Raw genomic sequence first — 129,246 nt, forward strand, 5'->3', positions numbered from 1 at the left:
TAACATTTTCCATGATGATTGAAAATATCAATAATCCAACGAGGCTGATGAAAATAATATATAAACATTTTGTGTGTGTGTGTGTGTGTGTGTGTGTGTGTGTGTGTGTGTGTGTGTGTGTGTGTGTGTGTGTGTGTGTGTGTGGATAAAAAACAACAGGATGCTGCACTGAAGTTGAAGGAGTTGGGTGGTGTAGCTATAAAATGTCACATACCGGTAGAGTCTAATAACATTAAAGGAGTTATCATGGGGGTGCCGCTGTCTTTATCAGATTATGTGTTAAAAACACAAATAATGAGTGAAATGGTGACAGAGGTTAGGTGTTTGCCAACCAGTAGAAATGGTAAAAGAGAAGTGAGTACTACTGTGGTGATAACATTTAACTGCAAAAGTTTACCTGAATGTATCAAAATTGCTAGGGGATCTTGCAGTCACAACTGTCCTTTAGGTGTAGACACACTGGTGGTGTGTAAAATTAATTTTGTTGCATTCATAGCTGAAGTTATTAATTGGTCAGCCCAAACAACTAAAAGAATTGAAAAACTGAAAATCATGATATCTGCAGCTGCTCTTCGGGCAGTCCAGTGTACACTGATGACTCAAAAAACCTAAAGTCAGGACAAACAGGAGCAGCATTTAATATTCCATAATTTAAGATTGGAAATTATGGGAGATTAACAGATGGGACATTAGTGTACATTGCAGAAATGGTAGCTGTTCAGATGGCACTTAGCTGGGTAGAGGAAGTGATGCCAAATAAAGTTGTGATATGTTCAGATTCTATGGCATCACTTCTTTGCCTTCAAACATATTGGTCAAGTCGATGTGACATCATTACAGAAATAATGATCATACTGTATAGATTAAAGCAGGTGGGAGCTGTAGTCCATTTTGTATGGATACCAGCACACGTTGGAGTGCCAGGAAATGGTAAAACAGATAAAATGGTTAAAGAGTCACTCAGACTGGACAGTCCTACTTTAACAGTCCCACTAAGTAGGGCAGAAGGGAAAAGCATCATTTTGGAAGCTTGTAACAGTAAATGGTAGGAGTATTGGAATCACTGTAAGACAGGACGACATTTTCATAATATACGAAACCGTATAAGATCAAACAAAATCATACAAAACTTAAGTAGAGAAGAACAGATCATTTTAACTTGTTTAAGGGTGGGTTATACAAATCTTAATGCTACACTTTAGTTTGTTAGTAAGCACAATACAGGATTATGTCAGAGAGGATTTAGCAGAGACGGGCCACTTCTATTAAAATTAATGGGAGAAACTGGAACGCTCAACCAAGCAGCTCTGAGCGCCGGTCAACGGATGTAGAAACGAAGTCCCGCCTTACAGTTAAAAGAGCCAATCGCTTTTTAGATACAGACATCGCCTGTCAATCAACTCTGGGATGCGCATGCGCATTAGCTACACAAGCCTTTTTTTTTATTGTAATATGAGGTTAAGAATCACAGTTTATGATTCCAATGTCAGATCTTACTGCTGATTTGAAATATGTTCTTTGATCGTAATCTTGACCGACCGTTTTTCAGATTTTGCTCTTTCTCCATTCAAGTAGAGAGAAGCTATGGTTGCCACTTTTGAAGTTTTAAAATAAGCAATTAATGCGTTGAGTTAATATGCGTTATTAATAAAAAATGGTATACCCTTTCTGATATGCTAACATTAGAACTTTCCTGACCCCTGACTTATAAAAATAAATAAATAAATAAATACATCTTTTGTGTGTGTGTGTGTGTGTGTGTGTGTGTGTGTGTGTGTGTGTGTGTGTGTGTGTGTGTTAAAAATATATTTATTTTTATCCTTTCGATTATTTGTCTCCTTTATCTTATTTATGTATACATTTTGGTTGGTTTATACGTATTTGTTTTTCTTCCTTCACCTGTACTTGTCTTCATGATTCAATGATTCATACATTGTTTGATCTTATTGAACATTTATATAGGAAAAAAATACACAGTTTTAACACCATTTGTGGGCTTCTCGGACGGTTCTTTACCCACCATAGGTACATTTTCCAACTTATATCAATGTTAAATTAGCGATCTGGAACGATTTCACCGTGACGCCACCTGACCAGCTTAAATACGGGACAAATCGTCTATACGGGACGCATAATTTTATCTTTAAATACGGGACGATCCCGTATTTTACGGGACGGGTGTCAACCCTAGCCTCCCGAGAGCATTCCAAAGATGGCAGACAATGGACTGACTTGCTAGAAAGACTTTGATTATGTGAATTATGCAAAGGAGACGGTTGAACATTTGTTGTTAATATGTCCCAAATATGTACAAGAAATGAAAGAACTACTTAGAGAATTGCTGGCTGCGAGTTGTAATGAATTCACAATTACAAGTATTTTAAATACAAGACAAGTTAATGGAAAAATTATAAAGGCAGTTATTACATTCATAAGCAACAGTGGACTTAAAAACAGGATATATAAAATCATTTAATTAAGCCTACACTGAAGTCTCTTCACACTCAGGAGGTGGCGGTATGCACCTAAAAAGCTGGTTTGCAACCCACTGAATAAGAAGAAGAAGAAAGAAGCGTGCTAGGCGTCTCCTCCCTCTGTCTACCCGCCCTCGGAGGCGTTTCAAAGCCTGGAGAGTAATGACCAAATATCGGTCCCAGCTGATGAACATCGTCCTGTCTTCTCTCTCTAAAAGCAGGTAAATGATACACCTCCGACTGTCTGTGACTGTGAGAGATCGGCTATTATTGCACGAAAGCCGTTTTATGCGTGTTCTGATTCATTAGTGGTCGCTGCGTTTTATTTGAGGGCCTCAGTTTCAGTGACGGGCTGAATAATATCAAGCTGCTTTAAATCTGTGACAACAATAGTGTGAGTCTGTTTCAAATGGTATCATCCCATTTTAAGCCAGATACGATGATAATGATCACATTTGAGTTTGCGAGTGTTTTATTAGTAGGAAGAGGCTTTTAAAACGGCGATATTTGTTTGTATCTCGTGATTGTTTAGGCTGTTGTAGAACTAATAGACTGTCAGTCAGGCCCGCGCGTGTGCTAACTGCTAACCGGTATATTTAAAATTAATCCTATTTACAGCTCAGAACTAACCAAACCATATGCGGGTATAGTTTTAGAAAGCAATAAGTAGTAATTTTTCGATGTCGTGTTTAAAATAAGAACTTATTTGAATGTTTTATGTTGTTAAAACCGACGGCCTCAGCGATTGTGCTGCGACTAACGGCTCTCCTGCACCCCGATAATATTTTCACATGTGATGCATTGCTGACCGCTTTAATCTCTTAAAAGCCCTTAAAACAGTCTCCATTCACTATTAATTATGTTTGCATCACAAGATGCGTTAATACTGCGCATATCTATTTTTACATGCTTTGTGTTTGTTTTGGGCGGGATTTGGCGGCACTTTCTGCATGCATCATCTTTCTACATGTTTTTTTTCTTCTACATGTGATTTTAAATGGTGTTTGACCTCACTTAAAGGCCAGAGCCTTTGTGTCTAAGGATTTACTTTTCAGTTTGGATCAATATGTAATATGAAACTAAGCTCTTCAGGGAGATACTTTAGTGGATGATGCTCTGCTTTGGCCTCAGATCTCGATAATGTGTGTGTATTTGTGCTTTAAAGTGAAATTACGCCTGTGAACTCCTGAAGTTGTTTCATCATGCTGTCTGGTTCCTAAGGATATTGTTGTTGTTAATTCTTTGTTTGCAATTTGACAAGCTTGTCTGGTTTGACATGCCTTCTCAAGTGGCTCTTACATAATACATTTGAGTCATTAAAAGGATAGTTCACCCAAAAATGAAAATTTGCTGATAATTTACACGCCCTCAGGCCTTCCAAGATATATATGACCTTTTTTCTTCATCAGAACAGGATTTAAGATTTTTAGGAAAGTATCCCAGGTTTTTAGCTTCATCCAGTGCAAGTGAATGGACACCAATTTTTGACGCTTATTTAGTCAGCATAAAAGTAATCAGCTGGAGTCGTGTGGATTACTTTGATGCTGACTAAGTGTGCTTTTTGGACAGTCCAAAATTATCAGCAAATTTTCATTTTAGGGTGAACTATTCCTTTAAGATATTTGTGGCATGCATCAGTGTTTAAACTTCTAATTCGATAGAAAAAGCTTTATTCCGCAAATCACAATTTTTCACCTGATGTTAAAGGAATAGTTCGACCAAAATTGAAAATGTACTCATTTACTCACCCTTGTGCCATCCCAGATGTGTATACTTCTGCAGATCTCAAAGATTTTTAGAAGAATATTTCTGCTATGTAGGTCCATACAAAGTATTACCAGAACTTTGAAGTTCCAAAAAGCACATAAAGGCAGCATAAAAATATTCCATAAAACTCCAGTGGTTCAATCCATGTCTTCTGAAGTGATCCATTTGGTTTTGGTTGAGAACAGACTAAAATAACTCCTTTTTCACTATAAATCTTGACATCAGCAGTGTCCTTGGTGATCATGATTTCAAGCTCTATTACACTTTCTATAGCGCCCTCTAGCGCTCTGCGTGTGCGCCAAGCCATAGGAAGTGTAATGGAGCTTGAAATCATGACTGTTCTTAGAGACTGCAATGGCAAGATGTACAGTGTAAAAGGAGTTACATTTAGGTCTGTTTCTCACCCAAAATTGATTGGATTGCTTCAGACAACATGGATTAAACCACTGGAGTCTTGTGGATTACGTTTATACTGCCTTATGTGCTTTTTGGAGCTTCAAAGTTGTGGTCACTATTGGCTTGCATTGTATGAACCTACAGAGCTGAGATATTCTTCAAAAAAATCTTTGTGTTCTGCAGGAGAAAGAATTGCATGAGGTTGAGTAAATGATGAGAGAATTTTCAATTTTGGTTGAACTAACCCTTTAAACAGCAACGCAGCACCTTTGGTAAATTAAGCGAATATGGAGTAAATTTGGATTCACTTAAATGATGGATAAACTTGTGATCGTTTTGTGTGGAGTTTAACAGATGGGCTGTTCACAATAGGCATATTTTCTTCATTCTTTTGCAAGCTTTGGTTTATGTGTGAAGTTAACTGTTCCAAGAACCTTTTTGTTCTGCTTTTGTATGGCATGCCAACAACCACTCTTTTCTTTCATGTTCAGTTGAATAGGTCAGACAGAAAAAGCCATGGGGGATGACAGTGAATGGATGAAGTTACCTGTCGACCAGAAATGTGAACACAAGGTGAGTGATCCAGGCTGCTTTTATACATTTTTCTAAAAAGTCTGCTTGTGGTTGAAAAGCCAAACTGTTTCTAGGTCAGCAGTTTGCTCGCCCTAATTGTTGCCTTTAGTCTTCAAAGACACGTTCAAAATGCTTGCCTTTATTTCATTAAGGCCTTCTTTATGAAATAATAGAAACAAGAAATGAGGATTGTTACTTCAAAGCTACTTTGAAATTGTCTGAACACCCACACCATAATACATAAACCACTTAGCCAAATAGTTGCTCATGTCCTGGGGTGAAAAGGGTATATATCAGGTTCTTGAAGGGTTCCTGTGCCCTAAAAAAACAGATTTGAACTGTAAGGTCACAATTTATGTGCATATGTGTGTAAATATATTTGCCTCTTAAGTAAAGTGGGTCAGTTACCTCGAGTCATAGTCCCATTTATTTTGATGTTCATCATAATAATTGATGTTCTGCTCTGTTTTAAGATTTGGAAAGCCAGATTAAATGGATACGAGGAAGCACTGAAGATTTTCCAGAGGATACAGGACGAGAAGAGCCCAGAATGGGGCAAATACCTTGGACTTATCAAGAAATTTGTAACAGATTCCAACGCCGTAGCCCAACTCAAAGGCTTGGAGGCAGCTCTTGCATATATTGAGAATGCACATGTGGCTGGCAAGTAAGTAGATGTAGTTTAATTTATTAATTACATGGAAAATTGTAATGTTTTGATTTATTAAAAGACAGAAACAGTGTATGGTTAAAGGGATTGTTCACCAAAAAATGATAGAACTTGTATTGTAGCTCAGTGGAACACAAACAGATGTTAGACAGGATGTTTGCTCTTTTCCATACAAATAAAGTGAATGGGGCTGTTGAGCTCCAAAAATGACCAAAAAAAAAGCATTGATAGTTCTTAAGACCTCACTGTGGCACTCATCACCTTGCTGTTTGTGTACATTCACATGGGATGCTTCACCAGGTTTGACAACAGTGATTAGGGATGTGCGAGACTAGTCAACTAAACGATTCTGATGCTGCTAGTCGACACTGGAATTACTAGTTGGTTAATGTTTCACCCCAATAAACTGATCATAATTTTTACACTTATGTTTGGCTTTATATTTTTACAGAGGCTGCGCTTAAATTACTGTCATACTAATGTTGCACATTTTACAAATATTATTTAAAAAAAGAGGGTATCTGGAGCAGTTACAAAGTTTTATTTCACCTCGGGCTGAGCATGCTTCCCTCTCCAGTTCGCAGCACGTGCAGGAAAATGTCCTCTCGCTAAGACAAGCAAACTCCACAAAGTATCTATGAAATCACTTCGGTGGTGGTGTGGGAAGCAGATTTCCAAAACGTTGGCTTGCAAGTCGCTTGAATGTTTTCGAGTTTGAGTCGTCTTTAAATCTATGTGTGCTTAAGTTATTTTTCCACTGAGCAGGCTTTAAGTGCAGGATTGTTGCCTCAGGTGAGTCAAGTCCTGTCTTTCACCGGACCATGTTGACTTGTTAATCTGGCTCATCAAAAAATTTATGCTTTTGTGTCACTAGACTAGAAAATGACTGTTTGGGCTAGGTATGCCATTTTTTTTAAACCTGCTGATTAAGAAGGCTATTTTCAAGAGGTGCCGACTGCTTAATGGGTTAAACTTTTTAAGTCTGTGTGCACATCATGTTTAGAATACATTAGGTTTATTGTAGGCTACATCACAGGCCTATTTTTCTATCCTATAGCTAATTTTTTACATTATAACTGTTATTGGTTACCGTTCTTTACCGAACAGCTGTCATATTAGATCAATGGCTAATGCACAACTCCACGTAGTGAAATACGCTCAACTTTTCGGCGCATTTTGTTTTTCTCTTGTAGATTTGGCTTAGTCTACCTGTTAATTATTTTCAACAAGATCCTGACTGTTTTAATATGTTAAGTAACTTTTACTTGGTGAATTCCGTTTAGAACAGGCTGGGTTGCTCTATTGGTCCTGCACTATTCATTCAATAGTTTTCAATAAATATGCCTGTGTTGTGAATGTGTGTCATATTCTATATTTAATGTACAATGATCATTATGAAAGGTGAGCATGTTGCAGATAAATGCCCCTTTTCAACAGAATTAAGTGTTGGATTTGGAACGTACTTTAAATGTGTTGCATACAATTTCTTTTTTTTTTTTTTTACTGTTTGCTGAAGGTTGGTTTCCTTTAGACTAGTCGACTCCAAAAATTTTATTTAAATGCCAGTGAAATTAATCATTACGTACATCCCTATCAGTGATGCCAAAAGCCATTGGTTCTTGTGTGTCTTGTATCCCAAGGCTTTTTAAACGGTGGTACAGGGACGGGGGCCGCTAGGGGGTCTGTGGAAAATTTCTGAGAAAAGGGGTGATTTTTTTTTTTTATTTTATTTTATTTTTTATAAATATATACCAAATTTTATATTGTTTAGTTTTGCTTTTTAATGTCTACAAAGAAATGAAAATGTATTCAGGTTCTTACATAGTTTGTACATTTATTAAAGGTACAGTTATTCTACTAGTGGGTAGAAAGTAAATATTTTCCAGATATTTTTAATCCTTTCTTTTGGCTTTAGTACAGTGATTGATTATTATTGAAAGCCAGTTATTATTTTTATATCACAATTGCTATACACAATACCTAAAACATATAGCTGCCTTTAGATTTTAGGAAGGGGGTCCTTCTCAAGAGGATCATCATATTTAGGGGTCCTTGGCAACAAAAAGTTCGAAAACTCCTGTTGTAACAGATCTTGACATGTTAAGTTTGAATATGTAGAACTGTGCATGTGATTTGATGGCTGAAGGGAAGAGTTTTAATTGAGTAATGACTTAAATTTCAGTATTTTCCACATTTATCTGAATGGGACTTGGTAAAAGGATGTCACATGAATTACTTTTATTTATTTTTTTACGCTTTACCAGTTCACTTTAACATATTTTCAAGGAGTTTCATAAACAACTGATTCCATCCTTGGAGGTTTAACTGCAACTTTTGCTTTTTCCTCAATCACAGAGTAGCAGTCTATTATTTATGTGACCTAAAGAACATATGCAGAACATTTTGGGAAAAGCTTTTTGTTTACCATTTTATGCTGTTGAGTTTTGGAACAAAGCAGGAATATAATACCTGATGTAAGTCTATTTTTGGAAAGAGGGGGAGTCATTTGGCAAAGTAGGTGTCTAGTTTAACAGATAGGAAAGTCTTCAACCCAGTTAGACAGAAATGGAGCTTTAACTTTTTTAGATTTTCTCTTTAGTTGGGAGACAATAAGAAGTTGTAAGTATAGCTCAGCATTTCCCAATTAATACGGTTGAACAAGCACCTCAGTAAAATCATTGTTTCAGTTTTTTTCTTTTTTTTTTTGCCAATTGTTTTGTTACATAGTATTTGTCATTGTGGTTTTGCTGCCTACTTGGCCAGGTCACTCTTGTAAAAGAGCTTTTACATCAATGTTTTTTTTTTATTTTTTATCCTGGTTAAATAAAGTTTTCTTATTTGCCTACATTTTTTATGCTGCCTTTACTGCTTTCCATTACTGACTCGTGTCTTTGTGATTGTCTTAATATAGCAGGTTGGAATCTGGTTCGCCATCGTTAATGGTACAAATCCTTTGTAGGGTATTGATTTTCAATTTAGCTTGGATAATGAAGAGTGACTTAAAAATTAGTGGCTAACTTTTGATTCCATTATGTTTTATTTTCGGTGTTGATTCAGATTTATGATCTTGAAAATGGTTTACCACTTTGCTTTTAAGAGACCATATGCAGGAAAGGCCAATACTCCAGTAGGATACTATCCGATAGAATTGTTGTGGAGCCATTTGTTCCACCGTTGGTAATAAACAGATATTGAAGATACTTAACATTTCATGTTGTCCTACTGAGTAGGCAAAGCATATATGAACTTGAGATATAGACCCAAGTATTTTCTTTCTTGCTGTGAAGGGATAATCTGAAACATCAGTTTGTTGGCCCAGTGTCCGCAGTCTCTTAATGGGTTCTAATGGTAATGAGTCATGTCTTGCAGAACAACAGGGGAAGTGGTTTCTGGAGTGGTCGGAAAAGTGTTCAACCAGCCCAAAGCTCGAGCCAAGGAGCTGGGGACTGACATCTGCCTCATGTACATAGAAATTGAGAAAGCAGAGGTGGTCCAAGATGAGCTGATCAAAGGTCTGGATAATAAGAACCCGAAGATTGTTGTTGCTTGCGTTGAAACGATAAGGAAAGCGCTTTGGTGAGTAGGCAGACTCTTTGTGTGTGTTTGCGTTTTTAGAACTGTTAACCCCAACACTGAAGGAAATGTGTCATTCAAATTGACACTTATTGACTGAAATGCTTCAGCAAAAGTTTAAAGTGCTATATAGAGCACTTTAAAGGAGTTCTTTTGTATTTTTCTCCTTTGCAGTGAATTTGGATCCAAGATCATTACCCTAAAGCCTGTAGTGAAAGTGTTGCCAAAACTGTTTGAGTCTCGAGAAAAGGCAGTTCGAGATGAGGCCAAATTACTAGCTGTGGAGATCTACAGGTGGATCCGTGATGCTCTGCGACCTCCCCTTCAGAACATAAACTCTGTACAGGTGAGAGACTCCCATTCTCAATGGAGAGTTCTCTGATCTGAGCGCAGATCAGTAAAGAAACCTCAAAACCCCCTCTTTTTTTTTTCTTTCTTTTTTTTACATTTGTAGAAACACCACAAATTTTCTTAACTTCCTGAAATTGATGTTCACATTAGTGGTCGACCGATTAATCGGCAGATATTCTGATTTTTGTAATTATCGGCATTGGCCGATTTTATTTTTTTGAGGCGCAGAAAATCGCCTGCTTGCATGTGAAGCGACTGAGACTTGTAAACGACCAGTCACGGTTTATTTTGTTACGTGCCATTGTGTTACTACAGTAATAGCAACACAGTGTCATTTAAACGGTCTGCATATCAGAGCCGCGGCAGACGATTTTGAGCGAAATGTTAAAGTGCTCGCCTGTTTCATTCTCCATCTCTCTCCTCAACAGTTCCCTGTAACTTTTAACTGTCTTGGCTGATGATAATGCAAATATCAGTAAAATTAATATCATACCGTCTGCAAATAAACTCGGCAAATACAGAAACGTCCCTTTTTCAGGACACTGTATTTTAAAGAGAATTTAGTAAAAATTCAAATAACTTTACAGATCTTTATTGTAAAGGGTTTAAACAATGTTTTCCATGCTTGTTCAATAAACCATAAACAATTAATGAACATGCACTTGTGGAACAGTCATTAAGACACTAACAGCTTACAGACGGTAGGCAATTAAGGTCACAGTTATAAAAATTTAGGACACTAAAGAGACCTTTCTACTGACTCTGAAAAACACCAAAAGAAAGATGCCTAGGGTCTCTGCTCATCTGCGTGAACGTGCCTTAGGCATGCTGCATGGAGGCATGAGGACTGCAGATGTGGCCAGGGCAATAAATTGCAATGTCCATACTGTGAGACACCTAAGACAGCGCTAAAGGGAGACAGGAAGGACAGCTGATCGTCCTCGCAGTGGCAGACCATGTGTAACAACACCTGCACAGGATCGGTACATCCGAATATCACACCTGGAACACACAATCCCTCCATCGGTGCTCAGACTGTCTGCAATAGTCTGAGAGAGGCTGGACTGAGGGCTTGTAGGCCTGTTGTAAGGCAGGTCCTTAACAGACATCACCGGCAACAACGTTACCTATCAAACCCACCTTCGCTGGGCCAGACAGGACTGGCAAAAAGTGCTCTTCACTGACGAGTCATGGTTTTGTCTGACCAGGGGTGATGGTCGGACTCGCGTTTATCGTCAAAGGAATGAGCGTTACACCGAGGCCTGTACTCTGGAGCTGGATTGATTTGGAGGTGGAGGGTCCATCATGGTCTTGGGCGGTGTTTCACAGCATCATCGGACTGAGCTTGTTGTCATTGCAGGCAATCTCAATGCTGTGCGTTACAGGGAAGACATACTCCTCCCTCATGTGGTACCCTTCCTGCAGGCTTATCCTGACATGACCCTCCAGCATGAAAATGCCACCAGCCATACTGCTCGTTCTGTGCGTGATTTTCTGCAAAACAGGAATGTCAGTGTTCTGCCATGGCCAGCGAAGAGCCCAGATCGCAATCCGATTAAGCACATCTGGGTCCTGTTGTATCGGTGAGTGAGGGCTAGGGCCATTCCCCCCCAGAAATGTCTGGGAACTCACAAGTGCCTTGGTGGAAGTGTGGGGTAACATCTCACAGCAAGAACTGGCAAATCTGGTGCAGTCCATGAGGAGGAGATGCACTGCAGTACTTAATGCAGCTGGTGGCCACACCAGATACTGACTGTTACTTTTGATTTTGGACCCCCCTCTTTGTTCAGGGACACGTTATTCCATTTGTATTAGTCACATGTCTGTGAAACTTGTTCAGTTTATGTCTTAGTTGTTGAATCTTTTTATGTTCATACAAATATTTACACATGTTAAGTTTGCTGAAAATAAAAGCAGTTGAAAGTGAGAGGATGTTTCTTTTCTTTTGCTGAGTTTATATACCGTCAGCCAGAATCAAAAACTTGAGGATAAAAAGTTCCTCTCATACACACGTCATGATGGTCACTCCGTAACAATCCAAGCAGGCGATCCAGGCCGTTTAAACTGAGGAGATTGAGGCTCTCGCTGGATCTGCACGAGCGTGTGAGTGCAACTTCAAGGCTGCATCCGAAACAGGAAAATGCTGCCTCTGGAGGCTGTATGCGGAGGTACAATGAAAATAAGGTGCTTTTCAAACTGTTGGGAAACCAGTTTCCTGAAGATTAACATTCATTCAAAACAGCTGTCAGTTAAGCCATTAACTGATTGGGTAGAAAGGTAGCAAGTCAGCTGCCTATATTTTTGGATGCAGCCCAAGGTAAAAGCGCTTCACGTGTGCTATAAGTAAATGTCTTATTCACTGTGCACTGTATGTACAGTTGGTTTGATTCTGTATTTTTTTGAGTAAATGTGATTGCTAATGTGGACATGCCATCCATGGTTGCTGGACTACAGTGTGTACTGTTATTTCCTTCTTCCTAATATATTAACAATTTCTTCATATGCAAATAAATTACTGAAATTTGATGATTAAAAAGAAATCTGGAGAAACTGCTATCTACCATTTAAAATACAATATTATTTTTTAGTTTTGTGTGAAATTGAGTAAATATAGTGCTAAATAAGAGTTTATTATTATTTTTAGCAATTTTGTTTATTTACTATATTAAATTGTGATATATTAGCACTGTATCAGCTCTCTGGATATCGGCATCGGCAATTAAAAACCCCATATCGGTCGACCACTAGTCCACAAATGTGGACAGCATGACTAAGTTGTGAAATTTTTAAATACCAAGCTATAGAAATGATTTTTTTTTTTTTTTTCATTAAATTGTTTGTTCCCAGGAGTGTTGGTTATTCATGGTTTTGAGATGTTAAAGACATTACAGCTAAATAAATAATTCTTATTCGAAGTAATGGCCAGCATCATCCAATTACTGCCAACAATGTAAAAATAAAATTTAGCATTATAAATTCTGAATCTATGTACTGATTATCATTGTCCCATGTCTGCCAAACATGTTGAGTGGCCCAAACATCATCTGCAGCCTGAAAGTTAACTTTTGGTTGGATTTTTGGAGTGAATGCACTTAGCTGCATAGAAAGGGGATGTATGGGATGTCCCCTTGCTCCCTATTTAGTGGATGACTTAACTTCCACTGTGCTGTATGTCTGCACTGGTCTCAGAACAGTTTGAAATGCACCTTATTTTCATTCTAACTCGATATAAAGCCTCAAAGCAACATTTTCCAGCTTTGGGATGAACCCACTGATTCTCAGTGTGTAAATGCATAGTAAATATATAGAAATGCATTTACTAATGATAATGAATAGAATCGTATCGTGCAGTGATAACAAAAAAATATAATTTATATTAAAATGAAGCAAACTGACCAACATATGTTAATGTTGAAAGTTATTAAAAATAATATTTTTTTTGTGTTTTACTTTTGAGGGAATAGTGTCTCAAAATCCACATATGTGGACATCATGTTTATCTGCGTGAAAAATGAATGAATAAAAAAAATAAAATAAATAAAGACGCTACTATTTACACCCAAACAGGTTTCAATGAAAAAACTTAGAGGCTTCTTAGCAGAGGTACTTTTGTTGGCTCCGTGCCTGTAGAAGCGCTTCACGGAAATCAGTGCTATGCTGTTGTCACGTGACTCGGTGCGGCAGAATTTTAACCCTTAAAAGACAGTCTAGTGTGTTGTGAACCATATTCAGTCGGTTTAAATTGTGTTGCGTATAGCAAAGCCAAAATACAACGTCCATGCGTGTGGACATGGGGTCGCACCTAGTTAAAGAATTCCAGTTCTCTAGAACTAGAAAGATGCACATCACAGATCTCTCAACAAATATCCCAGGTTACGGTTAAAATGACTCCTTGTAAATTTTTCTTTAGTTAAAAGAGTTGGAAGAAGAATGGGTGAAACTGCCAACTGCAGCTCCTAAGCAGACCAGGTTCCTGCGCTCCCAGCAGGATCTGAAGGCAAAGTTTGAGCAGCAACAAGCTGCAGGAGGAGATGAGGCAGACGGTAAATATTCGTGCCTGAATATCATCTTAAGGTTTATTTCATGATGGTAACCCAACCATACTGTGGATGGCCATTGCTGTGGTGTGCATTTTAATTTCCTTCTTTCCATACAGGTGACGATGAGGAGGAGACCGAAGTGCAGGTGGATCCTTATGAGCTCTTGGAAGCCGTTGAGATTCTTTCAAAACTCCCTAAAGACTTCTATGAAAAAATCGTAAGTTAAAACAATGCAAAGGAAATCTGTTTAAATATTTTTTTTTCCATTATTTAATTCAATTCCTGTATTTTTTGTTGTTGATCATCTCAGGAAGCAAAGAAATGGCAGGAGAGGAAGGAAGCATTGGAGGCAGTAGAAGCCTTGACAAAGAATCCAAAACTAGAGAATGGAGACTATGGGGACCTGGTCCGAGCACTAAAGAAGGTAACAGGCCTATTCAGAGCACTCTTGAGTAATGGAATTTCTTCTGTGAACATGGCCATTAAAAACTACTTTCATTGTTGTAGGTTGTTGGGAAAGATGCCAATGTGATGCTAGTGTCCATGGCAGCCAAATGCCTGGCTGGACTGGCAGCAGGACTGAGGAAGAAGTTTGGAACATATGCAGGTCATGTAAGTGCTCTCCATGTACCATCACGTTTTCTTAAAGAAAATCAAGGCCCATGTTTGTGGCTATTCAGAATAAACTTCCAGCTCATTGTTTTCAGATTATATCATGTCTGCTCCGTAGGGCTGGGCGATATATCACATTTTCACTATATAATCTCAATGATTTTGTTGACTATATAAAGTTAAACTTTTCGCACGTGAGTTTCTCCTGTACTGACGGATCTCCCATCGTGAGTTCATTAATGCATGCTGTAATTAAAATAAATCTTACCTTACACTTCACAGCAGATGCACTGGAGGACAGATTATATCACAGCAGGTGCACTGAATGTCAGAATATATATTATCAAACATATAATGTGGTTTTAGATGTTTATAATGATTGATTATGATAGATGTGATGCGATCACGAATGCACTTGCCGGCTATGCGCACCGCCATATTTTTGTTGCAATGCAAGATGGGATTCTGAGTTTGTATCATTATAGAAGCATACAAAAGGAGGAGCAAAGAAGGTTCTAAAAACCTAGAACTTCCACTCTCCCAGCCCCGGAAGTGGTTGTGATGGACTGAATAGGAGAATGCTGGAGTGAACTGACTAATTTGTATATTCTTCAGAAAATGTATATACGTCATAAAACATGGCTGCAACAAAACAGTCACTCCGACGGTAATGGCTTTATACTTTTATTTAGTGATTGTTTGAAAGTTTGTAACATAAAAATAAAGATATTGTGATGTTGAAAAGACTATTTGAGCAGCTGGTTCATTATGACAACCGATTTTTTTTTTTTTTTTTTTTTTTGCTGGTAAACAGCAGCATGAATGCAGATCTCACCGGTTTGATCATACGTGTCTGAGCCCAGCCTAGTACAATCACACCGGTTTGATCATACTTGTGAAAGGGTTAAGCAATATCATAAATATTGCGATGACTTTAATGCTCCTTTTATTTGGCCATTTAACTTTCATGGAGCACATTAGTGGACTAATTTCATGATCCTTTAGTGCTGTGCAGTTGACCCTTCGCTAAGCATTTCTGACCAATCCTGTTTTAGCAACTGTTGCCGGGCCGCCATTACTCATGCATTTGCTATTTTCCGATGAGAGCCAATGGGAGTAATGTGTGTGAATTGTTTTAGGTGGGATTTTATCAAAATGATCCAAAAATTTATAACGCATGGTTGTCGGGTCACTTGCAGTAACGACACGAGGTACCCAGAGAGGATTCACATTTTTTTTTTTTTTTTTTTCTTTTAAAAACATCTTTAAATGTCGAGAAGAGCGTACTATAGATTAAACTGTAATACCCCTCATTCCAAAATGAGCATGAATAACATCAGCGAGGACACCTACATTTGCTCCGAGGTAAATCAAAGCTAATAACTTAACATTCATTTATGTATTGTTTCAAGTCAGAGTAATGGCGATTAGTAAATAGTTTACTGCATTAAAGTGAGTGTGTCATGAGACATTATAAGCAGTTCTGTTCACTTACACTAATGTTATCATGTGTGGAATCGCTATGAAATGACGCTTTTCTCTTCAAGTCACTGATTATCAAATTACTGTGTAATTTAATAATTTCTTTTACAAAAAAGGTCAGATCAATATGCCTTACAATGTCACTGTTCATTCCAGCCCATGTTAAAATATTGTCAGTTCTGTTTGAGAATAGTTTGCCAAAAACTGCGCCATTGACTGCAATCTCCCATCCATCCTTATGGGGAGTTGTGCAGAGCTTGTCAGTGTGAGCGACTGTAACCGGGTGGGGGGCGGAGCTTAGCGAAGGGTCAGTTAATCAGAATAACATCAAAATGGCGAGTTGGTCATATGACTTTTAAACCACAAAAGGTTGCCATTTAAAGACATAAACATGGTCGGTGTGCTCCGCAGAATAAACTGGTGATGCGGTTATCGTTGCATGCGCGTGGCTAATGATGTTTCCAGCGCAGTTCACATGCATGCACAAGACTAATGATGTTTTCCAGTGCAGTTCACGTACATTAAGGAATCAAAGCACTGCATGTTGTTCAAGCATTTGCGCAATTCCAAACATTAGTAACCGCTACAACCTGCTGACAAATCTACAAACACGGCATGGTAGAACAGAAAGGGAGATGACTGTGGTTCATCCGATGCAGGTGAAGGTAAGGTCAATAGGACAGAAATATATTACTTTGGTACAGCACAAATCTAATCCTCAAAATAATATTAATAATTCAGTATTATATAAACCAGGTCCCACAGTAATAAATTAGTATTATGCAATATTCAACTGGGTTCCAAAAAATAAGTGAGTTGTTTTTGCACACGTTCATTCACAAAATTGTTTTAGTATAAACATATATGAAGGAATATATATATATATATATATATATGTATGTATATATATATATATATAATATATATATATATATATATATATATATATATAATTATTATTATATAAATGTTTTTATTTTTTTTAAATCAAGCTACTATGTATCATTGTATGTGGAACATAAATATAAAAGTGCAGATCAATGAAAATGGTTAAATATCATTTTCCCTTGTTTATTTAGTGAAAAACTATGGGGAAAACATGCTTCCATTATTTTTGTTAAATCTACTTGAATCTACTCTATTTTGAATCTACTTGGCTACAATGGCTCTTTGGATGAAATGATGGTTCTTCTGATCGAGAAAAAAAAAATCACTTGAGCCATTTCAAAGCAAATACATAATTATCGAGAAATATATCAAATATCGTCAATAGGCTGAAAAATATAGAGATAATCTTTGAAGCCGTGTCACTTAACCCTACTGTTCTGCTTATTTCTAAATGTCTTTACTGAATCTTGTGAAGGTGGTGCCAACTATCCTGGAGAAGTTTAAGGAGAAGAAACCTCAGGTGGTTCAGGCCTTGCAGGAGGCCATTGATGCAGTGTTCCTTACTGTGAGTTTTTAAAATTTAATTTTAAAAAACTTTTAAAATTGTTCTCCATCTTTTAAAAGTATCTGTTATCAGTTTTTACTGAAATGTGGCCATATGTTATCTAATTACACAACAGACCACTCTGCAGAACATCAGTGAGGATGTTCTGGCAGTAATGGACAACAAGAACCCCTCCATCAAGCAACAGGCTTCACTTTTCCTTGCCAGAAGTTTCCGGCACTGTACCCCGAGCACTTTGCCAAAAAGCGTTCTGAAGCCCTTCTGTGCAGCGTTCCTCAAGGTATAGGTTCATAGACAGTCAACACATTTAAACACCAGTATGAACATTTGTTTCCGAAAGCATCATCTGTACACTGAGATTAAGATGCTGTCCTTCCTCTCTTTGTACAGCAAGTGAATGATTCCGCTCCAGAGGTCAGAGATGCTGCTTTTGAGGCTTTGGGGACAGCCATGAAGGTGGTAGGGGAGAAAGCGGTCAACCCGTTCCTGGCAGATATTGATAAGCTCAAGTTGGAAAAGGTAAAACACGTTTTGCTCTGCACTATGCATGGTTGTTCTTGCAACAGTACATGACTGTTTCTTTGTTTCATGCATAAATAGATAAAAGAATGTGCTGATAAAGTGGAGCTTGTTGGAGGAAAGAAAGGTGGTAGTGCAGGAGGAGAGAAGAAAGAGAAACCAGCTGCTAAAGCCCCTCCTCCTGTTGAAGCCCCTGCCAAACCCTCCGGCCCTCCCAAGAAAGCTCCGCCAGCAAAGGTAAATGTGTTTCTCAAAGGGACAATCAGCCAAATCCTGCAGTGTGAGCAGTGAAATTGTATTATCCATTAGTACAAGCTCTAAACATTGTTTACCACAAAAGTCTGTTAACACCATCTGTTGTTGTTTTATATTTAAAAGGATAATTCACCCAAAAATGAAAATTATCATCATTTACTCACCCTAATGCAATCCCAGATGTATATGACTGTCTTTCTTCAGCAGAACACAAAGATTTTTAGAAAAATATCTCAGCTCTGTAGATCCATACAATGCAAGTGAATGGTGATCAGACCTTTTGTAGCTCCAAAAATTACATAAAGGAAACCATATGAAAAAGTAATCCATATGACTCCAGTGGTTAAATCCATATCTTCAGAAGGGGTATGATAGGTGTGGGTGAAAAACAGAACAATATTTGTTTTTTTTGTTTTTTACTCTAAATCTTCACTTTAACTTTCAGATGTAAAGGTGAAAGTGGAGATTTAGAGAAAGTAAAAAAAAAAAAAAAAAGACTACATTTTGATCTGTTTCTCACCCACACCTATTGTATTGCTTCTGAAGATATGGAATTAACTACTCGAGTCTTATGGATCACTTTTCCTTTATGATTTTTGGAACTACAGAGTTCTGATCACCATTCACTTGCATTGCATGGACCTACAGTGGTGAGATTCTTCTAAAAATATTTGTGTTCTGCTGAAGAAAGTCATACACATCTGAGATGACATGAGGGTGTGTAAATGATGAGAGAATTTTCATTTTTGGGTAAACTATCCCTTTAAGAGAGACTTAAGTAATAGAAGCTCCACCTTGACTGATTTGTTTCATGTTCTTCATGAACTTTACTAGGCTGCTGGACCCCTGAAGAAGGGCAAACCTGCCTCTGCTCCTAGTGGAAAGTCCAAGAAAGCTCCAGATACTAAGGAAGTAGTAGAGACTGAGTTATCTGTAAGTCTACAATTTTACCTCTTTGCATTGGCTGATTTAATATTTGTAAAATGTCTGTTTTTATTTAGGCTTACTAAGTATTTAACTGAGAATTTGACAATTGTTTGACCTAATCGGTGTGACGATTATAGTTCCTTGTACTCTAAGGGGCCGTTCACACTGAACATGTTTTATGTTCGTCTGCACTCTCTTTCTATCGTTTTCCATTTAAAAATGCACTGGATAAATGTTTTTGACCGTCGCGTTGCACGTTTAAAAAAAAAAAAACAAACAAAAAAAAATTGTCACGCAGGTGCACGTGTTGTTTAGATGCTTTGTCAAGTTATAAAGACCGTCAACTGTTAAAAGCACCTATCAAGGCACCTTATATTCGTTGCGCTACATTTTTTCTTTTTTTTTTTCTTTTTTTAGAGAAACATGTTTGGTCTGAACAGGCCCCTAACTGTTTTGTTTGATCACATCAGCTAGAAGTGTGCGAGGAGAAAGCGGCTACTGTGCTCCCAGCCTCTTGTATGCAGCTGCTGGACAGCGGCAACTGGAAGGAGAGACTCGCTAGCATGGAGGAGTTTCAGAGAGTGAGTCATGGCTTGCATATCTCCCTACGTTTTTTTATGTTTCAGTTCTTTGTAATGTGATTTCAACTTTGTAGATAAACTTGTGCTCTAAACTTGATCGTGTTTTCCTCAGGCAGTGGAACAGATGGACAAATCTGAAATGCCCTGCCAGGCCCTGGTCAAGATGCTGGCTAAGAAACCAGGATGGAAAGAAACCAACTTTCAGGTAGTTGTCTTGAAAATGTATGACCGTTCATAATTATCAGATTTTGCTATTTGTTCAGGGAGTGGTTACTGAGATCTCTCGCTTTCTAGGTCATGCAAATGAAGCTGCACATTGTGGGTCTAATCGCACAAAAGGGATCTTTCTCAAAGACGTCTGCACTGGTGGTTCTTGATGGTCTCGTCGATAAGATTGGAGATGTGAAATGTGGAAGTAATGCTAAAGAAGCTCTGACTGCGATTGGGGAGGCCTGTTCTCTACCATGGACTGCTGAACAGGTTGGGGATTTGCAATGTTCCTTAAAGAGATAGTTCAACCAAAATGAAAATTCTCTTATTTACTCACCCTCATGTCATCCCAGATGTATATGACTTACTTTCTTCAGCAAAAAAAAAAAAAAAGATTTTTAGAAAAATATCTCATTAGACCTTTTGTAGCTCCAAAAATCATACAAAGGAAACATGGAAGTAATCCATATGACTCCAGTGTTTAAATCCATATTTTCAGAAGTGATATAATGGGTGTGGGTGAGAAACAGATCAACAATTTTTTATTCTAAATCTCCACTTTCACTTTCAGATGTGAAAGGGAAACTAAACAGGCACCACTTGTGAGTTTCAGATGTAAAAGTGAAAGTGGAGATTTAGAGTAAAAAATAAATAAAAATACTTACATTTTGATCTGTTTCTCACCCACACCTATTATATTGCTTCTGAAGATATGGATTTAAACAGTGGAGTCATATGGATTACTTCTATGTTTCCTTTGTGATTTTCTGCTGAAGAAAGTCATTCACATCTGGGATGGCATGAGGGTGAGTAAATTATGAGAATTTTCATTTTTGGGTGAACTATCCCTTTAAAGTTTCTCCAAGTTGTAATGTCTTTTTGTGAAAAAAAATTAGCACATTTCCAAAATATGTTTCGGACATGTTCTTGACAAGCTTCAAGAGATTCACTCTCATACCATGGTACTGGCGTAGTTCATGTCCAAACAAAGTGTAGAAGTTATTTTTTAATTTTTCATTCATCAGGTGGTCTCAATGGCTTTCGCTCAGAAGAATCCTAAAAACCAAGCAGAGACATTGAACTGGTTGGCCAATGCTATGAAGGAGTTTGGATTTGCAGGGTGAGCACTGCACACCTGGATGTCCGTTTTTCTTTTTCCACACACAGTTCATCTTTTGATCGCTTCTAACTATGAATAATCTTCCCCATTATTCAGAATAAATGTGAAGGCATTCATCAACAATGTCAAAACCGCTCTGGGTGCTACAAATCCGGTGAGTAATTCTGTTAGTCATGGACATCAAAACCAAACTTCCATTGTCCTTTTTGTCTTTGTTTCAGCAAAAATGCTTTCATGTCAAATGGCAACATCTTTTAATGGTTCCCTTAATGGCACTTATTACAGCAGGGTTCCTGCGGATCCTTAAAAATTCTTAAAATGTCTTAAATTCAGTTTTCCAAAATTTAAGGTCTTAAATATCTTTTTTTGGGGGGGGGGGATTTTCCCCTTTTTTTCTCCCAATTTGGAATGCCCAATTCCCAATGTGCTTTTAAGTCCTCGTGGTCGCGTAGTGGTTCGCCTCAGTCCGGGTGGCGGAGGACGAATCCCAGTTGCCTCCGCGTCTGAGACCGTCAACCCGCGCATCTTATCACGTGGCTTGAGCACGTTGCCACGGAGACATACCGTGTGTGTAGGCTTCACGCCATCCACCACGGCAGCCACGCCCAACTCGCCACGCGCCCCACCGAGAACGAACCACATTATAGTGACCACGAGGAGGTTACCCCATGTGACTCTACCCTCCCTAGCAACCGAGCCAATTTGGTTGATTAGGAGACCTGCCTGGAGTCACTCAGCACGCCCTGGGATTCGAACTAGCGAACTCCAGGGGTGGTAGCCAGCGTCTTTACCACTGAGCTACCCAGGCCCCAAAGTCTTAAATATCTTAAATGATACAACGAAAGTCTTAATTTTTATTTAAAGAGATCTTAAATTTGGGAGCGGAAAGACAGGAATCGTGATGTGACCTTATGTGATTATCAAACTTCAAAAGAATATGATTTACGCATATTCGCGGCACTGTTGTATTTTCTTCAAGCACACGGATGCTTCTGAGTGTTTTCAGCTGTTGCGGAGCAGTTCACAATCATTAAGCCATATCGGAAATTTATGACAAGTGATCACTAAAGATTAATTGTTGTTGATGATGATGATATGGTGTTGATGAAATATAACAATGTTTACTTTTAATTGTTTATACAGGGCTCCAGACTGTGACTAAAATGGTCGCAAATGCGACCAAAAATAATTGATTGCAACAATTTAAAATCTAGTCACCACTGGCGACAATCAGGTTGTGTGCGTTCATATGCGGTTTTGTCACATATCATCTTGTGAGTTATTGAATATATTTTTAATGCAGACCAGTGTGTCTCACGCCACTTTTACCCGTTCTGTTTCCAACGAGCTCGCTGCACCGCACGCAACAACAAACCCAGTGTGAGAGAGTCGTGAACAAATGACTCTTTAGAACCAGATCTTTTTCATGAATCACCCGAAAAGAACTGCGGTGCTGCGTCCCAGTCCGCCTACTTATACTATGCTCTAAAAGTGTGTACTGTTTTTGTAATGGAACAGTACACATTTAAGTATGTAGCAAAAAAAGTGTGCAAGGTTTGGGCATACTACCGCGACATAAAATCGTGAAATGTTACAGAAGTGAACGCTAGCGCTTAGTGACGCACTTCCGGTCATTGTTAAATCGTCAATGTACACAACAGATTCCTCGCATCTTATTTCAACATCCCTTCATGAATTACTTCTTATGTAATTTATAATATAGAAATAATCTAATTATAAAACTCCATTTACTCTCCCCTTTGATTTAGATTTTTTCCTCAATTTATCTACGCTTCCCTGAAAATGCATCCTACCGTATTGAGAGAAGCAGCGCACCATTGTAGATCTACCCAACACAGCTCTTTCGTGCAGAGAGTGCTCCTGATGTTCACACATTGATGTAATTTTAAGATTACACAAACCAAACTTTAACTCTTTTTAAAATGTCCCTATCCTTATTAAAATGTTACATTCGCTATGTATTAAATATACAACATTACAGGAAAAACAAATTTTACTCTTATGTAAAACAGACATACACATAAATGATGTGTGTGTGTGTATATATGTATGTACGTACAGCTCTGGAAAAAAATTAAGAGACCACTGCAAAATTATACATTTCTCTGGATTTACTATTTATAGATATGTGTTTGAGTAAAAGATTTTTGTTTTATTCTATAAACTACTGACCGCATTTCTCCCAAATTTCAAATAAAAATATTGCAATTTAGAGCATTTATTTGCAGAAAATGACAACAGGTCAAAATAAAAAAAAGATAGTGTTTCAATTCAGACCTTGAATAATGCAAAGAAAACAAGTTCATATTCATTTCTGAACAACACAATACTAATGTTTTAACTTAGGAAGAGTTCAGAAATCAATATTTAGTGGAATAATCCTGATTTTTCAATCACAGCTTTCATGCGTTTTGGTATGCCTCCTGGCGCAAATATTCAAGCAGTTTGGCTTTGTTTGATGGCTTGTAGCCACCCATCTTCCTCTTGATCACATTCCAGAGGTTTTCAATGGGGTTCAGGTCTGGAGATTGGGCTGGCCATGACAGGGTCTTGAGCCGGTGGTCCTCCATCCACACCTTGATTGACCTGGCTGTGTGGCATGGAGCATTGTCCTGCTGGAAAAACCAATCCTCAGAGTTGGGGAACATTGTCAGAGCAGAAGGAAGCAATTTTTCTTCCATGATAACCTTGTATGTGGCTTGATTCATGTGTCATTCACAAAGATGAATCTGCCCAATTCCAGCTTTGCTGAAGCACCCCCAGATCATCACTGATGCAGGATGCAGCACTGTCGTCCACCATGATTAACTGCTAACCGTCCTGGGTATATTTCAAAGTTAAAGTGCCTTTAAAGTTAAAAGGTCCACGCTATGAATCAATTCTGCAACCCCCCCCAACCATAAAGTGCATCTGGAATTTGATTAAATTTGGATTCTTGTAGCCTCTTTCTGGCCCTCCCATCACAGGAAGAAAAGACTAAGAACATTTAATATAGGCTACCAATTTTAAAAAAACTATATTATAATTTTAACTCCTTATCGAAGCGGCACAATCCAATATCGGTCGACCTCTAATTTGTATCTTTTTATATAATGGTACATAAACAAATTTTAGTGTGATATTTACATGGAAAACATGTCTTGAATATTTTAAACTTGCATATAGCCTACCTGATTTACTGATAAGCAGTGTTAAGGCCATGTTGAATGTGTGCCCCTGCCTGTTTAAGTAAGAGTCTGTGATACATGATTTATTTTGAGATTGTTTTGGAATGAGGATACAGTATTAATTTTATTTGTTCAGGTCTTGGAAAAAGGTCTTAAAGTCTTAAATTTGATTTTAAAAAATCTGCAGCAACCCTGTACAGTGATTAGTGAGCATTCTTGCCTGAAATATATAAGGTATCCTGACCTTTTGTTCAAACTGTAATTCATGTGAATATGTCTGGACTAATGTAATTGTAATGACCCGTAATGAGCTACTTTCATGATTAATTTCAGGCTGTGAGGACATCAGCAATCACTCTGCTTGGAGTCATGTTCTTGTATATGGGAGCTCCCCTGCGCATGTTCTTTGAAGATGAAAAACCTGCCCTGCTTTCGCAAATAGATGCAGAGTTTGAAAAGGTAAACATTCCCTTTTGAATTTTAGAAGTACAATAGCAGTTGAGAAGTGACCCTTTCAAATACTTTCCTTGATAGGCTTTTGTGCTCTCATTAAAACCCTTTTATACCTAAATAATGATCATCTCAACCACACCTATTTATGTGTTTTTGTTTTTTTGTTTTTCACTGCTAACCCCTCCCTCTATAGCTTAAATCAAGTAGTTTATAGATGAGTGTGTGTCTTTTGATTTTCATTGGATGTAGTAAGCACTTTTAATATATTTACCTTGATCAAAGTAGATACTTTATGAAATGAAAAACTTTTAAACTCTACATGAAACTGTAATTTGCAAGGGATTTAATATGAAGCTTTTAGTCTATAGTTACCAGTGTATTTTCTGTCTAACTTGTGTATATACAATTTAAGGCATTCTCTTTCGATGCTGACCTTTTGCCTTTTCATCCTCTAGATGCAGGGCCAGTCTCCTCCTGCACCCATCCGTGGTGCCAAGAAAGCTGGAGGTGAGGAGGAGGGAGAGAAGGCTGAGGAAGAGGAAGTTGATGGTGGAGCTGGAGACATCATGGACCTGTTGCCCAGAACTGACATCAGGTCAGTCACTGTGCCAGTGCAAATACAAATTCCTTTTGATTAGTGATAATGGATCCATTAGGCAACTTTTGGATACCAGCAAAAATGTAGTATATTTTTTGTTTGTAGTATTTTGTTCAAATTAAAGGATAGTTTTAATTTGTGACTCATTGTTTCTCATTGACAGTGATAAAATCACATCAGACATGGTGTCTAAGATCGGAGATAAAAACTGGAAGATCAGAAAGGAAGGGCTTGATGAGGTGACAGCTGTCATTTCTGAGGCCAAATTCATCCAGGCTAACATTGGCGAGCTGCCCTTGGCACTGAGGGGACGTCTCAATGACTCCAACAAAATACTGGTAATGCAGACTCCGTTTACACCAAATGTTGTCATAAATAAGAAATTTGAATTGAATGCTTTGTATTGAAATTTGAATTTGGCTTACTATATGCCGCATTGTTTTTGAAAGTCCCCACTGTCACCCAGATGTGTATTTGTTGTAATGTCTTTTAAAGGAATTTTTTAGTTGTATGTAAAAGTACATATTGTAATCACAAAATAAAATGTGTCTGTAGGTTCAGCAGACTCTTGGTATTCTGCAGCAGATAGCCACTGCCATGGGTCCAGCTCTTAAACAGCAAGTCAAGAACCTGGGAATCCCCATTATTACTGTTCTAGGAGACAGCAAGGTATAAAATGCACAGTGTTGAACTTGTTTTCCCTTTAATTTAAAGGGATAGTTCACACAAAAATGAAAATTCTTATTATTTACTCACCCTCTTGATATCCCAGGTGTGTATGACTTTCTTTTTTCACCAGAACACATTTGAAGAAAAATACCAAAAATGATCATATCGCTTTAGGAATCTTTCATTTAATCGCTGGAGTCGTATCGATGACGTTTATGCTGACTGTCTGTGTTTTTTGGAGCTTCAAAAGAGAAATCTCCATTCACTTGCATTTTAAGGACCTGCTGAGCTAAGATATTTTTCTGTTTTTATTCAAATGTGTTCTGGTGAAGAAAGAAATTCATACACACTTGTGATATCATGAGGGTAAATAATGAGAGAATTTTCATTTTTGGGTGAACTATCCCTTTAAGGATCTGTGTATAGTCATGTTTTCTTGCACCTAAAGCTTCTGCCTCTTGTTTGTTCCAGCACTGGCTATTCAGATAAGCCCTAACTAGAACAGTGAATTGTTTCTCATTTGTATGAAATTTAACTCCCGTGTTCTTAGTCAAATGTCCGTGCTGCTGCCCTGACGACACTGAATGCCTGGGTGGAGCAGACAGGAATGAAGGAGTGGCTTGAAGGAGAAGACCTGTCAGAAGAGCTCAAGAAGGAAAACCCCTTCCTCAGACAGGAGGTACAACAGCACTGACAGGCTTCTGTTTAAAGTGCTGCAATAACTACATTACCTTCCTTTAGACAGGACTGTTTCCAGTTGCTGTAAAGCTGGTCATTTTTAAGGGTGAACTACCACATGTTTTAATCAGCCCAGCCAGCACAATTATTGGCCAAAAAACATCAGCTGATTACCGTAATTTGCTTAGCCAATATATTGGTCTACCACAAATCGTGTGTTCTTAAAAGCAAATGAAATCATAAATGGTCCTTTTTAATTGAGAAATGTTCTTTTTTTTATTTTTTTTTTATTTTGCACAATTCATTAGTGCATGTTACTTTGCAGAGAATAAAGTTTGTTTTCATCTTTCAACAATATGTTATGACTTTCTCCAGCTCTGAAATTACTTCTAATGTATGGGGGGGGGTATTGTTCAAGTCTCAGTTGGTGTCTGTCCCCTGTAGGTGCTTGGCTGGCTGGCTGAGAAGCTGCCTACCTTGCGTACGGTGCCCGCAGACCTGATGCTGTGTGTGCCTCCCCTGTATACCTGTCTGGAGGACCGCAGTGGCGATGTGCGCAAGAAAGCTCAGGACGCCCTCCCCACCTTCATGATGCACCTGAGCTATGAGAAGATGAGCAAAGCTACTGTCAAACTGAAGGCAAGTGCCTAGTGGTAAAAGTCTGGACAAAAAAATAAAAAATACCATAAGCTTACATTGAAAGAGGAATCTGAGTCAAATGTAGTGATGAGAATATCAGGTTCAGGGTGTGGGATCTTTTGCCTTAGTATGTTCTAGGTAGGTTGCTTACTGTCCTGACACACGTGTATCAGCATGCCAAAAACCACTAAGAACACTTAAGCAACCGCAAAGCAGTGCCCTTTGCAACCACCCTGAACACCCTAACAACATCCTAGAAACCAAGAAAACTTGAATGTCTCTGGTTTGGTATTATCATAGCTAGACATAAGCAAGCTATTGTCATTATCTGCCTCTAAAAGAACTTTCAGTATAAAGCTTCTTTCGCTTTTGATACTGTTGCTTTTTCCTTATCTTCCTTGTTCCAAAGAACAGATGGATTATAAGAACGGAACACATTGATCAACTTCCGAACAGAGAAAAGCAGCCGTGTAACGACACCCTCTCTCTCTCGTCTTTCTGCAGCCTGCCTCAAAGGACCAGGTGGTTGGCATGCTGGAGAAGGCCAGGGCTGTGATGCCAGCCAAGCCTGCTGCTCCTGCCAAAGCTGCAGCTTCTAAACCCACCTCCAGCGCCCCTTCCTCCAAACCAACCTCAGGTTTACACTCTTTCCTTTAAACAAAGCTAACATGATTCCACTGCTGCCTGCTAGACTTACACATACAGATGCCTTCAAGGCAGGTTCATTGAACTCCTGTGAATCCTGTTAGTGGATTTAAAATCAGACATTTAGGACCTGTTTTAGAAAATCTGAGTGGAGTTGTCTTATCTGAAAATAATGGTGCTGTGAGAAAAACACATGATTTGTTTGTGCTACCTAACAGATATCACTGAATGGGTGTCTCTTTAAAAGCCATAGGCTTTGTAAACAACAACAAAAGTCATTCAACCATCTTTGCAGAGAACTAGCCAATTAGAAACCATCCTTACATGTCAAACATTGTGCATTTTGGATTGCTGGCATTGGGTTGGCTGACTCATTTTTGGAGGGCTGGATTTGGAAATGCAGCATGTGGTTAACTTTACCAAAATGGCAGAAGATGGCTGAAATCTCTACGACACCTTTAAAACATTGTCTTTATTGTACAGCTCCAGCCAGGAACCAGACTCCTTGTGAAGACTACAGTGAACCAGAACCCAAACCAGACACCAAGAAAACTAAACCAGCAGGACCTGTGGCTAAAAAGGTGTGAAGCATTTTTTTTTCGCCTTTTTTTTTTTTTTTTTTTTTTTTGGCAACATCAGGTCCGTTTATAAGCTACAACAAGGGTTGTATCATGGAGAGACAATGGCAGTGTTTGTTTTTCTAGCAACGACTATGAGTGGGAAAATAAAAGGGTTCTGCATTTTTAGCTGTTATATGCATGTTCCTCTCTGAAGCAGTAATTTTTTGCATTGACTAGAGAGAGAGCATGGAGCTCAAGGTGAAAGGTGATAAAGATAATACGAGTAAACAAAACAGGCTCTCGAGAGGGACGCCTAGCAACCAGCAGGTACAATAGACTTTTTTTTTACAAAGCACCAATGGCACTGGAGTGAGGTGGCTGGTTTTGGTGTGTAAGCACTGCATGTGACTTTAAAAACGTATTTGTTACTACCACTATTTGTTCTGTCATCCCCTCCTTTCATTGTTGAACGTTGGGTTGTGGTACCAAATTGTCAGGAGCATGAAATAAACCAATATTTATACCATAGCAAATGCTGAAATACCTTTAAACATACTCCAATTTAAAATGACAGTCTTCATGAAGATGTCTTAAAGACTTTCATTCAATTCAAGGGATAGTTCATGCAAAAATGGAAATTCTCTCACTTACTTACTCTTATGCCATCCCAGATGTGTATGACTTTCTTCTGCTGAACACAAATGAAGATTTTTAGAAGAATAGCTTCACTCCGTTGGTCCATTCATTGCAAGTAAATGGTGTCCAGAACTTTGAAGCTCCAAAAAGCACACATAGACAGCATAAAAGGAGCCAATTTACTCCAGTGGTTAAATCCATGTCTTCAGAAGGTATGATAGGTCTGGGTGAGAAACAGATCAATATTTAAGTCCTTTTTTTAGAACAAATTCTCCTTCCTGCCCAGTAGGTGGTGATATGCATAATTAATGAGAGTCGCCAAAAACAAAAGTAGTGAAAGTGGAGATTTATAGTAAAAGGAAGAAAGAAAAAAAAGGACTTAAATATTGATCTGTTTCACACCCAAATCTATTATATCGCTTCTGAAGACATAGATTAAACCACTACAATCGTATGGATTACTTGCTCGTCGTATGCTGCCTTTATATGTTTTTTGGACCTTCAAAGTTCTAGCCACCATCCACTTGCATTGAATGGACCTACAGAGCTGAGATGTTTTTCTAAAAATCTTTATTTGTGTTCTGCAGAAGCAAGTCATACACATCTGGGATGGCATGAGGATGTTAATGATGTGAACTTAAATTTTTGGGTGAACTATTTCTTTAAGGTAGTGTGACTGGACACTTAAAGGTTAGAGCAATATTAGCAAATTGAATATTCATGAGATTAGCCTTTGACATAGCAGAAAAACTGGTATCGAATTTGTAGCATCTGCTAATGCAGCATTTTACTTTACGCAGGGTGTCGTTGGTAAGAAACCTCCAGTGAAGGCTGGAGCAAAGGATGAGGAAGACCGGTCTGGACCCATCTTCATCCTCGTACCAAATGGCAAAGAGCAGAGGATAAAGGAAGAAAAGGCATTGAAGGTGAGATGTAACGCAGCTTGCAACAGCGTTTTCTCAACTTTTGAACTCCACAACATTCAGTATTTTGACCAGTTCTAAACTTCTCTCCAGATTCTGAAGTGGAACTTCATGACTCCTCGTGACGAGTACGTGGAACAGCTGAAGACTCAAATGTCAACCTGTCTGGCCAAATGGCTCCAAGATGAGCTCTTCCATTTTGACTTTCAGCGGCACGTTAAAGCTATTGGTGCCATGATTGAGGTTAGTCTCATCAGACTCGTAGTGTAGTGATGTTAAACAAAAAATGAGTTTCCAAAAATGTTAAACATGTAGGTCTACAGCAAGCACTATATCAAGTCATACTATACTTGTCTTTCTCAGCACATGGAGGCTGAGTCTGAGGCTGTGATTAGCTGTCTGGATCTGGTGTTGAAGTGGTTCACCCTGCGGTTCTTTGATACCAACACAAGTGTATTGATGAAAGCCCTGGAGTTTTTAAAGCTGCTCTTCACCATGCTGAGCAGGAAGAACTACCAGCTCAATGACAATGAGGCCTCTTCTTTCATTCCCTACCTGATCCTTAAGGTGGCTCTTTAGTTAATTAATCCAAGTAGAATCCCACCCCCAATTTCTATATACAGCCTAATGTGGTCCTTTTCTGTTTGCTCTCCCTGGGCAGGTTGGGGAGTCAAAAGATGTGGTGCGCAAGGATGTTCGCGCAATTCTGACGATGCTGTGTAAAGTTTATGCCGCCAGTAAAGTCTTTCCTTTCCTAATGGAAGGGACCAAATCGAAGAACTCCAAGCAGAGATCTGGTAAATAAAAATCCTATTTTTTTATGAATTGATATTATGACTTAAATTATTTGAAGGTTTCATTTATGGCTGGGGCAAATGACGGTATATATCATGGCGATGATATAAAGTGTGAATCGATAGTGTTTTTGTTATATCATGTACATCTATATTGTGGGCATGCTTCACATGAGACTGAAACCAGGCTTTAGTGGGGAATGAGTTGCAGCAGGTAAAATTGCCGGTTATTTGTGTGCGCTGGTCTAACGCCAGATTCACTAAAGGAACGGTGCAGATGCGCTCGCAAACCCGTTGCTGATTCTTTGCTATTCTGATTTTGCGGGCCGGTTCTGAGCACTCTAGGACAGCATCACTGTGATCCAGACACCTGGATGATCTCTTTAACATGCCGAGGTGCACTTGACGACACCGCACATCTGTACTTCTCCATCATTTGATGAATTATTGCTGAAATGATCAATAAAAAAGTCAAGAAAATGAAGCGGCGCTTGTTTTTAAAACAGGTGCGATATCTGTGGTGTAGGTTCACAAAGCCAACAAAGATTAGACAAATTTAATCTGCAAACTGTGTTGCGCGACGATTATCACTTGTGGTAATACAAACAATCTGTATTGCCAACTTAAAATTAAGCACGCTAAAGAATATTATGAAAGCCAAAAGATGCGTTCTGCAATAATTCCTTTTTTCTTAAATTTTTTTCAGCAGGACTTTTTTTTTTTCTTTTATTATTATTATTATTTTATTTTATTTTTTTAACTAAAATTATGTAATATTTTCTTTGTTACTTGCTTTGAAAAGATTTTGAGTTTCTTGAGGACTGCAACATCAGACTGAAATGTGGCATAATGTGAAATTTAGTATTATGGTGAGGTTGATTTAAAAGGTTTTTTTTTTTTTTTTTACTTTCAAGTTCTAAATAAAGAGAATTATATACAAGGAGGTAGTTTTCATTTAAAAAGTATTTATTTCACTGACTAATTTTAAAAAATATTAGTCATTAAAATATGGTTGTTAACCGATTTTTTTCTATTTTTTATTGGTTTTCTAGACAGAAAAAATGTACTGTATCGCAATATATATCATTATCGTGATATAAAATGACTCCTATCATGATATAAGATTTTGGTCCTATCGCCCCCTACTAGTTTCATTCATTGTAACAGCCTCCTAACAGTGTTGCGAGACATTTTGTAAAGTTGAGTTTGGCTTATACATTGCTTATTCATTCTTCAGAATGTCTTGAGGAGCTTGGGTGCCTGATTGAGAACTTTGGTATGAATGTGTGTCAGCCGACTCCAGCCAAATCTCTTAAAGAAATCGGCGTTCACATCGGAGACCGTGACACCACGGTCCGCAACGCTGCACTCAATACTGTTGTGGCTGCCTACAACACTTGTGGAGACCAAGTCTTCAAACTAATTGGCAATGTAAGACATCAAGATGCCATTAAACAGCCTTTCACTTTATATATTGTATTTATATTCATTTAAAAAATCTAACATTTTCAGATTTGGTTTTGAATTTGTAATTTCCTTGCTTTTGAGTCCTGAACAAATTCTTGTCTTTGATAGGCTAATAGTTTTATCATTTTACCAAGCAAAAAAAAAGAAAAAAAAAAAAAAGTTAGCAGTCATTACTAAATGTTTAAGCTTCAGGAGATAAAAAGCTTTGTTTTTGTAAAGCTTTCAGAGAAGGAGATGAGCATGCTTGAGGAGAGAATCAAACGCTCGGCTAAGAAGACACCCGCGCCCGCAGCCAAACAGGAGCGAACCCAGAGGGAACATCCCACCAATCCCAATGCTACTTTCCTCCGCAAGCCTGCTCAGGAGGAGGTGCCCAATAAACTCAAGTATGTACCACTAATGCGTACATCTTTGATCTCAAGTCACACCCCATACACTTACACGAAATACACTCTAAAATGTTCTTTTGAATGCCAAGGGTAAGTTCTAGAGTAGATAGGTGAAGCATGAACTGAATGTCTGGCCCATGTCTAATACTGTACGTCTTTCTGTAATCTTTGTAAAGCACATGGCTCGTTCTCTGTCATTGTCTCATTCTATCCTCTTGTGTCATTGCATGTTGTTTCTTAATCCTGAGCCTTTCTCTTCTCCTTTACTATTCCTTTCTTTTCTTCGCTGGCCTCCATGGACAGAATAATGTATCGCACTTACAGGATGTAAGTACTGCCGTAACGTTGTAGGCACTGCTCGCATGGCATCTGACTTCCTGGAGATCTAGAAACCACTGTTTAAAAAAAGACTTTGGAAATAAATGTTAGGGCGATGACTAGCTTAATGTATGGAAAATTAAATTTTTGGTCTCATTATGTTGACACTGGGTCAGGGGAAATAACAGGAACAAAATTGAAATGGTGAAATTTCACAAAAAGTGAAAATAGATTGGAAAAACATTTAAGTATAAGGATCTGCAAATGTGAGATTTAGTGTTTCTGTAATATGGTACACAATGGTCTCAAAAATGCAGCAAAAGTGACATCAATCTTCATTTTTAATAGTCAAGCTCGGGCACAGAATGCTCACCTAGAGCAGTCGGCTCCATCCATCCCAAAAGAGTTTCAGCTGGATCTTGATGTGTTCGAGAACAACCACACATGTGCCAGCGACATACCCGACTTGGTGCAGCACAAACTGGATGAAGTCCTGGAGCCGGTCATGATCCCCGAGCGCAAGTAAGATCTTGTCACAATGAAGGGCTCATTTCAATAGTTCCTTAATTAAAACTGTACAATATTTTGCAATCTAGAAGTCTAGAGTACATTTGTGGTAGATGCTAATACATTTTGACTTCTAAAAGTTTAGACGGCATCTGTGTAGTGAGATGAATACATTTAAATGTGGCATTTGGTGTGTTTTTCAGGATGCGTACGGTTTCCCCTCATTTTGATGACATTCACAACAGCACTGCCTCCACCATCAACTTCGTCATCTCACAGGTGGCCAGTGGAGATATTAACACTAGTATCCAGGCCTTAGCACAGGTGGGTGTCCTGCTTGGGGTTTAGGCTCTCACACCTTTTATATTCGAAGGGTTTTCATGACCTTACCAGACTTGGTTAAAGGAATAGTTCACCAAAAAATGAAATACTCTCTCGTACTCACCCTCATGCCATCCCAGATGTGTATGACTTTCTTTCTTCTGCAGAACACAAATGAGGATTTTTATGTTCAAACTTTTTTTATTATAGAACAATCATTATTACAAAAAAAATAGGTTACTACACATTATCCTCTTTTTTTTTTTTTTTTTTCTCTAACCAAAGCTTAACAATAACAAAACTAATGAAAATAAAAGTAGTGGTGGGGTAAATGATCATGCATACAAACACATGAGTATACAAACACTACCCTCCCAACCACAATCATATATCCAAAAATAATACAATAAGAAAAAAATAATAAAATAAAAGAAATAATAAAGAGGGGGCGGGGGGGATATTAGACAGGAGGCAGGATGTTAAGAGACTAATTTAGGCTATAAAAGTATATCATTTACTAAAAAAGTTACTTTTCCCAGAACATCTAACCTTTTCCAGTTTAAGAAAAAACATGGAATCCACAAGCCATTGAGATGTAGTTGGAGGCTTATTAGATTTCCAGTGGAGTAGAATATGACGCCTAGCTAATAAGGAGGTAAAGGCTAAAATATCCAGTTAAACCGAGACCAGACCTTTGGTACCCCAAAAATTGCTATAGCAGGGCAAACGTCAATACTGACTTTTAACACCTCAGACATAATTGTAAAATAATTAACCCAGTAATTTTGCAACATAGGACAAGTAAAAAACATGACTCAAATTACACTGAGACGCACAACATCTATCGCATCTGTCTTCAATATTAGGAAATATTTCAGATAGCTGGGCCTTGGAAAAATGAATTCTGTGTAGTATTTTAAATTGTATGAGGCCAAGACAAGCACATATTTTACTAAAGCGTATTCTGTCCAGCGCACCCACCTACCATTCCTCTTGAAAACTTTCTCCCAGCTCACACTCCCATGCTCTTAAAATGTTATTAATAATCATCTAAGCCTAAAAGACTACTATAAATTCTTTAAATTTGTGACTTGTGGTGAGGATTAAGTTGCAGAAACTCTTTCCATACTTGTACCAGGGCTAGAGAGGGGTAATTAGGAAATAGTGACAGAGCAATGTCTAATCTGCAAAAACTGAAACAAATGGGATTCTGACAACCCCAATTCAGAAGATAGCTGTACATAGATACAAAAGGTGCCATCTTTATACTAGTCTTGAAAACATCTTAAGCCTTTTACATGCCACTGCTTAAAAACACAATCAGTAAGAGATGGGGGAACATATGATTCTCCAGTAATGGCGTTAATGTTGAACCAGAAGTAAATTGAAAGTGTCGCCTGAACTGACACCAGATCCGAAGGGTTGATACAACTGCTGGATTATGTGCAGAGGAAGAGGGATTTCAGGATAGGGGTGAAGTAAGCAAAGCCAACAGAGAGGTAGATATACACGAGTTTGCCTCCAATCTGCACCATGTTGCAGTGGACGAACTAAGCCAAAATGTTAACTTGTGAATATTTGCTGACCAATAGTAAGACATTAAATGGGGTAAAGAGATCCAAGCCAAATATTTCCAACATGGATAAAATAACTGGGAAACTGGAAATCGTATTAGAAATGTATAATAATAAATCATCGGCATAGAATGACAATTTAATTTCAGTGCCTGACCGCACCACATCCTGAAGCAAAGGGGAGGACCTCAGAGCAAACGACAGTGGTTCAATGGCCAGTGCGACCAGCAATCAAATGAGGATTTTTAGAAGAATATCTCAGCTCTGTAGGTCCATACAATGCAAGTCAAACTTTAAAGCTTCAAAAAGCACAAAGGTAGCATAAAAGTAATCCATAAAACTCCAGTGGTTTAATCCATGTCTTGTGACATGATCTAATCCGTTTTGGTTGAGAACAGACCAAAATGCAACTCCTTTTCACTGTACGTCTTGCCATTGCAGTCTCTTGGCACAATCGTGATTGCAAGCTCGATTACACTTCCTAGCACCATCTAGTGCTCTCTGCATGCTTCAAGCATTAGGAAGTGTAATCGAAGGAAAAAGAGGTTACATTGTGGGCCGTTCTCACCCAAAACCAATTGGATCACTTCAGAAGACATGAAGTAAACCACTGGAGTCTTAATTACTTAATTACTTCTATGCTGCCTTTGTTCTTTTTGGAACTTCAAAGTTTTGGTCACCATTCTCTTGCATTGTATGGACTTACTGATCTGGAATGGCATGAGGTTGAGTTGATGAGAGAATTTTTATTTTTGGGAGAACTATTTTAAGTTCACTATGGATGTGTGGGCTTTCTATCCCAAACCTTTACATCACTTTGCACATACGAATAGATGGAATTTCCTGTGATGTCCTCCTGCAGATTGATGAGGTGTTGAGGCAGGCGGACAAGGCAGAAGCCATGTCTGGACACATCGACCAGTTCCTCATTGCCACTTTCATGCAGCTGCGGCTTATTTACAACACACACATGGCTGACGATCGCCTGGACAAGAAGGACATCTTCAAACTCTACAGCTGCATCATAGGCAACATGCTGTCGGTGAGTGCTGCTCAGAGGACATGGATTGGACATACAAGTGCAAATTTCCCCCAACAATAAACAAAAGGTGTGGGAACCCTGAAGTTTCTTCTTAATCTCAATTTTGGAAGTTCTCTGTTTGGAAATTAAGAAACTTCTACTACAGAGAATTGCAGGATGCACAAACACATCTGGTATTGTAGCTCTAGAAACAAGCGGCTTTTGTAATGCTCTGGTAGAAAATAATTTACAAATTAAAATGCGTTGCGGATCTGCAGTTAAAACAAAGGTCATCATTCTTCAGTATGCTGAGTCATTGTCATCCCTTTTCAGCTGTTCTCAATGGAGAGTCTGGCGCGGGAAGCCTCCATGGGCGTCCTGAAGGACCTGATGCACGGTCTGATCACACTAATGTTGGACTCCAGAGTGGAGGACATTGAAGATGGACAGCAGCTCATTCGCTCGGTCAATCTGCTTGTGGTCCGAGTGTTGGAGAAATCTGACCAGACCAACATCCTGAGGTCAGCAAAGCAAGATACCTTCAATTGTACCATGCTGTATAAAATTGTCCCACTGTAGTGCTGTAGACTTGTGTAATTGATGCCCACAGGTAAATTATCATTCTGGTTTCTTTTCCAGTGCTTTGCTGGTGCTTCTGCAGGACAGTCTTACCAGCACTGCTGGCTCCCCCATGTTCTCTGAACTCGTCATGAAGGTACAGTTGGCTCACTTTGTTAAAACATCAATGTATGTGTACACACATCTTAGGCAGGACTCTTGGCTCAGTAGCTAAGGGTCACATCTTTTAACAAACCTAAAGAGTAAAAACCAATGCCATTCAAAATGGACTAAGCTTCACTAATCATTTCAGAGTGAAACAAGATTTTAAACTGGAAATGTAGGGCAGGACCTCATTTTATCCAATGAAATTTGTTTGGATAGTGAATTTGGTTATGTCAGCAGAAAAGTAATTTCATTGGTGGAGAAATTTTAATGAGTAAGAAAACACTACTTAAGAGCCCTGAATTGTGCACAAGAAGGCTAGAGCTATTTATTAAAGTCACTTTTGATTTCATGTAATTTCTGAACGATACCCATCTCTGTCCCATACAGTGTCTATGGAGAATGATCCGTTTCCTGCCTCAGACCATCAACAGCATTAATTTGGACCGCATACTCCTGGATGTGCACAACTTCATGAAGGTTTTCCCTAAAGAGAAGCTCAAACAGCTCAAGAGTGACATTCCCCACCGGACTCTGAAGACACTGCTACATACGCTCTGCAGGCTCACTGGTGCCAAGGTACACTTAAAGGGACTGACCACTCAAAATATTTGTTGTTCTAAACAAGTATGACTTTTTTTGGTAACACTTTACAATAAGGTTTACATTAGTTAACATGAACATTAACAAAGATTAAGAAATTGTGTAATGCGTTGCTAATTGTTAGTTTGTGATACCTAATGCATTAACGAATGGAACCTTATTGTAAAGTGTTACCACTTTTTGCATAACACAAAAGGAGATTTTAGGCAGTATGTTGGTCTCTTGTTACCATTTTCATTTCACTTTCATTGCTTCTCTTTTTCATACAATGAAAGTGAATGGTGACTGGAGGCTGTCATTCTGCCAAACATCTCGTTTCATGGAGGTCAGTCATACGGGTTTGGAGCAACATAAGGATGAGGAAATTATGACTTCATTTTTGGGTGAACTATCCCTAACATGGGGATCTCCATGGCAATCTTTTGGGTCTTTTTGAAAGTGATTTGCCAATGTTTGTTACAGATATTAGATCACATGTCCATGATTGAGAACCGCAACGAGTCCGAACTGGAGGCGCACCTGAGGCGGGTGGTTAAACATTCAACAAACCTCTCTGGACTTAAGTCTGACAAGAGCACAGAGAAGGGTGCCCTCCGATCGGTACGTACAAATCACCACTTGAAGTTGGACTTCCAGCTTTGATTTCACCAAGATGTGGGTGTATGTCATGCAAACATGATGACACCCAGGGAGATGTTTATAAACAACTGTGCCCACTTTCACTTTTTAGCAAATAATGCATCAATGAGTCAAGTTTCCTACATTTACATGTGTGACGAGGAGGAGGGCGGGGTCGGGCCGTGACTACGCACTTTTGTGTCTTTAAGTTTACATTAAATATTAATTTGACTGTTCAGCCAATTCCCGCCACCTCCTTGCCCATTTTAAACCCTGTTACAACATGATGAAAATCTGTTTAGCAAAGTTACATTTGTAGAGACAGCTGTACAGTAAATAATCCTCTGTTGGTGATCGCACACCTGCAGAACAGATGCTAGCATTGCAGATAATTGTTTGTCCTCTGCAATTTGGTTTGTTGTCAAACACCTGCAAAGCTAAGGTAGCATTGCCATTTTTGTTTTTCTTTCGGCCATCATCTGAGCACCAGGCAATAAAGATACACCTTTATGGTCTGTGGTTGGAAATATCAAGTGCTAACATTATGGTTATCTTTCGGTAGTTTTGCCTGTGCATCTGTTTCCATTTTATAGCACTGTGTCATTTTGTTGTTTTACTGCATTATTAAATGTGTTGTATTTCAATTTGGATAGGATGACAAAGTGATCAAGGCCAAAGTGAGTGACATCCTGTCTGAAATTTTTAAAAAGATCGGCTCCAAAGAGAACACTAAAGAGGTAACATTACAGCAGAGGATACAGAGTATTTGCTAAATTTACAAGCTCCATTTTTTATTTTCTTGTGGCCAAATCATTTGTATTTTAACATTTTGTCCTTGTGCACCTGCAGATGGGTTTTATTTGCCAATATATTTTATCTTTGTAAACTGAAATGCATTCATTCTCCAGGGTTTAACAGAGCTGTACGAGTACAAGCAGAAGTATTCTGATGCAGATCTTGAGCCCTTCCTGAGGAACACATCCCAGTTCTTCCAGAGCTACGTGGAGCGAGGACTTCGTATGATCGAGTCGGAGCGTGAAGGAAAAGGCAGAATCCAGAGCTCCACAGGTGAGTCACCTAACCCATTGTGATTGACCACATATCATACCTCGATCCACACAATCATACTGATTTTTACGTGGCAATTTCATAGTTTAAACCTGGGTTCATTCATGGTCAAAAAGAAACATTTAGGAACCTTTTACAGCCTAACCAAATTTCCAAATCTCTTTATACCGTCTTAAGGCTTGTTTTAAGATGGAGTCTTATGCCTTTGTTTTATGCTAGGGTACTGAAGTTTGTTGATTTTTATCTTTCAGTAATCCCTCAGCACAGCACAGATTCCTATTTGCCGAGCTCTAGCTCTGTGTCCATCAGCAGTAACGGAGAAGATCTGAACGCTGCAGCCTACTACGAGAGACTTAAGATCTTACGGCAACGGCGCGGCCTTGAGAACTCAGCGGTTAGTTTTACTATAACTTCTACCAAAACTTCTAAGTTTTCTTAAGTCAGCTCCCAACTAATTCAGTACAGACATTGATCTTTCATGGTGTTTATATTGCTATATGTTTGGTTTCTATGCTAATATGCAGCTTTTTCTGCATATTCCTGACATGTTTGTCTTGTATCTGTGGCACCTGGAGACACTTTCATTTCTATTTTTATGAATGCATTTTTAATTTTTGTAAATTGTTTTGCTAAATTTACCAAATGTCAAATTTTAAAAGCTTTAACATTTTAAATTTTTTAAAAATACCCCTTTTATACATTTAGAATTTCAAAGTGTTAAGCATTTGTTATTTATGATTTCTTTCACAGTGGTAAATTATTTTTTTCCCTAAATATTACACATTTTGAATTTTAAATTGTTTGTTTCTTTGTGTGAAATATGATTTGATTTAAATTGTGTTATTACTACATATTTTAACTTTCAAAATTAAATGTAGTTTTTAAAATTGTGAAATTTCTATTTGAATTTCAAAAAAAAAAAATCAGGACATACAATACATTTTAAAATGTTCAATTTGAACTTGGACTTTTTGTGTAAAGACTACATTTTGAACTTCAAAATTTTGAAAATATTTATCGATTTGTAAATGTGAAGGAGGTAAAACAAGCTATAAATGCTACATTTAATCTTTTGCTGCAGCCTGAGGAAGACCGACCTCCTCTCAGTTCCCTGAGACCATCGGTGGCCTCCTCCACAGACATGCTCCACAGCAAACTCTCCCAGCTAAAGGAATCTCGCGAGCACTTCCAGCAGGAGCAGTCTCACTCTCACAGCCCCACCCGCTCCTCTTCCCCCGCCTCCAACCTTGATGACCTCAAAAAGAGACTGGAAAGGATAAAGAGCAACCGCCAGTGAAATTAAGCCCTGCCTTAATTTAACGCTCGCACTAGATAGTCTGCTAACTCCCACATCTTAAGGCTTTCTCTCCCCAACATAACAACCCCAACATTTTTCAGGGTAAATGTGCATAGATTACGGTTACGCAAATAGGAACTCCCAACGGCACTCCAACGGATCTGTCTGCATTGTATGATATTAAGTAAACTAATTTTTCTGTATGTTAGTATTGTGCACAATTGTTTTTGTACATAGAGTGGCTAACCACACCACGCTTTTATGTGTCATTTAGGGTTTTGCGTGTACAGTTTCCTTGTGCAGAATGCTGTAATATGTATAAGTGAGGCTGGCAGTTTTTGTTTTATAGATGTTTTAGAGATCTAAATTAAAATGTTGCTTTCACTTGGTCTCTCAACTTCCGTTTGTCATTTTGGCTGTTTTCTTTCTGCCTTTCAATCTTCCATCTTTGAAGTGTTCATAACTGTGAAAGACTGATTCCTTTCTTTTAAGGAGCATAGCATGAAGTACTGGATCATTCTTTTATGTAAATAAAGTTTGCATTACTAAAGGCCGTTTATTCAGTTTTTCTTTTAAAAATACTCCCAACATTTTCCACTCTGTAGTGAAATATTGGTAATTGATGCATTTTTTATTATCAAACTGGGATTAGTGTTGAAGCGTTTCTGTTAAGTGTATAATCTATAGTGAAAATGGCAATAAAGATTATTTTATACACACACAGTACTGTGCAAAAGTTTTAGGCACTTAAGATGTTTATTTATATCAGCAGCTTTAGTGTCAATAGGAAAAATAAATTTTAGTCTCCCAAAACAGTTCTTTTGCAAATAGAAGAACAGGGTGCTCTGCAAGAGATTGCATTACCCCCACAGAGCCTCCTACTGAACATCAAGTCAGTCTGAGATTACATGAAGAGATGGAAGCAATTGAGACAGGCTAAATATATAGAAGAACTGTGGTGAATTCTCCAAGAAGCTTGGAATATCCTATTTGCCAACAACCAAGAAAAACTGGCCAGGAGTACCTAGGAGAATTGGGGCTGTTTTAAAGGCAAAGGTGGTCACACCGAACATTGATTTAGTTTTTTTATGTTTACTGGACTTTGTATGATGATATTGATAAATGAAAACTATTTATGGCATTATTTTTGAAGACATCCTCACTATGCAACATTTTTCACTAGTGCCTAAAACTTTTGCACAGGTGTGTGTGTGTGTATACAGTTGAAGTCAGAAGTTTACATACACTTAGGTTGAAGTCATTAAAACTAATTTTTTTAACCACTCCACAGATTTAATATTAGCAAACTACGGTTTTGGCAAGTCATTTAGGACATCTACTTTATGCATGACACAAGTACTTTTTCCAACAATTGTTTACAGACAGATTGTTTCACTTTTAATTGACTATATCACAATTCCAGTGGGTCAGAAGTTTATGTACACTAAGTTAACTGTGCCTTTAAGCAGCTTGGAAAATTCCAGAAAATTATGTCAAGCCTTTAGCTAATTAGCTTCTGATAGGAGGTGTATTGAATTTGAGGTGTATTTTAAGGCCTACCTTAAAACTCAGTGCCTCTTTGCTTGACATCATGGGAAAATCAAAAGAAATCAGCCCAAAACCTCAGAAAAACAATTGTGGACCTCCACAAGTCTGGTTCATCCTTGGGAGCAATTTCCAAATGTCTGAAGGTACCACATTCACCTTAACAAACAATAGTATGCAAGTATAAACACCATGGGACTACGCAGCCATCATACTGCTCAGAAAAAAGACTCATTCTGTCTCCTAGAGATGAACATAGTTTGGTGCGAAAAGTGCAAATCAATCCCAGAACAACAGCAAAGGACCTTGTGAAGATGCTGGAGGAAACAGGTAGACAAGTATCTATATCCACAGTAAAACGTGTCCTATATCTACATAACCTGAAAGGCTGTTCAGCAAGGAAGAAGCCAATGCTCCAAAACTGCCATAAAAGAGCCAGACTACAGTTTGCAAGTGCACGTGGGGACAAAGATCTTACTTTTTGGAGAAATTTCCTCTGGTCTGATGAAACAAAAATCTTAACTTTTTAGCCATAATGACCATCATTATTTTTGGAGGAAAAAGGGTGAGGATTGCAAACCGAAAAACACCATCCCAACTGTGAAGCATGGGGGTGGCAGCATCATGTTATGGGGGTGTTTTGCTGCAGGAGGTACTGGTGCACTTTTTTTTTTCCACAATTATGTAGATACACTGAAGCAACATCTCAAGATATCAGCCATGAAGTTAAAGCTCGGTCACAAATGGGTCTTCCAAATGGACAATGACCCCAAGCATACCTCCAAAGTTGTGGCAAAATGGCTTAAGGACAACAAAGTCAAGGTATTGGAGTGGCCATCACAAAGTCCTGACCTGAATCCGATTTGTGGGCAGAACTTAAAAATCATGTGCGAGCAAGGAGGCCTACAAACCTGACTCAGTTACACCAGTTCTGTCTGGAGGAATGGGCCAAAATTCCAGCAACTTATTGTGAGAAGCTTGTGGAAGGCTACCCAAAATGTTTGAACAAAGTTAAACAATTTAAAGGCAATGCAACCAAATACCAACAAAGTGTATGTAAACTTCTGACCCACTGGGAATGTGATGAAAGAAATAAAAGCTGAAATCAATAATTCTCTCTACTATTATTCTGACATTTCACATTCTTAATATAAAGTAGTGATCCTAACTGACCTAAGACAGGGAATATTTTCTACAATTAAATGTCAGGAATTGTGAAAAACTGATTTTAAATGTATTTGGCTAAGGTGTATGTAAACTTCTGACTTCAACTGTAATATATATATATATATATATATATACACACACACACACACACACACACACACACACACACAGAGAGATCTTTATTGTAAAGGGTTTATACAATGTTTTCCATTCTTGTTCAGTGAACCATAAACAATTAATGAACATGCACTTGTGGAATGGTCATTAAGACACTAACAGCTTACAGACGGTAGGCAATTAGGGTCACAGTTATAAAAACTTAGGACACTAAAGAGACCTTTCTACTGACTCTGAAAAACAACAAAAGAAAGATGCCCAGGGTCCCTGCTCATCTGCATGAACGTGCCTTAGGCATGCTGCATGGAGGCATGAGGACTGCAGATGTGGCCAGGGCAATAAATTGCAATGTCCATACTGTGAGACTCCTAAGACAGCACTACAGGGAGACAGGAAGGACAGCTGATCGTCCTCGAAGTGGCAGATGTGTGTAACAACATCTGCACAGGATCGGTACATCTGAATATCACACCTGCGGGACAGGTACAGGATGGCAACAACAACTGCCCGAGTTACACCAGGAACACACAATCCCTCCATCAGTGATCAAACTGTCTGCAATAGGCTGAGAGAGGCTGGACTGAGGGCTTGTAGGCCTGTTATAAGGCAGGTCCTTACCAGACATCACCGGCAACAACGTCACCTATGGGCACAAACCCACCATCACTGGACCAGAGAGGACTGCCAAAAAGTGCTCTTCACTGACGAGTCGCGGATTTGTCTCACCAGGGGTGATGGTCGGACTCGCGTTTATCGTCGAAGGAATGAGCGTTACACTGAGGCCTGTACTGTGGAGCTGAAACATCAGCGGACTGAGCTTGTTGTCATTGCAGGCAATCTCAACTCTGTGTGTTACAGGGAAGACATCCTCCTCCCTCATGTGGTACTCTTCCTGCAGGCTTATCCTGACATGACCCTCCAGCATGACAATGCCACCAGCCATACTACTCGTTCTGTGCATGATTTCCTGCAAGACAGGAATGTCAGTGTTCTCCCATGGCCAGTGAAGAGCCCAGATCTCATTCCCATTGAGCATGTCTGGGACCTGTTGGATCGGAGGGTGAGGGTGAGGGCTAGGGCCATTCCCCCCAGAAATGTCCGGGAACTTGCAAGTGGTGCAGTCCATGAGGATGAGATGCACTGCAGTACTTAATGCAGCTGGTGGCCACATCAGATACTGACTGTTACTTTTGATTTTGACCCCCCCCCTCCTTTTGTTCAGGGACACGTTATTCCATTTCTGTTAGTCACATGTCTGTGAAACTTGTTCAGTTTATGTCTTAGTTGTTGAATACTTATGTTCATACAAATATTTACACATGTTAAGTTTGCTGAAAATAAAAGCAGTTGAAGGTGAGAGGATGTTTCTTTTCTTGCTGAGTTTATATGCTGTGCTTATTTTACCTTTTTAAGGGACTTAAAGGTGCACTCAATAGTAACTTTTGTCTTTGTCATCTTGGACTTACACTGACACCTAGCGGCTTGGATGTCGCATCATTTAAAATCAATAGTTTTCAGTTTCAGATGTCATTGTAGAAATTTAATATTCACAGTCAGCCATGATTACTTTAATCAGTGAGTGAAAGTGTCAAATAACAGAATGGTTTCTGAAATTAAGAGAGTAGTATTCGGCAGGTCATGTGATTCTAACATGGCAGCTCCCATGTGTGGAACCTCTCTCCTGTAGAATAAAACAGCTTTTATAAAGTTACTGACATGACTGGAGTCTTCATTTTAATGTGAGTGGTTATGATTTCCTACATGTATAGCAAAATTACAGTTCATGTCTTTAAAAGTTAAACTTTCTTTTAATGAGGAAAAAAATTGAGTGCACAGAATATTTTGAATATTGCATTACAAATACTTTCATATTGCAAATTGTTCTGTATTCCACTCCACTTGAGAAAAGCAATCCGACTATCCTAACTAAGATGGCAAAAAAAATCTAATTATTTCCAAAGCCTGAATAAGGTATAAATTTACTCCAGAATTTCATGTGTCCAGAAAGTTACTGACCAGTAATGTGTTTACAGAATAAGGTGAACCTGATATTCCTTTGCTGTTATAAAAGCAAACTGGTGCATACTGTCATATGTTTTTAACAGCATAAACACTGCTAGTTGTCAACAAACCTGGTAAAGTGACTCATCTTTGCAGGCACTTTTGTGTGACTTTTTATGGGTTGTTTGTAGTATTGTTCTATCCTTGACATTTATCAGAACAAATGGACAATGTCCCAATGGATGCAAATGTATTTAAAATTAAAGGTTTTATTCAAATCAGAAGAGAAAGGACTGTCCCAGGTCATCATGTGGGTAGACTAAATGGTAGAATGCTGTAAATGTCTTGTGTTTAGCTCACAACAAATGGCCGGCAAACCTTGGATCTCTTTTTAGTTTCTCATCCAGTGCCAGGTACTTCTGTGGTGCCTTCTTGTGGCTACAAAACAAGAGTGACTTTAAGTGCAACAAAGCATATTTAACATACTTAAGCTTGTTCACAAACCAAGCTGTTCAGCAAGGTCCAGTTTTGAGCTAAATGCCATCGGATCAGCTTTAATCAATTGAGGTGATTTTAGATGCATACCGATTGAGTCTCAGTTTGAGAATGTGGATCATGAACATGGTGTCAGAACAGTGTGTGAGATATTCATCCTCTTCCTCATTCATGGTGTGCTGGTTCTTCTGGTACCACAGCTGTTTCTTCTGTAACTCCTTGGTCTCCTAAGAATCATCAAGTTTGAGATCAATTTAACAAGCTACACAAACATGAAAGGCAAAATAATTCAGTGATGCAATCTCGCACACCCAGACTTTTGACTATCGGCATAAAGTCTGATCCACTTTGGAGCTTATTCTAGCCAAGGACCGCCCACTTAGACAGGAAGAGGCCGTCTGACTAACATGTAAAGTGATCAACCACATTTCACTTCATTTTTCCATGCTGTTTGGGGACATATTTATCTAAGATAGACCACCGTGGAAACTCAAATTCATCAAATCAGATTGTTATAGCTGATTTTCAGCTAGCACTTTTTAGTGCCAGTTTTGTGAGCGATATGCATCAGACGATCAGTGAATGGGATTGTGGCAGGTCCGTGGCAGACTACATGATTGCTAAGATGTATTCTTCTATATTTTGTGTACAAATTATGAATACATTTATGCAATATTTGAAGGTCACACCTCAAAGGCACTTAATTGCTCTGGACGCAACTAACATACCTTTTTGAATCTGCTCTGAAGAAGGTTGGCTTTGTTAATGAGATGCTGTTTAAACTCAGCCAGGCAATCTGTTTTCAGCTGCAGTACAGTTTGAAGTGTGAGTGCTTCTTGGTGTCCCAACTGGGCCAGGAAGGGAGCAAATGGCTCAATATCTTTCTCTTTCTGACACTGCTGCTTTTCTTTAGCTATACGCTCCTGAAAGAATAGATCACCCAAAAATTAAAATTATGTCATCACTGACTCCCTCATGTTGTTCTAAACTGAATTACACTTTTCTTCTTCCTTGCAACACATGAGATGTTAGGCTGAATGTTAGCCTCAATCAATATTCAGTTTTATTGTATCAAGTGAAAAAACTGAAATGTAAATACCATCTCTTTTGTATTCTGGTACATGTGAAATTTACCATCTCTTCCATGTGGCGACAGGCCGTCTCATTTCTTGTGGTGTTGTAAATAGAGATCCGGAGCTCGATATTACTCTCCTCATTCACTTGCAGAAAGGATGGACCTAACCTAAAACACAAATATACACGCTAATGCTTCAGGCTTTTTCTGCTGTAATACCTCTTTCTCTGAGTCTTTGTGACACATTCTCCTCCTCTCTCATCAGATCCATAAGCATTTCATACAATTGCAAGGTCTTGGTGGGTTTTGCTGAAGGATCCACCTGCAGGTACAAATGAAACATAACTATTAGCCATAAACATTAAAGGAATATTCCAGGTTTAGAATTAATGTAAGTGCTTTTATAAAATTATAAGCTTCACATTTCTGCTTTTAAACCCTCCAAAAATTGGCCCCCATTCACTTCCATCCTTCGACCTCGATTTATGCTTTTTTTAAAGAAATGGAGGGACGAGTTGAAATTAATTTTTGTGGTAATCATAATCAACATTATGCCACAAATGCTGTCGATTGAGCTTCACTTGTATTGAACCCAGAATATTCCTAAAGACAACAAAACTTTTAACTCATGGCTGCGAACGTTCATGGCTAAGAAATCTTTTATGAAATCCATATGGGAAAAATTAATGGAATAAAATCCTTTGGGAACCAAGGCAGCTGAAAAAGTGGGCGAGGACTGTTGGGCTCTATTACTTTAATGGTGATCATTGGAAACTACCAAACAAATTATTTCTTTGTGACATCAGACCTGAAAGCCGGACACCATCTCTGGAGTAAAAGCTTGTGCTTTTTGCAAGTCTGCTGCTTCTTTGGGTTTGATTAAATTGAGCCAAGCTGGAACTATTCGATCATCCTCCAGATGATAGGTCACCTGTATCCGGCTCTCCGACATCATAAAGATCAGTTCAGCCACATTCTTACTAGTTGGCTTAGAACGAACTCTGTGGAAGTGCTCCATCACCGTCTGTCAGAGAACCAGAGCAAAGTTTCATTGACCTCCTGCTATATGTAAATCAGTTGATTTTGGGATGTTTTGTGTGTGTGTGTGTGTGTGTGTGTGTGCGCGCAAGGCCACTACATGCAGCAAACATAGCTTTAGTATATTGTTGGTTAATGTTAAACCTCAAAGAAAATATTGGGTTCAACTGCTTAAACCTTTTAGTGGGTTTAAGCTTAAAGGTTAAGTCTGTTTGTGGAGTTACCTGTAGAGGCCGTTGTTCAAGAGTCTCACCAGAATGCAACACTTTGAACTTTCTGTAAACAATATTCTGATAAGAGGAAATCTGTCCGATCTTCAAAGGTTTCTGTCATTTCAAAAGGCTTCTTGATTCTTCTGGCTAAACCATCAGTGCGAGTATTATTGTAAAAGTCCATTTGACGCTTGTTTTTGCCCCAGTCTCGGGAACTAAAGTGACGTACCTGTGGTCTAAACGAAGTAAAACTTTCAAAATGCCAGACTTACTTTGAATACTGTACAATTCCATCATGAGCTATGTTTCGGATGCAAATGTTTTAACAAATTTAGAAACCAAAATTAATCCGGGTTCCATACGATTTAAGCTCAATAGACAGCATTTGTGGAATAATGTTGATTACCACAAATATTTGTTTCATCTCATCCCTCCTTTTCTTTAAAAAAAAAAGCAATGAAGAGTCACGTGATGCTATGTGAGGGTTGATTACTTAGAGGCGTGCTCTGCTTAAACTTCGCTACAATTATCCTTTTAAGCAATATTAACCAGTGAGAACTGTAATAGCTTTGTTTGTTAAACTGTGCTGGGAGGGCAGGATGTCGAAAAATTTGAAATCGCCGGCCTGTGGGGACATTAAAAAGCACTTATGTTCTCACATGTCGGTCACCTCGCAGGATCAAGATGGCAGAGGTCCAGTTGATAGTGACAGCGAGCTTCACTAGAATGGATGATGTTGAAAAATGGGCCGAGTTTCTGGAGTCATCTGAAAGAGAGCTAAAGGCTAACCCACCTGCTTCCAAGGCTGATGTGGAACGGATGTGGGAAAAACTAGAGGATATGGAAAATCGGAGTAGGTGTAATGTTTGTTTCGTTGGAATCCCAGAGGAACAGGAAGGTCAAGATATGGTGCAGTTTTTGGAGGGGCTAATTCCGAATTTGATAGACACAGTGGGCCGCCGGCTCGAGATCGTGCACAGAGCTCTCGGTCAGCTTCCCGGGGTGGGTGACAGACCCCGATCTTTCCTGGCAAGATTCTTGCGGTCGACTGACAGAGATTTTGTTCTATGAGCGGCGAGGAATTAAGGCAAGTTGTAGCAAGTTGTGCTGGGAGGACTACAATATCATGGTTTTTCCAGACTTTGCTAGAGCTACTCAAACGAAGTGGGACGGATTCAAAGAGTGTAAAAAATTACTGCACAAACAGAAGGTAAGCTTCGCACTGCTTCATCCTGCTAAGCTGAGAACTGATGCCAAGTAAAAAGGAGAGAGGTCAGGAGCGAGTAGGCAACTGGCTTGAAAACAGTGGGACTGTCGGTGAGAACAGATCCTGTCTAGTCAGGTCAGGTTTCAGAGTATTTATTGTACATCCAAGCATGTATTTATGGTTGTTTGTGTGGTTTCTAAAGGGAAAGACCTTTAGAAGGTTTAATTTCCCAATACTCAATGCCACCTCAGGGAAATAGCATCTGCAAATGTTACATTAAACTAGGAGACTCACAGGCAGTAAATTTATGTAAACTAATCTAAACAGTGCATGAAGCTACTATCTACATGTACCACAATCCCAACAAATGCATATCTGAAACAACTAAAGCACATGCTTAACTAAGCAGGCAATCTAACAATGACAGTGCTGAAGGCCAGCTAGATCTTCAAATATAATTTAAAATGTCTCTAACACAAACATGCATGAAAATGAGAAGCGCATTTAGGCCGAATTCAAATTAATCTTTAAAATACAGAACATAAGGCACTTACATTGTCAATTACGCACACAAAAATACAGGATACAAGGAGTAGAGATCACAGTCCTCTGCATGGTTCAACAAACAAGAAAAAAAAAGGAGAAACTGTGGGTACAGGTGCTGTTAATAAGGCCTGTGAGGGTGTCCTGATTGGCCTGAGATTGAGTGGGTGGAGCTGGGTGCTGCCAGGGAAATGAAGGGACTAAGAGGGGCGTGGCATTTGCTCTGAGGCTGCAGCATAGAAACAAAGTAAAACTTCCAAACAACCACCCCCAAATTTGTATTGCAAATTTGTTAGTATGAGAGATCATGGGGGATCAGGTTGGCCTGGGAGAGGGATAAGGTGAGCAACGGGCCTTGTGTACCTTCTGTCCTTCACTAGGACATCAGCAACCCTACAACGACCAGCCTTGCTGGGATAGAGGGAAATTACTTTACCCACTGGCCACAGGGATCGAGGAAGCTGGGGATCAAGAATTAGAACAACAGTGTTAAGTTGGAGGTTTGGATTGTCAGTGCGCCACTTCTGTCTAGACTAGAGAGGGAAGGTAATTTCTAAGGAAATGGGCCCAAAAGTGGTCAGAGAGAATTTGACTATGACGCCACTGACGGTGACAGTGCAGCTCAGAGTCTGGATAATTTACCAGGGGGAGGGAAGCATCATGCCGCCCCATGAGCAACAGGTTAGGGGCCACAGGGTCAGGGTCGGCAACGTCAGATGAGACATTGAATTTAGGATGCCTTCAATTTCAATCATGACTGTGCGCAGTACCTCACTGACAATTTGAGCACCTAGGGTGGTCTCCAGGGCAATTTTAATGGAGCGTATTTCACGCTCCCAGGTTCCACCAAAGTGGGGTGCGTGTGGAGGATTAAATTTAAAGGAGATCCTCTGCTTGGCCAGAGTTGCCTGAAGGTCAGGAGTCAGGGATTGATATCCGAGGGTGACTGCATGGCAGTTCCAGTGGAGGCCTAGGGTAGACTCCAAGGGATCAAGGGAAGGATGGTGTGACAGCCGGAGTTCCATTTGATTTGACCTGGCTTCTGGAGGTAGGTCACAGATGACCCTAGGGTCATTGCTGGCCCATTGTCTGATTTCAAAGCCACCAGAAGAGAGGGTAGTGCGCAGGCTGTGAAGAAGGTCTCTGGCTTCCTCTGGTGTGGGTAGACTTTGCAGGCAGTTATCCATTTAGAAGCAATTGTGTATGGAATGGGTTATGCGTTCATCTGCTTGTGCATCTTTGATGATCCTCTGGAGGGTGGAGAACACAGTTGGAGGAGATCTGCAGTCCAGATCATGCCAGAGGAAGTGCAGGAGAGGTCTATCCCGGGGTAATAGGCAACATTGGTGGAACATTGATTTAATGTCTCCACTGATTGCAATCTTGTGTTGCCTAAAATGGAGCAGAACTCCAAGGAGGGAAGGCCCAAGGGTTGGTCCAAGAAGCAACTGTGAGTTCAGACATTGATTTTGGTAGGAGAAGGAACAATAAAATACAATGGGGTCTTTACCATTATGATGCACAATATGGTGAGGTATGTACCAGGACTCAGGGGCATCTTCTATTTCAGACTTCTTGACATACCCAGCATTAACTAATTTCTGGATCTCTCTGGTATAGGTCTCGGCCTGTTGTGGGTTTTGAAGGAGTCACTTCTCACAGCTGCAAAGACGGGACATAACTGCCTCTTTAGGGGCCTTCAGGAGGGGCCAGGAGTCTGTACGGAGAAGAGGTGTGGCATACCATAGGACGCCATCAAAAAGTGTTCTGATGGTTTGGGTTTCAAGCTGGTGCATTGCCTCTTGATCCTGTTTTGAACGAACCACAGCTTTCATGCTTCTCTGAGGTAGTGCATCCAGCTGCCACAGTTTCTGTAAATTATGGTGGATGTCATCAGGTGGGCATTTAAAGGAGATGTAGTGAAAATGAGCGGAGGGAGAGCTAGCGAGATCTCTTGCAGGGCCCTGCAGTGTCCAGCCAAGTTGGGTCTTGATTGCCACAGGGGCTCCAGGAGGGCCTAATTTCACAGGTTGTGTTGGGGTAATAAGGTGTGTATGATCAGCCCCTAGAAGGAGCAGGGGTCTTACTTTATTAAGTTGTTTGAGAGGAAGCTGACGGAGGTGAGAGTAGCGCTGCTGGAGGGATTTCACAGGGTGAGAATGTTCGGACAATGATAGCTGGTCAGCAGTGAAGGCTTGACTAATAACATAGGACTTTTTTGGATGGACCTTAGGAATGAGGGTGAAGGACATAGTGGCTCCGTTAAGAGTCTGAACATCTTGTCTCACAGTTCTCAGCTTTAGGCTCTCAGGTTTTCCTACCAACTGGAGTGTCTGGGCAGCAGGAGGATTGTTCTTTCAGACCCATCATCCAGTATGGCATAAGTGTCTAAGGATCTGTTTCCATTATGCAGGGTCACTTCAACTACCTTCAGCAGCACTTTATTGCAGTCACTAGGGTGGTCAAGATAAAGGTTCTGCACTTGCCTCTGGTTGATGTTGCATAGAACCTGTAGATGTTTCCCAATGCACTGGCTGCAGCATCCCTTCAGGTCACACTGGGTTGCAAAGTGGTCTCGTGCACATCGCCAACGTCTCTGTTCCTTAATCCAAATAGTTCTCTGGTCTTTTGTGAGCTGGAGGAAGCCATTACATTTACTAACATGGTGTTCGGTAGAGTTACAATAGGCGCACACTGGACAGCATTCAGATGAGGTGTTGGGGAGAGGCTGATTAACTTTATGTGGGGCAACTTGGGCTTTAGGAGAGGTCACATGAGAGGAGGTTTTAGCACCATGGAGTATGACTGTACCTCTTAATGGGTGAGGGAGTGATGGCCTCTGTCGGATAGGCTGAGGTATTCTTTGCCTTCTGGGCTGGCAGCGGATTCTTGTTGTAGCCAGTTGGAAAAATCTAGGAGATTATAGGAAAGGGAGACCTGGTCTACTCAAACTCTTATTCCTCTTAAACTGGCAGAACTGCTCATGGGGAAGCTTCTCTAAAAGCCGCTCAACATGTGAACCACAAGTAAGCTCAGAGAGACCCTCAGGGCCCATGGATTGAAGGAGGCCCACTAATGCCTGAACTCTGAGGGCAAATTGGACTAAACCTCTACCATCACCTATGCGGATAGCAGGCATCTCCATTATAGCTTGGAGCTCCTTCAAAGCAAGCTATCTATGTTGACCATAACGCTCATCTAGAGCCCGTATAGATTGAGTATAAGAATCTGGGGCATGAACATAAGCCAATGCAAGTCTCCTCACCTGGTCTACCTTTAGATGATCCAATAAGATGTGGTATTTATACTGCTCTGACTCTCCTGGATCTAACAAGTTGGATAGGGCCATCTTTAACATCATGTACTGGCTTTCATCCTCCCTAGTGAGATCAGGGTACGAGGGTCCTTCTATCCTCCTATAGTTTGATTGCAGGGGGAGCTAGCTGACTTAGAGGGCAGCAGATGTCGGGTGGTGGGGCTGCACATTGAAAGACTGGTATGCCGGCTGGGCAGAATAGGACATAACACCAGGCAAAGGTTGATTTGGCAGTGTATAGGCTGGGAGCATGGGGTTATACGAGGCTGGTACTTGAGATGTGGCATATGTTGGGTAAGAGGAGCACGGCTTATGGGAGGAGGAGAAGGAAGCTGCTGCTGAGGTGAAAGAGGAGCGCTTTAATACATTTCTTCTACAGAACCCAGCATTTCAACAAATGGTAAAGAAAGAAGTCAGTATTTATGTAGAAACCAACTGGTCCTCAGTGTCCTCCATTGGGTGTGGCATGCGAGGTGCTTATGGCAAATCGTTTTTTTTTTTTTTTAATTAACAATTTTTATTTATTCCTTCACAAAATAAATAAACATAACAGAAAATGCGACACAAACACGCACTCCAGTGGTCATAATTAGAATTAGAACATAAAAAAAACATTTAAAAAATATACTTTCAAAAAACAATAAGATTGCACATACACATTTAAAACTACAAATCCCTCTCCACTGCCCCTCCCCGAGAACCCTCCAAAAAGGCTAAATATCTACCCCACTTCCTGTTAAACAAATCCCATTTTCCCAGCATTCTATATATCACCTCCTCGAATGCCGCCACCCCGCTGATATCTTTGCACCACTCCTGAAATGAGGGTGCTCCAGCCGACTTCCATCCCTTAAGAATGCCAATCATAACTCCGGCTAGGACCCAACTTTTTATATGTCTATCCCCTATATTAATGACCGCCCCATCGCCTAAGATAAAGAGTCTGGGGCAAAATGGAAATTGAGTGTCCAATACGTTACACATAAAGCTCTGAACCCTCAACCAAAATTCTTGGATCTTAACACACCACCAAAAAACATGGCTTGTGTCCCCATCTTCTGATTGGCATCGCCAGCGGGTGGGTGTGTCTTTAAGACCAAGCCTATACAATCTAGAGTGGGTCCAATAGAATCAATGTGAAATCTTAATTTGCATAAGGTGCACCCTTGCATCTCTAGATGTAGACTTGATGTTTTTTAGAATCCTAGCCCACACTCCCTCCTCCAATACCAAGTTTAAATCTTTCTCACATAATCTCTTGAGAGAAGTTGAAGCTCCATCCCCAGACTCTGAATTAGCAGGGAGTAATACACTAATGCCTCATGACCTTTTCCAAAAGCAGTAATCACCACTCCCAGAGTATCTGCTGCGTTAGGGGGGTGTATGCTACTCCCAAAAATAGTACAGAGCAGGTGGCACAGCTGTAAATACCTAAAGAACTGAGATCTGGGAATCCTAAAATGTTGAACCATATTTTCAAAGGATCTCAACACTCAACTCTCGTATAGGTCACCGAGCATATTAACCTCCCTCACAATCCACTCTGACCAGCAGAAAGGGGACTTATTAATACATAATTTTGGGTTCAGCCATATGCTCAAAGCAACATTTAAATAAATGTCCGAATTAAACACTCTGGACACTTTTGTCCATTCAGAGTGCAAATGCGAGATAACGGGGTGTAACTTAACTTCTCCGGTTAGTTTATTAGAAAGGCTTTGCAATGGCAAAATGGGGCAAGAACTTCCTGTTCATGTAAAAAGGCACACACCTATCTGTTTGGAGTGGATCTTCAATAAATTGCCCTTTGAAGGTCTCTGCGTTGTTCTGTCTTTCTGAGCGCTGAAGTAAAACAATTATTGTTAATTTACACTTTACAAATTGACTCCGTTATTAATTTTATCTGACTCTAATTTTATATAATAATCTGACTCCAATTTAAATTGACCTCTAATTTAGATTACAGCTCTAATTAATTTCTGATCATTCTTTTAATTTGGTCTTTTTAAGTTATTGATTACTCTGAATCATCTTAATTTTCATTTGTCCTTTCGATCAATACTTGAATGTTGCTTAGAGTCTCACGCCAGCCATTATTTCAATTATGAGGATCTCACGTCACAAGCGAGCCAGTTCAGTTCATAGTCAGAGGTTGTAGGGTAATCTAAATATCATCTGATTTGGCTTCTCTCATAATCAGATGATACCATCACTTAGACATGTACACACAGCTTGCTATGACGGACGATATGCAGTGACTGAAGTCTTACATGGATTCTCCTATCATTAAGCTTCAGTAATGGTCTTATCCTGGTCTCATACTTGTGGTAACAAACAGTATCTTAACACAATCTGCCAGTCACAAATGATTTCGGAAGAATTCAGAATAAATCAAATAATAACAATTTATTTGCCAGGTAGGATATAAAATGTTGTTACAAGAATTCAATCAAACCCAATTTCACATATGATCAGAATAAACAAACATTCCTAAAAATAAGATATAAGTCAGAGAAACATACTTGGCAAATAGAAACTACATACAGCGACAGTATGGGAGATCTGAATACAGACTCGCCAAGCTTCTTGCCAACTTTCCATAAATACCCAGAATAAACATTGTATACCAAATGGTATTATCCTTTGAACAATGAGAATTTGGGGGTGAATGGGTTCTTGACTTCCTGGGATTTAACCTTATTAACATACAGGAGATCATTTAAATTGTAGGTCAAGGAGGGGGATAAACCTCCAGAACAAGACTTTATAACTTTGTCACCTTTAATTTTACCAACATGGGAAAGAGACCAATATACCAGTCGCACAGAGACCTCTTAAATGATATCAGTTGCATTCTTTGTTTTCATAGTTTTCTTTGTTACATTTTCACATATACATCTTGTGTGTGTGTCTGTGTGTGGACCTTGTGGGGGAGACAAGGGGGAGAGAGAACAGCTGGAGTTTGTGGGGGTAAGCTGGGTTTTTCACACAGTGATGTTTTTGTTTTCTCAGGTGCAGATCCTACTTGTGAGAGAGTTTGAGCGTTGTTTTACCCGGAAGTTTTCATTGATCCATGTGGGCGTGTGCTGGGTTACAGTTCTCTTGGCACCTAGCCTTACATTCAATACAAAACCATGGAGGGGCTCTCTCAGGTGGAAGCGACCAATGAGCCAAATGTCTGAGATCGAATGCATAATAATAAAACAAAATCTTGGGTAGGCCTAGCCCACCTTTTTCAATCGGCCTATGTAATTTATTGAAATGTAATCTGGGATGTTTACCATTCCAAATGAAAGACTTCGCTATGCTATCAAATTGCTTGAAATAAGAGAGGGGGACATCTACAGGGAGAGATTGTAGCAGGTAGATTTTTATTATATTTATTATTTTTATCCCCTTTTCTACCAATTTGGAATGCCAAATTCCCACTACTTAGTAGGTCCTTGTGGTGGAGCGGTTACTCACCTCAATCCGGGTGGCAGAGGACAAGTCTCAGTTGCCTCCGCTTCTTATCACATGGCTCGTTGTGCATGATACCACGGAGACTCCGCATGTGGAGGCTCATGATACTCTCTGCAATCCACGCACAATTTACCACATGCCCCACTGAGAGCGAGAACCACTAATCGCGACCACGAGGAGGATACACCATGTGACTCTACTTTCCCTAGCAAGCAGGCCAATTTGGTTGCTTAGGAGATCTGGCTGGAGTCACTCAGCACGCCCTGGATTCAAACTCGTGACTCCAGGGGTGATAGTCAGTATCAATACTCGCTGAGCTACCCAGGCCCCCGATTGTAGCAGGTAGTTGAATTTTGGAAGACAATTAATTTTAATAACATTAACCTTCCCAATCATAGATAAATGTAATGAAGCCCACCTGCCCACATCGCTCGAAAACCTTTTTATTAAGGGGTCAAAATTAACTCTAACTAAATCACACAAATTTGCTGGAAATAAAATGCCCAAATACTTAATGCCGTGTTTGAGCCACTGGAAGGCTCCCGGCTGAAAAGCCGTTACAGGGCAGTACGCTGTCTGAGCCAAAGCTTCGGCTTTAGACCAATTGACTCTGTATCCTGAGAATTTAGAAAAGGAATTAATAATCCTGTGGAGGCAAGGCATAGATCTAGTGGGGTTAGAGATGAATAATAAAATATTATCTGCGTAAAGTAAAAGCTTATGCGCCATACCTCCGCCACCATCCCTGGAAAATCATCCTCCTTTCTTATCGTGGCTGCTAATAGTTCCAGGGCAAGACAGAACAATAATTCAGAGTAAAATAATCTGAAATTAATCCATTTGTTTGTACCGCCGCTACCGGGTGTCTATGAAGTAACTTAATCCATCCAATGAAAGTATTCCTGAACCCATATATTTCCAAAATGTTAAAAAGATAATCCCATTTTACCATATCAAACACCTTTTCAGCATCAGGTGAGATGGCAGCGACCAGAGTCTGATCATTCGCCACTGACCACATGATATTGATGAAACACCTAAGAATCAGACTGATCCGGGCTTGTGTAATGATTGGCGGAAGCTTTCCATTCTTTAATGATTCCATATAAACTTCTAACAAAAGTGGAGCCAGTTCTGTAGCAAAAGATCTAAAACATTCAGTGGCAAAGCCGTCTGACCCCGGAGACTTGCCTGTAGGCAAGGCCTTAATTACCTCGCCAAACTCCTCCAAGGTTATCTCAGAATCAAGAGAATGTTTTTGCTCAGTCGTCAGTTTAGGGAGTTCTAATGGTTCCACAAAGTTTCTAATATCTTCATCAGTAGACGAAGATGTGGAACTATAGAGATCAAGATATAATTCTTTAAAAGCATTATTAATATCAATGGGCGAGGTAAATATTTCACCAGCAGCAGATTTCACTGAGGGAATGGTAGAAAAAGACTCTCTCTGCTTTATATATCTATCCAAAATCTTCCCTGCTTTGTCCCCCGACTCAAAATATGACTGTCTTGCCCTTAATAGCCAAAACACCACCTTCCGTGATAAAATAGTATTATATCTGTATTTCAATTGGGTCAATTCTCTGAGGCCATCAGACGACATTCGGCACTTCAGCTTTGCCTCGGCACTTTTAATATTCCCTTCCAACTCCACGAGTTCTAGTGCTTTGGAGTTTTTGGTGAACGAGGCATAAATTGTGTATTAACAAATCTCCATTTTGCTGGAAAGAATGGATGGAGAGGGGTGTTGCTACACTTGGTGACCTTTATGAAAATGGAGCTTAGAGATCATTTGAAAATATAACACAGCAATTTGGGATTTCTAGGTCTCAGTTTTTCTATTTGTCTAATGCTGAGTTCACTTTCAGAAAACTAGCTTTTGAACATTTTAAATATTTTCAATCTAACCCTCTTTACCTCGGATCGCATTTGCTGAGCTTCTTCAGAAAATGTCAATTGCATTATGACGCTAAAATTGATTTTAGATGACAATCAAGTAAAGTTGGTTGTTAAAAGTTGCTGGACAAATATGCGGGACATAATGCAGTTGTGATGGCAATGCTTTAGATGATTGTTCAAAATAGCCTATTGAATATCAGGAATGTATCATATATGTAAACCCTGATATTACATGCATCAATTTTTCTTTAATAGCTGTGCACACAGCATATACACATCGATGGATGATCCTTATACTACGACTGAAAGTTTCCCCCACTACTTGGTGCAGGTTGCCAGTTTGAACAGGGCCATGACAATTCGCTTTCGGGTTAGAACCGATGGCAAGCTGCGATAGGCGCAACATCAGGACCAATATTACAGTCCTATCAGAAGGGCAACTGTTCACTTTTGATTGCAATTCCTCCTCTTCTGATTGCATTTATTTGTGAAATTAAAATGACAGTAAGCTGGCTAATTTCAATGAATTGTCTCAATACTCTCCTCATTTTACAAAGACTTTGGGGGGGCATTTGGGAGGCGAAAGGTACACAATTAGCCAAATACACACAACAAAGTGTTTTTTTAAGCATGACGTCATCACGCACACCATTTTTACTGATAAAAGGCCATTTGAATGGAAACAAGCAGAAGATGTCAAATTTCACTTTGTTTTTTTTTTGTTTTTTTTTAACACATTTTCACTTTGTCGATAACAAAACAGCGTGAAAAGTAGATGGAAACTAGGTTAGTGTAAGCACACATAGATGTAATTGATTAAAAGCTCATTTTAGATCTAAACTGATGCCCCAACAAGTCAATGTACACTTCTGACTGAAAACAAAACCAAAACAATATGAAAGCTATTGAGTAATGTTCTTACACTCAAGGTCATTGTAAGTAGTGAGTTTGATCACCAGACCATCTTTCAGTAGGTAAGGGGCCAAATTTTCCAGCTTGGCTTTCCTGTACTGGATAACCTTTGTACCCCCTGGATAACGCCTTTCCATATCTGTAAAGTTATGTAAACATACAGAGCTCTTTACCTAACAATTCAATAAGAGTTCACTTTGGTTTAATGGATAAAAGAGCATGTTTGAAAATGAGGACTTCACCTTGAGGTAAAATGTCTATTTTTCCTTGAAAGGGAGAAACAGTCAGTGGTTATATATCATAAATATGGATTTGATATATCAGAATTTTGCTAAGGTTGAGGGTTGAATTGGCCAACACTGAGAAGAGTCCACCCAAAATCAATAATAAGTCTATAATCCAAAACATTGGGGGGATTGATTTGTAAATAAATGGCTGGATACTCGTTTTTCTTTTCTTTTCAAGTTCAAATTCTTTTAATCTTCGTCATCTAAAAACGTGGCACTCCTGTGCAAGACTGAAAAAAACCCCAGCAAGATGCGGCGCAGCAGTCTAAAACGTCCATCTAGCACATGTTTACGTAGAAAAACTATTGAAAAACAGTGCAGAAGGATGCAAAAATACATTTTGTGTCAGTTCAATAAGAAAGAAATTGTATTGCTGTACTTCTTCCTTGTTTTCCGGCTCTTGGAGTGTCTTCTGGTCAGGAATGATTGAAAGGGATTGGCTAGTAGGTCCACATAACATATACTCCCACTTCGACAGATCACTCATGTAAAAGGTCATCTCCTAAAGACACAAACATACACAGTGAACTTTCCAGTGCTCGTCATCTTTATTAACAATATTAATATCACAAAATCTAACTTTCACATCCATGAGATACTGATCGCACAACTGAAACGGCAATCTTGCATGTTGACCCAGTAGTTTTGGTGGTTGCAGATGCTCTTAATGCCCAGGAAGTTCTCACTGGTGGTGGAGTAGCTCTTGCCAGTCAGAGGGTCAATGAAGAAGTTCTCAGGTACCTCCCGGTTCCCTGAGAGCACCAGAACCCAACTGTGAACCCTCAGGCCCAAAAGAGGGTCTGGTGGTGGACGTTCTTGCTCCTGTTCAAGAGAAAACAATGAAAAGGCATGCATTCACATTTGGTTCTGAATCAGAACGTGGCTAGCAAAGTTAAAGGAAGCATGTGAACCATTGTAGCACAGAGTGGCCCAAAAACCTTCAACCTGATTGAGATGCAGACATCCCAAGATTGTTGCTGAACTGAAATTGTTTTATAAAAAGGAATTGTGCAAAATTCTCTTGACTAGTTCAAGGCTGATCTGCAATTACGGGGAACATTTGATGGACTGAGACATCCTAGTTTAGTGTCTCTCCCTACCTGCTGAAGTCTCTCTACCTCCTCTTGTTTCTTCAGTGCGGCTGTTTTAGCATCTTCTTGGCGTCTCTCCTCTTGATGCTTATCTAAGGTACTCAGCAGGTCATGTGGGGATTTTACAGAGTATTTCTTTACTTCCTGCTTCTGTTTCTCTTTATTAACCTGAGCAGATCATACAAAAAACTTAACAACAATCTCCCCTGCTGAAAAGGCCTACATGAATGTCCATGCTGGTTTAGTGCATTAGTTGTACTGGTCTTATCAACAGGTTAATCTTACAGGAAAAGTAAACCGAACATAAATAGTGCATTCAGTCTTGGAATTTCAAAGGGACTCATTTTAATAAAACCACTCAAGAAAATTTCTATTGAAGTGATTGCAAATGAAAGGCCTAGGAAACTGACAAGTGGAAGACATTGAGGGAACTTTCTTGAACATACACGTCATAAAAGAATATGTATTTTACTAGCAAAGTATGGGACTTAAGAGTTTTACCCTATTCTTCTAGTGTGATAGTCTTTGCACTTACTTGGTTTTAAGGCTGCAGTAAGGGACAGTCTTGCTGCGACTGATCAAGGCAGATTTCTTTTGTAGCGTACCCACGTAATAAACATTGTATCCTGCACCCAACAACAGGCAACACAGCAAGCAGGAGAAATCAAAACATGTGCCTCTCTGAGTCTTCAGAACCCAGGTGGGCGATGACAGCTGCTTGGGCTAGATGTACTGACAGAAATGAAATATAAACATGTTTTCAAGCCAAGACAGAACACACAACCTCAAAAGTCAAGTTAGATCAAGTTAAATGCAATTTATTAATAAAGGGCATAAAGTGGGATAATAACGGCATCACTTATTAGAAATAGGGAAATTGATTCCTCACTATTTCGAATGGAGGGTCCAGAGGCTCCAAGGACAGGTAATCAGACACAAAACTGGCACATCCCTCCAAGCTGTACAGCTTAGGATAGGGCAACAAGGTGCACCGTAGGGTGGTGCTTGCAAATTTCTGTAGACATAATGGAAAAACAAGAGGCAATGGTGGGAATTAAACTGTAGGAATGTGCCAGCAAATGAAATTGAATTTTCAAGACATTTGTTGTAATGTTGCCATGTTTGGGAGAGGTATTTGCTGTCTATGTACCTGAACACAATACTCATTGATGGAGGACAGCAGAAGTGGTTTGCGGTCAGGGTACAGAAGGGTATACTGTTGGTGGAAGTTTTCAGTTATTTCAAGCATAAGTTTATCCTGTGGTGACATTTGGAAAGGTCCACTTGTGGTCTTGGCTTTGCTCTGAAGCAATAAAGAATAGAGACCAATGAGTAGAAAGACAAGGATGTTTCATCATTAAGATTGTATATGTCCAAATATATGCAAATACTGTGTTTAATGCATTTAGGACACTAAAGTTTTTTGTGACATTTAAGAATTGATTTAATACAAAACTCATTACTTTACTCATTCATTTAATAAATTTTTTTTTAAAAGTTGGAGGCGTTTAACCTTGATCTACTACCCCACAAGGCACAAGATGCATGACCTGATATAACACCATGTTTCTAGCTAATGATTCTAGTCATTGTAAACATCATGTGTTCATGAGAGTGGAACCACAGAGAAATGCTGATAATCGCTTTAACATGAGGGCTCATGTACACATGTTTACCACATGTTGATCTATAGTAACCTCACATGTGTGTAGCTGTGGGGGTTATTTTTATGTTGGACAGGCAGCTCTCCAATGCCCGAAGCCCCTGCAGATCTTTGTCCTGAACTCTGTCCTCCTCATCATCACCTTCACCTTCTGTCACAACACTTCCCCCCTCACACTCGACCTCTGGTAACACCTCCATCTAAACAGTAAGTCATGCAAAGAAGTTACAAGAGATCTTCAATATGAAAATTGTTCTGTAAATGAGCTCAACAAAACAGGGTATGGATTTCATCTGGAAATTGCTTTACCATGCTCAACGTGTATTTTAATAACCAAAATACAGAGGTTTTTTTGCTTACGTGACTCTCAATACAGAGTAATTTTATGACCATTAGTTCAATGGGAACTGCTAAAGAAAACAACTACACAGCTAGCTGACTGAATCATTTAAACCAACACGTATTTTTATTTCTATTTAGTTTTTATTTAATAATCAATGAGGCAATCTATTTTGTTAGAAGCGTTGACTTACAGTTTAATAAAGTGAATCTCTTCGCAGTTTTATCTCACAGTAAGCCTGGGTTTCCCCAAGGTTATTGGAGTTATTTGGAGTTTTGTGTTCCCTGCAACAGTCGCCTTCAGCTTGCTCACAGGGGTTCTAAATACAATTATTATTTAATTATTTAATTTCTATACACATTTTACAATAATATTTAATCAAACTTCACAATGATCACTGTAAGACATTATAGATATTACAGTTAATTTTTTTTTTTTTTTTTGTATAATTTCCTTTAAAGCTGCTTTGAAACGTGTGTTGTGAAAAGCGCTATACAAATAAAAATGACTTGACTCTAGATTACTTTTCTAAAGCGGTTTAGTTCTATTAACAGCAGTGTGAAACTTGTTTACGTCGGGCAAATCGGTTTCCATAGCGAGACGTGACGCTGACGTCACAACGTGGAGGGCGGGGTGGCCAGATGTTTTTAAAATTGACTTTGAATTATGTATTTTTCCATGCTGTTAAACATGTCGTGTTTGTTTGTTTGTTTGTTTGTTTATTTGTTTGTTTTCATTGAAAATGCTTAATAAACACAAGTGTCTTGATTATTTACCAAGATTCAAGTTTTTTTTTTTTTTTTTTTAGAATGTAATAGCCTACTACTTTGTACATTCTCTTATACTCATACATAATTTTTTTCTCCTTTAACATCAATCTACCCAGGGACGGCAGATGACAATTAGCCATCTTGGCTAAATCTGGCACATTTACATATATATACTGTATATATCTCATACTACAATCTCTTAAACTCATAAATAATGCAAGAACAATACATTTCTGAGGTATTATGACCTTGTTTTTCTTTCTGACTTATTATTTTTTAAGTTTTAAGTTGAGATTTAAACTCCAAGATAGAAGAGATGCTGTGAAGTGTCAGGGGTTGTGAATTCCATATATTGGGTGCTATTACGCTGAATGACCTGCCACCCATAGTAGAGAGGTGAGATCTAGGGACAGAAAAGAGTCCAGACCCAGAAGACCTAAGCGAGCGGATCGGGTTGTAGGGGAGAAGGAATTCACTAAGATAGTGAGGTGCCAGACCATGAAGTGATTTAAATGTAAGCAGGATTAGTTTATACTTGATGCGAAACAAAACTGGTAACCAGTGAAGTTCAAACAGGAATGGAGTAATATGAGCTGAGCGCTTGGTATATTTAAGAATTCTAGCAGCAGAATTTTGAATATATTGCAACCTAGCAATAGAGTTAGCAGGTAAACCAAAGAAGAGGGCATTGCAATAGTCAAGACGTGAGGATATAAATGCATGAACCAGTGTTTTGGCGTCTTTGAGACTGATAAAGGGACGAAGGCGAGCAATGAGGCAAAGGTGAAAGAAGGCAATTTTAGATACAGATTTAATATGAGCTTCAAAAGTGAGGGAGGGATCAAAGATGATACCTACATTTTTTACAATATTGGATGGTTTAATGAAAGTGCCATCATTATCACAACCAAAGTCAAAAGGAATTTTTTTTGTAAGTGTTGGTGTTCCAATAATAATGATCTCAGTTTTATCCATGTTCAATTTTAGGAAGTTGGAGTTGAGCCATTTTTTTATTTTTTTATTTCATTAACACATGTTGATAGCGGACCGGTCTGGAGAGTGGGAGCAGATCTACAAGCTATACATATTTGAATGTCATCAACATAACAGTGGTAACTGAAACTGTGGCGGCGAATGAGTTGGCCCAAAGGCAATATATATATATATATATATATATATATATATATATATATATATATGAATAGTAGAGATCCAAGAACCGATCCCTTAGGGACACCTAATTTCAGGGAAACAGTAGGTGACTGATAATTTTGGATTGAAATGTAAAACTGTCTATCCGTGAGGTATACAGAAAGCCAGGAGAGAGCAGCACCAGTGACACCAACATCCGAGAGGCGGGAGAGAAGTAATTCATGGCAAACAGTATCAAAAGCAGAACTAAGATCAAGTAATAGAAGAATGGAGAGAGAACCATAGTCACCAGTGAGTAGTAGGTCACTGACAACCCTTACAACTCTTTCCAGTATTTTTGAAATGAATGGTAAGTTAGAGATAGGGCGAAATTTAGAAAGAACAGTAGGGTCCAAGTTAGGTTTTTTAAGTACTGGAGTTACTGCCGCTCATATGACCATGAGTATGAGTAGAAAAAGACACCTGTTGAGTCAAAAACAGACAACAGTTGAGATTAATTAGAGCAAACTGTATCCACATGAATATTAAAGTCACCAAGCAGGAGGACACAAGATGACGAAGCACAGGCAAGAGTCAACAGTTCACAGAGTTTGAAGAAAAAGTCAGATTGAGCCTTAGGAGGACGATATAGTAGAATAATTGTGAGAGGACAGTGAGAATCAGCCTTCAATACCATATATTCAAATATATTTGTGTTGTGGAAATCAAGTTGGGTGAGATGCAAATCATTTCGACAGATGACAGCAAGGCCACCCCCCTTGCCATGTAGCCGCGGTCTGGACAGGTGTTTATATCCATCTGGTGTAAGAAGGTTCAGTTGCGAATAATCATTGGGTACTTGCCAGGTTTCAACCAGTAGTTATCAAGGTTATTGTCAGTGATTATTTCATTGAGTTAAGAGACACTCATTTGTCACCACCTTCTGGCATCACCAGAAATGATCACTGAATCATTAAATGTATCTGAACTAATTTTGGTGAACGTAGTCAAAACACTTGAGCCACTTGGATACATTTAAATCCCACAATGCACAAGCACAGAGTACAAAATAAAATTGTGCACATGTACAATTGTCATAATAATTTATTCAGGACCAGCTTATGCTCAGTCTTTTATTGTCATGTGTGAAACAGAAGCAAGTACTGCACAAGATGCTCTTTATTTTTGCAGCTAATTTTGTGAACATTTTCAACTATTCTGCAATACTAGAATCTTTAAAATACTACAAATATTAAAAGTAAATAATATGTATATATTAATATGATACTTATATCATACTTGTATATGAGTATACACTGTAATATATAAATACTGAACTGTAAGTGTTGGGTCTGTGCGAGCCACCTACTGACAGCTGTGTCCCCCCCCCCCCCCCCCAATGACTACTACACCCCTGATAGTAGGGTGACCAGACATCCCCGTTTTCTGGAGACAGTCCCGGTTTTTGGACTGGAGCTGTCCCTGGAAATGTTCCCGCTTTTTCAGAGCATACAAGACAGCGTTCTATAGTAAAATATTACATTGCAAGAAAGCCAGAGCAGAAAAGCCTACCGTGTGCTGTTCATTTTGACCAACAGAGGGGGCTGCTCGCTATAGCAGTCTCATTTAATTCATCTTCCTTTTCTGATTACTTGGTTGGCCAGTTTTGCCATTAAGAACTGGACCAGGCAATTGAAGAGAATTATCATAATTGTTATAAGCTTCAAAGTAAGGCACATACTAGCTATTTATGTTATAAAGTTATATTTTTATGTATTTTAAACAGTTTCTGAATTTGGCATGGGATTGTATTGCACAGCGTAAAACGTTCCAGAAAGTTTGGCCTTCGTAATGAACTATGTGTGGAGTTAACTATGATAAATTGATGTTTTATAAGAGATGTTACAAACGTATTTGCGACAGGTACTTTATCCATCACTTTACAACTCTCCCCATTCATTTGTAAGGTATCCACAAATGATGACTTACTGTTGTAACACACCAGTTGACCATTACACTCTCTCCTATGATAGAACCACGGAGGTTAAAGAATCTCTGCACATGTCGCTAGATGGCAATAGGAAGTGTAATTGAGCTAGAAATCATGATTGCCAAGGAGACTGCTGAACTCATTATTTTTAGTGAAATAGGAGTTACATTTTGGTCTGTTCTCAGGCAAAACCAATTGGATCATTTCACAAGACATGGATAAAACCACTGGTTGTATGGATTACTTTTAGGCTGCCTTTACAAGCTTTTTGGAGCTTTAAAGTTTTGGTCACCATTCACTTGCATTGAATGGACCAACTGTGCTGAGTTATTTTTCTAAAAATCTGCAGAAGAAAAAAAAAACTCATACACATCTGGGATGGCATGTGGGTGAGTAAATGATGAGAGCATTTTAAATTTTGGTGATCTGTTCCTTTAAGTTGTGTAACGTCATCTTATTGAGAAAGGAAAATAATCAACAAAAACGTTAACCATTCTTTTTTATTTGTGGAATAATAATCCCATTGGTCTGGTTTGTTCTTTTTTTTTTTTCATCTTTTTTTTTTTGTTTGTTTTTTTTTTTTTTTTTGCCTAACTAACTCCGAGCATTTGTTTGTTTCCTTGCGCGTTATTTACATTATTATCGCCTACTCTCAGTGAAGTTTATCATAATGAAATCATCAAGCACAGTAGGGGGTAGACCGCGCACATGCGGTATGTTTACAGTCAGTGACCTCACTTACTGATGCATTCACCGCCCCCTCGCGACGCCTCATTGGACGGACGCATTAATAGCTCAGCCGCTGCGCTGAATGGTACTAAAACGCTGAAGCCAGAGACAGAGAGACACTATGGAATATTCGCAGTTCTTCAGATCCATTACATTTCTTCTGATTGCACTTGACCAGACCTCTGGATTCTGGTTATTTAACGTTATCTTCCCACCGACAGCCAAACCTCGCGTAATAAGTAACAGCACTCCACCTCTTATTATTGGTAAACAATCTATTCATAGTTACTTAAATAAGTTGGATGCATAGGTGGGATTTTGTTCCATGTATTTTCTATAGACATTATGGTTCATTAATTTTGTTTTAAACATTTAATAATGAAATATAAATGCAAATATGGCAAAGTAGACAAGATAACAGATGTCTTGGATTTGAACTCACATAACCTTTTTTGACCACAGTTCAAATCAGAGTTACCAGATTTCAGAGGAACAATCCATATTTAGTACACAGTTTGTTGCAATATTTGATAACAAACTATGCATGCACCCGATGTTTAAATTTTTGACCCCTTTGGTATGGAACAGTACCTGGAAATTTGGGCAATCGCCTGGAGGCCAAAATAGACAAGCCCGCACTGGTGCACTGGATGTGTTACAAGAAGACCGAGGACTGGTTCCCCCTCTGGATCGACTTAAACATGTTTATGCCCATTGGAATTGACTGCTGGATTGATAACATAAGGTGAGCCTAAATACTTCCCAAAAGTTCACAAAGGGGCAAACTTTAAGGACATGCATTGCCAAGTCCTATTTTTGTCAGTCATATAAAAAAATACTGACCTCTAATGTCTTCAGCGCCATTTATAACAAAAGCCGATTTTTTTTTTATACCTTTTATGGTTCCAAACAGGCCTGTTTTTATTGCTTGGGCAGTAGTATTACTCAATATTTTTAAGCCACTTGTTTTGCCCCACGTGTAAGCAAATTCACTGATCTACCCTTTCTAGAAAATTAACCTCTGATTTATTGACTAGTGTTTCCTAATTAACCGCAGTTCAGCTTGCTTATAGATTTTATGGCTGTTCTTCTATGTTTGAAGTCATTGACCTCTTGTCTATTGTTTTTGGAGAGTTCTTAAACTCTGATGTCAAGTGACATAAAGACAACAAACCTATAAAATACCAGCATTTGCTATGTATTTTCTTAATTGTCTATTCATGCACAACATCTCTCCTCAGTATAAACATTATTATTATGCTTTACACAGAGATTATAAGGATGAAAGTGAAGCAGAGCTCATATAGTTATTTATCTATGAGTTTTTTATTGGCTCTTTGCAATATAACTGTGACATTCGTTGTACCTTTTTCTGTAGAATTGTGTACAACAGGACAACTCGCAAGACATCTAATGCTCCAGGGGTGGAAGTCAGGGTGCCAGGATTTGGACAGACGCACCCTATTGAGTTTCTTGATTTAAACAAGCTGACAGGTGGTCTTTACATCTCCGTAATGAGCTGTTTACCTCCATACCTTATCATTTCTGCATTTTCATGTTTATGTAAATCCTTTCTAGGTTACTTTCATACCATGGTGCAACATTTGGTCAGCATTGGATACATGCAAAATGCAACTGTCCGTGGTGCTCCGTATGACTGGAGAATCGCTCCAAGTTAGTCACATCAAACTCATTTCAACGGACTGAAAATCAACAGCAATCATTTTGCCAAACTACTAAAAATAATTGTTAATATAGTACACTCACCTGTCTTGGTCTCTTAAAGTTTGGAAATCTGTGCTTTGCAGATATAGTTTAAAGGAATATTCCAGGTTCAGTATAAGTTAAGCTCAATCAACAACATCTGTGGCATAATGTTGATTACCACAAAAAAATAATTTTGACTCGTGCCTCATTTTTATATATATATATATATATATATATATATATATATATACAGGTGCATCTCAATAAATTAGAATGTCGTGGAAAAGTTCATTTATTTCAGTAATTCAACTCAAATTGTGAAACTCGTGTATTAAATAAATTCAATGCACACAGACTGAAGTAGTTTAAGTCTTTGGTTCTTTTAATTGTGATGATTTTGGCTCACATTTAACAAAAACCCACCAATTCACTATCTCAAAAAATTAGAATATGGTGACATGCCAATCAGCTAATCAACTCAAAACACCTGCAAAGGTTTCCTGAGCCTTCAAAATGGTCTCTCAGTTTGGTTCACTAGGCTACACAATCATGGGGAAGACTGCTGATCTGACAGTTGTCCAGAAGACAATCATTGACAACCTTCACAAGGAGGGTAAGCCACAAACATTCATTGCCAAAGAAGCTGGCTGTTCACAGAGTGCTGTATCCAAGCATGTTAACAGAAAGTTGAGTGGAAGGAAAAAGTGTGGAAGAAAAAGATGCACAACCAACCGAGAGATCCGCAGCCTTATGATTGTCCAGCAAAATCGATTCAAGAATTCGGGTGAACTTCACAAGGAATGGACTGAGGCTGGGGTCAAGGCATCAAGAGCCACCACACACAGACATGTCAAGGAATTTGGCTACAGTTGTCGTATTCCTCTTGTTAAGCCACTCCTGAACCACAGACAACGTCAGAGGCTTCTTACCTGGGCTAAGGAGAAGAAGAACTGGACTGTTGCCCAATGTTCCAAAGTCCTCTTTTCAGATGAGAGCAAGTTTTGTATTTCATTTGGAAACCAAGGTCCTAGAGTCTGGAGGAAGGGTGGAGAAGCTCATAGCCCAAGTTGCTTGAAGTCCAGTGTTAAGTTTCCACAGTCTGTGATGATTTGGGGTGCAATGTCATCTGCTGGTGTAGGTCCATTGTGTTTTTTGAAAAGCAAAGTCACTGCACCCGTTTACCAAGAAATTTTGGAGCACTTCATGCTTCCTTCTGCTGACCAGCTTTTTAAAGATGCTGATTTCATTTTCCAGCAGGATTTGGCACCTGCCCACACTGCCAAAAGCACCAAAAGTTGGTTAAATGACCATGGTGTTGGTGTGCTTGACTGGCCAATAAACTCACCAGACCTGAACCCTATAGAGAATCTATGGGGTATTGTCAAGAGGAAAATGAGAAACAAGAGACCAAAAAATGCAGATGAGCTGAAGGCCACAGTCAAAGAAACCTGGGCTTCCATACCACCTCAGCAGTGCCACAAACTGATCACCTCCATGCCACGCCGAATTGAGGCAGTAATTAAAGCAAAAGGAGCCCCTACCAAGTATTGAGTACATATACATTAAATGAACATACTTTCCAGAAGGCCAACAATTCACTAAAAATGTTTTTTTTATTGGTCTTATGATGTATTCTAATTTTTTGAGATAGTGAATTGGTGGGTTTTTGTTAAATGTGAGCCAAAATCATCACAATTAAAAGAACCAAAGACTTAAACTACTTCAGTCTGTGTGCATTGAATTTATTTAATACACGAGTTTCACAATTTGAGTTGAATTACTGAAATAAATGAACTTTTCCACGACATTCTAATTTATTGAGATGCACCTGTGTATATATATATATATACACACACACACACACACACAGTTGTGCTCAAAAGTTTGCATACCCTGGCAGAAATTGTAACATTTTGGCATTGATTTTGAAAATATGACTGATCACGCAAAAAAAAAAAAAAAACTGTCTTTTATTTAAGGATGGTGATCATATGAAGCCATTTATTGTCACATAGTTGTTTGGCTCCTTTTTAAATCAAAATGATAACATAAATGACCCAAATGGCCCTGATCAAAAGTACATACCCTTGAATGTTTGGCCTTGTTACAGACACACAAGGTGACACACATAGGTTTAAATGTCAATTAAAGATTAATTTCCCACATCTGTGGCTTTTTAAATTGCAATTAGTGTCTGTGTATAAATAGTCAATGAGTTTGTTAGCTCTCACATGGATGCACTGAGCAGGCTAGATACTGAGCCATGGGGAGCAGAAAAGAACTGTTAAAAAGACCTGCGTAACAAGGTAATGGAACTTTATAAAGATGGAAAAGGATATAAAAAGATATCCAAAGCCTTGAAAATTCCAGTCAGTACTGTTCAATCACTTATTAAGAAGTGGAAAATTCGGGGATCTCTTGATACCAAGCCAAGGTCAGGTAGACCAAGAAAGATTTCAACCACAACTGCCAGAAGAATTTTTCGGGATACAAAGGAAAAACCCACAGGTAACCTCAGGAGAAATACAGGCTGCTCTGGAAAAAGACGGTGTGGTTGTTTCAAGGAGCACAATATTTGTTGACCCCTCTCCAAACATAATGCTTATGGTTGTGACCATAAAGCTCTATTTTGGTCTCGTCACTCCAAATTACAGTGTGCCAGAAGCTGTGAGGCGTGTCAAGGTGTTGTCGGGCATATTGTAACCGGACTTTTTTGTGGCATTGGTGCAGTAAAGGCTTCTTTCTGGCAACTCGACCATGCAGCTCATTCTTGTTCAAGTATCGTCGTATTGTGCTCCTTGAAACAACCACACGGTCTTTTTCCAGAGCAGCCTGTATTTCTCCTGAGGTTACCTGTGGGTTTTTCTTTGTATCCTGAACAATTCTTCTGGCAGTTGTGGCTGAAATCTTTCTTGGTCTACCTGACCTTGGCTTGGTATCAAGAGATCCCCGAATTTTCCACTTCTTAATAATTGATTGAACAGTACTGACTGGAATTTTCAAGGCTTTGGATATCTTTTTATATCCTTTTCCATCTTTATAAAGTTCCATTACCTTGTTACGCAGGTCTTTTGTCAGTTCTTTTCTGCTCCCCATGGCTCAGTATCTAGCCTGCTTAGTGCATCCATGTGAGAGCTAACAAACTCATTGACTATTTATACACAGACACTAATTGCAATTTAAAAAGCCACAGATGTGGGAAATTAACCTTTAATTGACATTTAAACCTGTGTGTGTCACCTTGTGTGTCTGTAACAAGGCCAAACATTCAAGGGTATGTAAACTTTTGATCAGGACCATTTGGGTGATTTCTGTTATCATTATGATTTAAAAAGGAGCCAACCAACTGTGTGATAATAAATGGCTTCATATGATCACTATCCTTAAATAAAAGACAGGTTGTTTTTTTTTGCATGATCAGTCATATTTTCAAAATCAATGCCAAAATTTCACAATTTCTGCCAGGGTATGCAAACTTTTGAGCACAACTGTATATATATATATATATATATATATATATATATATATATATATATATATATATATATAAAAAGAAGCAAATATCACAGTTACAATAAGGCACTCAATGGAAGGGAATGGGGCCAGTCCATAAACATTAAAATACACACTGTTTAAAAAGTACAGCCACAAGACAAACAGTATACATGTAAACATGTTTTTAATGTGATAAAATCAGGGATTTACTGGTATTACGACATTTAACAGGTTACAGGATTTACCGTTTCTATGTTGTAATAATGTTAAAGTTGTATTATTGGATATAACTTCACGCAAATAAGGTTAGTAAGTGATTTTATCACACTAAAAGTGTTTTATTACACTTCTATTGTAAGTGCCTTACTGTAACCTGTGTGTTTTTTTTTAAATAAACAAGGGATGGGGCCTGGGTAGCTCAGCGAGAATTGATGCTGACTACCACCCCTGGAGTCGTGAGTTCGAATCCAGGGTGTGCTGAGTGACTACAGCCAGGTCTCCTAAGCAATCAAATTGGCCCGGTTGCTAGGGAGGGTAGAGTCACATGGGGTAACCACCTCGTGGTCACGATAAGTGGTTCTCGCTCTCAATGGGGCACGTGGTAAGTTGTGCGTGGATTGCGGAGAAAAGCAAGAGTCTCCACATGCTGGGAGTCTCCGCGATGTCATGCACAGCGAGCCACGTGATAAGATGCGCGGATTGACTGTCTCAGAAGCGGAGGCAACTGAGACTTGTCCTCCGCCACCCGGATTGAGGTGAGTAACCGCGCCACGACAAGGACATAGTAAGTAGTGGGAATTGGGCATTCCAAATTGAGGAGAAAAGGGGATAAAATGATTATAATAAAAAAAACAAAAAACAAAAAAACAAAACAAGGGATGAGTCAGAATTATTTTGGACTTTGGCCAGTAAACATCCATCTAGTTACCACACAGAACACCCTAGCAAACCAAATAGCAACGCTCTGGCAACCACCCACAACACCCTAGCATTGTGGTGGCGAGTGTTGTACTGGCAAGCACCACTCACATTTTGTTTAGAAAAAGTAAAAATCTTGTGTCATTCTGAAATTGCACTGCATCCTACCAACAAACTATACTTTTTATTTGGTAACACATAGATGAACAGGAGGAGTATTTTTCACATTTGAAAAGCTTGGTGGAAGAGATGCATGCTGAGTACAAGCAACCAGTGTACCTTCTGGGCCACAGCATGGGCAACAACTACATCCTGTACTTTCTCAACCAGCAGACCCAGGACTGGAAAGACCACTACATCAAGGGCTTCATCTCACTTGGAGCACCTTGGGGTGGTGCTGTTAAACCCCTCAGAGTCATGGCATCAGGTAGAGTGAGCGATACTGTATATACATATACAGGGTTGGGAGGGTTACTTTTGAAATGCGTTCCACTACAGATTACAGATTACATGCTGTAAAATGTAATTTGTAATGTATTCCGACAGATTACTCAAGGTCAGTAATGTATTCTAAATACCTCGGATTACTTCTTCAGCACTAGTAGATTTTTTCAATTGTTTTGACTGTAAAACTCTTGCCAGTACAGTAAGACAAAATACACATGTTAAAAATACATTCTCTGAAAATATATTATGCAGAGTTGTTTCTAAAACAAGATAAATCTAACTGATCTTGTTTTAAGGGTTTTTAGATATTTTCACAGGAAAACAATACAAAATTATTATCAAGAATAAAATTTTTGCCCTAATATCAAAGGTCCTACAAGAAAAAAAAGAAATTATGATCCAACGTGAATTTTCTTGATAAAAAAATATGATCGTGCCTGGTAACGTGCATGTAAAATGGGCTAGAAATAGCATTTTAGCTTAGCGTAAAGCTGACAGTTTACACAAGGTTTATTTCTGTTTCTTCTGCTCCAAAATTACTTCAAACTTACTTCTCTGTCTGCTGGTATAAATGTAACACATCATAAGAAAGTGTTTCACCGCTGTTCAAATGCACTTTGGATCGCATCATTTATATGTATAAATGTTTTCCATCTGAAAGGACTAAATATTAAATGAAACAAATGACAATAAAATGCAAAGTAATCTCTTTAGTAATCAAAATACTTTTTGATTGTAACTGTATTCTAATTACCAATGATTTAAATTGTAACTGTAATGGAATACAGTTACTTATATTTTGTATTTTAAATATGTAATCCCGTTACATGTATTCCATTACTCCCCAAACCTGTGTGTGTGTGTGTATGTATATATATATATATATATATTAGTGTGTGTGTGTGTGTGTGTGTATATACAGGTATATGCTGGGTAGTGATGGATTATATGTAATCTAGATTTAAAAAAATGTGTACTTGTAATTGGACAATGTAACATTTTATAATGTGTGTAATCAAATAACATTTATTTTTTATGGATTGCATAATTACATTACCAATCAGCCTGCTGCAATAACTAGTGCTTCTAAATTTTAAAATCTAGTCAGTTAGCTCTACATAGAGTACATTAAAGACAGTGCAGTCCCATTCCATAATATGACCACATATACCGTAGAAATAACTTTTTTTTTTTAAAGAGGCACAGACAATACTAACTGAGCAATGCAATTTTTGACTTTCAAAAATTATGTCCAATGAAAAAGGCTCCACATCTAAAATTAAAAAGAACTTGGAGGTTCTGTATATACAGTATGTTATAATGTTTAATGAAAGGAGTGTAAATTGGTACTTAATACATTTAAAATATGCAAAGAGCACTCCAAAATTTATCAGATTAGATTAACTATATAAAAATAAAATACATTACTGATTGCAATTGTTGTGTACAAAAGTTGTGTACAATTGTTATGTATAAAATTTGTGTTACATGTAATCAGTATTGGATTACATTTTAGAAATAATCTACCCAGAACTGTATTATATAATATAATTTATTTTATATGCACAATGGCTTGAGTTTGGGGTTGTACCACCTGTTTGTCCAAACAATGTCAGATGGGATAAGTATTTGGGAAACCTGTTTGGAAACGTTATCATTATTTTTGCAATTCGGTTTGGTGTTGCTATTGTTAAAACAATTACACAATGCAGTTTTAACATGTATAATATTTAAATTATGCTGTTGTCTATACCCTATATTATGCCGTCTTAGGTGAAAACGATGGTATACCCTTCGTTTCCAATATCAAGATCCGCGAGGAACAACGGATGACCACCACAAATCCCTGGATGATCCCGTCTGAAGAGGCTTGGCCTAAAGATCACACCTTCATCTCCACCCCTTTCTTTAACTACACCAATCAAGACTACCACCAGTTCTTCAAAGACATCAACTTTGAGGATGGCTGGTACATGTGGGACGACACCAGGAACCTCACGGCCGGTCTGCCCGTCCCTGGAGTTGAGGTCTACTGCTTTTACGGGGTGGGTCTCCCTACACCTGTGACGTACGTGTATGACGAGCAGTTTCCAAATGCCGATCCCATAGATATTATTTACGATGATGGCGATGATACCGTTGACAGTCGTAGCATGAGTCTCTGTAAGCGCTGGATAGGGAAGCAGGGACATCCTGTGCATGTGACAGAGTTTAGAGGAATGGCTCATTTGGACATGGTCTTTAATCACAAGGTGCTCACAGCAATCCAGAGAATTCTGGAGGGAAAGAGCCCAGTGGAAAAGGACAACAGTGCTGAACAGCCTTAATACTCCACGTCTCGTTTTCACGTTTTGTGTTACATTTTCTAGACTGCAGCAGAATTTATACAGAACTATGCACATGTACACTGGTATCCTATATAAAAGTATGTCTTTAAAAAACAATATCACATACAGTGGTCCCAAGTATATATACACTTAAAATGTGTCAATGCCATTGGATTGGATAGAAAAATATCAAGTGGCATTAATGTTAAAGAAAGACACTTAAAAGCAAAAGGAATAGCAAAAATTGCTCTGAGAAGAGCAGTGAACTCTGAAAAACTAAAGTCTTTAATAATTTTTAACAGATGTAATTTAATTTGCTATTTTCTTATTTCATGCAATTAATTTCATACATTTTTAAGTGTACAAAATACATTTTTTGTGGGCCACTGTATTTTCATCTGCAGAGTTTGTTTTGGTTCATATGAATCTTTGTTTTCTTTGTTACAGAACATAACTGTTTTTTTATTATACAGAATTTATCAAATTTATTTAATCTGTACATTAAAAAGTATAGGTACCATAGCTCTTAAAGTGTGAAATATACTAGGTGTTTCTTTTGTACATGTATATCATAGCCTGACTGAATATATCTGTATTATAGTTATATGCTAATCAATTTTCTTAGTATGAAGCATTCTTAACCTTATGATTTAGTTCAACTCATAATAAATTTAAAATATATGTTGATCCTTATTAGTGGTGCACAAATGTGTCCATGTTAATCGTACACAGTTCTGATAATACTTGTTGTCTTTGTTGAACTCTATAACCTTTGAACGGATTTAAGAGTTCAAAGTCTGATATACATCAGCAGTGCATGGGCTTTTTGCAAACGCATTAAAATAGACTGGCATTAGAGTTTCCGAGAACACAAAAAAACAGATCTTTTATGAGTAATTTTGCAGGGAATATTGAATCCTTGCTTAGTTGTTGCAAAGGGGTTATTGATTATTTCTTTACAAACTTTCATTCTTTCAATCAGTATCTCTGATGGACAGGAAATCTTTTTATCTATTTTCCACCAAAACTGCAATGATCTTTGAACATCATTCACACATGGAGTGAAACAAAGCAAGCTGCAGTGCATCATGATCTAAAATCACCATCATAGCAGAAACTGGCCATTATCCAATGATCAATGCAGGTGAGAAGTTTCAAAAAGGGGCTTGATGTCACACTTTTAACTTTTGAGTAGTGAATATTTCTTCTCTACTTTTAAGTGAATAGGGTAAGTTTATATTTGAAAGTCAATTTCTGTATAGGCACATTTCCACTGCTATTTTTGAGTAGAACAGATTTTCACTGAACACCTTAAACTTAATAGAATTTAGCAGGGAATGTTGTCACAATGTATGGGGTAAGTTGTCACAATGGAACCTGCCATTAGAAAGCCTATTGTAGGCTTTTCAACAAAATGTAAACAACAAAACATTTATGAAGCATAAAACAATTCATTCAAACCTGTGTTTTGGCCAAAAAATATTTCAAACACTTGCCCCAATCTGGCATGCATGAAAAATAGCCTTGTCATCACAACATACAAAACCACTGCTAGATAAAACATACATAGGATACATTGGTCTTTTGACTACAGATACTGAGATAGCTTTTCACTGTGTGACAAATAGCCCCGGTTTTCCCTTATCTTTTGACATACTTGATTGAGAAAAATAATTTGTAATTACTTTAATGGCAATTATAATGTTCAGATAATGTGTTAAAAATAGGCCTAAAATCATAGGGAAAATGGCCAAAAATCACAAAATAAATAAATAAATAAAATAAAATAAAACATATTAATAAAATAAAATAAAGTTACATCATTTATCATTTATTACAAAATAAATAAATGAAAGGAAAAACATTCATAACCAAATAAATATATAAATAAAAAATAAAAAACAGAAATGCTCAATCAGAAAAAGAAAAGGTCATAATACCCTAAATTTCCTTTGATTGCAGTAGTTCAGCCCTTTATGGCATCATCGAACTGGATCAAAAAGCTCCGCCCACCAACTCGATGTGTTCTGCTATTGTTTACTCCAGTCTAGCCGCTTTAAAAACACTTATGACTTGATGGCCACATTGTTTTGCTTCATCAACCTGTCAGTGTCGCTCAGACCCAGCAGAGACTCTTCTCATATTAGTCTCAGATCTCATGATGGACAGACAGACCCAAATGTATCCTTGATCCTGTAAGTCAGCAGAGTGTGAGCCACCGAAAGAGATGCATTCCTGCCATCAGTTGATCCTCGCCTCGCTCCAGCTGTGCTTGGCGTTGTTGTTGTTGGTGTCATTTACCGACAGCAGAAGTTTACACAAATGCTCGCCGGGGAAACTGTGCTCGGATCGACCGCCTGTGGTTTTGAGTAAGTTGATGTATAACACCCAATTTGTTGCCAAGTTACAGTTACAGCTGCCTATCTAGACAGCGTTTTTGGGAATATAATGGCCAAGAATGTTGCCTAGGTAGGCAGCTCACTAGATTTTGAGAAAGAGCCTCTGTTATATGTGTGCAGTGTTAAACCAGATGTCCTTGTATTATGTAGCGGTTATGTAACTTTTACATGTATTTATATTATCATATGGATAAAAACATGAATACGTAGATTTATAGTGATCAGTAGTCAATATTTATTTAACAATTATAACACAAGTGATCAGATAGCTGTGACAGTGCTAAAGAAATATGACATTTATTCAATTAGAGATTAGTCTAAACCCGGTCCATTAGTAGCCTAAAAATGTTAGGGAAGTATGAAATTGCGAAAATCAATCACGTAAGAGCAAACTGTCTTGTTGACTTCCGTTTTCTTGAGTGTATGTGTTTATTTTCGCTTTGGCGGTCTCTCATATGACGCGGTCATATGACCTAAGGAAAAAAATAAAATGTGACTTATTTTTATCGATGTTTGCGCAACCGGTAATAGTGAGACCACAAAAATGACTTTATGGTCTTTCGAATCCATATTGGTGATTTGTAAATGTTATAACTGTAGTTTTACATTTGAGATAACCTTATTATTTAACAATTTGCTCTGTCAACTGCGGTCCCACTGCAAAAATATATCTTAAATAGTTTGTTTCAACAAAGAAGTTAATAGCAATATCTTAAGTACACTTTCCAATGTTTACAATATATAGTTTACAATATATAGAGATGTAGTTGAGGTTAAAATGTGTAAAAACCAGGCCAAACTAGCAGAGATTAGTGCTGCTCATGATAGGAATGTTTAATCAATAGGTGATATGTAGATAATCTCTTGAGTGGTGATAGTGTCAGGCCTGTGTAATCAAAGCTTCTTTGATCATTTCTCTTGTTCTTGTATGGGAAAGCTCATTAACACTGGATTAATCTCCCTTACATTTGTGATCTTTTTATTATTATTATTATTATTATTATTTATGCATAGGGTAGCAATTGCTAATTTCCTCCTTCAAAGTCCTTTTTTTTTTCTTCTTTTTTTTTTTATTAAAGAACATGTAAACAACATTATTACAGAAACAGGCATCAAAAACAGAAGCTCCAAAGATGGTTAAAGAACAAAAAAAAATAAAAATAAAAAAAGAATCCTTCAAAGTCCTAATAGCAAATAGTTGTTTCGTGTGATGTCACCATTAGGGTGATCTGTGTTTCCCATTTGGTCAAGTTGGACCATGTTAACACTATCTCAGTTCTCTCCTTGTGCATGTGCAGCTGAAGGACAGGTAAACGTATATGAATTAATGTGCAGAATTAAGTTTGTTTAATGATTGACCTAGACACAGTTAAAATCTTCTCTTTTATATAAGCTGTGTTATTGTATTACCTAAATTTGAGTCCATTCATTTAAAATTATGAAGTAGATACAGCAACATTTAAATAGCAATTCTGAGTTACGTCTACTTGCATGTAGTTACCTTAAATTGTTAAGTAAACTTAATTACACAAGTTCTGAAGAGGTGCCATAACTCAATTTAATTGAGGGAACGAGTTTACTCAATCAACTGAGTAAAGTCAACTTATTAGGGTTTCCAGTGCATATGATGGTATTTCATTGACTTTATTGATTATTTTTTGCCATAGTTCCAGGAGACCTTGGGAATCAGCTGGAGGCGAAGCTGGATAAACCGAGTGTGGTGCACTACATCTGCTACAAGAAGACAGAAGATTATTTCACATTATGGCTGAACCTGGAGCTGCTGGTGCCGGTGGCCATTGACTGCTGGATTGATAACATGAGGTAAAGGGCAAAAGGGCAGCTGATGGTGTGAGAAGGGAAGTTGCAGACCATGTAATGTACTGAACAACAATCTTTTGCTTCTGGAATGCCTTTTAATGCGAAATCTGTCATAATTTGCAATCCATACAGTTTCAAAAATGAGCAATAGTGATATTGATAGACAAGATACGTGCTTTTTGAGATTGAAAACTGTTATAGCAGTGGCCTTAAACTGGTTTTGCTTCACAAGTGGTGATCCAATAAAATGTATTAATATTACCATGAACATTGGCCCAACGATATACACAATGATTAACATGACATATGCTACATATTGAAACTGACAATTGTGTAAATGCCTAAACAACAGCATGTGTGATTAAACACTTTAAAAGTCGAAAATAATATTTATTTTGTTATCTTAACAATGCATGACTGGTTAGTTGTATTGTTTTGTTTGCATTTAGCATTGTTGACATCGGCATTATCGTATGTTACTTTTAAAAAAAAAAAAAATTTTTTTTTTACATAACAGCTTTGTGCATTTACGTAATCAGAATATTTTATGTTTACCAGGTTACTGTACAATCGGACCACTCACCTGACTGACGCTCCTCCAGGGGTGGATGTCAGAGTGCCTGGGTTTGGCCAGACGTACAGTTTAGAATATCTGGATCCAAGCAAACGGAGTGTTGGTGAGTGGTTACTTCCTATCCCATTATTAAAATGTGTTGATTGGTAACTCCTTTGTTTGACAAACATCTGGTCTCTTTCAGGCATATACTTCTTCACTATTGTGCAGGCACTTGTTGATTGGGGATATACAAGAGATGATGACATTCGAGGTGCTCCCTATGACTGGCGTAAGGCCCCAAGTGAGTATTTCTTTGCAGATGTCTTTGTTGCCCAGAAACAATTCTAGACTTGTTTCATCCATTATGTTGAGACTTGCCATTCAGTATATTTACATGGCCAGTTATATTCACGCTACACTGGGTTTTTGCAGTCAGTTGACAGTCTTCATGACACAATGAATAATCGAATATATGAAGGAAGGACAACAGTTGAGGAAGTGCCGATACTGTATGTTGCACATTACCTCTCTCTTTTGGAGCATGCACACAACGCCGGGGTCAATTGTGGTCCGATTAACATGTATACAGGTACATGCTGGACGAAGCCATGCTGCATTATCTAGGCCTGTAAGCCTGACTTCGTAAAAATCGGATTGGTATGAAAAAAAATCTGACTTTTTTTAGTCACAGAAATCAAACCTTTTTCCGTGCATGTAAAATGTATTGACTGGTTATACCCAAAGTCTGGAGTGACACCAGCTATTTATGATCATGTTATTGCAGTTGATGTCAAAAGTGTCAACATTCATGTTCCCCAAAGTAAATGTGGAAAGTATGGTGTAGTTGCTGATGAAAACCTTGATAAAGACGTTTAGTAGTCTTGTATGTTTAAATAGCTTAATTCTCTGCTGGAAAAAACAGATCATACAAGGTGATCAAGTTGGTCAACCAGGTTCAACTACAGGTGCATCTCAATAAATTAGAATGTTGTGGAAAAGTTCATTTATTTCAGTAATTCAACTCAAATTGTGAAACTCGTGTATTAAATAAATTCAATGCACACAGACTGAAGTAGTTTAAGTCTTTGGTTCTTTTAATTGTGATGATTTTGGCTCACATTTAACAAAAACCCACCAATTCACTATCTCAAAAAATTAGAATATGGTGACATGCCAATCAGCTAATCAACTCAAAACACCTGCAAAGGTTTCCTGAGCCTTCAAAATGGTCTCTCAGTTTGGGTCACTAGGCTACACAATCATGGGGAAGACTGCTGATCTGACAGTTGTCCAGAAGACAATCATTGACACCCTTCACAAGGAGGGTAAGCCACAAACATTCATTGCCAAAGAAGCTGGCTGTTCACAGAGTGCTGTATCCAAGCATGTTAACAGAAAGTTGAGTGGAAGGAAAAAGTGTGGAAGAAAAAGATGCACAACCAACCAAGAGAACCGCAGCCTTATGATTGTCAAGCAAAATCGATTCAAGAATTTGGGTGAACTTCACAAGGAATGGACTGAGGCTGGGGTCAAGGCATCAAGAGCCACCACACACAGACATGTCAAGGAATTTGGCTACAGTTGTCGTATTCCTCTTGTTAAGCCACTCCTGAACCACAGACAACGTCTAAGGCGTTTTACTTGGGCTAAGGAGAAGAAAAACTAGACTGTTGCCCAGTGTTCCAAAGTCCTCTTTTCAGATGAGAGCAAGTTTTGTATTTCATTTGGAAACCAAGGTCCTAGAGTCTGGAGGAAGGGTGGAGAAGCTCATAGCCCAAGTTGCTTGAAGTCCAGTGTTAAGTTTCCACAGTCTGTGATGATTTGGGGTGCAATGTCATCTGCTGGTGTAGGTCCATTGTGTTTTTTGAAAAGCAAAGTCACTGCACCCGTTTACCAAGAAATTTTGGAGCACTTCATGCTTCCTTCTGCTGACCAGCTTTTTAAAGATGCTGATTTCATTTTCCAGCAGGATTTGGCACCTGCCCACACTGCCAAAAGCACCAAAAGTTGGTTAAATGACCATGGTGTTGGTGTGCTTGACTGGCCAGTAAACTCACCAGACCTGAACCCCATAGAGAATCTATGGGGTATTGTCAAGAGGAAAATGAGAAACAAGAGACCAAAAAATGCAGATGAGCTGAAGGCCACTGTCAAAGAAACCTGGGCTTCCATACCACCTCAGCAGTGCCACAAACTGATCACCTCCATACCACGCCAAATTGAGGCAGTAATTAAAGCAAAAGGAGCCCCTACCAAGTATTGAGTACATATACAGTAAATGAACATACTTTCCAGAAGGCCAACAATTCACTAAAAATGTTTTTTTTATTGGTCTTATGATGTATTCTAATTTTTTGAGATAGTGAATTGGTGGGTTTTTGTTAAATGTGAGCCAAAATCATCACAATTAAAAGAACCAAAGACTTAAACTACTTCAGTCTGTGTGCATTGAATTTATTTAATACACGAGTTTCACAATTTGAGTTGAATTACTGAAATAAATGAACTTTTCCACGACATTCTAATTTATTGAGATGCACCTGTATGTTTTAGCACATGATTAACTAACTCAACTAGGTTCCCGGCGACATAGCTACGATGGTCTAGCAGGTCAATCTTGGTTCCACCAGCTGATAAAACTCCTAAACCACCTTGGACGAGCTAAGATCCGCTACCTTCAGAAGCTGGATTTTGCATGATAATTCACTAGGGTTATTACTGCCCTCTTTGCTCTAATAACTAATAAAAATGACCCTACCAACAAATAAGAGTCATAAATGAGTATCATTGTGGGTTTAATTTGTTTTGATTGTATTTGATTTTTTGAATCATTTTTTACATTTCTACTCTGATCGGTACCTGTAGATGAGAACAAGGATTACTTCTTGAGTCTGCAGCTGATGATTGAGGAGATGGCGAATAAGGCCGGAGGCCCAGTGGTCCTAATTGCACACAGCATGGGCAACATGTATACACTGTATTTCCTTAATCACCAATCACAGGCTTGGAAGGACCGGTACATTAAGGCCTTTGTGTCTCTTGGGGCCCCATGGGCTGGAGTAGGTAAAACGCTGAGAGTTATGGCAACAGGTAAGGGCCAAATTTGTTTATTGTGGATGGAGATTAAATAAAGTCCTTAAAGGAATGTTCTGGGTTCAGTACAAGTTAAGCTCAAAATTATTTTTGTGGTAATCAACATTATGCCTCAAATGCATTTTTACTGAACCCAGAATATTCCTTTAAATAATGCATATTTCTGGTGCTGGATTCTGATTGGCCAATACAACATTCCACCGGTGCAGCTGTGACACCTTTTCAGCTAACTACTTTGTATATCACTGCGCAGCACCCACTGAGGCCAACTATATTCATACCATATTGAATTAGCCGTGATTATATTCAAACCTTATACTTAAGAAGGACACCTTATTCCTTAATGGCATAGGAGTTTGTCTTCAAAGACCTTTGTCAAGGTACCATTGAGTCGTACAGTCTGGTTTGATCATTTGATGGTTTCGGTTCCAGGTGATAACAACCGCATTCCTGTCATAAGTCCTTTAAAAATCCGCACCCAGCAGCGAACGGCCGTTTCCACCGTCTGGCTTTTCCCCTATGCCCACACCTGGCCCTCCGACATGATCCTGGTGTCCACCCCCAACAACACCTACACCGTCAAAGACTATCAGCGCTTCTTCAAAGACATTGATTATGAGGATGGCTGGGCCATGAGGAAGGACACCGAACCGCTGGTCAATGCACTGGAGCCTCCTGGGGTGCCCGTTCACTGCCTTTATGGGAGCGGCATCCCTACACCTCAGGGCTACAATTACACAAAATTCCCAGATGGAGAACCCACCGTCATCAACGGGGAAGGAGATGGAACGGTCAACCTGTTGAGCGCATTACAGTGCAAACGCTGGATGGGTCAACAGAAGCCGCCCGTCCATATGCTGGAGCTGCCTGGGAATGAGCATGTCGCCATGCTGTTGAACATCACCACAGTTTCCTACATCAAATCTGTGCTGTTTTCACCTTGATGGCATCCAGCCTTCACACTTCCCACAGTAATTTTGAACTGAAGATTCCAGATGGCAAAGGGACAGGGCTAAGTTCTGCTTTTTGGTTGGATGTTACTCATCGTGATCACTTCTGAATTGTTCTTTAACAATTTACGATAATTGGTTAAGTGGCTCAAACTATTGTTGTGGAATTCAGGTTTCTCAGGATGATATAGTAGTTTACTGTTGGGCACAATCAACTTTAAATTGGGTTTTTAACTCTCAAATCCTGATCTCAGATTTTAACATTATAGATTAAAAACACATAAGTAATTTCCTGTTGTTTAAGCGAAATAGCAATGGCCTGCCGTTAATCTGTCAACTACATTTTTATAAATAGTATATAATAGTTTCCGTTTTAAATCTTTGGAGATTTTCCTATGGCCACAAGTTTTTAAAATCTACAGATTTAATCTAGAGCTTTTCTAAATGCTTTTTCCAAAGATTTTTCTGTATAAATTGTACTGACACTGCAGTATTTCTGTGCTATTTTTCAGGCTGTCTGTGACCAGTATTGATTTATGAAATTTTACTATACGATGTTGAATGTAGAATGTGTAACAACTGCTAGACATTTCGTTATCAACAAGTTTGTGTCATCATGCCATGGGCCGAAGGATGTGCTAACCAACGTTACAAGTGAACAAACTTTTTTTTTTATTTATTTATTTTATTTGTTTTACATGTACTGTCTTCTTGAATATATTGAACAATGGATTGTGGATGGATTGATCCATTAGCAAGCTATTTTTTGCCTTTTAAATGTTATTGCTATATAAAGGGTTGTGGGAATTACACTGGAAGGTTAAAATTGGTCCAGTTTTATTTAAAAAAAAAAAAAAAAAAAACTGGTATTTTAAGATGCAAAACAAATGGAAAGTGGAACTAAGTCTTTCAGTTACAGGATGTGGGGCGTTGCATAAGGATAGTAAGGGTTGCAAGTTTTACCAGAATCCTAACTAGTCAAGACTGTTTGTTGCTCAAATAACAGACTATTGAGAGTCAATGCTCTGGATTTGGAAAAATCACTAAGTTGCAATTCTGTACAATACATTTTTCTTTACCAAAAATGTGTATTGTTGTGTAACAAAGAATAGCTTATTCTTGTTTTATGGTTAGTATTTCAGGTCGAAAACTTTAAAACATGAAATGTTCAAAAGAATTCAGTTCATATTACTAAATGGTGTACATTTCATGATCACTGGAGGGGAAACAGAAAGACTTTGTTTCCTGATTTGCAGCGGAGCTCTGTGCAGTTTAACTTTATGTGAAATGGACCATCTTCGTGACTATCAACAAGTCCCTGTGAAGATTAAAAGCATAGAAGGTTAATATAGTTCAGACCAATTCTATGACCTTTGCCTTTAATCAAATATTTGTCTCATCTGATCTTTTTTTAGTTAATGATGCAAATCTGCTTAGGTTGATACCTGCAACTCTGATAAACATGCACTTTTCAGTCTGTCTGTGTGATCACCCACACCCCAGGCAAGGCTTACATGAAAAGATGGATCCTATAACAGAGATTATTTTACAATTAAGGTCCACATTCTGGTAAAGCCTTTTTTTAAAAAAAAAAACAAAAAAAAAAACAATGTTTACAGGATTGAATGTTGAATGTTACATTTATATAGCACTTTTCTGACACTACACTCAAAGCACTTTACACAGTGAACAGGGGACACTCCTCAGCCACCACCAGTGTGCAGCATCCACATGGATGATGTGACGGCAGCCATAGTGCACCAGTATGCTCACCACACACCAGCTATTGGTGGAGAGGAGAGAGTAGAGTTATAGAGCCAATTAGTGGATGGGGATTATTAGGAGGCCATGATTGAGAAGGCCCAATGGGGGGAATTTGGCCAGGACACTGGGGTTATGCCCCTACTCTTTACGAGAAGTGCCCTGGGATTTTTAATGACCACAGAGAGTCAGGACCCCGGTTTAACGTCTCATCCAAAGGATGGTGCCTTTTTACAGTATAGTGTCCGCAGACATGCTTCACAGCTATTGGAATATTCCTGTTATCAACATTTTTAAAATAAATGAAGACTTGAATATTCTCCAGCCATTCTCTAGTGGAAATACTGGAGATGCTCACACTTGCCTTTTATTTCCATTCTGTTAAGTAACTCAATTTAACCACCCCCATTCATTCTCATTCTTGTCTTAGACAACAGCACACAAGAGCATGATGAATTGCAAAAATGTAGGTCATGGGACTCTTGGGAGTGCTTTTACTTTTGTACACTGATTTATATTCATTCTTTAAACGTTTGTAAAAATTGCCTCCTACTCCAAAAATGTGTTTCTTTAATGGCTTGACTTTTCACAACTGCTTTTTTCTTGTAGCACTCCTAATTAATTGAACAGTGGATATTAGAGGTAGACCGATATATTGGTTTTACCAATTAATCTCTACTGATAGCTGCTTTTTGGAGCTATTGGTCATCAGCAAAAATCAATGCCAATAGTTTTTTTTTTTTTTTTTCCTCTGGAGGATTCTACAATTGGAACAGCTTGGTCCTGCAGTATAACAGCAGACTCTAGAGGTTAAATAAAAACAATAACTGACAACTTATACATACATATACATATATATATATATATACACACACACACACACACACAGAGATCAGCCGCAACATTAAAACCAGCTGCCTAATATTGTGTAGGTCCCCCTGGTGCCGCCAAAACAGCACCAACCCGCATCTCAGAATAGCACTGAGGTACCATAATCTTTGTCAGTTTGAACCAGTCTGGCCATTCTCTGTTGACCTCTCTCATCAACAAGGCATTTCCATCTGTAGAACTGCCGCTCACTGGATGTTTTTTGCTTCTTCACATCAACCATCAGAATGGGGAAAAAAATTTGATCTCAGTGATTTGGACTGTGACATGATTTCTGGTGCCAGATGGGCTGGTTTGAGTATTTCTGTAACCAAAAACAAAAAACATCCAGTGAGCGGCAGTTCTGTGGACAGAAATGCTTTGTTGATGAGAGAGGTCAACAGAGAATGGCCAGACTGGTTCAAACTGACAAAGTCTACGGTAACTCAGATAACCGCTCTGTACAATTGTGGTGAGAAGAACATCATCTCAGATTGCTATTCTGAGATGTGGGTTGGTGCTCTTTTGGTGACATGAGGGGGACCTACACAATATTTGGCAGGGGATTTTAATGTTGTAGCTGATCGGTGTATATATATGTATAGTTCTGGATAAAGTTAAGAGACCACTGCAAAATTATCAGTTTCTCTGGATTTACTATTTATAGGTATGTGTTTGAGTAAAATGAACAGTTTTGTTTTGTTCTATAAAGTACTGACAACATGTCTCCCAAATTAAAAAAAAAACAAAATGACAACTGGTCAAAATAACAAAAAAGATGCAGTGTTTTCAGACCTTGAATTATACATAGAAAACAAGTTCATATTCATTTTTAAACAACACAGTACTAATGTTTTAAGGAAGAGTTCAGAAATCAATATTTAGTGGAATAACCCTGATTTTCAATCACAGCTTTCATGCATCTTTGCATGCTCTCTACCGGTTTTTCACATTGCTTTTGGGTGACATTATGCCACTCCTGGTGCAAAAATTCAAGCAGCTCGGCTTTATTTGATGCCTTATGGCCATCCATCTTCCTCTTAATCACATTCCAGAGATTTTCAATGGGGTTCATGTCTGGAGATTGGGCTGGCCATGACAGGTCTTGATCCGGTGGTCCTCCATCCACAGCTTAATTGACCTGGCTGTGTGGCATGGAGCATTGTCCTGCTGGAAAAACCAATCCTCAGAGTTGGGGAACACTGTCAGAGCAGAAGGAAGCAACTTTTCTTTTTTGTGGCTTGATTCATGCGTCCTTCACAAAGACAAATCGGTGATGATCTGGGGGTGCTTCAGCAAAGCTGGAATTGGGCAGATTCATCTTTGTGAAGGTCACATGAATCAAGCCACGTACAAGGTTATCCTGGAAGAAAAATTGCTTCCTTCTGCTCTGACAATTTTCCCCAACTCTGAGGATTGTGGAATGTGATCAAGAGGAAGATGGATGGCCACAAGCCATCAAAAAAAGCCGAGCTGCTTGAATTTTTGCACCAGGTGTGGCATAATGTCACCCAACAGCAATTTGAAAGACACATGAAAGCTGAGATTGAAAATCAGGGTTATTCCACCAAATATTGATTTCTGAACTCTTCCTAAGTTAAAACATTAGTACTGTGTTGTCTAAAAATGAATATGAACTTGTTTTCTTTGCATTATTTGAGGTCTGAAAAACACTGTATCTTTTTTGTTATTTTGACCAGTTGTCATTTTCTACAAATAAATGCTCAAAATGACAATATTTTTATTTGAAATTTGGAAGAAATGTTGTCAGTACTTTATAGAATAAAACAAAAATGTTCATTTTACTCAAACACATATCTATAAATAATAAATCCAGAGAAACTGATAATTTTGCAGTGGTCTCTTAATTTTTTTCCAGAGCTGTATATACAAAATCCTTAATCTGGTGAATATAAAAAAAGGTTGTAACCTTATAAAAGGTGCTGAGGTTGAATTCCTTCATAGTTTCATCCACAAGTTTGATTAGCTCAAGCAACTGAGATGTCCCACTAGAGATCTCCAATCCAAGAAAAGTCCTGCATAACATATTAAGTCACTGATAGGTCTAATGAATCTTGCATGTCAAGTATCCAATATTTAAAATTATAGTAAGGTGATGTCATAAACAGTAAGAGTTAAGAAATACCTGGTCTTTTCTGCATTAGAATACACCCTCAGTTTATCGGCCATGCAGAAAAACCTGAGGAAACAAATTCAGTTAGACACACAGGAAATGACAGAAGGCACAATAATACAATGAGGTCTTGATTGGATATCACAGACTTCCGGCACTGTGTCAGCATGGTCCGAATGGACTGGATGAAAGGCTGGATCCAGTGGTGTCGCAGAACCACTGTCTTTGACAGACTGACGTGGAACTCTTCAGATGGGGTCAGAGGGATGCCGTGAGCTGCTGCGACAACCATCATTTCATTGAGAAGCTCCAGGAAAGAGTCCTCAGGGTTATCTAAAAGAGAATTAAAAGGACAGTCAAAAGAGCCCCCACATTTTAAATATTTGGGTCATTTTTGCCCCAAGTCCTGATTAATTTCCTGGTGCCAACCTATACTGAAGTGCAAGCAAAAAGATTAAGCCTACATGGAAAGAACACATATGTCGCCCAGTTGCCCCGCTCATGCTGGAAGGACCGCAATCGCCCTCCATGCTCTTCACTGTTATCAGTCCACTGTTCATCTGATTCTCTGAACATCTCCTTCACACTCTCAGGCAGAGGTAGACGAGGTGTTTTGTGGGTTGCCTTATCTTCTGTCCTTTTGGCAGACCCATGATCCAAAGGTTCACTGCTGCTATACAGGCAAAAAAAAAAAAAAAAAAAAAAGGCTCTTGGGTTGATGGCATAATGGAAAAAGCCAATAAAAGTAATACAAATGCAGGAAAAAGAAGCCCAAACGCACCAAACCTTGTTTCAGTAGTGTCAGGTTTTCCTCTTTTTCTTGGAGGTGAGGAATCATCTTTATTAGAATTTTCAGTTTCCTCCTCAGAGCTGCTACTACTGTAATTAACAATCATGCTAAAATAAAAATAAAAAAGATCAAACCTATGTAACACCAAAAAACAACATACAAGGGTAAAAATCCCGTGAGATCAGTGATGATCCTTCCGTTGAAAACAACCGGTGCCTCTTCATCACAGCACCCCTAATACAACAAACATTTATTCAAATGGTTCCGACTGCTTTGCATTCCGCCCTTCAAAAATAATACAGCACCCCTCAAAATGCTATCAAGCCAATGTACATAACGTAAAACTTGTGCCTCCGCAATGGCCATAACACTGACATACATTGCTTACATGTACACAGTGTGCTAGCTGCTGACTAGAATCCCGTTTCTTTTTACTTTTTACTAATTGTAAATAACACTTTGTAAAGAATAACCACTCGTCCCGTCACACCAACAGATATATGTATATTTAAAGGTGTAATGTTTGAGTTAAGGGTTTGAATAGGTAAATCTAAAGCCGTTTTTTAAGAAAATACATCGAGTTCCGGTGTGTTTTGTGAGGATGCCAATTATGCGTTATTCAGGTTCCCGTGCGGCTGTCGGGGGTTTCGGTGGTCAGCGATCCCAACCCGAAATAAAACACACTATGTGCCGGGCTCGCCTCACCCGTCCGCTCCATTAAATGCGTTGCAAACGCTGAAAAGACTATTGTCGGGTTTTACGGAGCAGTCTGGGAGAGATCCGGGAGAGCTGGCAGGGCTTTTCGTTTGTTTCTGTATGCACGGAGCGGGGGTGCGGCCTAGGAAAGACAGCGGATTTACAGCCTTCAAAAACACCACAAGCTGATTTTTAATCAACCCCAATCCATGATAGTAAACCTCAGAGTGGCACCCGGTTCTGAAAAAGGTGATATACATGTCTGATCATAACAAGGGAGAAAATGTGCGTAGAAATGTGTGTTTCAAAGCTTAAGTTAGCCTGTTAGCCCGCTTGCAAATAGTTAGCCATTTTGCACAGCAGAATGTGTTTTCTTCCAAATGACTTGAAAAACTGTTTGTTTTTACATTAATATTAGCCGTTTTTATCTGGTACTAGCTAACGTGAAAGATCTGTCACCGGCATTTATGCACTGCAAAAAAAAAAAAAAAACAAAAAAAAAAAACACCGCTACACTAATAGCCTACATGCGTTTGAATTGTAAACAAATGCGCAACGATCTGCCCTTAATGTGCTATTACATTTATATAACCCACGCATGCTTTGAAATCATTGTAGTGAATACACACAGGTGAATGCTGTGGGGATGTAGACAAAAAAGACCTAGCTAGAGGCATGCCTAGACAGCATTTTGAGCATCATATGCGTTCAAAAATGCTGTACCTTCACATCCCACTAGGTTTTGGCATTAGGCTTGCTGGCCAGTCCCTCTTGCCATGGTCTAACATGGACGCAGCTTCGCCTGGGGTGTACCACCAGCTGGAAAAGCAGAGAGATAGTCCTACCTGTTTTTTGGGCTTAAAGTGACCTGTCAGATTAAACTCATCATTTTATCAGTGGTCCTATGTCATTTAAAAGATTACATTTGGCTTGTATAATGCTTTTTCTCTTTTATATGTTTATTGTTTATCAATTCCTCAGCTACTTTGAAAGTCTGTATGTAGTATTGTGGGTTGTATAATTTGGAGTGGATTGGTTAGTTCAAAAAAGGGGGGAATTCAGGGGAATTGTGGATCTCTTTACAGAACAGCCATCCAACACTCAAATCCAGGTTAAATTATTAAAGGGGTGTTCACACTGACAGCAGGTTGCAAGTAGCCTTTGCTACTCAAATTCAGTGTGCAACTATATCATAATGTGGATCAATATCATAGTAGCATAGCATTGTGTTGCTGTGCATTTGCATTAAATATGGATGTCTTCTGGTGGCTTTGTCGCTGGAAATCACTGTCCGTGTGAACACCCCTTAAGATGTGTGGAGTACCTCATTGTAATTTTTGATGCTGACTGACTTCTTGTTTTTCTCTTATAGGGTTGCACCAAATCAGACGGTGATGTAGAAGGTCAGGCTCCTTATTTGAGTTAAAATCTGTTGTCCCAGACATTACAACTTTGAAGCTCATTCCCTCATCAGTTTGCTCTTTTTCAAGAGCCAAAAAGTGTTCCAGAAAGCATTATTAGATACTTTTTTCTTTATTTGTCGTCTTCACAAGAGCTGTCAAAATAAGTTCCTCTCTGCCACCCCACCTTTCCCACCGCGGGCAGTCCAACAATCCCTTCCCCCTGGATTCGCACGGTAAGAGGTCCAACTACGGCTCAAAGCTGAATCCGTACACCAGAGCCCGGATGACGGAGGCGTGGCAGCAGCATGCTGTTGCCCCGCCTCCAGTGGTGCATACCATACCGCCAGGGGCAGATGCCCTGGGCTGCACCGTCTACGGCATCGTCCTCCAGCCGGACACGGCACTGCAGCAACAACAGCAGCAACAGTCCCAGCAGCAGCAACAACAGCAGCAGCATCACAGTCAACAGCACAACCAGCAGCCGCATCCGGCACAAGCGCAGCAGCCTTCCTTGCATGTAGGGAATGAGGGCGGGCACAAGTGTGGTGCATGTGGTCACGACATTTCCCATCTGGCTAATCCACATGAGCACCAGTGCATGGTAAGCCAAGACCGTTCTTTTCAGTGCACGCAGTGTCTGAAGATCTTTCACCAAGCCACCGACCTCTTGGAGCACCAGTGCGTGCAGGTGGAACAGAAACCCTTTGTGTGCGGAGTGTGCAAGATGGGCTTCTCCTTGCTAACTTCGCTAGCACAGCATCACAATGCCCATAACAGCAGCAATCCCATGAAATGCTCCATATGTGAAAAAACTTATCGGCCAGGCTCCTCGGGAAATGCTACGCCCACATCAACTTCTGGCAACCCAGGACAGCCGTCCAATGATGAAGCATCATCCAGTGGCAGCACTGCTGTTGGGACATCCGGCCAGCCTACATTTGAGCCTTCACAACCTGATAGGCCCTATAAATGTTCGGTGTGCTCTAAGGGCTTCCGTCATTTGTCTGAGTTAACCCGTCACGAGCGTGTCCACACGGGTGAGAAGCCATTTAAATGTGAAACATGCGACAAAAGCTTCAGCCAGTCCTCTCATCTAGCCCACCATCAGCGTACCCACAGCTCCGAACGGCCATTCAAGTGTGCCGTGTGTGAGAAGAGCTTCAAGCACCGCTCTCACCTGGTCCGTCACATGTATGCCCACTCTGGCGAGCACCTGTTCAAGTGTAACCTTTGCGAGTTGCATTTCAAAGAGTCTTCCGAGCTCCTGCACCACCAATGTCAGCCGCAAGGTGCTCGGCCATTTCGGTGCGCCACATGCGGGAAGGGCTTTAAGCGTCCATCCGACCTGAGGCAGCATGAACGCACCCACTCGGAAGAACGGCCGTTCCACTGTGAAGATTGCCAGATGAGCTTTAAGCAACAGTATGCCCTGGTGCGACATCGACGCACACACAAGGCCTCTGCCGACCGACCCTTCAAATGCAACTTGTGCGACAAGGGCTTCCTGCAGCCGTCCCACCTGTTGTACCACCAGCACGTTCACGGCATGGACAACCTCTTCAAGTGCGCCTCCTGCGGCAAGGGCTTTAGTCAATCTGGGGAGCTGCTGCGTCACAAATGTGGTGAGTCCTCCTCGACACCCACAAATCCAGACAAGCCCTACAAGTGTGACGTGTGTGGAAAGGCTTATAAAAAGGCGACCACGCTACAGCGGCATCAGAATTCGCACTGCACTGAGAAGCCTCTAAAATGTTCGCTGTGTGACCGACGCTTCCTGTCCTCCTCGGAGTTTGTGCAGCACCGATGCGACCCATCCCGGGAGAAGCCCTTAAAGTGTCCTGACTGTGAGAAGCGCTTCAAGTACTCCTCGGAGATGCAACGGCACAGACGCGTCCACACCGGCGAGAAGCCCTACAAGTGTGCCAGTTGCGACAAGGGCTTCAAGCAGCGTGAGCACTTGGCCAAGCATCAAAGTGTGCATGCGAGAGATGCCCAGTTCAAATGTGTGTGGTGCGGAGAGCGTTTTGCCGATCTAGGAGCACTCCAGGAGCATACAGTTCAGCACACGGCCGAAGGTGGGGGCTACCCTGTTTCCTCTCTCATTCAATAAGCTGTGCCCTCCCACCCCCATCTTCAAGGTAAAAGCAAAACTCACCAAGCTGACCCCTTTTATCAAAACTGTTTGCCTAGTGAAATTCTTGTTTTATTTAACTGTCCTATCAATGAGTCAAAGGCCCAACAACCTCATTAACCCCATTTTGTTTGATACATATTTCCCATTTGATATCAGGAGGCATACATCAATAATTTTATTGGCTATGTTATGTAGTGGTTAGAGAGAGACAAAGGATATGTTACAAGTTGAAAAATTTAAACACAATACCCTAACTGAACATAATGTATTGTTGGTTTTTCTATGGATTTTGCAAGAAGAGTAACCAATTACTCCTAGTCCTGTAGGGCAGCTTTTGCTGATCATTGTGAATTTTAAGTGGCTCCTTTGCCAGACATGGCTCACAACCAATTTAAATGACTCGTACAGTGAGATCTTACAATGCCCCTATCAATTCTGTAGACCCCAAGGCAAAAAAGGTTTATAGTAAATAATGTAATTGAGATGGCTCTTTGAGTGCCTGTTGTCTGATGAGTCTATTCATACACATGTAACATCTATGAATAAGGAACTATACTCCAATCACTAACCTCACTCCTCCTAATTAGTAGCTAACAGATACGACAAAAACAAAAAGGGGGTCAGAATTGTGCTCTTATGAACTATGTCTGTATGTGTCTATGTTGAAGTTCCCCTTGTTGTGGCAAATAAAGGTACGTACCAAAAACCATCAATGTACTGTACCACACCGCTAAATGGGACAGATTGTTAACCAGCGGAAGTATAAATGACCTCAGAAGGTCTTTATATTTCACTGAGATTATACATAATATATACAGTAGAATCTATATAGAAATGTAAACTTCACTCTTGTATACAAACAGTTCATATTCCCACAAGAATCAGTTCAGCTGTCCTAAAAATTGCTGAAAAACCTGAAAAGGCTTCCTGTATTACTGTATGTACATAGTATGTATGCAACTTGTTTACTAGTCCTGTCATTAGATATTGCGTTGTCTTTCTTAAACTGCACCACAATTTTATAAGTAGTTTTTCATTATGTGAAGTTTTGGTTCATACATTCTTTTCGTTTTTGTTTCTGATTTACCTTTTAAATTAATTTCAGCCTCTTTGTAGATGTAGTTTGGATTGTAATGTGTTCAGGGTTGTGTGAAAGTTGAGTCTGTCTTTTATAAAGGTTTTTGCCCCTTGTTTTTTTTTTTTAATTATTGTTTTATGTAGGGGTCCTGTTTGATTTAAAGGTAACAACAGTGATAACATTCGATTTATTATGAATGAAATACTCTCCTTTTTTAATTTTAGAAGATGCAGGCGCATTTAACAGTAGTAAAAAAAATTTTTATTTGAATAGAACAAACTGTGCAAGTCTTGATTTGCCTCACCTTTTCCAACTTTCAACCCCTCCCACCCTAAAGTTCCCATCAAAATGTCCCACCAAAATGTCCCACCATAGCCTGGGGCAAAAACATTCTCTGCTCTGTTGCTTATGCAGTATTATATGCATTGACTGGCCCTTGAAAACATCTCAGTCTAGCTGTTAGGTTTCACCTAGGACTGTACAATGGGGTTAGAGGTGACATTTTGGCCTTAATATTCCCCCACATCCCATTTATTGTATCTATATCCATTGTTTAAAACAAACACACACAAAATGAGGGGCATTTTTTTAAAAAACTGTAGGCATTAAGAATCAAAAAACAGTTGGGATTTGAATTTTTTTTTAAAGGATGTCGTGTTTTTTATGTTTTCATGTTTGTATATTACTTTTTTAGTAATATTGTTTAAAATCTTTATATAAATATCTATATTCTTAGCAGAAGTGTCAGGACCATAGAGGAGGGTAAAGGGAGATTTAGCTATACCTTCGTCTACCAGCTCAATGGAATTAAATGGCCTTCCTCTATGGTTTTGAGACCTCGCCACCCCCGTGCATGCCTGCTGTGTTAGTTCCTGTAATCTGTTCCAAGTATTTGCGTTTCTGAGCGCACATACTTCTTAGCTTTTTTCAAATTGTAGATTGTGAATGAGCTAGTAAGAAAACTTCATGTGGCGGTTGATGTGACATTCATGCTCAAATATCTGTATGTAGCATTTAATATACACAGCACTAACCAATAAACCTTTTATTAATAATGTATAGTTATGTGTCATTGATGTAAGTTTGAATTTCTTGTTTATATTCATGTTTGTATTAATGTCTGGTGTTTTTATACTGGAATTGAGCAGAAAATGCAAGATAGAATGGGCATCTTTTGATAAAAAGATGTGATAGTTGGCATTGAGAATATAATATTGACTTTCACAATAGCTTTTTGGTGTCAAAGCCCACACAATTCTGCATCCAGCGCTGCTTGTGGTGCACATGCTGGTCCAGCTCCAGCAGCAACGCGAAGCTTGTCCCAGGCTTTAGTGTGTGTTTTTAATGCCATCTGGAAATATTGCAGAAATAACAGACCATTATAAATGTAATGAGATGATTTGTTCTGGAATTCCCTTCCATATATAGATTGCCTGGGCTTTTAGAAGAAGAACTTTTGAAAAATTATCACCTCAGCAATCTCCACCTTGCGTTCCCATGCTCTTACATTCTTCTCCAACTGGCTGTGGGAGTCTTTAACTTGGATATACTGTAGAACATGTGGTACGTGAAAGTCGGCCAACTGGCCCCTCAACTTCCTGTTCAGAGCCTCTGCTTTGCTGCGCTCCTGTCTGGGATAAAAAGTTCCATGTCAGAGTCCAATGAAATACACAATAACATACAGCTAGTACAAAGGCATTTAATACTATAATAAAACAAAAATAAAATAAAAATGTAGCAATTTTACATGAGTATTGTCACTTTTAGTAATGTAGTTGTAATGTAGTTGAAATATTTGGTCATTTACTACAGTGTGATTTCTGAAGCTTCAGAGTAACAGCACTAAACGTCTGAATTTTATGGTGGTCTTTTTAGAGATATTCAAGCACATGTTAGGAATTTTAAAATCCAGACCTCCTCTGCTAGCTTGGTCTCCTCCTCAATCTTAACTAGTAACTTCATATGTAAATTAACGTCACTGCTCAGAACATCTGAATTGTTTGTCAAGGTAGGAAGCTTCTCCTGCAAGACAGGACACAGTTCCAGTAAGACGATTCTGGAAGTACAACCTTTTGCAGTGCAACAGTTCCCAGTTTTAGGTCTTCAGTGCCTCGCTGTCCTAAAACTATGATGTGTGACTCTGCAAATAAGTGATGTAGCAATTCAATACATTGTGGCAGGCAATATCTTTAGACCGATATCTGTAGTGCTGACCACTTTTTGAGCACCTCATATTCTTAGAGTTCAAGGCCTGCAAGGTTTTCCCTGCAAGCAGTTTGAGATCTAGATGTTTGTGGTTTTGTTCATCCATGTGTTTTTGAGATTTTATGTTCTCAGTCTTGAGGTGGTCAGAGTCCAATGCTGTCAACCCCTCAGCCATCTCCTCCTGTTGTTTTAGCTGAAGCTGCAATTTTCTCTTTTGTGCGAGGAGTGCAGCATTCTTCCGATGCAACTTCTCAGTCAGGTTGTCCTGGAAACGTTTGAGCATTTGATTGTGATTTTGAAGTTACACTCTTGTCAGCAAAAACCAGAACAGAATGAATTAACAACTGAATGTTAAAACAAATCTGCCTGACATTTCCTTTTCTGCTCGCTGGAAGAAAGAAAATCATACAGGTTTGAAACGACTTAAAGGTTAAGTAAATGATGACAGAATTTTCAATTTTGAGTGAACTATCCCTTTAAGATTTCTTTTACCTTGGCTCTTATCCTGCCCTCAATGTATCTGATGACCTTCTGAGCGCTCATCGTCACACTTGTCTTGTGCCGCAGTGCTTTACCAATGTCACAATCAAAATTCACATTCTTTTTTTAACCTCTGCCAAGTGGATATCAGCTTCCTCCAGAGTTGCCTGTAGAGGACAGAATCCATTATTTATGCTTGTGAAATTTATTTGTGACAGCCTCATAAGCTTGATCTCACTCTTGTCTAATAACCTTGTAACTGTCCAGTGTTCTTTCTGAACTGTCTTGTAGTCTCTTCAGATCATTGATCATCTGTTTATGCACGCTCTGGGCGACATCACATTTCTGTTCCAGTGTCAGGAGCTGTTGCCTCCCTGGAGTACGTACTCTGGTCTTCCTTCCTCGACTCTGACATCAGAACATTGACAATAACATGAATGACATCATGGATAATGCGTGGCAATTTCCTGAGATGGACACAGAACAGTTGTAAACACAATATTACAATATCACAAAATATTTTTTTTTTATACAATATCAATATTAAATATTAACAATATAAAAATGTACATAGACAATATTTCACATTAAAGGAATATTTTGGGTTCAAAATAAGTTAAGCTTAATCGACAGCATTTGTGGCATAATGTTGATTACCACAAGAAAATATGTCGACTCTTCCCTCCTTTTAAATAAAAAGCTAACATTGAGATTACACTCAAATGGCAGTGAATGGGGGCAATTTTTTGGAGAGTTTAAAGGCAGAAATGTGAAGTTTACAATTTTATAAAAGCACTTGCATTAATTCTTTTGTTAAACTTGTGTATTATTTGAGCTGTAAACGTAATTGATTTAGGGTTTATGGAGTTATGTCATCATGGCAAAGAAGTTGTAAAATTGGATATAACTACACAGAAAAGGTTCAAACTAAAATCATGTTAACAAGCATATTGTTTATGACTCATGGCTATACTTTGAAACAGTTATTTTATTTTTATGGATTGGCCCTATTCACTTCCATTGTACACACGTAGCTCTAACACAAAAAGAAAAAACATTTTAAGAAACAGTCAAAATTAATTTTTTAAAATACATTTTACTAGAGCTGTAATCACTATCGCAAGCAACAGCGAGAGAGAAGCAGGCTATTCTATTTATAAGAAGTTTTTTGCATATGCATTCCAATCTACATCTTGATGTAATCCTTCCTCATGATCACACAGCATGTTTTCATCAGCTGAATGGGAGGCTAAACAAAAAGTTAAAATGTGACAAGGCTCGCGATGCGCGTGCAGCCATTCGCACATCACAAGCCGATCAACTATTTAGCCCTTTTCGGTGAATCGCACCTGCAAAATCCTAAAACTGTATTTCCATGTTTAATTTATATTTGTAATAGACTCAGATTTTTGAACCCCACTATGTGGGTTTATGTTTTCTCTTTTAATCGTTTAATGTAGTTTTGAATGTGACTATGGTTTAGTGAGGGTGTAACTGTATGCTGGGTTGGAAATCTCAAGGATTAACAGTGGTGTTTTCCTTAATACATCACGTGTTGTTCTGAAAGCAAAAATAAACAAATGAAACACGGAATGTAAGCTGTCATCCGCGCAGTCTGACTGAAGCAAAGCGGGCGCGTTTACTCGCGCGATTAACCAAAAGTGAAGCGCTGCCGGCTTGTTATGATAAATGGCTTGCACGCGCTGCACGAGTCTGTTGGGTATACTGCAGTCTCGTCACATTTTAACTTTTTGTTTATCCTCCCATTCAGCTCATGAAAATACGCTGTGTGATCATGAGGAAGGATTACATCAAGATGTAGATTAGAATGCATGTGCGGAATTTATATAAATAAAATAGTCTACTCCTCTCTTGCCATTGCTTGTGCCACTGATTACCCCTCCGCGTGTCAATGCTGGCATGCGTGCCATAGGTTGCCGACCCCTGCACAAGTTCAACAGTTTGTTTTGGGTCTGCATCGGTTTTACTCTCAGTCTCTGCCATTGTTGCTATGGTAAAGGTTGCCATGGTTTCTCGTACCAGTTTGTTTCGCTTTTACATTATTGATATTAATTAAAAGATAAATTTATTATGAAGCATTGCCACATTCTAAAAAACATATCTCTAATTTACTTAAAAAATATATATATAAATCAACTGGACTCTCCAAAGTAAAGTGGGTGTTATTATTTTGTAGGTTTAATATCGGCTGTAGTTTTACGAGAACATTTCGTATTTATTTATTTATTTATTTGGTTGGTGACTCACCCTCAGAAACCCAAACATTGATATTGATGGCATATTGATGTATCTTTTTTCCTCTTTGAAAGAGTTTTTGGAAGAAACTGCTTATAAAAACGCCCTGATTTTTTAAGCATATTTTGCTTCTGTGTGAATTTTGTGTGACTTTAACAGACTGTGACATTCAATGGGCAAATCTTGATTTTTCTTTAAGCATAATTTGTTTTGGGGTGAATTTTGTGTAACTTTAGCAAGCTGTGAAATTCAATATACACCAAAACCATTTCTCATAAAAATATGTATCATTTAATTGTTTTAAACAGTTAAACAAACAGTTCAAAGATAAATGAAAATTCTCTCATCATTTATTCACCCTCATGCCATCCCAGTTGTGTATGACTTTCTTCTGCAAAACACAAACAAAGATTTTTAGAAGAATATCTCAGCTCTGTAGGTCCTCGCAATGCAAGTAAATACTGGCCAAAACTTTGCACCTCAAAAGATCACATAAAGACAGCATAAAATTAATCCATATGACTCCAGTGGTTAAATCCATGTCTTCAGTAGCGATATGATAGGTGTGAGTGAGGAACAGATCAATATTTAAGTCCTTTTTTACTATAAATCTCCACTTTCACATTCTTTTTGGATTTGGACATGGATTTAACCACTGGAGTTGAATGAATTACTTTAATGCTGCCTTTATGTGCTTTTTGGAGCTTCTGGTCACCATTCACTTGCATTGTGAGGACCTACAGCTTTAGGGCTGAAATATTCTTCTAAAAAATCTTTGTTTGTGTTCTGCTGAAGAAAGAAGGTCATACGCATCTGGGATGGCATGAGGGTGAGTAAATGATGAGAGAATTTTCATCTTTGGGTGAACAAACACTTTGACTGCGTATCTTTGGGTAACATAAATAATGTTATGTAAATCTATCACTGTTATAAATCACAAATATGTATTATGTTTTAATGGTAAACTATTTGTGCAAAATTGCATGTATTATTTGAGGAACGCCTGTGCAAGTAAACCCTCTTAGGGTGAAAACCGTAAATATACAGCCATGAATTCTCTCAAAATATTTGTCTAAATAACATAAATGTCTAGTGTATGCTCTTTATTGTACATGTTACACATGCACCGCTTGTCAAACGTCAAAAGAAACGGAAGTCTTCCATATAAGGCCGCATAGCAACGGACGGACATGCCCAGTGGCTATGACAACAAGCACTTCCGGCTTTTCTATGCTAATTCAGAAATGCTACCTTGCGCTTCCGGGTCAAATCGTTGCAGTCCGTTTTGCCTGCAGCACGAAAGTCTGGACCGGGAAAATCGGTCCCGAAAACCCGAACCAAAATACTGCTTTCGATAATACGCGTTTTTCAGAATTCTTGCATATCAGCTACAGCCAAGTGACGTCACGGTGGAACGATTTTTACACTGGGATCGGATTGAGTTTGCGAGGCTGGCGAATAACATCGATCTGGTCCTCCACCATCTCTCCCTCTAACCGGCTATATCAGTCAATATATCCTGCTTAGAGGCTGATTTGTCATATTGTGTTCAGTTACATTGTGGACTGTGTTTTCTAACATCGTTGCTGCATGTTGCAGACAGATTGAAGACTTTAGAGGACACCCACCCTTAATCGTTCTGCTTGGATCTCTATGCTTTGGATCTAGGGATTTGAGGCCCCTTTGGGGTGGCGGTGGTGGTGGGGGGTTAAACACAATAATTAGATTTAAACAAACCCCCCCGCCTAGGACTCAAGGTCTATTTTTTTAACCAAAGAACTTTTCACTAAGTTGTTACATACAGAGCACCTGTACACCATTTTTTTTTTTTTTATTTTGCATTAATTGCATGCAATCTTAGTACTCAATATCTCTCAGTCATTCATTATCAACGTCGGATCTCCAGGCGGTCAAAACAGCTGATTCTTCTCTGCGGTCACTGCGCTCCGTCTTTTACACAACTGGTATCAGATATCACACACCCGAACAGGATACTATCAGACCCCAAGCTGGTCTACCACGTCGCTGGTCTGTGTGTATGTGTGTGTGTGTGCGTGCGCGTGTTTGTATTGGATTTGACGATCGGATTTCTCCTACATCCTGAGCCCCTTCACTCGCCATGCCCGGCCCGGTGGCCGGTAGTAAATCTCGGGTGTATGCCGATGTCAACACTTTGAAGAGCAGGGAATACTGGGACTATGAGGCCCATGTGCCCACCTGGAGGTGAGAGATTTAAGGCCACAAAAAATCCAAGTGAATCATCTGATGGTGTATGAAACCTAATGAGATTCCCACCTAGACTGCATTCGTGGACATCAAAGGCGCGTTAAAATATTCGAAATTCGAATGTTCAAACGTGCCGCTTATGTCTGTTTTTTGCGCGTTGTGAGCTTCCTCAGAACGCGCCTGTGATGCCCAAAAATGCCGTCTAGGTAGCCAGCTCACTGGGTTTTGAGACACAACAGTTATGTTATGATTGTACGTTGATGATGTGCTTTAGTGTTTTATATGCGGAGTCTTTGCGCGGTGGTTTAGATTGTAGGGTGGGTGTATCGATCGTGCTGGGAAAATCATCAATCTGCGTGATCGAGCTCCTGTTTGACAGTTGATGATGAGAGGATGACACAAACGGGTTTATAGATGCAGTGTTGTGTGTGCGCGCGCGATCCCACTGTAGCATCCACAGTTTTTTATGCAAATGCCCCATATCCTATAAGTGAGCGATGCACATCCAGTAAATACAAGTCTAAACCCACTGTACTAAGAATGCATTAAATAGGTTTTAATATTTTGATTCCTATAGAGAAGGTAATGTGGTTCCATTTTTGTTTTGTACAGTGCACAACATACACTGATTACAAGCAAATGGAACATTTGCAGACTTATGTTTTAGATTTCCATAGACAAGTTAATGTTGTTCCATTTCTGCTTTGTACAGGGTACAAACAGCCTTAACCTTTGCTTGCACATTGGGTAATTCTCACGATTTTATTTGAAAATCAAAAGAAACAAATAAGAAATTGTATTTTGCATATATATATATATATATATATATATATTATACATTATATATCTAAAGAAAATAAGCCTAAGTCTTTTTTAGGGCCATTAAGATTTCCCTCCCAGTTCTCATTACATCAATGTGGAAAATGAAACTCTTATAACTGAAGTGTGACAAAAGTTATATACCATTTAAATTGTATGGTACTTATACATCATAGTAGTACTCTTATTACTTACTGATTTTAATAAAAAAAAAAAAAATCATTTTGCAAAGCATCTTTTTCACTCTAATACAGTAAAAAATGGGAATAGTAAAACATCCAAATGCATAACAGTACTGAGACATTAGTATTGTCACAATGCTAAATTTCTTAATGGTCCTAAATGCATCATTTTCTTTATGCTAAATATAATTTTGTACTGATTTTGAATTGATTTGTGGTTAAAAATGACCAGGACATTTTCTTGACAGGTTTCATGAGAATCAAACCTTTCACATATACAATACGCATAGATTCCGTTAATGCTTATTTACCTTTAATACTCCTTGTTCTTTTCTTTTTTTAATCCCAGTTGTTTGACTCGTACAGTGTACATTAGTAAATTGCAGTGATTTCCCCCAGGGGGGTTGTTAAGCAGGTTCCATGGGGTACTAGGAAAGATTATGGTTTAAAACAAATTATGACATTGAACCAAAAAAATTAGGGCTGTCAAAACATCAATTTAATTAAAAACAATCTCATGATTTAATTACCAGCTTAATAGATTCAGATACTTTTTAAGGAAAGAAGACAATAATGTGTGCATGTTTTGCTAACTTTTGTATCGGAACATTATATATAGGCCTATATATATTGAAAGATAACACAATATCACAAGGCTAATAAAAGCGATTCTTTTTGTGGACGGTTAAGGCTCTGTCAGAATAGTGGCATTTGCTTCATTATTACTATAGTTAAGAGTGCTTTCAGATAACAGACCAATGATTAAAATGTCATCTTTGGCTCTGTCCCTCACTGGAAACGTCAGTCAGCCCTAAGCTGACAGGGAAAATGATGGGCTTGGTCATTTTCACAGATGGATGACTGTGTTTCAGTTCCTTTCATGCTTGTAGAAGCCATGAGTTTGTGTGCTGGGCAGGAGATGTAGATCTCAGGTGTAGACTCTCTTTCTGACTTGCATGCCTATCCGTGTGCCACCCGCAGTAATCAAGAGGACTACCAGCTGGTACGGAAGCTCGGGAGAGGGAAATACAGTGAGGTGTTTGAGGCCATCAGCGTCAACAATAATGAGAAGGTTGTGGTCAAAATCCTTAAGGTGAGGGTTTTACGTTAAATTTGTAAACAAATATTTTCTCCAGAACATACTATAGATTGCTTACTTTTTTCTGGCTTGATGCAGTTTCAGTGTGGATATTTGCACTTTTCTGTGATGTTTTGTAAATGTTGTGCTGAGTCTTGAGCATTTTTATACCATCTGGAATAGCCTGTCAAAAAAAAGAAGATCAAGAGAGAGATCAAGATCTTGGAGAACCTTCGTGGGGGAACCAACATCATTCAGCTAATGGACACAGTAAAGGATCCTGTGGTATGTTTTTTACAATATCAACTGTGACTCCACCCATTAGCCCCACCCCCTTTTTCATTGGCTGCTGTCAAAGATACCTGTCCAGTCAGGGGCACATCATTTTTCCCAGTAGAACTTTGATTTTCTTTCTCTAAGGACTGGCTCATCTTCGGAGTGGGGGGGCAATTTTGAGACAAATTGCTCTCTCTAGCTCACAGGTTCAGAATTTGGTTTAAGGCCAGGATGGCTTGTACAAGCTTCCTGTGGTTCCAATTTGTCAGTGAAATCATGTTTTAAAATTACATCTTGAACTTTTTTCAGAGATTTACAGACATACCGGTAAGCAAGCAGCAGCAAAATTATTCCAAGGGATTATCTGCACACGAATGAGATCATATAAAAATGACGGAGTGCGTAGTGATGCTGAAATAAGATTTGCCATCTGAATAATGCTTTTGCAGTCAGTCATGATGCTTTTGTACCCTATGTGCAATCACAATGAGAACGCTTGATGGTGACTGTTAATTCTTTCTATTGCTGATTTAAGAACTTCCTCTTTCTCTGATAGTCACATGTTCATCTCTCTCTTTTTCTGACTCTCTCCCCCTATTTTTATCTTTGTTTCTCCCCAATCTCTCTGCAGTCTCGAACACCCGCGCTTGTCTTTGAATGCATCAATAACACTGATTTTAAGGTATATTCAAATTAAGGTTCAATGTCTGATGTGATATGACATCTTTTACATGGTAATGATTATTTAAATGGTAATTATTTTAATATTTAGTTAATTTAGCATGAACAGCTGGGTCATAAAATGGCCAGTAACCAGTCATCTTTTTCAAAAAGGCCTGATCAGATGCATAAGGGATAATTATATTCATCTGGTCATTATAGTGAAATAAACCCCAATCAAAGTTTTTTTTTTTTGTTTTTTGTTTTTTTTTGTTTTTTTTTTTTTTTTTTTGCAATTAGGACTGTATGTACATGATCCTGCTTGTTACTTGACTTATTATTAATTAAATAAATAAACTGTCATACAATATTTAAATTGCTGTACAACCCCAATTCCGAGTTGGGACAGAATGGAAAATGCTAATAAAATAACAAAGGAGTGATTTATAAATTCTAATCAGCCTGTGCTATATTGAAAGCACTACAACAGCACATTATTTGATGTTTTACCTTGTGAATTTAATTTCTTTTTAATTTTATTTTTTTATTTTTTTATCACATGATTGCAACACGCTCCAAAAAAGTTGGGACAGTCGAGTGTTTACCACTGTGTAACTTCACCATTTCTTCTAATAACACTTATTTAGTTTGGGCACTGCAGACACAAGTTTAAGTTTAGCAAGCTGAATTTTCCCCCATTCATCTATTATGCAGGTCTTAAGCTGCGCAATTGTACTGAGCCTTCAGTGCTTTTGCGCTTCATAATGTGTCACACATTGACAATTGGAGACAGGTCAGGACTGCAGGCAGGCCAATCTAGCACCCGCACTTTCTGCTTCAGCAGCCATGCACTTGTTATCCGGGCAGTATGTGGTTTGGTTTTGTCCTGCTGGAAAACCACTTTTGAATGCACTCCGATACCTCAGACCTCACAGTCTTAAAAAATGTAATTTGTCTGTAATGAGCATCATGACTTCGGTTAACCTTTGTGAGTCAACACCTTTTGCCTCTGCATCCACAGATGCAAATTAAGCCTTTACAATGCAAAGCAGAAGCCATAGATCAACACTGTCCAGAAGCACCGCTGACATCTCTGGGCTCGATCTCATCTGAGATGGAAAGTAGAACAGTGGAACATTTAAAACGGTTTTTGGAAAAGACAGAAAGCGTGTTCTTCGGGCCAAAGACGAAAAGGACCATCCACGATTTTATCTGTGATAGGTCCAAAAGCCAGTGTCTGTAATGGTATGGGGGTGTGTCAGTGCCCATGGCATGGGCAACTTGCACATCTGTGAAGGCACCATTAATGCAGAAATATATGTACAAATCTTCGAGCAAAATATACTGCCATCCAGACGCCATCTTTTCCAGGGTTGTCCCTGCATTTTTCAGCAGGACAACACCAAACCACATACTGCCTGGTTTACAAGTGCATGATGTTGTGGGTGTTAGATTGGCATGCCTGCAGTCCTGACCTGTCTCCAGTTGACAATGTGTGGTGCATTATGAAGTGCAAAATACGGCAATGAAGGCCCCGTGCAATTGCGCATCTGAAGACCTGCATAATGGATGAATGAGGGAAAATTCTGCTTGCTAAACTTAACAAATTTGTGTTCAGTGCCCACAATTAAATTCACAAGGTAAAACATCAAATAATGTGGTGTTTTAGTGCTTTAAATATAGCTCAGGGTGACTAGAATTTATAAATCACTCCTTTTTGTTTTATTAGCATTTTCTATACTGTCCCAACTTTTTCAGGATTAGGGGTTGTATTATTTGAGAAGAAAGAGACCACAGTGAAACGAGTGATATGAAACTAGTACAGCAATTTGGAAAATCAGTTGACTGGGAAAACTTCAATTATATAATTTAGCGCTCATTACAAAATGATTTAATCGCAGAATGCAGCGATTGACCAATCAGAATGAGGTGTAGTAATTATAATTATTACATTTTTTTTTTTTCTTGGATGATTCAGATACCTATTTTTTTTTTTTTTTTTTTTTACAAATCTGATATCTTTGTTTCCTCTGTTTTTTAGGAGCTGTATCAAAAGTTAACAGATTATGATATACGTTTTTACATGTATGAACTTCTCAAGGTAAGAGCCACAGATGTGCTTAAGTCAGTAGGTAATTTAGCAGTCTTCTATACAAATGATCTGTCTATGCAATGCTAAGGTTTTTTTTTTCTTTTTTACTTTTCGAACAGGCTCTGAACTACTGCCACAGTATGGGGATCATGCACCGCGATGTCAAACCCCACAATGTCATGATTGACCACCAGTTAAGGAAGGTAAAAATGCAGCTATAGCTGATTCTAAATCTTGATATGCTATTCAAATATACCATATTTTATATGCTTAAGAAGAAATAAAAACTACTGTGGCAGCAGTGCATTGCATAAAATCATGCATATATGGGTCAGGAGCTTCAGTTTATGTTCACATCAACCATAAGAATAGGGGAAAAAAATGTGATCTCAGTGATTTCGACCGTGGCATAATTGTGGCATAATTGGTGCCAGACGGGCTGGTTTGAGAATTTCTGTAACTGCTGATCTCCTGGGATTTTCACGCACAACAGTCTCTAGAATTTACTCAGAATCGTGTCAAAAACAAAAAAAACATCAAGTGAGCGGCACCTCTGCACACGGAAATACCTTGTCATGTCATCATGATGGTGCCGCGGATGGCTGCCTCGGTGTGGAGCTCCTCAGTTCTTTTGTTGTTTTTGTTTGTTTGTCCTGTGTTTAGTAATCTTTTTCCAGTCAGTTTTAACAGAGACGAACTGCTGAACATTCGACAGTATATACCAAACAATCTTTTCCCGGTTTTCGAATATTCAGACGTTTTGCTAGACGTTTTAGTTGGAGGCGTAGCTCTGCTGTTCAAGAGACGCAGGCGAGGGAGACGGTCCGGTGCGCTGGTCAAACTCCGTCGGCACGGATTTCGAACAGCGCTGCCGAGTATTCACTTAGCGAATCTCCGCTCTCTTCCTAACAAAATGGACGAACTACATCTCCTCACCTGCCCAAACAAGGACTTTTCAACCTCTGCTGCCTTGTGCTTCACAGAAACCTGGCTGAGTGAAGCCATTCCGGACAGCGCGTTACATCTGCCGGGCTTCCAGCTGTTCAGAGCGGATCGCATCGCGGAGTTAAGGGGGAAACCAAGAGGCGGTGGAACGTGCTTTTATATCAATGAAAGTTGGTGTACAGATGTAACAACGTTAAAGAGGATGTGCTGTCCTAATTTGGAAGCACTCTTTATTAACTGTAAGCCTTTCTACTCGCCGCAGGAGATTACCTCGTTTATTCTGGTGAGTGTGTATATCGTACCAAACGTGTGTTTGAACACAGCGCTGCAACAGCTGGCTGATCAAATCACAGACATGGAACAACAATACCCGGACTCAGTTATTATTATTATTGGGGATTTTAACAAAGCAAATCTCACACGTGAACTGCCCAAATACAAACAGCACATCACATGCCCCACCAGAGACAGGAACATACTGGATCATTGTTACACAACAATAAAGGATGCATATCGCTCTGTCCCTACAGCAGCTTTGGGACTCTCTGATCACTGTCTGGTTCATCTTCTTCCAACCTACAGGCAGAAATTAAAATCAACCAAGCCAGTAGTAAGGACTGTAAAGAGATGGACCAATGAAGCAGAGCGGGAACTAGAAGCCTGCTTCGATTGCATGGATTGGAGTGTTTTTGAGGCTGCAACCACAGACCTGGATGAGCTCACAGATACTGTTACATCATATATCAGGATATGTGCATTCCTACTAGGACTTAAAGTTCAACAACGACAAACCGTGTTTTACAGCAGAGCTCAGGCAGCTTCGTAAGGCCAGAGAGGATGCTTACCCAATCTCACACCCCACACCCACTCTGACCTTCACTTCACACAAACACCAACACCTCCTGCAACCCCCCTCCTCCCCCCTCCTGATACTCAACCTGCACTTAAGATCTGTGAAGATGATGTGAGCCGCGTCTTTTGGAAACAAAAGACGAGGAAGGCTTCAGGCCCAGATGGCGTCTCACCAGCATGTCTTCGATCCTGTGCTAACCAGCTGGCCCCCATCTTCACACAGATCTTCAATAGATCACTGGAGCAGTGTGAAATCCCATGCTGCTTCAAACACTCAATCATTATTCCTGTCCCAAAGAAACCAAAAATCACAGGCTTTAATGACTACAGACCTGTCGCCCTGACGTCTGTGGTCATGGAGTCATTTGAGATACTGGTGTTGGCCCACCTGAAGAACATCACTGGACCCTTTCTAGATCCCCTTCAATTTGCTTATCGAGCAAAGAGGTCTGTGGATGATGCAGTCAACATAGGATTGCATCATATCCTGCAACATCTGGACAGACCATGGACATATGCAAGGATCCTTTTTGTGGACTTCAGTTCGGCTTTCAACACCATCATCCCAGTTATACTCCAGAATAAATTACACCAACTCTCTGTTCCTATGTCTATCTGTCAGTGGATTACCATCTTTCTGACGGACAAGCAGCAGCTTGTGAGACAGGGGAAACTCACTTCTAGCACCTGTACAATCAGCACTGGTGCCCCCCAGGGATGTGTGCTCTCCCCACTACTCTCCTCCCTCTACACCAATGACTGCATCACCAAGGACCCCTCTGTCAAGCTCCTGAAGTTTGCAGACGACACCACTGTCATCGGCCTCATCTGAGATGACGATAAGTCTGCATACAGAAGGGAGGTTGAACAGCTGGCTGTCTGGTGCAGTCAAAACAACCTTGAGCTGAACACGCTCAAAACGGTGGCGATCATTGTGGACTTTAGGAGAAACACCCTAACACTGACCCCCCTCACCATTCTAAACAGCACTGTGGCAGCAGTGGAGTTATTCAGGTTCCTGGGCACTACCATCTCACAGGACCTGAAGTGGGAGACCCACATTGACTCCATTGCGAAAAAGGCCCAGCAGAGGTTGTACTTCCTTCGCCAGCTGAGGAAATTCAACCTGCCACAGGCGCTGCTGATACAGTTTTACTCAGCAGTCACTGAGTCTATCCTCTGCACTTCAATAACTGTCTGGTTTGGTTCAACTATGAAATCAGACATCAGAAGACTACAAAGGACAGTTCGGACTGCTGAGAGGATTATTGGTTGCCCCCTGCAATGTATGTGTATGTATGTGTGTGTCTGTACATATGTGTATAATTAGTTTTTATTTTTAATTTTTTTTATTATTATCTATGTCTTGCTACTGTTTTTGTATTGTTTTTGTATTGTTGTACACTAGAAGCTCCTGTCACCAAGACAAATTCCTTGTATGTGTAAGCATACTTGGCAATAAAGCTGATTCTGATTGATAAAAGAGGTCAACGGAGAATGGCCAGACTGGTTTGAGCTGACAGAAAGGCTATGGTAACTTGGATAACCACTCTGTACAATTGTTGTGAACAGAATAGCATCTCCAAATGCACAACATGGCAAACCTTGAGGCGAATGGGCTACAACAGTAGAAGACCACGTTGGGTTCCACTTCTATCAGCCAAGAACAGAAAGCTGAGGCTACAGTGGGCACAGGCTCACCAAAACTGTACAGTTAAAGACGGGAAAAACATTGCCTGGTCTGATGTATCTCGATTTTTGACACACAGAGTGTAGGCCCACTGCAGCCTCAGCTTTCTGTTCTTTTTCTACTTGCGCATATTAAAATATGGTGTTAAAAATAGCTATTTGTCGTATTTGTGGCGGGGCCAGTGAAATCTTGGCAGGGCAGGTACAAATCTGAACTACTGGGCAAACCAGAGAAAAATCTGTATTGATTGTCATGAGAAAGGAGAAAATGTTGTAAATTCTTTACACCAGCAGATGGCATCAGGGTTACAGTTTTGTTTGTGAAATGGGGCGCCATTTCTGCCATTGTTTTGCTGTGTCATAACTATTTTGCATTCTGTGTATGTGTGTTTGTGTGTATTTTTGATGCAGCTGAGGTTGATAGACTGGGGCCTGGCCGAGTTCTATCACCCAGCACAAGAGTACAATGTCAGAGTGGCATCACGTTATTTCAAGGGTCCAGAACTTCTGGTGGACTACCAGGTAAAAAGCCCTTTACTGAAAGCACAGATGCTGATAGACCACTTTTGTACATATTACATTTTAAATTTTAAAATGAAAAAACAAATTAAAAAGTAATGTTTTTTTTAGATTAAAAACATTGAGTTACCATTACAGTGTCACAACATTCCTGTTGTTCATATTCAGATTTTGGCACTGAAGTTTTTTTTTGCCAGTAGATCATCCAGTTAGTTCAACTTGTTCATCCAGTTGCAGATCAGCTGATCTACACACTAAATATTTATCTCTATCTGAAGTTTATCTTGATACACATACAGTGTAAATAAAAATGAATGGTGGTTTATATAGAACTTCAAGTGTCAAAGTGTGAGATTACTCTTATGATCTTATTAATTTTGCATATGTAAATGTATTTTGTATTATAGATGTCGACCAATATTGATATGTGTTTTATATTGTGTGAACAGATGTATGATTACAGTTTGGACATGTGGAGTCTCGGCTGTATGCTAGCCAGTATGATCTTTCAGAAAGAGCCCTTCTTTCATGGCCAAGACAACTACGATCAGGTAATTAGCAAACAGTAATTAAGTACTCTCTTTATTTGAACTGCATTAGCATGAACATGTACGGTATATTGGCATTATGTTCAAGCTGTATAGCCAGAGGAGAACTGGCTCTCCCAGCTAAGCATGGCTTCTCCCAAGGTCCAACATCTTAGAGTTTTTCGTTCCTTGCCTCACTTGCCTTTGGCTTACTCGCTAGGGGTCTAGGGACAGAAACATTTAGGCATGATTTTCAAATAAGTTTTTCAATGAAATTGCTCATTGGGGACTTTAAGACATTACAGACACTACAGTATGATTTTCTATAAATCTGCTTTGCAAAGATGTGTAATGTGAAAAGCACTATACAAATTAAAATGATTTGTATCTTGAACTGGTAATTTAAACACTTGTCAAACGTATGTTTGTTAGGACATGCTCTGCGTTAGATGGCAACAGTGCATCCGGAAAGTATTCACAGCACTTCACTTTTTCCACATTTTGTTATGTTACAGTCTTATTCCAAAATGGATTAAATTCATTATTTTCCTCAAAATTCTACAAACAATACCCCATAATGACTACACGAAAGAAGTTTGTTTGAAATCTTTGCAAATTTATAAAAAAAAAAAATCACGTACTTAAGTATTCACAGCCTTTGCTCAGTACTTTGTTGAAGCACCTTTGGCACCAATTACAGCCTCAAGTCTTTTTGAGTATGATGCTACAAGCTTGCACACCTATTTTTGGGCAGTTTCTCCCATTCTTCTTTGCAGGACCTCTCAAGCTCCATTAGGTTGGATGGGGAGCATCAGTGCACAGCCATTTTCAGATCTCTCCAGAGATGTTCAATCGGGTTCAAGTCTGGGCTCTGGCTGGGCCACTCAAGCACATTCACAGAGTTGTCCCGTAGCCACTCCTTTGTTATCTTGGCTGTGTGCTTTGGGTCGTTGTCCTGTTGGAAGATGAACCTTTGCCCCAGTCTGAGGTCCAGAGCGCTCTGGAGCAGGTTTTCATCAAGGATGTCTCTGTACATTGCTGCATTCATTTTTCCCTCGATCCTGACTAGTCTCCCAGTTCCTGCCGCTGAAAAACATCCCTACAGCTTGATGCTGCCACCACCATTCTTCACTGTAGGGATGGTATTGGCCAGGTGATGAGCGGTGCCTGGTTTCCTCCAGACATGACGCTTGCCATTCAGGCCAAAGAGTTCAATCTTTGTTTCTCATGGTCTGAGAGTCCTTCAGGTGCCTTTTGGCAAACTCCAGGCGGGCTGTTATGTGCCTTTTACTGAGGAGTGGCTTCCGTCTGGCCACTCTACCATACAGGCCTGATTGGTGGAGTGCTGCAGAGATGGTTGTTCTTCTGGAAGGTTCTCTTCTCTCCACAGAGAAACGCTGGAGCTCTGTCAGAGTGACCATCGGGTTCTTGGTCACCTCCATGACTAAGGCCCTTTTCCCCCGATCACTCAGTTTGGCCGGGTGGCCAGCTCTAGGAAGAGTCCTGGTGGTTCCAAACTTCTTCCATTTACGGATGATGGAGGCCACTGTGCTCATTGGGACCTTCAATGCTGCAGAAAGTTTTCTGTACCCTTCCCCAGATCTGTGCCTCGATACAATCCTGTCTCGGAGGTCTACAGACAATTCCTTGGACTTCATGGCTTGGTTTGTGCTCTGACATGCACTGTTAACTGTGGGACCTTATATAGACAGGTGTGTGCCTTTCCAAATCATGTCCAATCAACTGAATTTACCACAGGTGGACTCCAATCAAGTTGTAGAAACATCTCAAGGATGATCAGTGTAAACAGGATGCACCTGAGCTCAATTTTGAGTGTCATGGCAAAGGCTGTGAATACTTATGCACGTGATTTTTTTCGTTTTTTATTTTTAATAAATTTGCGAAGATTTCAAACAAACTTCTTTCACATTGTCATTATGGGGTATTATTTGTAGAATTTTGAGGAAAATAATGAATTTAATCCATTTTGGAATAAGGCTGTAACATAACAAAATGTGGAAAAAGTGAAGCGCTGTGAATACTTTCTGGATGCACTGTATATTAGAAGAAATATTGATAAAAAAAATAAGCATTAAAATTCTAATGGAACCAATTAAATGTATTGTCAAGTAGATAGTGATAAATATGTGAACCAAAAAGATTATTTTTATTTAGGATTACTTTTCTTTCCCCCCTGATTAAGTTGGTGAGGATTGCAAAAGTTCTTGGGACAGATGAGTTGTTCGGATATTTGCGCAAATACCACATTGAACTGGATCCACGATTCAAAGACTTGCTTGGACAGTGAGTACCATCAGGGGGCACCTTGTAGTCATTTCAGTATTTCACCACAATTCACATTTTTACCACAAGTCACTTTTTAGATGGGTTTGAAGAATTAAATAAGATTGAATTGAAACCTTTAGGGGTTTTTGGCATCATTTTTTCTTGACATAACATATAACAAATAACTGTATCATTAAAAATGTTTGACTGAACTCAGTGGTCAGTATATAGATGATCTTAATACCAATTGTCACATGAACGATAACATTAGTTTTAAGCTTTCCTGCTGTATTCCACAGGCAAACACGAAAACGGTGGGAACAGTTTGTGCAAACGGAGAACCAGCATTTGGTGAGCCCAGAGGCTCTGGACCTACTCGACAAGCTGCTACGCTACGACCATCAGCAGAGACTGACTGCCACTGAAGCCATGGAGCACCCTTATTTCTGTTAGTGAAGTTAGCTTCCCTCACCAATAACCTACTGTATAGAGACAACTTATAAAGAGGCCATAATACCTGAAACATTCACAATTTTGTGTTTTCTTCAGATCCAGTGGTGAAAGAGCAGTCTCACACTAATACAGATGGCACCATAGTGTCAAGTGGAACCAACACACCCCGATGAGAGCAGGTATTAATATTAAATACAAAATTATTGTCTTATTTGTACCGGAACGTTTTAGTATTCTTATGTTTCATATTGTTACATTTTATAGTAGAGGGCGACCGATGGATTTTGCCGATACAGATGCAGTTCATTGTGAAACCAAAATTATAATAAAAAAATTATGAAAGATTTGGTGCATAACACAGGACTTTTAACTATAAACAAGCCAGAAGTACACCTACTTACTTCAGGATTATTTATGTATGTATGTATGTATGATATATATATACATATATATATATATATATATATATATATATATATATATATATATATATATATATATATATAAAATGCTCTACAATTGTGGTGAGAAGAATAGCATCTCAGCATGTGTGTATATATATATATATATATATATATATATATATATATATATATATATCACACAAGATAAGGTTTTTTTTTATTTATTTATTATTTTTCACAAGAAGTTGGAGACTTCTTGTGCTGATGTATGTGCTGACAGGGCACGTTTCCATTTAACCTATATATATATATATATATATATATATATATATTGAGGCTGTTGATTTAAAATTTTAATTTAGTGCGATTTAATTATATAAGAAATAACGCGGTAAAATGTTTTCTAAAATGTTCTTTTGCATTATCTACTCAATGATCTGCCACAATAATGCAATTTATTTCAAACTGAATTTCAATCTGTATAAAATATTTATTATAGGCCTTAAATATTATATTTATAAATATTTAAATTATTATGTATTATTTATATGAATTATTTTTCTTTGAGGGCCTTTCTCAGCAAATAATGATGTATGCGATTAATTTGATTAATTGGCATGTCATGTAATTAATTTGATTATATAATTATATGTGTGTGTGTATAATGTAGAGGGATTTGAAGCTTTTACATTTTTATTTTTATTCCAGTTAATGAAAATGGTTTAGTTTTCGTTAATGATCACAAGAACTAGAGATGCACTGTTATACTGGCCAAACATCGGTATCGTCCCATAAAAGCAGTTTGCCAATGATCAGCCGATGATCAGTGCATATTTTATATATATATATATATATATATATATATATATATATATATACTGTGTGTTTACACTGGTGGCCAGAAGTTTGGAATAATGTACAGATTTTGCTCTTATGGAAAGAAATTGGTACTTTTATTCACCAAAGTGGCATTCAACTGATCACAATGTAGTCAGGACATTAATAATGTGAAAATTTACTATTATAATTTGAAAAAGTTCAGAACTTCTTAAACTACTTCAAAGAGTTCTCATCAAAAAATCCTCCACATGAAGCAATGACAGCTTTGCAGATCCTTGACATTCTAGCTGTCAGTTTGTCCAGATACTCGGGTGACATTTCACCCCACACTTCCTGTAGCACTTGCCATAGGTGTGGCTGTCTTGTCGGGCACTTCTCACGCAACTTACAGTCTAGCTGATCCCACAAAAGCTCAATGGGGTTAAGATCCATAACAGTCTTTTCCGATTATCTGTTGTCCAATGTCTGTGTGTCTTTGCCCACTCTAATGTTTTCTTTTTTGTTTTTCTGTTTCACAAGTGGCTTTTTCTTTGCAATTCTTCCCATAAGTCCTGCACCCCTTTCCTCAAAACAATGATTGACTGATGAGTTTCTAGAGAAAGCTGTTTCTTTTTTGCCATTTTTGACCTAATATTGACCTTAAGACATGCCAGTCTATTGCATACTGTGGCAACACAAGCACAATGTTAAGCTTCATTTAATGAACCAAATAGCTTTCAACTGTGTTTGATATAATGGCAAGTGATTTTCTAGTACCAAATTAGCAATTTAGCATGATTACTCAAGGATAAGGTGTTGGAGTGATGGCTGCTGGAAATGGGGCCTGTCTAGATTTGATAAATGATTTTTTCAAATAGTGATGGTGCTGTTTTTTACATCAGTAATGTCCTTTGTGATCAGTTGAATGCCACTTTGGTGAATTAAAGTACCAATTTCCTTCTGAAACGGCAACATCTGTACATTATTCCAAACTTTTGGCCGCCAGTGTATGTATGTACAGTACTGTGCAAAAGTCTTAGGCACTTTATATTTTTCACAAAAACATTTGTCTTCAGACAGTAATTTGATATATTCTGCTTTTAGTGTATGAGTAAGAAATATAAATTTTAGATTTCAACATTCCCTTTGCAAATAGAATTCAATAGAAGAAGATCATGGAGCCCTACAACAGATGGTATGGCCTCCACAGAGCCCGTATCTCCTCATCATTGAGTCAGTCTCGGATTACATGAAGAGACAGAAGCAATTGAGACAGCCTAAATATATAGAAGAACTGTGGCAAGTTCTCCAAGAAACTTGGAACATCCTATCTGCCAACAGCCAAGAAAAACTGTTTCTAGGTGTACTTAGGAGAATTGGTGCTGTTTTGAAGGCAAAGGTTGTCACACCAAATATTGATTTAGCATTTATTATGTTTCTGGACTTTTGTATGATGTTAATTGATAAAAGAAAATTATTTATGCCATTATTTCTGAAGACATCCTCACTAAGCAACATTTGACTCAAGTGCCTGAAACTTTTGCACAGTACTGTATGTATGTGCATATATATGTGTGTGTATATATATATATATATATATATATATATATATACATACATACACACACACAGTATATTGGTATATGCTGATAACCAATTGTTTCCTTTTGGAAATAACGGTTATCGTCAAAAATCTAAAATATCGGTCTACCTCTATTTTATGGTATATTTTAAAATCAGGGTTCCCACAGTGATTGAAATGTCATAGAAATTTAAAAAAGTCTTCATAGACTCAGTCTTGTAAATGTATTTAAAGAGCACCTATTATGGTTTTTCAAATATTACCTTTCATGTAGTGTGTTATATAGCTGTTTGTGAATGTAAAGAAGTAAAAAAGTTTCAAAAATCAAGTGCACGACAAATGGAGTTATTGACTCCCAAAAGAAAGAACCGATTCTGAGCACCTGAAACGAGCCGTTAATAATTCCAGACATATTTCCTGTACTAACCTACGTAATTTGGTAACAAAAAACCCACCTCTGGTCTTCATTGGCTGCTTGTGAACAGCTTTGACCCGCCCTCAAACACTACACTAAGCAGTAGACCAATCACAACAGACTGGGACGTCTGACCAATCAGAGCAGAGTAGGCTCTCTGAAAGGAGGAGTTTAGAATGAATCCTTTAGAACGGATCATTGAACGAGTCGTTTTTGACACTGAGGAAAAAAAGGTAATGCTGCAATTTAAATTATTGGATGCATGTAAATCTATTGTATGAGACCTTTAAAACAAAATTAGGTACGTTTAAAAACCATAATAGGTGCTCTTTAATCGAATAACATTTTTCATTTTTATGAGTTCTTTTCAATAAATTGGCAAAACTCAATTTCAATTGGTAAATTGGCGGATTTCAATTTGTTCTGAATAATTCATTAGCAAATTGGACTGAATTTGAATTATTTTTTCATAATCATTAGCCAATAATTTCATGGAAAAGATGTAGAAATTCACTGGGCAGTAATCTGGGAACTCCGTGTAGTGTCTAAAACTGAAATGTGCCACTTTTGCCTTTTTTGTGTTTTAGGAACCAGAAAAGGAAGACGTTTGTTACCTCAATTTTTTTTATCCCTCGTGTCTGAAACCTCTTCAAGTGTAAAGTGAAAGTTGGATTTGAGCAGCACCTCGTCTCTCAGACACACACACACACACACCATCACACACTCACACCAACTCAGACATTTCACCTTTCCATGTCTGTCAAGGTTGGTCTGCCCCTCAAAAACAGGTCAGCTCCTCTAGCTTGAAGATTTCAAAGCTTTCCCTCCCTGTTTAGAAAGTCTTGAAGGAATATATCCTTGGCTCCATCCCCAAGTACACTGGGCCCACCCTCCTTAAGCTAGGCATGGAGAATGAAGACCAGAATAAACCTTGCCCCCTCTCTCCTTATTGGTCTGTATGTCTGTCTGTTCAGTATTCAGACCTTGGCGCAGCCTCTACATACTCTAGTAATAAAGTGGCATGGTGGACCTTTATTTCTTTGCTCTAGGTAGATTGATTACTATATTAATGAAAATAAATGATTTTTATTTAGATCTATATGCCTCGTTGTTGTCTGTCTGGAAATGGGAAATTGGGTTTTAACGAACAATATGTGCTCATTAGTAGTGCTTGCTTAGGCAATTACTACTGCTCATACATTAGGTTAGGGGTTTTAAAAAACACCTAACTCTAAGAATTAAAATGGTCCCGCATTGTGCTACAGACAAGAAGGATATCTGAAATCATGCAAAACAGAGGGATGCTATTACTACTGCAGGATTACTGTTACCTTTTTAAGCAATCAAACTTATGATTGTTGTGAAAAAATTTGGAATGTAAAGAACGTCTTCAGTTTATTGTTGAATTTGCATACGTGAGAGTTATTACCTGATCCGACATAAGTTAGCAGTCTGTAATGTGTGAAACATGATCACTTATTCATCTCTGATGTTGTGCATTATTTTGGCTACGTGATATCCAGTCTTTTGCCAGCCAGGTTAATTAATTAGTTGTGGCATGTTCCCACACACTATAGCCAATTTGTTGTACGTGTGTGTGTGTGTGTATGTGTATGTGTGTGTGTATATATATATATATATAATATATATATATATATATATATATATATATATATAATTATGACTTTGAATGGTGTGACAGTGACAGCAGAGTTGCAGTTTGTAAACTTTCCATTGCTAGAATGTACGAGGTGGAACATCAGTTAAAACTTTAGTTAACTTTTAGTTATTTTAAGGTATATAACATAAAAAAAGCAGAACCGCCAAACTAACCCGTCATTATTGGCAGATGTTGCACTAAATAGTCAGATATCTGTATTGGCACCGGATGAGTAAATAATTTGACACAACAATAGGCGCAAACTCCTATTCCACAATACTTTGCCTTTGGCATGGAGGATCTTGTTCGCCAGGGCATGTTTTAAATGACAGTTTTTGATAAAGTGTGATCACAAAAGTGCCTGACTCCACACCCACGTGAGCTCAGCAGTGCGGCCTAATAGTGTTTTCGGGAGGAGTCTCAATAGCAGTGGTGATTTCTCAGGGCCAGCAAAGCCTTCTCTGCTGGCCTAACATGCCAAATAAATAAATATTTTTCATCCTTTCATTCTCAATCACCTTTTTGCCTATGTATTTTTAATCACTTTCCACTCTTAATTAGTCTACAAACAAATAGAGAAAAAATTAAAGTTTATCCAGTCAGAATTTATTCCCTGGTGCTCTTTCACAAATCGCATGCACGAAGCAGCACGTGAGTCTGAGCTCCACCCCCTCAGGCCTTCAGAATTTCCACAGAATCCCTCAACAGTGCAAATGAATGAGCAACTAAAGTCAGATTGTCAGATTCATCAGCCAATCAGATTGATTTATTTGTTCTTGGTGGGTGTGATCTTTAGGATATGTCCCGGTTGAGGCCTTCTAGCTGGCCTTGAGTGACGCAATCACGCTTTAAGTGATGTACGTAATTCAAGAACGAAAATCGTGAGATCTTGCTGACAGTTGGCTGTCACTTCTGCTATCGCCATTGAGAAAGAGATCCTTATGGATTTACAAACACGAGATGTTCTGCATGACCGTGTGATTGCTTATTTTATTAAACAGGAAAGGAGGACTGATTTTCACTTCAAGTAAATTGGTAAATGCTTTTTGCATTGTTACAGCAACATCAGGAGTTTTCTAAGTGTAAATTAGGCTGCTTAAACATTCAGAAAAGTCGGATTTTACAACTTCCTACTAGGAAAAGTGCAATGGAATACATCTTGAAGTCAGAATTACAACTTGTAGGCTCATGCAGAAATTCTCAACTCCGATTTTGCCGAGATGCAGGGGCATGTGTCACAAACATGTTGACACTCAGGTAGATACATAAAGTAAGTGATAAACATTCACTTTATTAAGTAATATCGATAAATGAGTTTGTTTCCACATTGCATGATATTAAAGCTTGTTTAACAAACGCCTGCAGAAACAGGTGTATAAAACATTATAATCTCTTTTGATAATCGTACACCTGTAGCACAAATGCTAGCGCTGCAGCATTGTTTATCAGTTGTGTTGGAGACGTTCATTTTACAAAACAGTCATGCTGCAGTTAAAATTAGGCTTGCTTGAGCATTAAGTGTCGTTTCAAGTTCTGGCTTTTGTGCGTTTTTAAAATGTCAATTGGTATTACTAGTTTGCTGTGACATAATGTATGAAGCCCAAAGGCATTGGGTGTCTTATTCATAGTGAAACTATTTTCTTAATGGCATGAATCACACTGAAGGCCTAGACTTTAAATTCACAGCCACTGCTCAATAGCAGCCCTTTGTGACACCCAGGGCTCAAGTATCCTTGGTTGACTCATGGGATGACATGATTTCTACTCGACCTCCTTGCTCTCCACAGTCCACATCAGTCTGGTCTACCTCCACAGGTCATTGTTCACCAGTATTTAGTTCTTTTTTTAAAACCTCTTCTCAATTTCAGTGTTAAACAGAGTCTCATCATTATTCATGGATGGGATTTGTGCTTACTTCTCCTCTCAGTGGTGCCGACCTTGACCAACAGCACATCATGCGTGACTCGCATGAACACGCCTGAAGATTGGATATAAATACTACTAAATTTCATTAAATTTTTTCCCATACAATGATGGTGAATCCACAGAATGAAGTGTTCCACAGAGTGGCCAACATCACAACATCCCGAACGTGTATGTCCAACACAACAGACAGGACTGTAAATATATCTGCTTGTTTCTTAAGGATACAAGGTTAGTGGTTAGGCCATGATTTCCTGCAGCGTTGTTTAAGGCGTATTGCATTAAATTAAGTGCTACACAGAATGTAATTTCATGTTCTAGCAAGAGAATATTTAGCCCAAGACAGGGGACACTTGAATGGGAGAAATTGGAACACCCAATATGGCGGATGTAGAAAAGGAAGTCCTGCTTTACAGGTAAAAGAGCCAATCACCTTTTAGAGACAGACATCACTTGTCAATCTATTTTAGAATGTACACTGGCTGGACCAGCCTGAAAACAAGCTTCTTTTTTTTAGCGTGATTTGAGCTAAAGAAGCAAGTTATGATGCATGGTTGTCAGATTTAATTGCTGAATTTAAGTATGTTCTTTGATCGTAATCTTGACCAACAGTTTTGGAGATTTTGGTCTTTCCCCATCCAAGTAGATAGGACCTGTAACTTTATGCCTCCTTTATCCATTGAAAATAGCTACCCAGGAGTGTTCCAAAGATGGATGCCAAGTGGACTGACTTGCCTTGAAAGGGACTTTGTCTTAACCCAACAGCAGCATGTAAGTGGTTAAGGCACTGTCATTTGATGGTTTGTTTCCCAAGAGTAAAAATGTGATCTACTGTAACATGTCCATGAAGTTGAAATGTCCGGTGGTGTGACATGACATGACACTCTGCAGGACTATATAAAATTAAGTAATGAAGGTGATTAAAAATGGTGAAAAACTAAAGAAATGGTACCGATTGTCACATTCCCTTATACATTCATGTAACTTTTTTTAGCCTAAAATCTTGATAAAAGAAGTCATATATTCATCATTTTTTATGATATCATTAAAACATCATGGACAAGGGAAATATTGTAGGGGAAATGCCTTATGCCTGGAGCTTGGTAAGTCCAATTGATTTTAACTGTGATATGCGGCATAATTTTATCTTTAAGCAATATACTCCTAAACCATCTACCAAATATTATGAGTCATACTTTTCAGTCTGTTGCCACCATTAACTATACCTGCAGACATTTTGGGCTGATGCTTTTGGATGCCTACTTGTCCTTCTCAATGCAATACTTAGCTTGTAGCTTGACCAAAGTGAAATGAAAACGAGGCTTCTTAGACGTAAATGCAACACCTTACCTGTCACTCCATGTTCTAACATTTGATAAAGTGGCTTGTGTAATTGCCTTGCAGAACTTATGTTGAACCCAGTGGTCATACTTGGAGGTGAAAGGGATTCTTGGTCAGTTTGGATATAACTTAAACCCAAAACACCAATTACACTGATTTATGTGAGGATGGCTGGGTGAAGCAAACAAATAGACACTTTAGGGGTAAAAACTGGAGCCATTTTGAGAGGAAAAAAGGGACCACAAATGACAACATGGAGTATGTCCCCATTTTATTGTTTTGTGAGGTGAGGTTTTAAAGGTATTTTTGCATTGTCTGTAGAGTGCTTTTTCAGTTCATACTGTACTTTTAGTTCAGTGGCCTCATTTTTAGAAGATGACTTGTTGATAACATATCTAGTTAACGGAAAGATCGATCAGCAAGTAAGAATGATTGAGAAACACTAATATCATCAGTGTTTCATATCTTAAGCCTTTTCATGAAGGAAGGGACACTTACACTTGAGGTAAAATATCCTCGCCTTTCAAGGAAATTCCACATTTTTCAAAGTGAAGTATTGATTCCAGAACATTCCTCCAAAAGGTTTTGGGGCTATGTGTTGCCAGACTTTTGATTTTTGCCATAAGGTCTTGTCAACTCTACAGATTATTGTCTCTAAGAACTGCCAACTTAGACAGGAAGAGATCATCTGACTGTCTTGTAAAGCAATTAACCACGGTTTTTGTAGTTGCATGATGTTTTGGACAGGGTAAATATGAAATCGACAATAATAGAATGGAGTACAAAAACGTAATAATGGCATGGCAGTCCAAGTCCACAAACCGCTATAAAGAAAACACAGAAAAAATAATGAATGGAAATATGCGAAGACTTTATGATCAGAATTTCAGTTTGCTGAAAAAATAAGTACCGATTTTCACACACACAACTCAGAAAACAAAGCAGAATAAACAGCTCTGCTCGTGGATATCTAGTTTACTTAGCTGATCTAAAAGAAAAAACACACCACTGAAGCAGACAATTCATACTAATATCAGCTATAGCGCCCCTTGTGGCAATGCTGAGAATGCAGTGTGTACTTGTATTGTGATATACGGACAAAATCTAACTTGTGTAGATGGAAGCGTCTGCGTTCATATACTTGCATAGAGTGTCTTTCAGGGCCCAAGGTGAGCCAATAAGATCATAGCTTGTAATGTTTTCTTTGATGTTTTTTGTGCAATGCATCAGACAGTCAGTCAACACACTTGTGGGTGTTCCTTTGAGACTTAAGCTAGTCTTCCATTGACTTATTCATTTTATTGTATTTATTCCTTTTTTAAATACAAACTTGTATTATTTTTTGTTTTTACAACAAAAAGACTTTATTTATAGTGTCAGCTAACTTGGCTGGATTAAACTGCAATGTAAGAGTTTGACCAAGCATGACTGCAAAATAAACTTCCTGCTCAAGAGGACACCTGATCCCTGGCTTCCTGTCCTACAACCTGACTCCCTGGTAGCTCACATTCAGAAAACATCTTCCCCATGAAAAATTCAGGCCTGGCTGGCCGTACCACAGCTTGTGATGTCTGGTCATCATGGATGAAAGCCCCACCTGGCCTTTGTCATTGCAAAGATGATATAATCCCATAGCCAAAGGAACCATGACAAAGCACAAGCTCCTAATACCGCACTATTAATGTACGATACCAGTAGTATATGGGACTTTTCTGAATCATGCAAATTTCTATGAATAGATAACTTGTGATATAGACAGGTTGCCTTCATCTATGATAAGACTGATATTGTATGCAAACTTTAAGATGGTACTTTGCCTCAGTGTGTAAGTAAATGGTATAAAATTGGTCTTCTGGCCTTTCTTTTTTTGTCAAATAACTTATAATACAATGTATTTACTTACAATTTATAAGTTTATAAGTAAAATGTATATTTATTTTTATGTGGTAAAATTATTAGATGTCAACTTTTTTATTTATTTTATTTTTTTTTATTTTTTTATTTTTTTGAAGTTTAAATACTTTCTTCTATTATAATGCAGAGACAACTATAAGTAAGCCAGTTGTAGGTTGCTTTCTTTCTGGTGCAATAAAAACTTTCCTCTGTTTGTTTAGGTATCCCAAGCAGCCTGACCTAGTATCATCTCAAACAATATTGTGAGATTGGGGTGGGACTATCTGTTTGTCCAACAAATGGCAGATGGAGAAGTGTTTGACATTTGGTGATTAGGTCACTTTTAAAGGTAAAGCAGCACTATTTGAAATTGCAATCTATTTGAGGGACCCGACTGGCAATAATGTTGTCTCAACCAATGGCTTGGGGGCAGGACTACCTGTTTGGTCGCACAATGGAAGACAAAGCGAGTGTTTAAAACTTGTTTGTATATAGTAATTATTTTTTGTAAATCTGTTTTCTGCCACTAGTGGCACTTAATTACAAATTTCACCTTTAAGGTTTTGAACATCCTCATGACGTATTCCCCAAAGACAAATCAATAAACCAGCATTTGTGCATTCATATGCTCTTTTCTTGTTTCGATAAAAGCAATTGCAGGATTTCCCATTCGTTCTATGCTCCATTCCAGTTTTCTTTCGTAATCGGCTATGATGTGCACGTGACATGTTTGGGGGCTAAAAATAGACCACAAACCCATGGTAATATTGAAACTGTATACTTTTTACAAGTAGGCTTAATCTACAGAACTGACACTGTGTTAATGATTATTTGTATTCAATCACAGGAACACTACTCAACTTTTAGTCATAACTGTTTTTTTTATTGAAAGGTTACTCAAAGCCATATAAATAAGAAATCAATGGCTTAATAATGGTGACACATAAGCTGTGCTGCAGTTTTAGTTTCAACACAGTAATGCACACCATAAGTGACATTTCAATCATGCCTCTTAAAGAGAAGGAACCTTAGGCCCCCCAGCCCAACACAGAAACAAACAAACAAACAAACAGATGAATAAATAAACAAACAAATAGCTGTGTCGCATTTCCACTCTGATGAAGACTTTCCACTGGTTTAATTACAGATAGAAGCATGCGAAACAGTTTGACCCTACTGGAATTTCATAGATTTCACAATAAGAGTTCATTAAGTCCAAACAAGTTAACTAATATGAAGAACCAACAAAAGAAAACACACACACACACATGTGTGTGTGTATACAGTATATATACTGTATATAAATTCCTTTACTGACATTATACATTATCTTTGTAAAGGTGCCGGCACTCAAGACATGTAAAGATCTGCTGAACTTTCTACCCATCATGAGAATTAAAACAGATTTGTTGCAAGTTTGGTTGCACCAAAGTCCTCCCAACAAAAGAATTAAACATGTAGGCAAGCAGAGTGTCTCAATCCCTCCCTTTAAATCTTCTGTGGAGAGTGAGGTGTAGCTCCATTCCCCAGTCTGTAAACTCCCACAGGGTTAAAGTTGGTGGGAGGTTTTAGAGAAGCTGGGCGCTTAACTCACTCTTTTAATATTGTTGCTACGTCTACGCCGAAAGCAGGCAGGCAAGCAACGCTTCTCCGACTTGATCGTAGGTGAGCTGGGAGTGACCACTGGAGAGCCCTGCTTTCTATAAACAAAAAAACACAGAAGGCAAAGTCAAACTAGTGTTGAGAACACATTACATTATTAGATTCTTTCAGCTATACAGAGAATTTTCTTTTTCTGTTAATTGCCGTGGATTGAGAACAGATTATGCAGAATGTCATCAAGATGTTGTTCTTTCTTAAACACACATAAAAAACAATAACAGTTTTCTTCCCTCCATAATCTAGCCATACATTCTCTAGAATATTAATTCAAAGTATTCATTCAGCATTCTCAAATTTGAGAAAAAGCCTTCCTTTTTTTTTTAACTACACAAGAAGTGTAAACCTTCTTTTCCAATGTCTGAAATTTCAGTAAAAGCTATCTGATATCTACATATTTTCTTGAAAATCTCGAAAATAACCTCCATATTAAGAATAATGAAATTCAATGATAGTGTTACTGTCAGTGGTGTCATTGGTTTTTACTACCTTTAATAACAGCACTGACAGAAGTAACAGCACTTACAAAAGTGCATGTCAGCAAATGGTAAATTGATTTGTCTTTTTTTAAATCCTAAATTAATTGTGTAATCATGTATGTAATGATAAAGAATAGAACATAATTAATATATGATTAATAAGTATCATTTTTGAAGGAATTTCAGATACAAATGCCATGACTACTGTAGAAGTAGTCCTCCCCCCCCCAATCTATGCCCCTGTCAGTATAGCACTTACAATGGAATTGAATGGGACCAATCCAAAAACTTTAAAATTCACACTGTTTCAAAAGTTCAGCAACAAGACGTCAACATTAAACGTGTTAACATGATTTTAGTGTGATAAAATAACTTATTAAACTTATGTTATCTCCAATATTACAACTTTGTTGCCTATAAGGTTTTGTCACATTAAATGTATGTTAAAATGTATAATGTTTACATATTTTGGCTATACATTTGAAATGTGTGTATTTTAATGTTTATGGAGTGGCCCTATTCACTTCCATTGTAACCAAACTATAATCGCAATTTTTAAATAAACGAGGGATGTTATTTTTTTTATTCTTTATTTTTTTATTTTTTTATTTTATTTTTTTATGGAAATCAATATCATGCCATAAATGCTGCAGATTGAGCTGAACTTGTATTGATCCGGAATATTTCTTTAAGAGACTGTTAGGACTCTGTTGTAGAGTTTTGTTTGGGTGTGTTGAGGATGGGAAAGCCTTGGGTAACTTAAAGTCTTACCTGGCGGCTGTGGCTGCAGCTGCTGCTTCTTTATTGCGCACCTGACGCATTATATGCAGCATGTGGCAAATCTGGCGCAGTGTCATCTTCGGAGTGTGGCAGGCCAGACGGGGGCGAGGGGCACCTCGGGGCCCTCTATAACTGAAAAGGGACATGTAATCACCACCATACCCCCTCCCAAAGAGCTGAACACTACTGCTTCCATAGCAGGAGGCACACTGAAAGAAAAACAGAGACAAAGAGATATTAAAGATATTAAAATGTGTTGTACAAGTGTTATTATATGACTGCTACAAGACGATTCACAAGTGCTGGAGAACTTTCATATGAATTAACCAGGTGATAACAAAACTGTCACCAAGCTACTAGTTTCCAACCCCTTCTAACCAAGAAGACGATTAATTAACTACATCCTGAGAAACCAAAGCCTTGAAACACACACACACACACAGACCCTATACAACAAGCTTCAAGATACACAGTTTCCTTTACTTGAC

General features: G+C 38.8%; 7 protein-coding genes and 1 pseudogene across 15 annotated transcripts; 5 read left to right on the forward strand and 3 right to left on the reverse strand.

Moving 5' to 3' along the window:
• Nucleotides 1-2,561: 2,561 nt before the first annotated feature.
• LOC127437781 (cytoskeleton-associated protein 5-like) lies at nt 2,562-41,242 on the forward strand. 4 transcript variants are annotated; one of them, XM_051692950.1, is made up of 46 exons: nt 2,562-2,695; nt 5,129-5,210; nt 5,684-5,877; nt 9,250-9,456; nt 9,628-9,799; nt 13,715-13,847; nt 13,961-14,061; nt 14,155-14,268; nt 14,352-14,456; nt 17,302-17,391; nt 17,507-17,671; nt 17,782-17,910; nt 17,992-18,147; nt 19,000-19,098; nt 19,563-19,673; nt 19,786-19,878; nt 19,968-20,153; nt 20,909-21,003; nt 21,100-21,157; nt 24,525-24,650; nt 25,100-25,239; nt 25,406-25,580; nt 25,798-25,911; nt 26,462-26,590; nt 27,034-27,228; nt 27,733-27,865; nt 28,357-28,454; nt 28,671-28,760; nt 29,870-29,995; nt 30,086-30,235; nt 30,356-30,559; nt 30,654-30,789; nt 32,024-32,217; nt 32,473-32,639; nt 32,946-32,969; nt 33,309-33,482; nt 33,671-33,791; nt 36,225-36,404; nt 36,717-36,904; nt 37,023-37,098; nt 37,497-37,685; nt 38,172-38,309; nt 38,981-39,064; nt 39,236-39,395; nt 39,647-39,789; nt 40,477-41,242. In XM_051692950.1, exons 2-46 carry the CDS (start codon nt 5,154-5,156, stop codon nt 40,690-40,692), a joined length of 6,135 nt encoding a protein of 2,044 aa, XP_051548910.1. In that variant the 5' UTR covers nt 2,562-2,695; nt 5,129-5,153; the 3' UTR covers nt 40,693-41,242. The 4 variants fall into 4 exon arrangements, with proteins under 4 accessions (XP_051548910.1, XP_051548911.1, XP_051548912.1 ...); XM_051692951.1 differs by lacking the exon at nt 32,946-32,969; XM_051692952.1 differs by lacking the exon at nt 28,671-28,760.
• A 4,570-nt stretch (nt 41,243-45,812) lies between these two features.
• On the reverse strand, nt 45,813-62,922 carry LOC127437360 (dynein regulatory complex subunit 7-like; annotated as a pseudogene).
• A 4,836-nt stretch (nt 62,923-67,758) lies between these two features.
• LOC127437787 (phosphatidylcholine-sterol acyltransferase-like) lies at nt 67,759-77,263 on the forward strand. The gene is made up of 6 exons (XM_051692967.1): nt 67,759-67,948; nt 68,271-68,427; nt 69,061-69,176; nt 69,261-69,356; nt 74,005-74,229; nt 76,023-77,263. Exons 1-6 carry the CDS (start codon nt 67,804-67,806, stop codon nt 76,574-76,576), a joined length of 1,293 nt encoding a protein of 430 aa, XP_051548927.1. The 5' UTR covers nt 67,759-67,803; the 3' UTR covers nt 76,577-77,263.
• Nucleotides 77,264-78,635: 1,372 nt separating this feature from the next.
• On the forward strand, nt 78,636-86,480 carry LOC127437790 (phospholipase A2 group XV-like). The gene is made up of 6 exons (XM_051692970.1): nt 78,636-78,945; nt 80,643-80,799; nt 81,355-81,473; nt 81,555-81,653; nt 84,218-84,442; nt 84,878-86,480. Exons 1-6 carry the CDS (start codon nt 78,804-78,806, stop codon nt 85,387-85,389), a joined length of 1,254 nt encoding a protein of 417 aa, XP_051548930.1. The 5' UTR covers nt 78,636-78,803; the 3' UTR covers nt 85,390-86,480.
• On the reverse strand, nt 86,183-91,089 carry LOC127437796 (U6 snRNA phosphodiesterase 1-like). 5 transcript variants are annotated; one of them, XR_007896614.1, is made up of 8 exons: nt 90,944-91,080; nt 90,622-90,830; nt 90,307-90,490; nt 90,170-90,223; nt 89,954-90,059; nt 88,147-88,348; nt 86,841-86,924; nt 86,670-86,713 (listed from the first exon to the last, which is right to left on the reverse strand). XR_007896614.1 is itself a non-coding variant. In XM_051692983.1 (7 exons), the coding sequence occupies exons 2-7, from the start codon at nt 90,731-90,733 to the stop codon at nt 86,609-86,611; spliced, it is 645 nt and encodes a 214-aa protein (XP_051548943.1). In that variant the 5' UTR covers nt 90,734-90,827; nt 90,939-91,089; the 3' UTR covers nt 86,183-86,608. The 5 variants fall into 5 exon arrangements, 4 of the variants coding, with proteins under 4 accessions (XP_051548943.1, XP_051548942.1, XP_051548944.1 ...); XM_051692983.1 differs by lacking the exon at nt 88,147-88,348 and having other exon boundaries at nt 86,183-86,713; nt 90,622-90,827; nt 90,939-91,089; XM_051692982.1 differs by lacking the exon at nt 88,147-88,348 and having other exon boundaries at nt 86,183-86,713; nt 90,622-90,827; nt 90,944-91,081.
• A 655-nt stretch (nt 91,090-91,744) lies between these two features.
• On the forward strand, nt 91,745-97,315 carry LOC127437785 (zinc finger protein 319-like). The gene is made up of 2 exons (XM_051692964.1): nt 91,745-91,892; nt 93,016-97,315. Exon 2 carries the CDS (start codon nt 93,330-93,332, stop codon nt 95,154-95,156), a length of 1,827 nt encoding a protein of 608 aa, XP_051548924.1. The 5' UTR covers nt 91,745-91,892; nt 93,016-93,329; the 3' UTR covers nt 95,157-97,315.
• Nucleotides 97,316-97,410: 95 nt separating this feature from the next.
• On the reverse strand, nt 97,411-103,320 carry LOC127437361 (coiled-coil domain-containing protein 113-like). The gene is given in 8 exon segments (XM_051692184.1): nt 97,411-97,609; nt 97,730-97,885; nt 98,173-98,282; nt 98,494-98,728; nt 98,956-99,059; nt 99,062-99,110; nt 99,196-99,351; nt 103,297-103,320. Coding segments are annotated over 8 exon segments (945 nt in total). The 3' UTR covers nt 97,411-97,498.
• LOC127437792 (casein kinase II subunit alpha') lies at nt 102,470-120,122 on the forward strand. Of its 2 annotated transcripts, XM_051692974.1 has the most exons (12): nt 102,470-103,422; nt 105,408-105,519; nt 105,688-105,789; nt 106,412-106,462; nt 108,482-108,541; nt 108,652-108,735; nt 112,430-112,540; nt 112,987-113,088; nt 115,268-115,368; nt 115,650-115,798; nt 115,900-115,982; nt 119,611-120,122. In XM_051692974.1, exons 1-11 carry the CDS (start codon nt 103,319-103,321, stop codon nt 115,974-115,976), a joined length of 1,053 nt encoding a protein of 350 aa, XP_051548934.1. In that variant the 5' UTR covers nt 102,470-103,318; the 3' UTR covers nt 115,977-115,982; nt 119,611-120,122. The 2 variants fall into 2 exon arrangements, with proteins under 2 accessions (XP_051548934.1, XP_051548935.1); XM_051692975.1 differs by lacking the exon at nt 106,412-106,462.
• The last annotated feature ends 9,124 nt before the right edge of the window (nt 120,123-129,246 follow it).

Source organism: Myxocyprinus asiaticus, chromosome 48 (assembly GCF_019703515.2).
Source record: "Myxocyprinus asiaticus isolate MX2 ecotype Aquarium Trade chromosome 48, UBuf_Myxa_2, whole genome shotgun sequence".
Lineage (NCBI taxonomy): Eukaryota > Metazoa > Chordata > Actinopteri > Cypriniformes > Catostomidae > Myxocyprinus > Myxocyprinus asiaticus.

Bases quoted from the DNA above. Each gene is read 5' to 3' on its own strand.
- LOC127437796 (XM_051692981.1), bottom strand. From the start codon at position 91,053: ATGATTGTTAATTACAGTAGTAGCAGCTCTGAGGAGGAAACTGAAAAT. The intron at 90,224-90,306 runs GTCTGTGATATC...TTGTTTCCTCAG, and splicing joins ATGCTGACACAGTGCCGGAA to GTTTTTCTGCATGGCCGATA. The intron at 86,714-86,840 runs GTATCAACCTAA...TAATCTTCACAG, and splicing joins CATGTTTATCAGAGTTGCAG to GGACTTGTTGATAGTCACGA.
- LOC127437792 (XM_051692974.1), top strand. From the start codon at position 103,319: ATGCCCGGCCCGGTGGCCGGTAGTAAATCTCGGGTGTATGCCGATGTC. The intron at 103,423-105,407 runs GTGAGAGATTTA...TGCCACCCGCAG, and splicing joins GCCCATGTGCCCACCTGGAG to TAATCAAGAGGACTACCAGC. The intron at 112,541-112,986 runs GTAAAAAGCCCT...TTGTGTGAACAG, and splicing joins AACTTCTGGTGGACTACCAG to ATGTATGATTACAGTTTGGA.
- LOC127437790 (XM_051692970.1), top strand. From the start codon at position 78,804: ATGCATTCCTGCCATCAGTTGATCCTCGCCTCGCTCCAGCTGTGCTTG. The intron at 78,946-80,642 runs GTAAGTTGATGT...TTTTTGCCATAG, and splicing joins TCGACCGCCTGTGGTTTTGA to TTCCAGGAGACCTTGGGAAT. The intron at 84,443-84,877 runs GTAAGGGCCAAA...TTTCGGTTCCAG, and splicing joins GCTGAGAGTTATGGCAACAG to GTGATAACAACCGCATTCCT.
- LOC127437781 (XM_051692950.1), top strand. From the start codon at position 5,154: ATGGGGGATGACAGTGAATGGATGAAGTTACCTGTCGACCAGAAATGT. The intron at 18,148-18,999 runs GTAAATGTGTTT...GAACTTTACTAG, and splicing joins AGAAAGCTCCGCCAGCAAAG to GCTGCTGGACCCCTGAAGAA. The intron at 33,483-33,670 runs GTAAGATCTTGT...TGTGTTTTTCAG, and splicing joins GTCATGATCCCCGAGCGCAA to GATGCGTACGGTTTCCCCTC.
- LOC127437785 (XM_051692964.1), top strand. From the start codon at position 93,330: ATGACGGAGGCGTGGCAGCAGCATGCTGTTGCCCCGCCTCCAGTGGTG.
- LOC127437787 (XM_051692967.1), top strand. From the start codon at position 67,804: ATGGAATATTCGCAGTTCTTCAGATCCATTACATTTCTTCTGATTGCA. The intron at 68,428-69,060 runs GTGAGCCTAAAT...CTTTTTCTGTAG, and splicing joins TGCTGGATTGATAACATAAG to AATTGTGTACAACAGGACAA. The intron at 69,357-74,004 runs GTTAGTCACATC...GGTAACACATAG, and splicing joins TGACTGGAGAATCGCTCCAA to ATGAACAGGAGGAGTATTTT.